At 44.0% G+C, this 121,896-nt stretch overlaps 4 protein-coding genes across 16 annotated transcripts; 2 read left to right on the plus strand and 2 right to left on the minus strand.

The window, feature by feature from the left end:
• Nucleotides 1-22,442: 22,442 nt before the first annotated feature.
• On the minus strand, nt 22,443-59,846 carry Cbx5 (chromobox 5). 4 transcript variants are annotated; one of them, XM_047548497.1, is made up of 5 exons: nt 59,570-59,846; nt 41,246-41,425; nt 35,892-36,078; nt 32,431-32,528; nt 22,443-30,768 (listed from the first exon to the last, which is right to left on the minus strand). In XM_047548497.1, exons 2-5 carry the CDS (start codon nt 41,380-41,382, stop codon nt 30,618-30,620), a joined length of 573 nt encoding a protein of 190 aa, XP_047404453.1. In that variant the 5' UTR covers nt 41,383-41,425; nt 59,570-59,846; the 3' UTR covers nt 22,443-30,617. The 4 variants fall into 4 exon arrangements, with proteins under 4 accessions (XP_047404453.1, XP_047404450.1, XP_047404451.1 ...); XM_047548494.1 differs by having other exon boundaries at nt 32,431-32,531; nt 59,570-59,774; XM_047548495.1 differs by lacking the exon at nt 59,570-59,846 and adding an exon at nt 43,320-43,412 and having other exon boundaries at nt 32,431-32,531.
• A 385-nt stretch (nt 59,847-60,231) lies between these two features.
• Nucleotides 60,232-66,590, plus strand: Hnrnpa1 (heterogeneous nuclear ribonucleoprotein A1). Of its 3 annotated transcripts, XR_007108221.1 has the most exons (12): nt 60,232-60,381; nt 60,925-61,041; nt 61,334-61,480; nt 61,585-61,795; nt 61,889-61,981; nt 62,068-62,160; nt 62,366-62,440; nt 62,645-62,803; nt 63,399-63,554; nt 63,800-63,864; nt 66,175-66,253; nt 66,452-66,590. XR_007108221.1 is itself a non-coding variant. In XM_047548491.1 (11 exons), exons 1-10 carry the CDS (start codon nt 60,367-60,369, stop codon nt 63,853-63,855), a joined length of 1,122 nt encoding a protein of 373 aa, XP_047404447.1. In that variant the 5' UTR covers nt 60,232-60,366; the 3' UTR covers nt 63,856-63,864; nt 64,093-64,753. The 3 variants fall into 3 exon arrangements, 2 of the variants coding, with proteins under 2 accessions (XP_047404447.1, XP_047404448.1); XM_047548491.1 differs by lacking the exons at nt 66,175-66,253; nt 66,452-66,590 and adding an exon at nt 64,093-64,753; XM_047548492.1 differs by lacking the exons at nt 62,645-62,803; nt 66,175-66,253; nt 66,452-66,590 and adding an exon at nt 64,093-64,753.
• A 3,560-nt stretch (nt 66,591-70,150) lies between these two features.
• Nucleotides 70,151-79,046, minus strand: Nfe2 (nuclear factor, erythroid 2). Of its 8 annotated transcripts, XM_047550051.1 has the most exons (5): nt 77,984-78,258; nt 75,172-75,409; nt 73,584-73,733; nt 72,660-72,829; nt 70,151-71,552 (listed from the first exon to the last, which is right to left on the minus strand). In XM_047550051.1, exons 4-5 carry the CDS (start codon nt 72,771-72,773, stop codon nt 70,542-70,544), a joined length of 1,125 nt encoding a protein of 374 aa, XP_047406007.1. In that variant the 5' UTR covers nt 72,774-72,829; nt 73,584-73,733; nt 75,172-75,409; nt 77,984-78,258; the 3' UTR covers nt 70,151-70,541. The 8 variants fall into 8 exon arrangements, with proteins under 8 accessions (XP_047406007.1, XP_047406009.1, XP_047406010.1 ...); XM_047550053.1 differs by lacking the exons at nt 73,584-73,733; nt 77,984-78,258 and adding an exon at nt 79,032-79,046; XM_047550054.1 differs by lacking the exon at nt 73,584-73,733 and having other exon boundaries at nt 75,172-75,349; nt 78,089-78,258.
• Nucleotides 79,047-97,820: 18,774 nt separating this feature from the next.
• Nucleotides 97,821-119,436, plus strand: Copz1 (COPI coat complex subunit zeta 1). Its single transcript, XM_047551621.1, has 9 exons — nt 97,821-97,909; nt 109,416-109,484; nt 111,056-111,137; nt 111,755-111,846; nt 113,363-113,418; nt 115,014-115,091; nt 115,712-115,763; nt 117,264-117,302; nt 118,081-119,436. Exons 1-9 carry the CDS (start codon nt 97,892-97,894, stop codon nt 118,126-118,128), a joined length of 534 nt encoding a protein of 177 aa, XP_047407577.1. The 5' UTR covers nt 97,821-97,891; the 3' UTR covers nt 118,129-119,436.
• Nucleotides 119,437-121,896: the final 2,460 nt, after the last annotated feature.

Consider the following 121,896-nt stretch of genomic DNA (forward strand, 5'->3'; position numbering starts at 1 on the left):
AAGACCATATCTACCCCTCTACTCTAAGAGACGGCTTCCAGGTGTTTAGAGATGATCTAAGGTTGAGTGGGGTCTGAGGTGAGAGATGAAAAGAGGCTAAACTGAAGATCTGGACTCCTGGGAGCCTCCTAGTTTACAGGTGGAGACTCCGGGGCCCGAGAAAGCCTACTGTGGAAACACGAGGAGGTGCTGTAGACCCTTAGCACTTGAAGTATGGTCCATGTGCCAGTAACACCCCACAAACACACCCCGAGGAACCTGCAGAAATGCAGCATCTCAGTCAGGCATGATGATGCACGCCTATGATCCCAGTGGCTCAGGAGGCTGAGGTAGGAGGATTGCTAGTTCAAGGACAGCCTTAGCAACTTAGTGAGGCCCTAAGCAACTCAGTGAGACCCTGTCTCTAAATAAAATATAAAAAGGGCTGGGGATGTGGCTCAGTGGGTGAGTGCCCCTGAGTTCCATCCCTAGTACCAAAAAAAAAAAAAAAAAAAATGCAGCATCTCAGGTCTGCCCCTGACCTGCTGGGTTGCAACTTGCTCTGCAACAGAACCCCTGGTGACATGAAGTTTGAGAGCACCACAGCAGCAGGGGCCAAGTGCATGGGTTCAACGTGGAGCCTCCCAGAGCCCCGTCAGAGGTCCCGCTCCTCTGCTCACTAACTGAGGCTTCCCTTCCCTCCTCCACAGAGCAGAGTCACAGAACCCGCTTCGCAGGGCCATCGTGAGGAGGAGGGCCAACATCAAGTGAGCAGCATTTGACGTGGCACTTGGCACGCGCTGAATGTTCCATTGGCAGTCAGAGGTGATTATGAGGACTGTGGGCAGCTTGTACAGGACACATTATGTGTGGCACTTGGTGCTTGGTTGGAGTAGCCTGGCTACCTGATGACCCGGGCAGGACCCAGGATCTTTCTGTGCCTCCTAACCTGTGGATAGTAGTCAGAATACCTCCCTGGTAGTGTCGCTGAAGGATTAAGAAATTAAGTGATCTGATGCATGTGACAATAATCACTGCCATAATTACAGTAATAATAGCTTTTACTATTGTTATTACAAGAGCCCCAATCTCCAGACACCTAGATTCTAGAGAAGGTACAGATCCTTTGTCCAGCTTGTCAGCAGAGCCAGAGGAAGAGGCCGGGGCAGAGGCAGGGGCTAACGTGGGAGAGGATAAACAGGACCACTTCTAGGAGGCAGCCCCGGTGGTGGGCGACAAAGCAGGCACTTGTTCTGGGGCCCAAGGTTCTGAATGAACCAGCCGGCACACCTACTTCACACGGACACACAGACAGATACAGGAAGAACGGTGGAGGGGGACTCCAAAAGCTCTGCCATGACGGTGCTGTGCAAGCCTGAATAAGCAGTTTGCCCTCTCTGGGTCTCAGCTTCCTATCTGAAGACAAGGTGATTGAACCATTAGACAATCTCTTGAGTTCCTTCAGGTGCTGATTTGGTGGTCTGGTACACACAACTACCCCTACACATGTCACAACAGGGATAATAACAGGGGAGAACACTCGCTACCCACCTCTCCCTCACCACAGAGGCAGGGCCAGAGGGAGACACCTGTGAATTAACTGGCCTTGCCACAGACTCCAGTTCCGGGCTCTCCTCTTTGCCCTCTGGGTCCCTTCACCCGCAGGGCCAGGTGAGCACGCACACCCCTTCCTGTGCATCACAGTCCAGGCGTCTGCTGCCCCCTGCTGGTCAGAGGAGGGATGGCGGCCTGGCCTGGTGGGAGGTGGGGTGTCTGTCCAGCATTCTCCGGTTCCTTAAGAGTCACCTCACAAAATTGCTTCCCTTCCAGGATACTAGTGGAGGTCTTAAGAACTAGTGAGCAGAAGAAAGCACATAGCTGACCTGAATCCCTCTACAGGGAAGAAATGAGATAAACTAACAGATAAATAGATAACGCTTAGGAACCAGGTGCTATCCTAGAGCTTCATTGAAACTGCCTCAGTCCTCCTCTGGGATAGATGCTAGAATCCCCATGCTGCAGACGAGGAGAGCGAGGCGGAGAAGTACCAAAGTTGCATGACCAATGGGTTCAAATGGGAGCTGTACCTGCAATCTGGGGCAAGAGGCTGAGAGTCGCCAAGTAAAGGCAGAAACACAGTTACAGAAACAGGACAGAAGTCTCTAGAACAGAGGAGGGCGATGGCGAGTGGGGGAGGAGGGGCAGGGAAGGAGAAAGGAGAGAGCAGCAGGATGGTTGGGAAGAGGGAGGGAAGGGAGGCGGGCTCCCCTTTGACCCCAGGCCCCAAAGATGCTATCAGGCCAGACCGGGCCGGAAAATCCTTCCTGATCCCTCCACATTCCAGGCTCTGCCGGGCTGGTTTTACAGCCTCGTGGTGCAGCCGGGACACTGTTTATGGCAGCCCCATTCTCCAGCCCTTGTCTCCAGGCCCCAAAGGCATCTGGCCAGGCTGAGGGAGGCTTGTGGGGGCAGGGAGTCCCCCCCAGCTTCCCAGCCCCTCCTTTGAACCCTGCTGGGCGCCGGAAGGAGGGGGCCGGGTGCACCACCGCCTAAGGCCCCTTCCAGGCTCCTGGCTGTGCGTCTGGGAGGAAGGAGACAGACCCCCCAGGCAGGGGCCACCTCCAGAGACCTCCGTCCCAGCTCTACCTGTTCCTTGCTGCGTGACCTTGGGCACAGGACTTAGCATGACTTAACCTTCCTCGGCCTCAGTGTACCCTTCTGGGAAAGGGAAAGAGTGGTTCCCACGGTAATTGTGAAGAATTTGACATATTAGATAGAAAGCGCTGCCTGGAATTGCAGCTGATATGATCAGCGGTCGTGGCGTGTGTAAAGAATGGCAGGTGCCCAACTCATTTAGGAAAGCGGCCCGAATCTGCCTCCAGAGCAGCTGCTCTGCCACGAGCTTCCTCTGGCCCACCTCTCAGCAGGGGGCCAGCACCCCACATTCCTCTGCCTGGGTTTGTGTGTGTTGCCCTCTGCTGGCCATGGGAGCAACTGTGGGCGCCCCTGCCGTCCAGCCCCAGACCCTGAGGAGGTTCCCAGGTTCTGAGAAAACCACTGTGAAACTGTGGAGAAGAACCGCAGCAGAGGCCCGGAGGGTTGCGGAAGGAGTCCAGGACAGACGCCTGCGTGCCAGGGAAAGGGCTGGACAGATGACAGCGAATGGAAGGGTGGGACTGGAAGAAGGGTGTGCAGGGCAGCGTGGGGAAGGGAGTGAGAAAGAACAGAAGAGGGGCCACCGGGTGGGGATGGGGGCGGGGAAAACTAGCTGAGTCTATTTGCAGGTGCCCTGAGGACTCTGCAGAGCTGGCTCGCTGGGAAACTGACTGAAGAACAACCTCCAGCGAGAATCTGGAAGCCTGAGCTCAGAATGTGGGCCTCCTCACGCCTTCCTGCCCACCCCCAATTCCTTACCCAAAGGGTTGGGAGTTTGAGAAAGAACCTTCCACCTTGCTGCCACCTGACTGTTATCCTTTTTTTTTTTCAGGGGAGGGGGAGTACTAGGGACTGAACTCAGGGGCACTTGACCACTGAGCCACCTCCCCTGCCCTATTTTGTATTTCATTTAGAGACAAGGTCTCACTGAGTTGCTTAGTGCTTCGCTTTTGCTGAGGCTGGCCTTGAACTCGAGATCCTCCTGCCTCAGCTTCCCAGGCTGCTGGGATCACAGGCGTGCGCCACTGCACCGGGTGTGGACCGTTATCCTGAGGCACTGAGAACCCACGCCTCTTCCCACCCTCTGCACTTCTCTCCCACGCCCAGCAGGTGCCCACTCCCACTCAGAAGGGGCACTGGACAGTTTCACAAGAGGGTAGGTCAAGCCCAAGGGACTTTGGGAGCTAGATGTTTCTTCCATGCCATCAGCAATAAGACCTTGAACAATGTCAAAGGGTGCTAGGCTGTGGCCCCCCTCTCTCTGCACCCCCAGACTCTCCCTTAAGTCTCTCTTCCCCCCTCTGCTCCCTCTCCCACCAACTGCCCCCTCCCCACACCACCACCATCCACAGCCGCCAAGAATTCCAAACAAGAGGCTGGGTTCCAGGCCCATGTTTATCTCATGACAGGCTCTGTCATGTCAGAAGCTGCCCCTGCCTCTGACCCCCTGCCCTGCCCCCAGAGCTCTGCTGAGAGGATACACTGAACAGGGATGCCCAGTGGACAGGCCCTCCAGGGACAGGGGCCGAGAGTACAGCAGCCTGGGGCCAGGGATGTGAGGGTCTCATCTCTGGCCTGGCTTGAGGAGCCCCTCCCACTCATCCCTCTGTGCAGGTGTCCCTGTGAACAGCTGCCCCTGCCACCCTGCAGCCCCTCTTGAGCCCGCATCTCCCGGAGCTGCAGGGTTCAGTCTTCCGGACCCAGCCCCCCCTTTCCTGCGCCCTCCCAGAGCAGAGTCTTGAGGAAGGGCCTGCAAAGAGGGGCCTGAGGAGAGGAATAAACAAACAGTGCGTGGGAGAGGAACTGGAAATCCAGAAATGAAACTGACTTCAAGCAGGTCATAAACAGAGCGAGACCCACTGTAAATAGAGCGAAATTTACCATAAACAGTGAAGTGGGCTATGAGCAGAGGAACCTGGAGTGGGCAAAGGCATGGTCACAGACCCTTCCCAAGTGAAGAGTGGAAGGATGGGGCTCTGGGACGCCCTGGCCCAGGGAGAAGGGACCCCGGGGAAAAGGCACCATGAAAGCCAAGAGCTTGCTGCTGTCTGAAGGTGCACCACCCAGGATCTGAGTTGATGGCATCCCCAAACAGCAGGAGGAATGGAGGTAATACTTGCAGAGTGACTTCCTGTGTCAAGGGCATGTGCAACCTGTCAGCACGTCACCATCTATTTTTATCCTCACATCATCTCCAAACCCCACAGGGCAGTGGCCCCAGGAAACAGCCTGAGGAGACAGATTCAGAAGCACCCTCCAAACCGCAGTGGAGAATAGGTCCTGAGTAGGGGGAGGAGGCGTGGAAAAGAGGGCAGAGCAGGGACCCAGCAGTGGCCCAGCAAGACAAACACACAGAACCCTGGAGTTGGCAGGGTTCCAAGTCCCAAGTCACTTCTAAGCTGGACTTGGTGGAGAAGGCTGTAATCCTCGTTCCTTGGGAGGCTGAGGCAGGAGGATGGCAAGTTCAAGGCCAGCCTCAGCAACTTAATGAGACCTGTGGCAACTTGGGGAGATCCCGTCTCTAAATTAAAAATTAAAAGGGTGGGGGATGTGGCTCAGTGGCAAAGTGACTCTGGGTTCAGTCCCCAATACCAAAAGAGAAAGAAAGAAAAAAGAGCCACCTCTGTCCTGGCCTCCTTCCGCCTTCCCTCTCCATTCTGCCTCGCCTTGCTCTTCCTCCCTTCTCTGTTCACGACCTCCTCTGTTTTTCCTTGTCTCTGGTGGCATCTACACTTGGCCAAAGCATTAGGTTCAAAGGCAAAATGTCGGGTCAATCCCAGCTTTGCTTTCACATATCACATGATCGGTCACAGTCAGCTGTGGAGTCGCCTGGCTCCATCTCTAACCCTCCTCCCCAGGTCCCACCCTGTTCCGACCCTGGTGTACACACTCCCAAGTCCAAGTTCTCTTCGTTTTCCTTTCACTTCTGTTTTGTGTGGCCCCTTGCTCTGAACTGAAATCTGGAGGGACATGCATGCCTGCTCCTGCGAGGGATTCGCAGACTCCATTCCGTTCCTGATCTCTAGCGTGGACGTGAGGCTGAGGGGAGGCGCGGAGGCCCATGAATCTTCCCTCATCTTCCTAGGACCAGAAGAAGGTACAGACACTGTCAGACCCAAAAGCCATGACCTGCTCCCTCGCTGCCCCCCCACGTAATCACTATTCATAGTGCACAGCTGGGTGATTAATGACCTGATTAATAATTACTCAGGCTAATAAAATAATTAATTAATTTGGCAAGCCATTATTTATCTATTCATCCTCAGCCTGAAACTCTGCAACTAGGAGTTTGGGACTCTCCCCTCCAGGCTCTTTCAGAAATGTGATCATTAATGTGGGCAGGGAAGGGGGGATGGGCAAGGTGGGAGAAGCGAGGGCCTGTGGCCTTCTGAGCATGCAGACTGAAAGGACTGAGAGGAATCAACAAGACAGGCTGCAGCCCAGGAAGGGAGCTGACCAGAGAGGCTGTGGACATTTTAGGGGGTTAGGAGGAACCATAAGAGGGAACTCGAGGCCAGTACATCTGAGCAGCCAGGTTTGGGAAATTCTTGGATGTGGTCTCTGCAGCATATGATTGATGATACCATTTTCAACAAATGATCTTTATCTTGCCTCTTGTCTCCCAAATTTATGATTTTGCCCCCAAGCCCCAGGCTAGACAAGTGAGGACTGGGTAACTCTGGGGTGGGGGTGGGCTAAGTTGGGGTGGGGCCAAAGAATCAATAGGGAGTCTCTAGGACTCTTCAGAGGAACAAGCCTCCCCCTATCATCTGCTCCTGGACTCTGTATGGGATTTAGATTTGGGGCCCAAGAACCAACAGGCACCTACTTCCAAGAAGGTAGGGGAGCAAACAACATGGAGAAAGAAGGGTCCATTGATCTCTTGGGAGGTGAGGGGAGAGCAAAGGAGCAAGATGACTAGCTGGTCCAGTCAGTTGTGAAACAGGCAGAGGCATCTCTGTCATATTTGAGACCTAGGGTTAGACCATCTGGGGCTGAGGTCACCCTTGGCCCTTCAATGAGAGGACCTATATGGACTTCCCAGAAGGGATCAGCAGAGATAACAACCAGATCTTATCCTAGAGAAGCAGGAGTTCCAGTAGGGGAAACAGACTTGTAAATAGATAACGCTCGCTCAGGATAAAAGTCATTTAAGAAGAGGTGTGTATGATGTCCATGGGATCAAAGAAACCCTTCCTGGGGTGTCAGAAAAAGAAAATCTCAGAGAGGGGACATTTGAAGTGGGCCTTGAGGAATGAGTAGGAATCTGACAAGTGAGGACCAAAACCCATAAGCAAAGACATGGAAGAGATTGGTGTTTGGAAAATTGAGTGGGAGGCAAGGAGGCTTCAAGAGATCCCAGGCACAAGCCTGGTCAAAATTATGGCTGGCCGAGCAGAAGTCTGGATCCATTCTTGTAGGCAACAGGGAGCTACTGGAGGTTAAACTAGGAGAGTGACCTGTACCAATTTGGTTTAAAAAGATAATTCTGGCCTGGTGCGTTAGTGCAGGCCTATAATCCCAGGGGCTCCGGAGGCTAAGCAGGAGGATCTCGAGTTCAAAGCCAGCCCAAGTAACTTAGCAAGGCCCTAAGCAACTCGGCAAGACCCTGTCTCTAAATAAAATATTTAAAAGGCTGGGGATGTGACTCAGTGGGTTTAAACTTGGTACCAAAAAATATATACACATAATTTTGGTAGACAGAGAGGTGCTGCGTTAGACACAGGGTTAATTAGAAGACTGAAACATCCGAGGCTGAGAGATTCTGAAAGACTGACAAGCTGGGACCAGGGATCTGGGAGCGGGCAGGCTGGATTTCAAGCTTCGGCTAATGGAGGTCCATGAGACCCTCAGCTTGGGCTGCTGGGATCCTCATCACCCTCCTGCAGTTCAATGTGTGTGCTGAGCTGGGTGGGAATCCTGGTACCCACACTTCTGAGTGGTGGGGAGGACTTGGGCCCCTCTTCCGGAACTGAGTGGTGGGTGGAGTCAGAGCCAGGCCTGGCCGCGGGGTCGACATCTGGGTGCTGTTCAAACTCAGCAGGTGAGCAATGGCCAGAAGAACCTGGATACGCAGAAACCCACTCATTTGGTACCCACAGGAAAGGGGCCACGCGGCCGTGTCCTCAGCGGCCAGCAGAGGGCACGCGGGAGACCGGTCGCACACGGGGACTGCACCGTGTGGGCCTGAGCGCCCTCTGCCGGGCACCAGCCTGGAAGCCCCGACTCGAGGCTCCAGCGGACTAGGACTGCAGACTCCCCGAGACTACTGGGATCCCGCCCTGGAGAATCGGGTCCTGGGTCTGGGACCGTCAGTTCTGGAGAGCACCCGTCTCATTCTTGGGTTTTCTCTCTAGCCTTTGACAGTTGACGCTCCAGTTTTTGCTTGATCGCCTCCAGGGACGCGGACCCAGCCTCTCAAGTGCCTCAACAGGCGCGCTGGGGTCTGCGCGCTCCGACGCACAGCGTCCACCCGCATGAACAGAACGCTCCCCTTCCCTTTCTTCACGCAGCCCTTCCAACGACTTGAGAAGTGAACAAGTCAGGAGCACCTCCCCATGTCACAGATGCGGACGTGGAGGCTTCAAACCGAGGTCGCATGGTCAATTTGGCCTCCATCCCCAAAGCTGTATTTGTTGTCCTTATTATGTGCTAATCAAAGTGTGGTCCCTGCTAGCCAGATCACCCGGGATCACAAGGCAGAAGAGCCAGAGGATTCCCGGCCGCGCTGGCAGGAGCAGGGCGAGTTTCCGAAGGACCCTTCCTAGGGTTGCTGAAGAACATTTCAGCACCCGTCCCGAGCGCGCCCAAGGTAAGGTTTGGGATGGTGAGTTGCCTGCCAGGAGTCCATCCGGGGGTCTTTAAGAAGGTGTGCGCCGCCCGCGTGCTGCCGAGGCTCGGCCCCATCCAGACAGTCTGCGGGGTTGGACTGGGGAGGGGCTCCTGAAAGCCTGGGGCGGGGCGGGACGCCGGGCCACCGGGTGTTGGTCCAGGTGGGCGGTCAGAGAGCACCTGGTCCGACGCCTCTTGCCCCTCGGTCGGTCCCCCAACCGCTTCCGTGGGGGAAGGGCCACTAACTCCCCCTGAGTTTCTTTCTACTGTGTCTAATCCTCAACTCTATTTCTCGCCCCCACCACCAAGATGAGTTTCCAATGTTAAGGGGGTTTCAGATTACCCGACTTTAGCCCCCCGGGAACGACGCCAGCACCTCTTAACCCACTGAAGCCAGATCTGACTCCAGTGGGGAAGTCCTTCCTGGCGTCTGACCACCTTTCCCCCTGCTGCAGCTTCAGCTAAACGTGACAAGTTCTGTTCTCACGGAAGAAAGTGGGTGCCTTAACTTTCTTTCTCTGAGCCAAATTTCCGCTCCTTTTCCAAGCTCACGTCCCATTTCCCTATCTTAACAAAGCTGCCCTTTTGCGGTTCCGATCTTTCCTTCTCCTTGCCTTTCCTGGTCGGGGCGACATTAAGCTGCTTTATGGTTGGCTGCCCACTCCCTTCTAACTTCCCGGTTACTTCACGACTTCCACAGCTGTATCAATATCCAAGCCCTATGCAGCTGGCCCGTAGACGGCCTCAGTTTCCTTGGTAGGGAGTTCAACTACCTCCGTGGCCCCCTCCTCCTCTCGGGATTCCTACTGCCCCTGCATCCAGGTCATCCGATCTCTCCTCTAGCTTCTGTACAAGACACTGCCACATCCTTTCAATCACCAACATTGGGTGCCTGTCATGTGTCCAGCCCGGGTTCTCGCCTCTGCTCCCAGCTCTTGTGCTGCGCTTTAGGCTTAAAGGACAGGCAGTCAGGAGTGCCGAACTCCAGGTCTAGAGCGTGGGGTAAGAAAGCTGAAGGTCGTGCGCGACTAGATCAGCCACCCGGTTGGGGTGGGGTGGTCCGACACCCGCGGGTCTTGGCGCTGGGGACTGCAGAGGGGAAACCGCGCCAGGCACTCCCGCCCCTCTGCGCTCAAGCAGGTTTTCCCATTCTTAGCGCAAGGAAGACCCCTTGTGGCTATCATGGGAAGAGCAGGCAAGGATAAGGGCCCGAGCTGTGAGATGACAGTCCCCAGAGCAGACACCTAGTTTTTGCCTCGGGTGGGGACTTATTCCGTAGGCATCCTTAAAGGTGCCTTGGAACTCTCCCCCCTACTCCCACACTCTCAAAACCCAACAACTGGGACTTGGAGAATAGAGTCCTCTCGCTATACCGCAAGGAAATATAAAATAAACAGCAGCAAGTGTGACTGTGGTTAGACTTCTGAAAGGACTTCTCAAAAATCGGATGGGAAGCAGGAGGAAGGATCGCAATGAAGGGGTGAAAGAAGACGGGTCTTCACACCCACTCCTTGCCTGGTCGTGGGGAGAGGGAATTCCCTAAGGCTGGGGCGAGTGTGGGATGGTTACGTCCTACTCGGAGCGCCTTCCTGCTAATGATAAAGGAAGGAAATTCTACCGACGGAGGCGCTTAGGTATTCTCGGCGCCAGAGGACTCTCTGCCTGCACCTTACTCAGGGTGGGAACTGAGAGCGTGGGAACCCAGGGCGTTGGGGACAATGTACTTCCCCAAGACTCTAAAGGCCCTGAGGCGGGACCGTCAGGACAGGGAAGATAAGATGCATCCTTCCCACCACCCACCCGCTGCCCCCCACCGTCTGAACTCCTTTAGGACGCGGAAGAGCAGTAACAAAGCTGCGCCCCTTCCCCCACCCTTTGACTCGGTTCAAGCCCAGCCCGGCCCCGCAGCGTAATTTGCATACATTTGCATGCCCAGCTGCGCACAGCTGCATTGGGCCTTGGACCATAAATTCGTGGCGGGCGGCTCCGGGCGAACAGGCCCCACGCGGGGCAGGCGCTCTTTCTGCGCCTCCGCTGCGGCTGTTCATGCCCGGGGTGCTGGCGGTTTCTCACGCCTCCCTGAGCAGCCGCGGGTGCCTTCCTGTCCCTGCCCGCCTCCTCCAGCTCGCGCCACCTTCTGGGCGTCTGTCTGCCTCACACAGCCGCAGGCCAAGCCTGAAACCACAAGATCGCGTGTCCTCCATCTCTCTTGGACCCCACCCCGTCCCTGTCTCCAGAGGGTGCTCACTTTTCCCAATGCCTCAGGCGGGGACTTCGTTCGGATTTTCCCGCCAGGACTGGTGCACGGTCGCCTGCGTGGTAGTCCTGCCTGAGAAGTTAACTTGCTATAAAAAGGGACTGATCAAGTTCAACGACTTAAAACTGAACTCCCCAGGCTTTCAGAATAAAGCCAAGTCCCTCACTGTCAGCACCCACCTCTCCTAGCCTTGTGTCCCGCATCCAAGCCAGACTCAGGCACGCAACGACCCTCAGTAATACCAAACGCTCGTGATTTCCTGCTCAGGAGCTCTCCTGCTTTACCTGGAGCTCTCCTGCTTTACCTGGACTTTAGATGCACCTTGCTGCACTTAGACTGCCTTTCTGCCCTCTTGTCTGCTTGGCAAGCATCCTTTGGAAATGATCACTCAGCCTGTAATCCCAACTAGTAGGGAGGCAGAGGAAGGAGGATAGTAAAATATGAGGCCAGCCTGGGCAATTTAGGAGGTCCTGTCTCGGAACAAATTTTTAAAAAGGGCTGAGGGGCTGTCTGGACTCTGGAGGCTGAGGCAGAAGGAGCAAGTTCAGGGCATCTGGGCAACTCACAGAGACCCTGGTTCAAAATTTACAAAAATAATAAAAAGGGCTGGGGAAGTAGCTCAATGGTAGAGTACCCCTGGTTCAATCCCCAGCACCAGGTGGAGGGAGAAAGAGGAGTAGAGGAGGCAGCACAACCGTGGAAAAGCACTTGCCTAGCATGCCGGAGCCCTGGATTCAATCCCCTGTACCAATAAATAAATAAAACTCAAATATTCTGGCCTCTGGTAGACCTCCCTAACTCCTCCCGCTGGCTTTAGTAAGGACCTCTTTTGGTATGCACTGCGGGAACATTTGGTCAGGTGCACTCCCCTCAGCAAAGGGAAGGAACCTCAGTGAAGACGGGGACCATGTCTGTTCTTTGCTGTGTCCTGCTTCTGTGCAGTCTGGAGCCTAAGCGACACTCAGAAACACTGAATGAGTGAATGAGGGAGGGAAGCCCGATTCTTTCAGGCACTTAGAGTAGGACACATATGGACACGAAGGGTCCTGCTGATCCCAGGTTGCCTTTACATGACATCTGTGAACCCATAGGAGAGTCCCTGCCCCCAGCACCTTTTGGATCCTCACATATCTCTCCAAGTGCCCCTGGGACTGTGAAGGATGAGAACCTGGGGAGTCGAAGCTGGCACCACAGAGGAGCACTGGACTCCATCAAGAGGCCTCAGTCAAACTCTCGCACTTCACGCCCTTCAAAAACGTAGGTTCCTCCCTCCGAAGCTGTCTCTTCAACTGTAAAATGGGAATATTGACTATTTAACGGGGGCTTTGTAAGGATTGAATGAAATAGTATAGGAACTGCTTACTCCATGTCGAAAAGTGCTGGATTCCTGGAGATTCCAGACAGGCGACCTGAGCTCCCATCTTGCTCTCTTACCCATGGAGAGGGCAGCGCTTCGTTAACGATCCAGGCCAAGAGGTGTGAGGAATTCCACCAGTGTGCGTTCTGTGAGGACACAGGGCCAGGGGCTCAAGCTGGCTTGCCTGCTTGCCAGGCTGGATGCGGTTTCCACACTGACTAGCAGGGGGCAGCACAAACCCCCAAATCACCTCGGGCTGCCTAACTGAGCTGGAGGCCTGGACCCTTCTGGCCTTTCTCTGAGGACAGAGTCCTGGTCTGCACATCCTTCCCCTGCCTCCACCATCCCCTCCCAAGAAGGCCTTGGTGACCCTGCCCCCCAGCCTCCAGTCTTCTGTGGCACTGTGTTCCTGGCTAATTTTCAGCACGCATAAGGACCTCCTAACTGCGCAGTCTATCTTTCATTGTGACTTCCTATGTCCTAAGTGGGCATCCAAGGACTGGGAGGGGTGCAGCCACTGCACAGAGGGCAGTCCTAGGGAAGACAGACCTGGGTTCCAGGTCTGGTTCTGCCACCAATCAACTGTGACACACTGGGAAGTGTCACAACCTTCTCCTGGGTTCAGTTTCCTCTGGGTTGTGAGGTGTACATGCTTTCACATAATGGAAATATACATTTGCTCTAAGTTTCTTTGGTTAAATATTGTTCCCTCTGACTCCACCCAGGCTTCACCTGCTCAGGCCAGAGCCTTCGGTGCCCAGTACTGAAGGAGCTGACATAGGGCCCCTGTTCCCACCTATAAAGTACCACCTGCCATCTTTTCTGGGTGAGACAACTAACAGTTTTCTTACATTAAGCTAGTGTGTGTGTGTGTGTGTGTGTTTGAGAGAGAGAGAGAGACAGAGAGAGAGAGAGAGAGAGAGAGAGAGGACAACAGGAGGGAATAGTGAGAGATTATGATATTTAATACAAGTTTTTTGGTGTCACTGTTATTAATGAGATAGGGTGGGCAACAGAATTAATAATGATAGCCATGAAGGAAGTGTGACCACGACCAAGTTAACGATGGTGACAGTGAGGTTAATGATCCAAAGATGAGCTAGAAATGGGCTCTGTCCACAGGACTCGGTTTATTTTATAGTACAGAAGAGGTGCAAGAGGCTGATGGAAGCCCCAGAGGCTGAGGGATTCTGCTTGGAGGACTCCACAAGGCACTGAGGAGGAAGGAACCACTGAAGATGCACGATCAAGGGGACAGGGGCATGGTTCCGTGAAATGCTGGGCAGAGGACCAAGAGAAGGGAAGTGAGAGGATGCAGAAAAGGGAGTCTGGGTTAGACAAGGGAGGGTCTACATTTGAGAAGTCTCTAGGTTTCTTGGGAGAAGACAGCAAAGACCAAGTGGCTAGGGTGGGAACAAAGAAATTATTGATGTCCCAAGATATAGGTTTGGGGGTCACGAGTTCATATGCAATGGTTGAAACAATGAGTATATGAGCTATTTCAGAAGAAGGAAACACCCAGGTGTGGTGCACATCTGTAATCCCAGCAGCTCAGGAGGCTGAGGCAGGAGGATTGAGAGTTCAAAGCAAACCTCAGCAACAGTGAGGTGCTACCAAGCAACTCAGTGAGACCCTGTCTCTAAATAAAATATTTAAAAAGGGGTGGGGATGTGGCTCAGTGGGTGAGTGTCCCTGGGTTCAATTCCCTGGTACCAAAAAGGAGGAGGAGGAGGAGGGGTGGGGGAGGAGGAGAAGGAGAAGAAAACAAAATAGAATGAGAAGAAAATGAAGTACTGGAACCACTGCTGTTTGAAAGTACAAGACTGAAATGAAAGAGCCAGAGAAGTACAAGAGGACCGTAAAGATGAGCCCTAACTGAACCTATGCAAGTACTTCACTAATAATGATTTCAAATAATAATGATAAAGAACATATAGTGTTCCTGATTAACATAGATGCAAAAATTCTCAATAAAATATTAGCATACTGAATTCAACACTACATTAAAAGGATCTATAACCATGATCAAGGAGGATTTTTCCCAGGGGATATACACACCCACTAACAGAATGAAATCTGTATCTCACTAAATACAGAAGAAGCACTTGACAAAATTTAACATCCTTTCATCCCACAGCTAACAGTACTCCTAACGTGAAAACGTGGAAGCCTTTCCTCTAAGATCAGGACTGAGAAAAGGGTACATACCTTCACTACCTCTGTTCCGCTGCAAGTTCTTGTCAGGCAACTAGGCAAGAGAAGGAAACAACAGGCACGTGAATAGGAAAGAAAGTAGTGAAACTGTCATTGTTTGCTGATGACATGAGTCTGTATATAGAAAACCCTAAAAATCCCAATAACAAAAAGTGTGGGAACTAATAAATACAATAAAATTGCAGCATATAAAATCAACACACAAAAAATAACTGAAGAAAACAATCCCATTTACAGTAGCACCAAAAAATAATAAAATACTTAGGAATAAATTTAATCAAAGAAGTGAAAGAGCTGTACACTGAAAACTATAAGACATTGGCAAAGAAACTGAAGACACAAATAAATGAAGAGAAGGGCTGGGGCTGGGGCTCAGAGGCAGAGCGCTGGCCCAGAGCATGTGAGGCACTGGTTCAGTCCTCAGCACCACACAAAAAATAAACAAGTAAAGGTACTGTGTCCATCTCTAACTAAAAATACTATAAATAAATAAAAAGCTATTCCATGCTCATAGATTGGAAGAATTAACATTGTTAAAATGTTCATACTACCCAAAGCCATCTACCCATTCAATGAGATCCCCTTCAAAATTCCAAAGTTATATTTTATGAAAATAGAAAAAAAACTGAAATACATATGGAATCACCAAAAACAAACCCCAAACAGCCAAGATCATTATAAGTCAAAGAATAAAGCTAGAGGCATCACACTGTACTTATAAACCATACTATACATCTATAGTAACTGAAACAGCATGGTACTGGCATAACCTAGACACATCAACAAAAGGAATAGAATAAAAAGACCAGAAATGAACCCATGAATTTGACAAAGTTGTCAAGAATGGAAAACCAATAAGGGAAAGGACAGGCTCTTTGGTAAAGGGCATTAGGAAAACTGGATATCCACATGCGGACGAATGAAATTGAACCCTTTTCTCACACTATACAAAAAATAACTCAGATGGACTAAAGATTTAAATGTAAGACCTGAAATCATAAAAACACTAGTGGGAAACAGAGAAGAAAACCTATGTGATGTTAGTCCCAGGCAGCAATTTTTAGATTTGACAGCAAATGCATGGACAACCAAAGCAAAATCAGACAAATGGGGTTACAACAAACTAAGGAGTTTCTGCACAGCAAAGAAAACAAGAGTAAAGGGATACCCTACAGAATGGAAAACAATATTGACAGACCACATGTCTGATCCATTACTATCCGAAATATGTAAGAAACCAAACGACTCAATAGCAAGAAAACAAAAAACCCAATTTTAAAATGGACAAAGGTCCTGACTAGGCATTTCTTGAAAAAAAGACATTTAAATGGCCCATAGATATTTGAAAAAAGGTTTAACCTAATCATTTGAGGAACACAAATTAAAACCACATTGAGACCAGGTACAGTGGTCCATACTCAGGAGGCTTAGGCAAGAGGATCACAAGTTTGAGGCCAGCCTCAGTAATTTATAAGACCGTATCTCAAAATGAAAGATAAAAAGGGGTGGGATAAGTGGTACAGCACCCCTGGGTTCAATCTGCAGTACCACCAAAAAAAAAAAAAAAAAAAAAAAACTAAAACCACAAAGAGATATCACCTCACACCTGTCAGAATAACTATTACGAAAAAGATGAAAGATAACGAGCGTTGACAAGTATATGGAGAAAAGGGAGCCCTTGTACACCGTTGGTAGGAACATAAATTAATACAGTCATTATAGAATACTCTGATGGTTCCTCAAAGAAATAAGAACATAATTACAATCCCACTTCTGAGTATATATCCCAAAGACTTTAAAGCAGAATTCACAGACATACTGACATATCTGCATTCCCATGTTTACTGCGACATTATAATAGCCAAGTTATGGGATCAGCCTAAGTGTCCATCAACACATGAATGAATAAGGAAAAGGCAATTAACACTACTGACTACTATTCAGTCTGGAAAAAGAAGGAAAATTTGCATTTACGACAACGTGGTTGGGCATGGGAGACATTGTGCTAAGTGAAATAAGTCACACACAGGATGATGTGTGTTCTCACTTGTATGTAGACTCTAAAACAACCGAACTCAGAGAAGCAGAGAACAGAGTGTGGTTACCGAGGCTGGAGGTGGGGGAAATGGGTAGAGAATGGCCAAAGGATATAAAAGTTCCAGTTAGAAATAAGTGATAAGTATTTAAGGTAATTAATATGTTAATTTTCTTGATTCAGTCACCCACTGTATACATATAACACCACTCTGAGCCCTGTTAAAGGGTATATAATTATAATTTGTCAACAAAATTTTAAAAATACATAGCACTGTAATGTCAGGAGCCATGGTGCATGCCTGTAATCCCAGCAACTCAGGAGGCCAGGCAGGAGGATGGCAAGCTCAAGGCTGGCCTCAACAGCTTAGCGAGGCCCTAAGCAATTTAGCGAGACCTTGTATCAAAATAAAATACAAAAGGGGCTGGGGATGTGGCTTAGTGCTAAAGCACCACTGGGCAAAATCCCAGTGCCAAAACCAAAACCAAATAACAAACAAAACACACTGTGCTATAGAACTATTTTGACTACTAAGGTAAAAAAACACAAAACAGCACCCACTATGTAAAAATAAGAATTTGTCTTGTATGGACAAAATCTGATCAAGCATGTAAACATAAAAAATGTATTAACATGATAGGATTATGGTTTTTCCAGCTTTTCCTTTTATTGGTTTTCATTGTGATTACAATAAAATATTTTGTGAGAAAGAAAGCATATTTGGGCTGAGTGCCCTCAGGAAACTCATATCCAGACAGGATGATTAATTTAACTGATATACAGCCTGTAGAATGACAAAGCCAGAGTTTGGGTTTTTTGCTTTGTTTTGTTGTTTTTGAGTGGTGCTGGGATCTAACCCTGGGCCTGGTGCAGGCTCAGCAAGCCTTCTTCCACTGAGCCGCACCCCCAGCCCCAGACTTGAATTCTCCACGCCACCCCGCTTTGGTACCAGGGATAGAACCCAGGGGCACTTAACCACTGAGCCACATCCCCAGTCCTTTTTCACATTTTATTTAGAGACAGGGTCTCACTGAGTTGTTTGGGGCCTTGTTAAATTGTGAGACTGGATTTGAATTCGTGATCCTCCTGCCTTAGCCTCCCGAATGCTGGGATTACAGATGAGCACCACTGCACACAGCCCCCGACTTGAATTCTTACCTAATGATTTTGCCCTGTGCCTGGGCTGGGCTGGTGTCCTGGCTAGTTCTGGAGAGATGCCAGTAGTGAGTTTACATTGCTTCCTGACCTCTCGCAGCTCCCACTTCATTCTGCAGCTCTTGGTGCCCTTGGTCTGCCAACATGGTCACTATTCTTCCCATAGCTTGCTGCCCCAAGGCTCACTTGCGCCTCCCACCTTTTTTCCACCTGATTCTTCAATTTTCTGCTTGTAATTTTCTGCTTTTGAGTTGTATAGCTGTACTGCTGCAGACCGAAGAACAACTTCTCCTTAACCTCCTTTAGTGATTCTTCCTCTTGGCCCAGAGAAGCCAAGAAGCCCACAGGTAACTTCTTCTGACACTCTCCCAAGTACCAATCCAAGATCTGGGTACAGTGGTGAGCACCTGTAATCCCAGAGACTGGGGAGCTGAGGCAAGAGGATCCTTGAGATCAAAGCCAGCCTCAGCAAAAGCAAGGTGCTAAGCAACTCAGTGAGACCCTGTCTCTAAATAAAATACAAAATAGGGCTGGGGATGTGGCTCAGTGGTTGAGTGCCTCTGAGTTCAATCCCTGGTACCCCCCCCCCAAAAAAAAAACAATCCAAGCAACCTTCAGAAGTCATATTCATAGACAATTTGGGAATTATTTGCTGCCTTGAATTATCTAGGCAATTGCTTCCCTTCTATTAAAGTGACACAACTTGGACTCAATGGAACTTAATATATTCAAATGAGTCCAAACATATATTCAAACTAACATACACAGACATGAGCTGTTTGCCCATCTCTTCTTTGGAGGAAGAAGCAATTATTCAGCTGAGATCTCTTGTGAGCATGGGGTGGCCTTGGCTGCAGCCACCTGTACTGCCAATGCCTCACCTCCCTCTTAGACACACACTCTTCTCTGTCCCTTCCTGGGACCACCTGAAGCAGGACTGGGGCTTGAGGAAAGGAAATTTCAGGATTCCAGGCCCGCCATCCTCCCAACACTAGGGTAGAAATTGAAGTCATCAGGATGTAGAAGACTCCTGAAATAATCCAAATATTTTTCAGATTTCCAGGAAGGTCATCCAGTTGTTTCTAATTCAGAACACATGAGGGTGGATGCTAAGTTGATTCATTGCCGAGAGCTCTTCAGAAGTGAAATTCCAGCTGGCTGTATTTGTCTGGGTGAAGACGACCCTGTGCACCTGCTCCTTCCATGAGCTTGCACACTCCTGGCACCTGTGTTTTGGCACACACATATCCCCTACACATCATCTGTTGTCCAAGTATCTCGTTTTCCCATATTTTATTCCAGTCTCCTAGTTTTTTACAGGGACATCCTGGTGTCTCTCTTTCTCTTCTACCTCCTCTCTCTATTCTTGCAACCTGGTCTCTGAACCACCTGACTCAGCTCTTTAGTTCAAACCAAAAACCCTCTTCTCTGCTTTGAGCGAAAGTATAGAAGTAAAAGGTCGAAATGAGAGATCCAAAAGCTCAGACCTAGTTTCTCGCCTTCATCTATCTGGAGCAGACGGGGACCGGGGTGGGAATGAGGAAAATGGCTTCTACTAAACCACCCATGATCCCTTAGACTGATGCATGGGGCGGTGGGAGACCCCTAAAGAAGGATGCTTTCATTCCTGTGCTACCGGGAAAAGAAGTCCAGACAAAACAAGGATTCAACTGGTTTAGCTGGACACTAAAGTTTAGTCCCATCTAGTCTACGGCAACACCCCAGATGGCCCTAGTCACCCCAAGGTGTTATGAAAGCCTCAAAATTGATTATCTTCAATTTTATCTTGTGGTGCTGGAATCTAAACCCAGGGCCTGTGCATATAGGCATGTGCTCTCTCCCCGCTGAGCTCCATCACAGTCCTGAAGCTTCTTTTTCAATGCTAAGAGTTCCTGTTTTACACATCCTTGCTCACTCTGGTGGGCTGAGGATGGAGAGAAGACCCAATCTCCAGGAACAGAAGGTGGCAACTTCCCCCTTCCCTACGACTCCAAAGGATTAGAGGAAAACAATCTTTTCTCCCTCCCTCTCAACCCTGTCACTCAATCCCCCTTATTCTCTAACGTAAAGGAAAAACAACCCCAGCAACTAAGGACGGACAATGAACAAGGAAAAAGGTCAGGGAGAAAGAAATAATGGAAGGGGAAGGCCAGAGAAAGCCGGAGGGCGTGTCCTGGCCTAGAAGCAGCGGCCCCCCAACCACACCTCGCTCTCCCCTGGGGGCATCAGGGCAGCTCTGTCATCTCCAGTTCCCAGCACGGACCTGACTGGTAAGCAAGAACCAGAGCAAGCGGGTCTGTGATAGAAATCGCAGGAGCAGTCAGGCCCAAGTCCCTAGGACCTGGGCTCCCCTGGCTCCTGCAGGAATAGCTAAAACAAAGCAGCAGAGGATTAGTGGGGGTTGGGGGGTGGGGGCTCATGCTACGCAGGCCCCTGATGCATGGTTTGGGAAACAGTAGGAAGGAATGGTCCATCCCATCGCTGTCAGCTCCAGTTCACCTGCCCCCACCCCTGCCCCTTGCTGCAGATGTAGAAGCAGAATTTCATAAACTGCAGCAGCTGCGGCCAATACCTCAACTCCCCACCAGTTTCTTTCTCCAGAAGACAGCAGCAGCAGGCAGGGGAAAGAAAAGGAAAAGGTGCAATAATAACCCCAACCCTGTTCATCTCAGCAGACCCCAAATTTAAATTTATCAGCAAGCTCAATTCTCAGTATCTCTTCCTCCCTCCCTGGCTCATAACCAAATGATCCAAAGGCTTTGCCCAGAGGAGGCATGAGGCTGTGGAGCCAGTTTCTTCTCCCAGTCTAGAAGGGGGCATCACGTTACACAAAGAAAAAGATGCACCTGCATGGGGTAGAAAGAGCTGAGAGTCCCAGATTGTTGCAAGAAATATTAATTTGATGGGGTTGAAATTAAGTGTCCAAATGGAGGTTGTTTGTGGAATTTAAAGGGATGGACAGAATATGTGGTGGAGAGACCAGGAATGAGGAGAAAAAAAAAAAAAAAAAAGATGGAGAACAAGAAAAATACACACAATATAGTAGACAAAGGGGAGAGACCATAAAAAATACAGCAGCACAAATAAAGACAGAAACTGAGCGAGGAGGGAGCCAGCACCTGGAAAGCAAGATGCTACAGCTGCAGAGCGGGTAGGGAAACAGGAGAGCAATAGGAAGGAGGGAAAGACAACCATTCGCCATAGAACCAGACCCTTCCCTTCATTTGTCTTCAGCTCGTCCATGACTCTAAGCAGGTGAGTTCACAGGGTTTTCTCACGTTCCATAGCTCCCCCACAATCTCCACCTCTGCCTGAATAGAGCCCCAGTGCCTGTGTGGCACACCAAACACATCAGTGGGCCCGGCTTTTCTTTTTCTGCTCATGTCTCCTGCTCCAACACACACACACACACACACACACACACACACAGTCACATCAAGGTTTGGGTAGCTCCTGGGTGTATTCATGGACTGTAGTGGGCTCCCCTCTGCATGGTCATGACCAGCAGCTCTTAGCTCTGGTTCACACTTCCTTCCAAAGGGCAGAGGCTGCCTGAAGGCTGCTGACTCTAATAGGACGAGTTAGAGCTGCGTGCTCTGTGATCCAATAAAACAGACCCCCACGTGGTGATCCTCGGTTTTTCCCAGGCTGTCAGTGCTGCATGGATCTCACAAGCTCTGTAGCCCTTGATGGAGTCAAAAGGAGAGGCCAAACTGCCCAGTTCTGGACCTCTCCAGCAGACCCAAGAGACAAGATTCCTGGGGGAAGAGTTCTGAGCAGAGATGAGCTCATCTGAGTGAGCACCATGCAGACACACCCTCACTGGAGAGGAAAACCAAGACAGTTGTTTAGGGTGAGAATGCTGGTGTCAAAATCCTGAAGCTGTGCTTCCCGATGGACCTGAGGCAGAAACAAACCGTCAGAATGGTGCGAGAACTAGAAAGAGATGGAAGGGGAAGGGGGCACGCAGTCCCAGGCTTCAGAGGTAGGAAATAAATAACGTCCAGAAGGGTCTGGCTCTGAAGTGGACCAAATGGCTCTCCTGTCCCATGTTTATGGGGTCATGGACCATTAAGTCAGCCAACCTACAGATGTCTTCATAAGACTTTACGAGATTAGACTGGGGAGACCCTATAACTCAAGAGCAAGAAAGGAAAACAGGACAGGAGAATTGCAGATAAGAGCTGGTAGAAACAATGACTCTGCTTTGGAGGAGTCACATCTCTGTGGGAGGACGCCTGGATTTTGGGATCCTTCCATCTTCGTCACTTCTCACTCTTCTGGGAGTTTCTGCCTATCTCCACTAGATTCAGGGCTGCATGGGACTTAGATTACCCAAAAAATGCTGGATTATCCAGCATGTGCCTCCCCTCCTAACCCAGCTTCCAACTGGCCTCCATCACATTCCTGGCCCCCAAGCATTTAGTCCTCAGAGAAGACAGATTCTTTGGTTATTTGTCAAGAAAATCAGGAAGATGAAATACAAAGTCATATGTACAAACACATATTTTGGAATCTTTAAACTTGATTGACCGTGTTTACTTGATGTGGTGTTTCTGAAATTCTAATCACCATGTGCTGGCTTTTATATAGTGCCATACGTTATTGAAGGATCATGTTTATTCTCTGAATTGCCAGGAACCAGAAGAGCACAGAAACCAGGAAGGCATACAAATAGAACCAGTTCACAGAAACCAGAAAGGGAAACGGGACATGTTCGTATTCCCGTGGGCTTGCGCCACCCTGTGGCTATTTGTAGAAAGACAGAAACCAAGAGACCCAACAAACCTTAGGAAACCAGCAACCGACCCCAACACCCCACCTCCCCAACCGCCCCTCTTCTCCAAGTGCCGCTGCTCTTTTGGAAGCAGGATGTATGGCTGACTATTGGCTGACATTCCAGGACCCAAACTTAGAAAGGGTGTTAGATCTAGATTTTCAAACCACCACTCAAGATCCATATTTGAAAAGCAACCATTTATTAGAACCAATACAAGAGTATGAAAAGAGGGAAAAGAGGGTGGAAGAGGGGGAGAGAATGAGGTCTGAATTGGATGTCAGTTGTGGAAACACATAAATGCCTACTTTTAAACATTTACATTTAAAAGGCAAACATACATATAGATCACTTATCCTTTTTAAAAAAATCAAAAGCAGACATGTTTGGCTGAAATAAAACTAAAATACAACCAAAACTCCCCCACAAACCAAAAAGTCCATAGAGAATTCAACAACTCATTTCCATTCAGAAACCTGGCTACAAAGTGTGACTTTACTACTCAGGATGGTGCAGGGCTGGAAGAAACCCAGCTTCTTGAGTCTCTTAGATCCCATCCCGTGGGAAGTGGTGGCAGGCCAGCAGGCCATGGGCAAGTCAACTCCTGGCTAGTTGGCAGGATGTCAGACTGTGCTCTCTCCATCCTCCAGTACCCCCAGTGCCGGGTGAACAGCGGAAGCAGAGTCCACAAAACACAGAGAACTGGAATGTGACTGCAAGGAGCCAGGACATTGTGCTTTTTCATGGGTTACCAATGTAGGACTAAGGAAGGGAAGAAGAGAGTCTCTAAAATGAGATGGAAAGAGGACAGTTCTTGAGCCCACACCTGGACAAATAGAAATAGCTTCCAAGGGTTTCTGAAACCAGAGGGAAAAGGTCAAGGTCAGGTTCAGAGAAAGAGATGACAAATCCTAAATACAGTGAATCGGATGAAGTCTTAAGGATCAATGCCCAATTCTAATTGAGTGTTATACATATTTATGGGGGGAAATTCCAATGTAGCTCTTTCTGGTGGGGAATGAGGAGGGGGTTACATTTACTGAACCATCTAGTTCCTACAAGGAGGTGGAGGCTTAGGAGCATGAAGGGGTTCAGTGACCTAGCAGTCCTGGGATCATTTGTGGGGAATGGAAAGCCATAAAAGTCAAAACCACTGAGACCCTCCTGAGACAGTCTGTTGGCTCCAAATCCATGGGTAAAGGAAACTTAATTCCCAACCTGCAAAGAAAAACAAGCAGTAGCATCCCTCCCTCATGATTCCCTAATCCAAAGTCTCTCTTTGTGAATGCAAGACACAGGAGAAACTAGTGCCTTCCCCTGTAACATCCTAAGTAAGTCTGAACTATAAAGACTCCAACATTCAAGAAAACACTGTCAACATCTGAACTAGCAGCTTTGATGAGGGGTGGGGGGGCAGAGAGTTTGCCAAAGTCACTAAGTAGTTCCAAACTTGGAGACAGCTCAGCGAGGACTACAGCCTGTGTCAGGCTTGAACTTCGGCTCAAGGAATCCTCCACAGAGGAACCTAAAGTATTCTATCAACTTTGATTTACAATGCCTCACAACACCCCTGTGAGGTAGGTCAGTATTATTACCCCCATTTGACAGATGGGGAACTGAGGCATTGAAAGGAATGACTTGCCCAAGGTCAGCCATTATTAAATCAGTTGAAGAGGTTGGCACACATAGTTAGCATCCACTCAACTCATATTCTGCTTCTTAGAGAGTATTTTACTTCTCAGGATACACTTGGGAGCAAAAGGAAGTTGACAGGTACACCTCACTCCACAAAGGAGATGAGTTCCATCAACCCACAAGTATTACCTAAGGATTTATTATTTATGTAGTATAATGTGAGGAACCTAGGAGAAACCAACTGCTTCTGAAAATTATGTTAGTGGATGTTTTGAAAATAAAATTACATTTTAAACACTGAAAACATGAATTCCTTTGGGGAAGAAAAAAATCACTTAGGAGATGAAGATCTAAGTCACACTGATTACTCAAAAGGTTTGTACTGAATAACCCAAATTCCTAAAACCCAGAAAGAAACAAGACTACTCTCAGGTAGGAACAAGAAAGACCTTACCCCATTGGTGGGCTTGGTAGAGTCTCGCAGGGCTGCGAGTCACAAAGCTCAGAAGCCTAGTGACACCAGCTAGCCCCCAGCTGCTGCACACCCTTCCTGGACAACCCAGAGGGCATCTCAACCATTCTGCCTCAGCTCAACCCCCAGAATTGCATAAACAGCTGGAGATTAAGAATATAAATGGTGACCTCTACGACTCGTCATATACACTCTTGTAATATCTTTACCTCTGCCAGAGGCCTAGCTCTTTAACACAAAAGGGGGGGGAAAAAAACCCAGTTCATGCATTCCCCACCCACTTTGGTTTTATTCTGAGTTCTGGTTCTGGTAGAAACCACTATTTCTTACCCAAAAACTAGGACAAGGGGTTGGGGGCAAGGGGCACCAAACCCCAGCCAGCCCTGGTTTAGAATTGAATCCTAAAGCTACCAGGAACTAGAAAACACTGACTTGAGCCTTGAGAATGTTGTGACACAGGAAACTAATTTCCAGGCAAACTCGCTGCTTTCCTTCACGCCCCTCACAGTGGCCAGTGCAGCAGGCCTCTCTATACACGACAGAAGCTCAAAAATCATCAACGCAGTACAATGCTCATCAGGGACACTCGAGTTCCAGGAACCATTCCAAGACTTAAATACAATATAAACTTTTTTCATCAATGGCTGATCACAATGGACAAATCCAAATGACAAGAAGTTCAAAACTGATCTTCAGCAATGACAGTTCAGGTTCAGTTTGAACGGTTCCCAACCCCCCAAAATGTACTCCTTAAAAAGTATAATGAGCTGGCCATTTGGACTTGGATCAGCTGTTAGGGTCACACCTGTCAATGCCAAGGGACATCACACACAAAAAATAGAGAATGACAAGATAAAAAGTTCATTGCATTCAATTTGGCCTAATTTCTTGATAATAGTTTCCTATTAGATTTTCCGATTAATACTGATGGCTCTTACCTAGACTGTGATAATTAGGTTTTGATCTATTATGACATTAATGATCACAATCAGTTGACTTTGAAATTGTCTTAATTAATGGCTCTTTCCTTGTCAGCCTTCGCCTCCAGTGCAGGGTCCGTCCCTCCCCCAACACCTTGTTTTAACTCCTTCCCTTACTGACCTCAGAGACAAATAGCACTGAAGGATTACTTTTTCCCATAAAACAAGACTTTAAACTATCTTAAAACATGTCTTTGACAGAGAAGCAATATGAGATGATGTTAGGTGAAATGAGAACCAGAAGAAAAGGAGCTATCAAAAGGGAAAAATCCACCTTAGAAAACAACCAGTCAAGCACGATGTTCAAGTGGCAATGACAGGCAGAAGTAACTCTGAAGACAAGATGAGGTAGATTAAAATTCAAGAAATCCAGCACAAGCGAAAAATGAAACAAATTATTTTTACGAAGCTATCCAAAGAACTTCACACTTGAACTTTCTAGAAGTTAGTCTAAATCCTGGGAATTCTGACTTCCAAAGCTAGTTTACTCTTGGTAACCCAGGCAGAGCTAAATATCTTTTTCTTGTGATCATGTAGGTTAGAATGGACAATTTACTTAGAATCATACTGTTTCACACTGGGTTAGAATTCATCCTACTGATTTGAGACTCCAGGTTATGTGTTTTTTTTGGGAAAGGTTACCACATTAACTGACACAAGTGAGAAATCACTCTCCTGTTGTACTTGAATAAAACTGCTCTACACAGAGGTAGATGCTCAGGTATTAACAGGTGTGCCTCCAGCATTTTTTTTTTTTTTAACAAATCCCATTAGATAGTACATTTTAAGCTTAAAGCCCCCCTCATGTCCACTCCTCCAAAAGGGATGATAAACTGAAATAGTGTCAGCAACTTCAATAACACATCATGAAGAAGTGTTACAGAACCTACACACAATTGGATCTGCAACAGAGCTAAGGCTTTCCACACACAAGCATTAATGACAGCTCTGAATACTTTGGTGAAGAGTCCAAACCAGGGACTCAAATCAGGGGTTCTCAGTACCCACTCACCTGTTTTCTCTCTTGGTAATAACAGCATTTCTAACTAGCTCAGCTTTATTTATTTTCTGGAAAACAATTTTGTTAAGACCCAGTTAGTTCATCCAAAGCCATAGGTCTTTTCCACATCTAAACTAATTAATGTCACCTTCCTACTCTACAGCCCCAAACTAAACCATATCAGTCAGCTGTCTCTGCCCCTAAACCAGAACTTTACACCCACATGTAACATTTACTAAATTATTAATGATCAGTTCATCCCACACCAGTATGAAAATTCTTTGTATACGTGGAAGGCCCTTTTTAGAACTTTGTATTCCCAGATCAAAAAATGTTTGAATGAAACCACCAATGCTGATGTACATTAATGTGGCTGGAATTCAGATGGCCCAATGCAAAACTCGGGGCACCCAATTCAGAGCATATGCTTTTTTATGTAAGGCTGGATGCACTCTCTGTTTTTGAAAACAATCTTCATTAGGGAGTGGTGTCAATGTCAAACTGTAACAGTGACTCCAGACCTTTCCTCTCTCTCTGCCTTGGTACAGGCATGCCTGATGATTCAATTATAATACAGACCTCAAGTCTGTATTGTAGTTAGTTAGCCTGTAACTAACCGTAACTTTTACTCTCAAAATTTAAACCAAAAGGATGGGGGACACGAATCCTTTTCCTTTAACCCATTTTTGAGATTCCTCAGTTCAACTCTAATGGGTTCACACATCATGACAAAGTAGTTTTAGATCCTCAAATTTGAAATCTAGTGCCAGAGACAATGATTCCTCAGCTCAAACACTGTTCCCTCACTGTTCCTTAGTGAGCTGGATTAAAGCACACGCCCAAAAACACTCAAGATGAAAGTCCTAAAACCTTTCCCAGTGCCCTGTGATTTGGCCTGAATGTAAAGTGAATAGCAGGTAGTTCCAGAACAGGAATGAAAGGAGTTAAGGGTAACTGCCCCAGCTTTGGGAACAGGATCAACCCTTCTTCAACAGAAAGTATGCAAATGCGGTTGGGGGACAGCCAAGGACCATCTATCTAGAGTTGTCAGTGCTGGGAGCACCACAGGTGCTCCTGAGAGCTGTCTGAACAAGAAAAAAACAATATGGCTCTCTCAGGTTTAAAATGGGCACTGCCATCCAGACCAACCTTCCCAACAGTGGACCTTAACATGAGAGCCATATGTGCAGTCCTGGGGATCAGAAGACCTGCTAAGCTGTCCCTAGTAGACTCTACTCGAAAAGCTCTGATAAACTCTATAGAAAGGGATATGATATCGCTTACTGCCGATTACTGGAAGAAATTCAGCATTAGAAAGATGTTTTGAAAGAGGACTAACTGCAAGAAAAATACACCTTGAGCACCTGAGACCTAGGCATTTAGGAGTGCTTTCTTTGCAAACTGGGTGCAATGGCACATCTGTAATCCCAGTTACTTGGGAGGATGAGGCCGGATTCAAGTTGGAGGCCAGCTTGGGCAACTTGGTGAAATCCGATCTCAAAATAAAATAAAAAGGTCTAGGGATATACCTCAGTGATAGAGCACCCCTGGGTTCAATCCTCAGTATGCATGTGTCTGTGTGAGTGGGTGCTTTACCCATGGCTACAAACTCCTCAGAGAGGAGAAAGTTCCATGAAACAAATTTGTCTGAGGCTGCAATTCTCCAAGGGAGAGAAAACTACTCAGCACCAACAAATGCTGGAGGTACAGGCAGGCATCTGGTTTCCTTTGTGCTGAGGGCTGAAATTAGTATTGGCACTCTGGTTCCCTACATTCCTACAGAGCCAGCTGTGAGTAGCAAGGAGAGAACTATAGTTGTTTTGACGGTACTCATTAGAAAACCATGATTCCATTAACTGAAGACATAAGAAGATGGAATGAAGAGCATTAAAGGGTGATGGATGACACTAGGGTTATTTTGGTAAAAGAAATTCAGATTTCAATGAATGTGTTAAATATCATCTATAGCCACAGCAAAACACTGTGTATCAGGTTTCAAAAACCAATTGGATCAATCTCAGTACCAAACACTGCTGTTTTCCTTGCCCATGTGCTATATTTCTGGTTTTAAAAATATGCTCACTGCAGTTCATATACCTGCTATCACTGGGAGGCATGCACTGGTTACTTAAATAGGTTAGCATTTTCTCCAGCAGCAAGTCAAGGTGACCTAGGTGATCCCCTCCTCAGGAGCTCTGGACATCTTTTGCCCTATTCTACCCTGATATCCTACATTACTTGTAGGAAAAATCTGTTTTCTGATCATTTTGTTGATACTCATCAGATGTAAGTACAAACGACTGTCAATAGTTATCCAGCACTTAATTCCTTCAGAGAGCAAAGGAATATGGAGATAAAACTCCTTCCTACCCATGTGAGGTATGGGTTATGAGCTCTCCCCCAATCACACTGCCATTCAGAAAGATTTTCCTAGCTGACTTACACCAAGAGCTTCATTGTTCCAGTCTGTCCTGTCACTGCAGCAACAGCTGTCTTCTCAACTGTGCAGTATAATTTTTGACATAATTTATACAAGCATACAGAATTCAATCAGCAGCTGAGCAGGGAAGCAATGTAACAAATGCTATGAATGGGTATATGATTTGCATATTATTTGGCTCATCTGTGGACTGGAGCAATCCACCATTCCCCTCATTACTATGAATAATCTAGCAATGGCTTAATGCTCCTGGACAGATAGCTACATGTTTTAAAAATCAAAAGCAACAACAAAACAGCCTCAGTGGCTGGCAAACTCTAAAATTAAGGCTACTTTAAGCATTTATTCTTATTTCCTCAGCTTTGAGGTTGGGACAAGGATGCTCAAACCCTGCTACTTCCTTTAGTCCTGATTCTCTAGCCCTCTCAATTGTAAGAAAAGGATAAAGAGAAGTAGGGTATTGTTTGGGGGACAAAGGCAGAAGGATATGATCAGAAAATCTCTCATAGCAAAGCAAAAGGGAACTATTTGGCTCAGTAGGGAGTAAAGGTTGTGTCAACATGCTAATGCCAGGACCTGCCACTTTCTGAGATGATAGTTTTCCATGGAAATGGGTTTTTAAAAATAAGATACAAATAAAACTTTGAGGGTGGAAAAGGAGAAGAGCATTAATAATTTGGGAACTTTTGGCAAATCCAGGAGTCAAAAAAGCAGGAAACCTATGACTATAATTATTAATGAATATTTAAAATTGATATTGGGGCCAATGGCTCCCCTCCAATAATTCTCCACTGAAAATAATGGCATGGAAGGGCAACGTAGGTTCACTGAGAAGTGAGAGTCAGGTTTGAAGCCTCTTTGGTAACAGGAATGCTTTGGGAGGCCACAAAAGTTGGCAGGGTTGGAGGGTGCCTAGCACCTTGGCACAAGCAAGCACCAGGCAATCACTCACACCTATATAAATACAGTCTAAATATGAGGGATGGAGGGAAAGAATACATACATACCATGTGTGATAAAGACAACTGTATCTTGCCCCTACCCCATCATCCTCCTGTTCCATAGCTTAGACTATCCACAGTTAATTATCTTGCCATTTTATGACAAACTTACAGAAGGAGAATCAGGGATTGCTAAGAACAAGGCCGAAAAGTCCCAGGGTTAAAAGGAGAGCCTTGACAAATTTCAACATAAAATTTCAAGTCCTCCAAAGGACGGAGTCATTTTGGGAGGATGGTTGAGGATGAAAAACAGAGGGTGGCCCAGAAGAAGACCACGCCAGGGACCCTGTATTCTCCTGGGTAGAGCTAAAGAAGGTTGGGAAAGTCCCAACAGGTAGGCAGTTGCTATTGGCTTTTTAAAAGATGGGCAATATTCTTTCCATCCCAACATGTCAAAACAAAGGCCAGCTGGTCATCAACACATTCTAAGAAACAAAGCAAGAAACCAAAATTCATCATCATTGTAATAAAATCCCCAATCTAAAAAGCAACCAACCCTGAAAAGATCAAGACTCTAAGGTGATTAAAAAGTTAAAAACTCATCTTGAGGTCACAGGGGAGTAGAAGGAAGAGATAAGGGCAAAGGAAAAAACTGTGGGAATTACACACAGTATGTAAATGCCTGGTCTTCACAGAAAGACACTTATCATGAATCAGACCATCAGTTATGTTACAAGAGAACCAATACCAACATTTCTCCTGTGGAGCACAGTGATAAGCACATTTTTTTTATGGATGTGTTTAGGATAGAAGAGGGTGGGCAGAAGGGAGAGGCAGGGAGGTGAATGTATTATGTACAAAGAGAAATGACAGAGACCACCCCCTCCTTTAGCTCTTTGCGGTTTCTTTCTCTTTGTTTTCCGCATCCTCAGGATATGCATGCCACGTCAGTCTCTCTTCATAAAATGCTATCACAATTTGTGGACATTTCACATTAGCTTCTTTTGCAAGAACCAAGTCGGCTTCATCTGTGTCTTTCCTAAAGAGAATAATAAAAGACTTAGAAGGAAAGGGAGAGAGAGAGAGAATCTGTCCAGAGTTTATGTCATCATGTGCACTGAGCTGACCTGATGTCCTCTTCAGCTTTATTTCATGGTGAAAGAAGGAATAATACATTATTCTACTTATATAAGTTTTATTTATGTGTCTAAACATGTCAGTAAATACAATTAAACCTACATTAAGCATAACTGATTATATATAAGTTGATCGATCCAGTTTCTGAATCATTTTTAAGCAAAGGGGTCCCAAACCTCCCCACTTTGTGGCCTTTTAAATACTCATTACCCTTTGGTCAGAACTGTGATTTTTAATTTTTTTGCAGTGCCAGGATCAAAACCTTATGCATGCCAGACATATGCTCTACTACTGAGCCACATCCCCAGCCCAAGAACTGTGATTTCAAACAATAAGAAAATGGAAAATTGGCTGAAAATTTGAATTACCCAAGTTACATGGTCCCATTAACATAACAAAAATATCTAGCAACACAATTCCTTAACCATGATTCCAAATTAAGAAAAAAAGTAAAAGTCTCCTGAGACGTGGACAAACATAGCTATACTTTCTTTTCTAGAAAATTGTGTGTTTAATTCATAGAGGTAAGTGTTATGGAAAAGAGGAATTGGAAAATGCATACTTACAGCAGGTACTTAAATTTTGGACTACGGTGAGAAAAACTAGTTAATACATGAATGCAGGTGGGCACACCTGTAATTCCAGTAACTCAGGACACTGAGGTAGGGTCTCACTAAAATTGCTGAGGCTAGCTTTGAACTTGTGATCCTCCTGCTTCAGTCTTCCAAGCCACTGGGATTATAGGTATGGACCACCACACCCAGCCCCCCCTTTATGTTTTGAGACAGCGTCTTGCTAAGTTGCCCAGGCTGGTCTTGAACTTGTGATCTTCCTGCCTTAGCTTCCAAATGACTGGGACTATCCGGCTAATCACCCTGCCTTTAAGAAACCAAATCAAGCTTGGCATATTGATGCACACCTGTAATCCCAGTGACTCAAGAGACTAAGACAGGAAGATCTCAAGTTCAAGGCCAGCCTCAGTAACTTAGCAAGTTTCTGTCTCAAAATAAAAAATAAAAAGAACTGGGGATGTAGCTCAGTGGCAAAGTACCCCTGGATTCAATCCCTCGTACCAAATAAATAAATAAATAAATTCAAACTGAAGGAAGTACTGCATTTTACTCCAAAAGCCACTCTCTCTACTGGACAAAGTAACCTGTGCTTTGCTCAGTATTAGTCCTAATGTTTTTTGTTGAGGTTATTTTTCTCTTTTAGACATCATTCAGTGGTCTTGACCCTCAGGAATGGTACAAAGTCTAACTCAACTCTTACCCTATTGTCACAGGGTCATGGTCAGAACTATAGAAACAGATAGGTCATATTTATGTTTTCTACTTTTTTCTGATATATGGGCTGCTATATATAATTTGGCTTCATACTGAAGGCTTGAGAATGTCATAAATACATTGTGAATCATAATTCCCATTTAATGTCAGATAGCTGGTATAGGTTTTGGACCTCTGAAATTCAAATTTCTTAGTTTGGGACTTCTCAGTCTTGCCACCCTCTCTTCCACACAAAGTCAAAGAAACCCAATCATGAAGCGAAGCCCAATCTCTCTCACCATTTCATTAGGAACATTAAATCGCCACAGGAATCTGTCGCCCCAATGATCTTTTCTGGTTCCAGTCCTCTCTCAAAGCCCCGAGCGATATCATTGCTCTGCTATAAATAGACGATGAAGAAAGGTTACTTACAGCTTGGAGAAAGAGTCAAAAAAAAAAAAAAGCCTGTTTCTCAGCACAACAAGCTCAGCCCATGTTAATACCATGTGATACCATTTCTATCACTGATTCAAAAAAATTCTTAGAATTCAAAAAATATAATACTAGGTCAGACAGTGAAAACAATAATGCCATGAGATTTTTTTCCTTTTGCAAGAAAATGCAGTTGTTCTCCCCTGTATTCAAGGAAGATTTAAGGAAGATCTTTAAAAGATTCAGAGTGACCCTTAGAAGTCTTTAATGTCCCATGAGATGTTCTAGAGTCATTATTTAGAAATTCCTCTAATCCTACTCACTCTGAATCTCCCTAATATCCCAAGTGGCTGCACCTATCCTATTGCTTATGAAATGATAAGCAAATTCATGTTTACTCTACCTAAATCTTTTCTCACCTTAAAAACTTCCAATATACCATCCATCTCAACTTTTATTTTAGGCTTTTACCCTTAACACTGAACAATAATTTTAATAGTTCTTTTCACATAGTCATCTATGTTATGAATGAACAGATGTAAGAATGATATAAGGCTGATGACATAAAACAGCAAATTTCAAAGATCACAGACACTAATACCCATGTACATGGCTGGAGACCCTGGTCTGCTTATCCCTGCCAATGTGGATGAGCAGTTAGTGAAGGCAGAACTGGACTGTGATTACTAAGTAACTAGTCTAGTTGATAATTCATGAGAGAACTATTGAAACCTGTTCTAAATGCAATCATAATCTAGAAAGGATCTGAACCAGGTGAAATAGCACTGGTGAGAACAAAAAAGTAAAATTTTATATAAAATATAATTTTTAAAAACTTTTATTATGGAAGATAATGCAAGTTTATCTAGTAGCAGCACATTAAAAAATTTAGGAAAACTATCCAAACGAATAAAATCCCTGATATCTAATTTTCATAAGATCTCTTTGATCTGATATTCACCTTACTTTCTCTACGAGATGCAGGGTCCCAGTGGTCCCCAAAGATACCAGAACCCACAACAGGGAAGGAAATTCCAAGGCATGGATCAAGGGGAGATACTGGCTTTTAAAAACATAGCCTCTTTTGGGGGTGCTTAAAGGGAAGAGGTTCCCAGATGTGCACACAGCTGCTCACAGCTGGAATGCTGGCGCACTGACTGGGTAGTAAATCATAGCTGGCGGCTGAAAACAGTTTGCCACATAGGGAGGGAAGTGGGGGAGGGGAAGGGAAGAAAAATGTTCAAGCTGCTAAAGGAGCCAAGGCGAGGATAATGCTAAAATCATCATACAGATAGTAATCTTAAATCAGCAAAATACCAACTAACCAATTTCTAATGCAGTGATTTAAAAAAAATGCAATCCTCCTCTGTACTTTTTAAACATACAATCACCTATCTTCCCAGCTGCCTACCTGACAGCCACCAGCACTGCCGAGAACGCTATCAAGGGCCTCAGGTGAACAGTAAGGGTAGGGGTTGTTTTCAAGGTCGGCAGTCTCTACCAGGCCTAGGAACAAAAAACTCTGCACTGGCCAGTGGTGCTAAGCCAGATTACTAAAATTGCTCCTTTGTTAAAAGACAGAAACCCTAGATTGAGGACATATACACTATCTGTCACAAATGCCTAGTCAAAAGTTTTATACAGTGTTGTTTTTGCTCTCTTAACTTAGCAAGAAAATGAATCAAATAACAAAAGCCAGATACAAAGGACTAATAAAAAAGAAAAAAGAGACTCAAGTCCTAGCTCCTGAGAGAAAGGAAAACATTCTCAAATCCTTTATCGGTACAGTATATCATAATAATATACAGACCTCACCAAAGCAGGGTAGTTTTTAAAATAATTTGCAAAAAAAAAACCAATTATTCTGGGAAACAAATAAGGATACAGACACAAATTGAGGGTCTCCTTTCACTTGCAGCTTCCAATTTTTCATAGCTGTTTTCCCGTATCTTGCCCTATGAAGACCAAGAATCACCTGTGAAAGATTTCTAAACCATGATTCCTGGATCCAAACCACAGACATTCTCCTTTAACTAGTCTGGGGTGCATCTTGGGCACTGGAGATTTTTTAAAGCACCCCCAGGTGATTTTAATGTGCAGTCAGGATAGATATCCAAGCAGAATAAAGACAAATAGAGGTGCTTGTGGCAGTGATGCTTAGAAGACTCAGAAGTGGACTTGTGCTTTTATTTTATTAAACTTTAAGTGCATGATATATCTTTCACCACAAAAGGTTTGTAATCTTAAAATAAATGAAGGGAGTCAAAGCTGAGCAGTGGTGTGTGTGTGTGTGTGTGTGTGTGTGTACACACACACATGCAGGTGAAAAAAGAGGCCATAAGAGTGCTTATGCTAGTTACTTGAGAGCTAACATCAGCAGGATTAAAGCAACTGAATCAAACAAAATTTTATAAATATACTTCCCAAACTAAACAATAAAGATTCAAAAGGAAGATGAAAATTAATTTTCCCTATGAAGTATGAAAATATAAAAAGATCAAGAGAGAACATAAATGTCAGTCAATTGTATATTATGTGAATTTCATCTCGATTTAAAAAGGAATATAAAGGGTTGAAAACAAGTACCAACATTGAAAAAAATAAAGGTCTTTTCCATCCTTAAAAAACTCATCAAAGGTCCTCCCTCCCTAAAATAACTACACCTGCTATTTATTGAGAAGGCAGAGTAGTTAAATGTTTAACAGATTTAATTTTGCCACTTCAATACAAAACCATTGACCACAAATAACATTTCCCACTCAGCCAGGAGGGGGCGCTATAGTTAATCATCAAACCTCCTGGAAGCTCTTTTGTTCAACAATTTGCATTCTAGGTATATCCTTAGAACAGAAATTCCTAAAATAAGGCCCCCTATTTTAGGTAAGAACATTGTGGATGTTAGGGTTTGCATATAAAGTGTCCCTCAAAGATTCATGTATTGAAGACTTGGTCCCCATGCAGCAATGTTCAGAGGTGGGGCTTTTGGGAAGATGAATACATTGATAGCTGAATGGGCTACTAGGAGCTGGAGGAAATTACAGGCAGGGGGGGTATGGTTTTGAGGAAGTAGGTCACTGGGGCATGCCCTTGGTGGCCTCCCCTTTCCTTTTATCCCTCTGCTTCTCAGCTGCCATGAATTGAGCAGCTCTGCTTTGCCATTCCCTTTCCACGATGGACAGCTCAGCCTGACTCAAAGCAATGGAGCCAACAACCAGGAACTAAATAAAAACTGAAACGGAGAGTCAAAACAAATCCTTCCTCTCCAAAGTTATTTTTTCTTTTAGGTATTTGTTACAGCAACAAAAGGTAACAGGGAACGTAAACTTACCTCTCTCTTTTTTTTGGATTTAATATCATCAGCACTGTTCGAAAAATTGGATTTCCTCTTGTTACTTTCTGACTTCTCCCTGGGTTTGTTATTCTCACCCTCCTTCATCTTCTTGTACTTTTTCATAAACTCAGAAATTAGCTCAGGGCAATCCAAGTTTTTCTCTGGTTCCCAAGTATTGTGCTCCCTGAACAAGAAAATGAAGTAAAGAGGAAATGAAGGGGTGGGGAAAATCAGGTGCTTTTTTTTTTTGGTACCAGGAACTGACCTAGGGGCGCTTAACCACTTAGCCACATCCCCAACCCTTTTTTTAAAAATTCCTTGAGATTTTGAGACAGGGTCTTGCTAATTGTCGAGGCTAGTTTTGAACTGGCAATCCTCCTACCTCAACCTCCGCAGTCACTGAGATTACAAGTGTGTGCCACCACACCTGGCATTTCATTCTTATTAATTTTTGGCAATACTGGCAAATAAACTCAGGGGTGCTCTACCACTAAGCTACATTGTTTCACTTTTATTATTATTTTTAAGTTTTAAATTAACTGATTAATTTTTGCAGTACTGGGATTAAACCCAGGGGCACCTTACCACTGAACTACATCTCCGGCCTTTTTTATTTTTTAATTTTGAGACAGAGTCTCCTTAAATTGCCCAGGCTGACTTTGAATTTGCAATTCTCCTGCCTCAGCATCCTGGGTCACTGAGATTACAAGGTGCACCACCATGCCTGGCACTGATCCTAGATTTTTACTGTGAGAAATGAAAAAACTATACCCACACAAAGACTTGTACACAATTATTTACAGCAGCATTTTAATAGCCAAAAATGGAAACAAATGTCCCTCAACTGGTAAGTAGACAAACTGGTACATTCATACAAGGGGATACTATTCAGCAATAAAAAGAAATAAAATACTAACACATGCTACAACTTGAAAGAACCTCAAAAACATTAAACTAAGTGAAAGAGATGGAAAGTAGATTAGTGGTTGCCTGAGGTTGAAGGTGGAAGTTGGTATTAACTATAAATGGGTTCAAGGGAATTCTGGGGGTTTGGAGGACGGAAATGTTTTGAAATTGGAATGTGGTAATAACCGCACAACTCTACAAATTTATGAGGAATTACTGAATTGTATAATTTAATCCAGTGAATTTTACAATATGTAAACTACACCTTAATAAAGCTGTTCAAAAATTCGAATTTGGGACAGAAGGTTATCATGCATGAGGCCCTGAGTTCAATTCCTAGTATACCATATTAAAAATCTTTTTTTGAAATTTGAATTCTGCCTTATTAAGAAAACAGTGTCATTTCACACATCTAATCAATTATTTGTACAACTCTTGAAAGAAGGAAAGTCTAATAATCATTTACTCACGTTTTCATTGTCCTAAATGTTACTCATATTTTGGAAAAAAAAATTTAAGTGTTGGAGGATTGTAAATAGTTACATAGAAAAAGGCAATCCAGTTGAGGGGAGTGGGTGCATGCCTGTAATCCCAGCAGCTCAGGAGGCTGAGGCAGGAAGATCACAAATTCAAGGCCAGCCTCAGCAACTCAGTGAGGACCTAAGCAACTTGGTGAAACCCTGTCTCAAAAATTTAAAAAATACAAAAGGCCGGGCTCTTAGCTCATTGGTAAAATGCCCCTGAATTCAATCCCTAGAGGCAAAAGAAAAAAAAAAAAAAAAAAAAAGGCAATACAGTACTATACTAAATCAAATTAAAGGCAAACTAAAACAAGACAAAGAAGTAGGATATTAATTTTTATGTGATACTGAGAATTGAACCCAGTGCCTCACACATGCAAAGCAAGCAGTCTACCACTGAGCTACAACCCTAGTCCAAGAAGTAGGATTTGGAGTGTATTAATTCAAATGCTCTAGACTCAAATCTACTGTCACACGTCATTCAAAAAAAAATTCTATATTAATAACAAAAAAGACTGAATAATGCATCCAACTAAACTTAGATCTCTATTCCTGGCATAGGCTTTAGAAGACTACAAAATACATCCCAAGCTTATAGAATTGAAGCAAGAAATATATCCATGAAAAGACTGCACCAGATATCCCCTTTACCCTTAGTGGAAAAGCTTCTGGTTACATGTTAAGTACTAGCTGCTGGGCACAGTGGTGCACACCTGGAACCCCAGTGACTCAGGAGGCTGAGGCAGGAGGATCACGAGTCTGAGGTCAGCCTGGGCAATTTAGCAAGACCCTGTTTCAAAAAAAAAATTTTTTTTTTTAAAAGGGCTGGAGATGTAGCTCTATGGTGAAGAGCCCCTAGATTCAAGTCCCAGTCCCAGTTATCTCCCCCCAGAAGTAAACTAGTACTTTATATTAAGATACACCTGAACCCAGAAATATACCAAAGAAGCAGTTTCTATAATCCCTCAGTTGACTTGGGGGAAAAATTTTTTAATTTATGTACCACCCATTTTAGAAATTTGGGTGGGTGTTCTGGAGATCGAATCCATTATGTTTTTGTCTCACAGTACTGAGGGTTGAACCTGGGAACTCATGCATGCTAGGTGAGCACTCTATAACTGAGCTACACCCCAGTCCTGCCTTTTTAAAATAAGTTATCTTTAGCTGAAAATGGCTTGAACACATGCCTTACTCTCCTGACTCAAACAGAAAGCAAAATAATGGAAAAATCTGAGCTCTTTACTTTAGACCTAAACTTAACTTTCTACAGAAAAGTTTATAAGAATGTGACAAAATTTCTAAATCATTTTAGCTAATGCTGGAAACCTTTCCTTTGTATCCCTTCTCTCAACAACAACAAAAAATTATTCACACAACTCTTCTCCCGAAACCACAGACCATACAGTTTACTCTCCCAGGGGAAATTAAGGCACCAAAATAAAGAATCATGCCAACACTAACACAAGAAATAGACTTGGGAGTGGGGAAGAGTCTACTGAGAGCAAAAAACCCAGACCTATGATAGGCTTATCCTTTTTCCTACCATTTTGGTACTGCTGTTTCTATTTTAATAATTTTCACCCAAAGACAGCATAGTATAATTTTAAAAGGGCCTGGAACCAAAGAAATCTTTTTTAAAAAAATTTTTTAGATGTTGATAGACCTTTATTTTATTCATTTATTTATATGTGGTGCTGAGGATCAAACCCAGTACCTCATACATGGTAGGCCAAGTGCTCTACCACTGAGCCACAACCCCAGGCTCAAAGAAATCTTGATACTGGATCCTTGTTCCACTGTCTACAAGTTGTGATCTTTAGGAAAGATCACTAATTTCCTCATTTGGAAACTGAAAATATTTCTAAAGGCTTTGCGTATGTATGTTACTACGGATGGAACCCAGGGGTGCTCTACCACTGAGCTATATCCCCAGTCTTTTTTATTTTTTGAGACAGGGTTATCAGTAAGTTGCTAAAGCTAGCCTCAAAATTGTATCTTCCTGCCTCAGTCTCCCAAGTTCTGGAATTATAGACATGTACCACCATGCCCAGTAGTTCTAAAGACTTTTATGAGAATTAAATAGAACAGAGGAAGTAGAATCTGACCACTGCTTAGCACATATAGTAGTTCCCCCCACTTATCTATGGTTTCATTATCTGCAATTTCATTTACCTGTGGTTGAGTGCAGTCTAAAAGTATTAATTGGAAAATTCCATGAAATAAACAATTAATACATTTTGAATGGCATTCTGTTTTCAGCAGCATGATAAAATCTTGTACCATCCCACCGTTCTGTCTAGAATGTCAATCATCCTTTGACCAAAGTATCTACAAAGTATCTTCCCAATAGTCATTTAGTAGTTGTCTCTGCTATCAGATGATATGGCACTGCAGTGCTTATGTTCAAAAGCCCTCATGTAGTAGACTATCACTATATCATAGTGTCTACATCATTCAGCTCAATTCATCGCAATACATAGGCACTGTATCATCTCATACCATCATAAGAAGGGTGAGTACAATAAATACTTGAGGGAAATCCATTCACATTTTTTTTTTTTTTTTTTGGTGGTGCTGGGGATTGAACCCAGGGTCTTGTACATGCGAGGCAGGCACTCTACCAACCGACCTATATCCCCAGCCCTTCACATAATGTTTATTGTAGTATGCTGCTACAACTGTTCTATTTTATCATTAGGTGTTAATCTCTTACTGTGCCTGACTTATAAATTAAATTTTATCATAGATATATAAGAAAAAAACAGTGCATACATATAGGATTCAATATTATCCATGGTTTCAGCATCCACTGGGGGTAACCACTAGTACTCAGGCAGGTACTTTTGTTGTCAAATGTTGGGGTAAAGGGCAAAATTTGTTCCAGTCTTTTATGAAATCCTAGGTATTTATGACAAAGTAAGGACCAACATTTAATTCATCTACCCCAAACTTCGTCTTTCTCCTATTTACCTATGGTGAGGTACCAGTAGCTCAAAGAGATAGTTTTAAGTAACTTTCAAACACCCAAGTACTTCTAGTAGTGATTCAATGGGCCTAAAGAACACCCTCAAAATCTTTAGTTACTATTTTAATTCCTATCTCAGGGTGTTCTCAGTCTCTTAAACTCAAAGGTTCTCATCTCTTCTAGTTGAAGTTGTATTACTACCACTTTTTAAAAATATGGAGAGCATCATCAGATAGTTGTCCTACCCACATATAGCACTATGGGTACTAGAAATGCTAGGTATCCTGCAATGCTTGAATTATCTCTTATTTTGAGACAGGGTCTTACTAAGTTGCCCAGGATGGCCTTGAACTTGTGATCCTCCTGTCTCAGTTTCTTAAGTTGCTGGGACCAGAGGCATGTGCCACCACACCTGGGCTATGTTTGAAATATCTACAAATAAAATGTTGACCTCAAATTACAATGTGTAATTCATCTTGGTACTCTTTTAAGATCCAATTACATTTAGGGGATTGACTTCTTTGCTAAAATGTAAATATTTTATATTAGTTGTATCTCAAATACTACCACAACTAACAGTTTATACTTACACTAAGCTTATTTTTCAGGCTCCATGCATCTACTCAACAACTCTGAAGTGCTCTTTCTTATCCCAGTTTTACTGATGAGAAAAAGAGATCATCCAGCTTGCATCTTAAGTAGGGGAGCAAGAATGTGGACCCAGATACTTTGCTCCTAACCAATCCATTATCCAGCCCCTCAAAAGCTGTATCAAAACATCAGCTTCATGAGAAGGGAGACTACTTAGTTGCTTCTGTGCCTTCTGATTGTTAGGAAAGGTGAAAAAGGGTGGGGGGGGGAAAGACAATGACGGTGGTGGCTCATGGGGGTGGCTCAAGGGTGAATAAACCAATGGCATCTACCTCTACAGAGTCCTAAAGCCTGAAAAAACCACTTACTCAGAAAAGCCTTTCCACTTCAGGAGATACTCCACTTGCCCCTTAACCACACGCCTGTCTAACACCTTCTCCACAACATATTCCTCCTCATCCTCTGAAGAAGAACTGTCAGCTGTCCTCTTGGTTTTCTTTCCCATGTCGCACACTATTCCACCTGAAGGACTAAGGCCACGGGGGTTCCTGCAAAGGGGAAAGATGAAATGATTACAACCTTTGTGAGGATTAAAAACTTTGTCTTTTTTTCAGATGTTGATAACCTTTATTTTATTCCTTTATGTGTGGGGCTGAGAATCAAAACCATTGCCTCACACATTCTAGGCAAGTGCTCTACCACTGAGCCACAACCCCCATCCAAAACTTTGTCTCTTGTCAATGCAGTTGGAAGAGAAAGAACACAAAGCTGCCACATATCCTTCTCCGGGATTTACAATCATTCCATATAGACAGTCTTAGGAATTTAATTTAAACAAAAAGAATTTAATTTAAAAAAATGGATCATTCCTCACTCCCCCAGCTACACTTTTCTCTTTGGTGAAAGAGATGAAAATTATTAGATGGCAGTTATCTAACTTCTGGTTATTTTTCTGTTTTCAAGCCTGGAATTCAGAGGAAATGTGGAAAAACTTCAGTTAAGTGAACCAAGACAGAATGAAAACATTTCTCTCCAAGGTGAATAGAGTCTTTATAAAATGAAAAAAGAAGCCACCAATAGTAACTTTTCTCTAATCCGAGCATCTTGACCAGTCCCTTAGCAGCACAAAAAAGGCCTTGCTTAGGCATCTTTCACCACATTTTCAGTGACTCGGTACATTTCCTTGAAACAAATTGAGCTTGTCCCTCCAGAGCATCCATCAGCTTACAAGAGCGAGGCTGACATCTCAAACACACTAAGCCTCCTTTTTCAACCTGCTCATTTGAGGATGGGAGGGAAGTAGGAAGAAGAAAAAACTTTTTAGTCCTAAAATGCAAAATTAGTCACTGGATTGTTCAATAATTCCCATGGCTCAACTAACCCAAATAGTTAAGGAGGTCCCTCTCCTCTTAACCAAAGTTGACATTAGGCCAAAGGAAGAGGAGGAAAAAAAAGTCTGGCCCCAGACTCAGCATCAACATGAAGCCTCCTCAAAGCACAGAGGAACCATTCATAGGCCCAAGGAAAGCTGAAGCAAGGCAAAACTAATGGAAATTGAGTTAAGCTCAGAAATATGCACAACAGGGGGTGCTCCACAGAGAATCTAAATTTTTAAAATTCAACACTGTTGTTACCATAATCATATTTAAGAATTCTTCCTTAACCATGTTAAATGGTGCCTACAGTCTGGATTATAAAGTAGCAGGGATTGTTTTCTTAGCTGAACTTCGTTTTTATTTGCTGTTATCTTTAAAGATGTTTTTTCAGCACTCCTAAAACATTACCATGTTAACCAGAAAACCACTCCCAGGAATAAGGGACACTAATGTCAGAATTATGTTCATGTCAAGTAAACACAAAAAGTTACATCAAATTAGATTTTCAGAAATTATTGCAATATATTATTGGAAACCACATTTCTAGAACTTTCTGCAATAGGTATGCACATCTAAAAAACTGCCTGTACCATTCACTGCCCTATAATAAAACTAAGTTTTCATTAAAATGCTTTATTTGGAAAAGAGTATGGGAGAATGTAAGTAGGAGTTTTTAAAATAATCTTCCCATGAATTTAGAAGAGACTCCTAAGCTGCAAGAAAACATATCTGATTTGGTTTATTTAAATAAAAACAGCCTCCGACCTCACCAAAGACAGGAAATGTCATATTCCTGGGAGAGTCCCCACCCCCACCCCCACTCACCTTGGAATTTCCGGGAGCTGAGCAGTTTAGGTCAGAGCGCTGGGGTAAAAACCAGCCCCATGTTAGATGCATGCAGTTAGGCATTGTGGCTATGGCCTCCCCTGCCTCAGCAGGAAAAACAAGGATTTACATATGTGTTCTTCAGTTTGAGGGAGGGAAAAGGAAAATTTCCCTTTATCCCTTCATGCTGAAGAGAAGCCCCCAAAGTAGAAAATGAATGGGGGTTCCCTCCTTTACCTACCGGATCGCCCCAGTTCTTTCTTTCCCTCTGGGCTAACAGGAGGGGCCTCCCCTCCCAGGTCTGGGGCTTGGCGGGCTGGCAGCTCCCCCGCCCCCACCCAGCTGCCTGGGCGCCACTGCGCAGCTGTCCCAGTCCGTTGCCATGGCAACTGGCAGCCGTACTAGGCTGAGGGGGAGAGGCAAATGGAAAAGTTAAAAGGCTTAACTTTCCTTTTCAGTGATGACTGGGTGGAGAAGTTGGACAGTACCTCCCTTGGCCTCAAGACAAGGCATTCAGAAACCAAGGGAACTGGTTCTTGGGTTTTAAGTTCAAAACTTATGCTTATTATTACTCTAAAAGCACTGTGAATTAATCAATAGCAATTTAAGATCATCTAATAAGATTATAGCTCACTGGAAGGAGGAAGGGAAAAGCCAGGTCCTTCTACAATAAGATCTGTACAAACCATCCCTACCCAAGCCTGCCAGAAGCACTTTAGACAAGGCCTTTTTCACCATCTATGTGGTATGGTTAAGGGGCTGGGGTCGTGGCTCAATGGCAAAGTGTTTGCCTGGCCTGTGTGAGGCCCTAGGTTTGATCCCCACACCGAGGGGAAAAAAATTCCCCGTGAATAGTACAGTTATTAAAATTACTTGGAGGGTGATCAGAGGAAAGGGGGAGGGGAGGTATTTTTTTATAGATACCATGTGAGGTTCCTTCTTGGGAGGAACACTATAGACAGAACTAGAATCCAAATATTTTCATTGAAACACTGACCAAAAAAAACTTACAACTGAAATTATAGCTAGGGAAAAATCCTTAGTACAGTAGTAGTTACAAAAAGGAAGGATAGCAGGTCAGCCACAACCATTATTTTTGAACTATTTCTACTCATTTGATTTTTTGTTTTTCTTTTAGTACTGAGGATTGAACCCAGGGGTACTTTACCACTGAGCTACATCCCAAATCCTTTTGTTGTATGACAGGGTCTCCCTAAATTGCTGAGGCTGGCCTTGGAGTTACAATCCTCCAACCTCTACACTGGATTACAGGTTCAAGCCACCGCCGCCAGTTTCTTCCCGTTATTTTTTGTTTTGGGTTTTTTTTGTACCAGGGATTGAACTCAGGGGCACTTAACCACTAAGCCACATCACCAGTCCCTTTTTTTTTTTTTTTTTTTTTTTTTTTTTTTTTTTAATTTTGAGACTGGGACTTGCTACCTCATTTAGTTGCTGAGGTTGGCTCTGAACTGGCAATTCAGTCCTCCTCCCTCAGCCTCCAGAGCTGTTGGAATTATAGGTCTGCATCACCATGCCCTGCTCATTCTTGTAATATTGTTATGAAATAGATCTTTTAGTAATTACTAATCATTTGATACAGTAATACATAATTCCCTTTATCAACAATCCCTAGTACTTGAGAAAAGGAGAAATGGGATGAAGAAAAGAAACTAAATTCCATAAATTTGCTTTTACCTGGCTCTAACAAGCATTTTAGAGCTCCAAAATCCTACTCTGCTTTACATATGGGAACTTTACCTTATTTTACTGGTTATGGTGCTAAGGTCTAGTGCATGCTAAGCACACTCTACCACTGAGCTATACCCCAGTGCTATATGGGAACTTTGTTTTGTTTTTTTATGATGGGGATTAAACCCAGGGGCACACTACCACTAAACAACATCTCCCTTTTAGTGTTTTTGTTTTGTTTTGTTTTTTTCCTTTATATTTTTAAAAATTTTGAGATAGGATCTGCTAAATTTCCCAGGCGGACCTTGAATTTGCCATTCTCCTGCCTCAGTCTCCAAAATAGCTGAGATTAAAGATGTGCACCACCATTCCCAGTTACAATATGGGAACTTTACAGCCAGAGATTGCTGCCATGGGAGAGTAAGGAAAAAGAAAAATCAAAAGCAAAAAATCTGTTGGGCCTGGTGGCACAAGTCTGTAATTCTAGCAGCAGGATGCTGAGGCAGGAGGATTGCCAGTTTGAGGCAGCTTCAGGAAATTTATGAGACTCTGCTCAAATAAGAAAATACAGAGAGACCTGGGATGATGTAGCTCAGTGTGTGAGACGCCTGGGTTCAATCCTGTACACTGGAAAAATAAAAATAATAAAAAGCAAAGAATCTGACTGAAATAAAAACAGACAATGGTGACTATTTTGGTTGTCAGAAAAAAACAGCTACTACAGGTCAGAATAGCAAAATCAAAATTTGTAATTATAGGGTATTTCTTCAAATGTAAAAGGACCCATCAGGTAACCTCTGAGTAAAAACTGCCTTTTTCAACTCTTCTTACCTTTGCTTAACCTTTCATAATTAAGGGATTTAAAAACAATTCAAATAGTATCCTGATTCTTCCTTAACTTGCCATGTGTGATCACGAGTAAATAAATTTTAGATCTAACCCTAGCATCATTAAAACAGACCAAATAAATCCCCACTGCCTACCTCCTAGGGGAAAGAGTGAGTTTATGTTGAAATCAAAGAGCTATTATGTCCTCCAAAGAGAACCTTTTGTAAAAATATGTTAGGGTCCAATACAACAGCAGAAGGAAATATGTGACCTTCCAAATTCCTAAGCCCATAAACCATACCGCATGCAGTAACTCCTGCAGTTCAACATGTTAGCAGATAGCACAAAAAGGAGGAACCGTACCTTTGTAAAGGCAATGGAAAAACTAATAAAACTTCAGAGAACAGAGTAGGTATGTTCTCTCAAGGGTCAAGCAAGTACTCATTCCTGCGTCTTAAAACTCAGAAAAGCATAGGAGATGGCAGAATGAAAAAACTAACCGTAATTCTGTGAAGGAATAAAAGACAGGAAAAACACTAACATTTTGGTGAAACTGTTCAGAAAAAGAAAAAAATTCAGGCTGGGGATGTAGCTCCACTGCAGAATGCATACTTAGCATCATGAGACCTGTGTCTGATCATGACACAAAAAAAGTGAATTCAACCAATAACGGGACTAAATATTCTAGTGTCCACTCTTCCCCCTAAAACATCAGGAAATTAAGGTTCAGTTCTACTCCCACCTTCTCATTCTTAAGAACTCCCTTAAAGGGCACAAGGGCTGACATCCCTTTCTCTTTGGGAAATGGGTTTTCTAACAGCTGACAAATAGAATTGGGCCTGATGCCAGGAGTCAGAGTCCAACCATAATATTCTTTAAAGAATGGCATGCAATTGTCTTGTAAATCTCCTGGACAGTCACAGATCAGAAGCTGGCAAGGATGACGACATAGTTCTGATGGAATGTGTCTTATCTTAACCTTGAAGTTACAGATCTGCTCAGGAGCAGCAGTAAGAAATGAGAAATGCACTCAGACATTGGAGGGGACATAATTCTCTTTTAGACAGTGCGACCCAGTGTATTAGGGTCAAATGAAACACAAAGCCAGACAGACAATTTAAGGGCTAGAGCCTGGACCAGATAAAGCATCAAGACTGGTGGTTCATGCTGAGACTGGGAGGAGGGAGCTTTCTGGTATGAGAAATGAGAATCGGCTGGCAGGATGATGGAGTGATTAAGGTAGAATTCTGATACCACGACAGAGAAAGAGGATGATCCTCTGCAACCTTATCCTTGTGGAAATCTTCATGGGAAGGGGTGAACAGCTTCTCAAGTTTCTAGAGTCTTTCAAGCAAGACAGTTCCCAGCCCTTTCTTGAACATAGATAAAATTCTCTGGTAAATGGATTAACCACTAAGATAGACTGCAGCAAGTAGAGCCCATAAGTACACTGAAAAGAGCAGCCTCAGCAATCTTTCCTATCAACAACACAAGGCAAATTCACCTTACAGGCCTCTGAATGCTATAGGAGAACACCTAAACTAGGGATCTGGAAAGAAGATCTTGGAAAATCATCAAAGAACTTTGTGGTCAGACACAGTCAGAGCCCACATTCCAAGCCACTGACAGGGAACTCTTAAAAGTTGAATATTCCACCAAAAGAAAAAAACGGGGGTGGAAGGGGAGAGAAGAAGTAGAAAAGAGAGAAAAAAATAATTTCATATATTATGTGGGTAAAAGAAAAACATTTAGAAACTGTTAGTCCCTAGCAGTTATATGCTAGTATTACAGGGAAGCTGGGGCTATCCAGAACAACAGATATAAAGGCTAGCTGTTGGCATAAGCAACCTGAGAATCATAAAACTCCCTACCAGAAGTCCCTGGTCCCTCTGTAACTACTTTTCTTTCCTTTTTTCAGTACAGGGGATTGAACCCAGGAACACTTAACCACTGAGACACATCGCAGCCCTTTTTTGTATTTTATTTAGAGACAGGATTGAACTTTTGTATTTTATTTAGAGACAAGGTTGAACTTTTGTATTTTATTTAGAGACTGGCTTTGAACTTTTGCTCCACCTGCTTCCACCTCCCAAGTCACTAGGATTATAGGTGGGCAACCCACTATAACTTCTTTTCAGTGCCAGTTGCCTGGTGGCTTTTCTTAGGTCTGGTGTAGCACATTTTATTTACATCACCACTATGAGAAAAAATACAAATAAAAGAAATCTGGATCTTTCTCCAAGTTTTCTTTTTATTGGTCACAAAGAATGAAAACCAATGAATAAGCTGCTTTCACTGAACTCCTCTCTGTAGTATTTAGAGGTAGTAATCAGACCAACTGTCAAGTTGCATAATAAGTAAGATCTCTTCATTTTAGAGTTCAAAATAAATTTTAAGTGGGCAAAATCCTCCAGAAAGCCATGATTAAAGAACAAGGAAGGCAGAGGGCATATGCAAAGTTCCATATCACCTGGATTAATTACTGATGAGTGGCTTCAATTGACCCGGCTTGATTCCCATTTCTCCCCTAAAGGCCCTTGGGGAAAGAGTAAGTTTAGGGAAAGATTAAATTGTCAGACACAGCACTGTCTTCCAGCTGTCCTCCATGTAGTCTTATTCAGCAAATAAAACAGATGAAAACAAACCAAATTTACAGAACCATATTAATCTGCTCTGTTATTTGCTCTTTATAGATATTAAAAGTACCAATGGTCTTAGGTATGTAACCCATACAGCATAAAACTAAAATACCCTCTATAAAGATGTTTTCTTGCACTGGATTTATGATTTCCAAAGTATTAGCCATGTGGCACTTCAACGAAAAACACAGCATAGAGATGCACATTACAGCTGTCCTGGCTGTCTAGGATTTTGTTAAATGGGCTGATAACTATCACTCCACCGCCACCAAAAGTCTATGAGCACCCAATTCAAAAGGAGTTAAAAGCTTTTTAAATGTCTATTTAAGAGACTGGATTAGGAAAGAGTTGAGGAGGAAGATTAACTGTGGTCATTAACACCCCTATCATTAACAAGCCACATATAGACAACACAAAGTTTATTAATAGAGAGGAGTATCTAGAGAAGAAATGCTCTCCCTTTAGCTAGCAAAGCACCAGTTCATGATCCTTGAAAAATCAAGGGGGGTGTACAGTGGGCAGGGGGAGTGGCTGCAGCTCAGAGGTAGAACACATGTTTAGATGTGGTCTGCAAGATTCTGGGTTCCATCCCCAGCACCAAAAAAATAATCAGGGACTAAGGCACTGCTTCAACCAGCTACTGTGAGGCAATGTATGCCATTTGTTGATTACCCAGGCCTCTGGCTACAGTGAGCAAGGGAGTAAAGACCTTTTGTTCTTTTAGATTAAAATATATACATTGTAAGCGGATATAAAGGCTGCCTTACAAATTCCATTTGGCTGTAGGGACCACCATTATTTTATAAATGAATGTGTACTATAAAATGCAAATCTCAAAACTGCTTTGTTATGTCTGATAAATTGGTATACTTAGCAATAATAAACAAATTCTTATTATCTCATAATTATTTTTATCAGTTTTTCTTTTCCTTTTATTAAAATCTACTCAATTTCTTCTCCCAAGTATCGGTCTTAAAATTTAGTTAGGGCACACCTAAATCCAATCACTGGGCAAAAGGTTAGATATCCAACTGTTCTAAGATTTATGAGAAAGTAGAACTTGGCACCACTATGGGAAAATGTCTTCCAGATGATGCTTTCCAACAACTCTCTCTGGAATGTACTAACTCATCTCAAGGCACCCCATTCTCAGATAGGTGTCAATCTCACACCCACTCCTCTCAATTAAAATGTGATGAAGCATGAATTTAAAGACCTTGCTCCCTTTCACAAAGAACCTGGCAATTTCATCATAAAAAGGCCTTTTTTTTTTTTTTAGTTGTTAATGGACCTTTAATTTATCCATTCCTTTATATGTGGTGCTGAGAATGCAACTCAGTGACATTCAAGGCAAGTGCTCTACCACTGAGCCACAATCTCAGTCCCCAGGATAAATAAACCTTAAGAAAAATGGGTAATAGCAATGTTCAGTAGATCACCATGAATTGTAGATTTACACATACCACTTTGGCAGATGCTCACAAAATATGGAAGGGTTAAAAGACAACTAAAATGCTTACCCCAAAATAAAATCACAGTTATAAAGCATTTTTCAAAAATCATTCATGGCTGGGGAGATAGCTCAGGCTGGGGAGATAGCTCAGTTGGTAGAGTGCTTGCCTTGTAAGCACAAGGCCCTGGGTTCGATCCCCAGCACCAAAAAAAAAAAAAAAAAAAAAAAAAAAAAAAATCATTCATAAAATTAAAACTCACTCCTTACCATGGTATTAGCTTGCAGTTTTTGGACATCAGCAGTGTAAGGATTACAAAGACCCCTTTCTGGTCCTTTCAACAAATCATCTATTTTAAGGAAGAACCTACATTAAGACAATTTTGTTCCTCTCAAAAGTCATCTTAGTGAAGACATTCAAGAGACATAAAAACTAACTTGCATAACCATAAACTAAAATCTCTCTAATTTCACTGTTGAGAAGATATTAGAATTTAGACCAATATACTAAATTCTAATTGCTACATGCTGACAAGAAAGAAATTTTTATATAATTGGAATTTAAAAATCTCAGACTATAAAACTTCTGGGAGTAAAAGAGCATTCCTTCAACATATGGCATGATTTTGTGCTTTGCCATCACCTTGGTGTATTTGCAACATGAATTATATTGAAGTTCATAGCCTACAATTTAGATAAATAAAATCAAGCCAGTATTGAATTTTCCCCATCCCATACAAGGGTATCCTTGGCAGCTCCTGGGCCATCTATTATGATCGTGACCAGTTTCACTCTGTGGCAATTTAAAAGCTGTAAAAAAATACATAATGGGTGATGACAGGAGAAACAAACCCACACCAGAAGTTATTGAACCTTGCAGGTCTTTGCAAGTGTCTCTATTGACATTTAAGTGTGAGTTACTATGCCACAATATCATAAAAGTGTGCTCTACACTTCAGATATATTGATAGTTAAATGCAAAGAAAGGCCACCATCAGATAAATGGCTAAAGGGATGGCCAATCTCAGACCACCCAGCTCTTTGACTGTTTTTGATGTGTTACTTAAGCCAAGTAAGATTTTTCTTTTTGTCCAGTTTCCAACTACTTCCCCAATTCAAATCCTATGCCAAAGGGATGATTAATATAGTCATTCTGTTCTTGCTCTGAAATTGTTTGGTTGGTTATAGAATATTTATCAAGGGTCTAAAACTGCAGTCTACTCCAGCCTTCAACTTAAGGGGATTTTAAGTTTCTCCCTTAGTTAAGTCAGCACTGATTAGCACCTTAAAAGGTTGTTACAATTACAAAAAAGCTACTTAACGGGCAACTTAACAGTGTTATTCATAACTTGGAATAAGTAGATGTGGAAGATCTCTAAAAAATATCGAATTGGAAAATTCACTTAACATTAAGGGTGTTAGTTATTTGCCCTACTCGTTTCATAGGTCTACTGTGGGAAAAATAACAAGATATTTTAGGTTTGGAGTTTTCTTTGTGGAATGTTTTTAACCACAAATTTTCCTTAACAGATATAGAGCTAGTGAGGTTCCATACTCAAGTGGGCTTTGATAGTTTGTCTTTCCGGGAAGCAATTAATTTCACTAAGACATGGAATATAGTGCCAGTTTTTTAAACTACTGAGCGATATCCCCAGCCCTTTCCATTTATTTGACACAGGGTGTTGCTAAATTGCCCATGCTGGCTTTGAACTTGTGATCTTCCAATCTCAGCCACCCCGGCTGCTGGGATTACAGGCATCTACCACTGCTTAGTACCTTTTTTAATATCTGTAGGATCAGGAATAGGGGTATAGCTCAATGATAAAGATCTTGCCTGGGTTCAATCTCCAGTACAAGAGAGAAAAAAAAGCTACATGTCTGTGGGATCAATAGTGATATCCCTCCTCTTATTCCAAATATTGGTAATTTGTGTCTTTTTTGACAGGATCTTGCTAAATTTCCTTAACTAGTGATCCTCTTGCTTCAGTCTTCTGAGTAGTTGGGATTATAGGTGATGTACTAATATGCGTGGCTGGTCATCTGTCCACCTTTCCTGATTTATCTCAAAGAACTAACTTTCTGATCTTCTCAAATAACTTAAGTTTTCATTATTTTTTCTTTTTTTAATATTTCACTAATTACTGCTTTTACCTTTACTATTTTTCTTCTGCCTACTTTGGATGAATTTTGGTTGGTTGGTTTGAGATAGGGTCAGTGTTGTCCAGGCTGGTCTTGAACTCCTGGACTCAAGAGATCTTCCTGGCCTGAGGCAGTGGCACAGGTATGTAATCACAGCCCCTGGGAGACTGTGGCTAAAGGATTGAAAGCTCACAGCCAGCCTCAGCAACTCAGTAAGACCATTTCTAAACAAAATACAAAAAAGGGCTAGGGATGTGGTTTAGTGGCTAAGCAGCCCTCAGGTCAGTCCCTGGTACCAAAAGGAGAAAAAAAAAAAAAAAAAAAAAGCACGAGTGAGAGGAAGAGATCCTCCTGCCTCAGCCTCCCAAGTGGCTGGGACTACAGGTTGTGAGATACTTGGGATTTAAGGTGGAAACTAAGTCACTGACTTTAGATCTGTGACTTTAGTAGTTAGGTACTTAATGCCTTACGTTTCCCCCTATGCACTGCTTTAACTGTATTTCATGTTTGGTATGTCGTGCTCTCATTTGCATTCAGTTCAAAATATTTTCTAATTTTTTTGTTGAGAGTGTGTGTGTCAGGGGATCAAACCCAAGGACTTGTACATGGTAAGCTCACATTCTACCACTCAGCTACACCCCCAGTCATGATTTCCTCTTTAATTCATGGAATTACTTAAAAGCATGCTATATAGTTCCAAATATTTGGGAACTTTCCAGATGTCTTTGTTACTGATTTTAAACTTAATCACACTATGGCTTTAAAAAAAAAAAAAAAAAAAAGCATAAAACCTTGACATGGCTAAGGATGTATGTAGCTCAGTGATAACAGTTCTTGCCTAGCATGTATGTGGGTTTGAACCCAGCAATGCAAAAACAGAAAGAAAACACAGTATGCACAACTGAAACCTTTTGAATGTGAATCCTTTTGTCTTATGATCCAGAGAATGGTCTGTGTAGGTAAATGTTCTGTGTATATTTGAAAAGTACTCTGCTGTTGTGTGAACTATTCTACAAATGCCAATTACATGAAGTCTTCTATTTCCCTGATTTTTTAAAAAATATTTTTAGTTGTAGATGAACACAATACCTTTGTTTATTTAGTTTTTTTATGTGGTGCTGGGGATCAAACCCAGTGCCTCACATGTGCTAGGCACACACTCTACCACTAAGCCACAACCCCAGTTCCCCTATTGATCTTTCTACTTGTCATCAATTAGCAAGGTATTGAAATTTCCAAATATAATTACAAATTTCTATTATTTCATTTTTTCTTTCTTGTATTGTGAAGTTTTGATTATTAGCTGTATAATCACAGGATTGTTGTGTCCTCTTGATGAACTGATTCCTTAATTACTTAACCTGCTGTTATTTGCCCTACCTATCTCCTAGGTCTTTTATTTAAAAAAGAAAAAAAGAAACAAAAGAAAACATTTGGAAAATATATAGGACATATAAGGTAAAATGTTTAATAGTGGAAGTTAAAAATAACTAATTTTCTGAATTATCTGTTTTATCTACACTTGTCTCCAGCTACTCATATAAATGAAGTTTGCCTATGTTTTATCAGATCTTTAGACATAATTTATTGTTGTAAAATACTGAACAAATTAGCAGTATATTACCCTCCTCAACTCCCTGTGAGGTGAGTCTTACTGATTTAGGGACGAGAAACAAGGCACATGGAGTTCAAAGATTTGCCTCAGAAACTAAACTTCAAGATTTCCCAGCCTGTTAGTTGACCCCTTTAGCACAGGGCGTTTTATTCCGACATAATTATGCCCGCTGGCTCAGATATGAACTTGCTTTATTCTAAGAAACACAGATTACGATCAGAGAAATACTTGAATTCAATTTGGTTTCTCCACTCCATGGAAGAAATAAATAAAGTGTGTTATAAAACTTGATCTTAAAACAGTCCTTTCAAGTATACCATCGCTCTTGATCTCATGCTTGCTAGTATCCTTCCTAGCAATGAAGCACAACAGACGGGCACACAGTAAGTCTGAAGACTAAAATTTTATGTGAAATGTTTCTGTTCATGACCTAGTTGCAGATAGAAAAATCTGTCAGTGTTTAATTTGGATGGACTACTATTACTGGGAAATTCAAACTATACAGCCCTTAGTCTCACTAGGAAAAGAGTGAAAATGGCCTACTTAGTCCCTTACACCCTCTACAGAAAATCTTTTCCTTAAAAAGGTTTTAAGCACAAGTACAGGTTTGTTATCCTGTGTTAATGCCCTGGGGAGTTGACAACCAGCCAGAAGGTCAGTCTCTGTCTCTCAAGTCCTAGGAAAGACTATCAAAGGACTACACGGCCCAGATGTTAGAGCAAGTTAGTTGTTTTTTTCCAGTGTGAAGTAACACTTTTTATTTTTGAGTGACCTTTTTTTAGAATAAGTTGTTGATTGGCATTTGTAATTGTTGGCATAAAAAAGAAACTCCAAGATGACTTAGAAGCCACTTTGTAAGTTTTAGTCTCAAAAGTTATTAACTATCACTTATCCAACTCCAGACCAGAGGGCAAAGAGCTCCCCCATTATGCCACTAGTTAATGGCAGAAACAAGACAAGAACCAAGGTTTCTGAGCCTTTTATTTTTCACTTGCTGCTCTCTCCTTTTTTAAAATTAACTTTCCTTTTTTGAGGCAGATCAAATTTAGCTGTGCAGGGGTTAAGGAACCAAGGTATAGGGGTCCAAATGGTGGTCCCCCAAAAGAAATTCAATTCCTAACCCCACAAATCTCTGATTATCTTATATAGCAATAGAGGTGATTAAAAGATCTGAGAGAATATGTGAGAGCTAAAAATAAAAACAGAAAAAAGGTGGGGGGATCTCAGGAAAACAGAAGGGAGACAAGAAGAGTAGAGGATGTGGGCCAGGGGAGGGGGTAGAAGGAAAGGGAAGAATGGGAGAACAATATATTACATTGCATACATGTATGAATATGTAACAAAGAATCTAACAATATGTGTAATTATAAGGCACCAATAAATATGTGGGAAAAAAAGATCTGAGAGAAATTAGTCCTGATCATCTGGCCTTAAATGCAATGATATATATCCTTATAAGAGAGAGGCAGAGGCCATTTTGAAACAAACACAAAGAACAAGACAATACGAAAACAGAACAGAGGGAGATGAATCCATAAGTCAAAGACTGGTAACTACCACCAGAAACTAGAGGAGGCAAGGAACAGACTCTCCCTTGGAGCTGCCACAAGGGGCTCAAAACCTTGACTGCAGACTTCTGGTCTCAAGAACTATGAGAATCAATTCCTGGGTTTTTTATGTTGTTGTTGTTGTTGTTTGGGATTTTTTTGTTTTGTCTTTTTGGGATACTGAAATTGATCCCAGGGGCCCATTACCACTGAGCTATGTCCCTAGACCTTTTTCTTTTTAGAGCTACATCTGCCCCAACCCTTTCTACATTTTATGGAGACCGGGTCTCACTAAGTTGCCAACATTGGCCTCAAACTTGTGATCCTCCTGACTCAGCCTGCAGAGTAGCTGGGATTACAGGCAGGTGCTATAGTGCCCAGCTAAATTCCTGTTGTGTTAAGCTACTAAGTCTGTGGTAGGATGTTGTAGGAGCCACAGGAAGCAAATAAACAGTGGAAGTAAAATTTTTTAAATCATAAACTGGGAGACTGTGCATGCAGCTTAATGGGAGAGTGCTTGCCAACACATGTGAGGCACTGGGTTTGACATCCAGCACTGGGGGAAAAAAAAACAAACAAAAAAACATAAACACAAGGGATCTGAAGTGTAACTCAAGAAGTAAGAGCATGTACTCAAAGCCCTGGTTCATTCCCCAACACAAAACCCCATCATAAATTGGACATACATAAAACCGTATACTGATTCAAAAAGAATTGTGCATTCACTTAACCCAAAGAATAACTAAAACCTTTAATCCCTCATTTCAAAGGGTAAATTGAGGCAACCACAGGATCTAAGTTGCCAAAAATAAATTGGCAGACCTGAGAAGACAAACTCAGAGAGGTCTAATATTTACATAGCTGCTAACAAGAACAGTGTAGATTTTTCCACAAACACACTAGCTGGTTGAGGTCCTGGACAGACTAAACATAGACAGCAGTTGTCACTGTGGGTGTTCTGCCAGCACAAGTGTAAAGTTGTCATCAGAAATGAATATGTGGCTTCAAATGGCTTACAGAAATTCAACAAATGTGCATCTTGAACTCTGCATAAGCCAACTCTTCTCAGGACGACCTGGACTTCTTCCTATTAGTACAATGATCAGTTAAAATCACCCTCTATGAGCAAGAAAGGAAAATCAAAGTTTATGTTAGTGACAAAAGATGACTGCCCGAGTCCAAGTTCATGAATAACAATGTGTAAATACCCGTACTGAATCAAATGGTAACCACACTAATATTCTGCTTTTAAAAATCAATATCCATAGCACAGCTTTAGGCCCAATTTCAGGTAAACTAAATGAAACAAAAATAGACCAAGTAAAAGAACAAAATAAAAGTTAAACATGCTTTACCACATGGACTTATGAAATGAGTGATTCCAATAAAATATGGAAATTATGCTGTGGTTATTAAAATGCCTAAAAATTTTAAAAAAGGAGCTGGGGGCATGGCAAAGTACTGGCTTAGCATGCAAGAGGTTCTGGTGGGTTTAAATCCCCAGCACCAAAAATAAATACTCACTAGTCTTCCTCAAAAGCCTTTGCATCCTGAGTAAACATTCTCTTTTCTATTAAATGCTATGAAAATCTCCAAAATTTTCTTAGACATTTAAAGAAGAAGAAAAAAAAAAAAAGTCACTTCAGATGTATATGCTCTTTCCTTCTCTCCCAATTACCATCCTGCTTACCTAAGTCTCTGATACAGCTGGACATGGGTAGTGGCACAAACCTGTAACCCTAGCAACTCCAGAGGCTAGGACAGGAGGATGGCAAATTCTGTACTACCTATATAGAAGTCTTCTATTTAGGAGTTTTCAGACAGACCAGTGAACAGGTGTTATTTTCTCTTAATAAGTAATCCTATTAGGTTAAGTTGCAATAGTAGGCCTCTAAACTCTTAAGTGCAAGTGCTTTAACTTTTGTTAACAGAGGCCCAAAACTTTGTATTATTACAGAGTGGTTTTAAGTTAACAACCAAACCAGGTTTGCAAAGGGTAAGTCTAGTTAGGATTTTCCATGTGATAGTCTCAGAATGTCAATGAAGAATTATCCACTAAAATATTCCCACCATTCAGAAATGTTCATCAAACCTACTATCACATTAAAACAAACTTCATAATAAAATAAGCAATTTTTACTTCACAACTAAGAAATGCTCAATTCACATGCTAAAATCTTTCAAAGTAAAATAAATACGTGGGTAAAAATGCCAAATAAGGGATCACCTATGAATTTATTTATAAATTCAGGTAGCTTATTCTGTAGATGGGAGGAATTCACTCATAGAGTAATCTAAGGTGCTATGATCTGGTTGTCCATTCTTTAGATCAGGGTCTCCCCACCTCCCCCCACCCCACCCCCCAAAAAAACAAAACTGTGGATCAGTTGTGAAATCAGTTCAGTGGAAACTGACCTGATTTTAAGAAAATTAATATATATTGTAAATAAGAAAGTGTCAGTGTTCTTTGCACCTTTGGTGAAAGTTGTTTCAATGTGTATACAGAATCAGTGTAAAATCTATTTCTCACTGAGTCAAGGTCAAAAGAGAATTTGAGACTCTGATCCAAAGTCAAAATACTTAAATCAGGTGAAATGTGGTGCTCCATTACCAAAGGTCACTCTCTCAACTCCTCATCCATCATCTCCAGCATTTCCTAATTTCCAATTGGTAAGATATTCTGAAGAAAATAAACTCCAGCATTGGTCGTTTTAGATCAAGATTTATTTATTTTTTTTAATTGTTGTTTGCTATTCCTTTCAAACCTAAATAAATCAAGGATACATATCCTTAACCCATTATCACTTTAGTTCTTTAAAGTTCAGCCACTGCATTATTAGCATAACCTATAAATAGGTTTATAACTAGTAGTGTAGGTTTATCCTTTTGCAAGTACCAGTTAACATGGAAATCACTCCTCTATTCATCATAAGCTTCACTGAAATGTTTTTTTGTACAAAACAGTAAAAGTCTCTCATCCTAAATTTACTTCATATATATTTGATTTTATTAGGATTTAAATATTTCCCCCTTCACTCTACATTAACCAGAGAACAATAAAATATTAAGATTGATATAGCTGGGTGATAGCTCAGGCCTGAAATCACAGAATGATTGCAAGTTTGAGGAAGGTCTCAACAATTTAGCGGAGACCCTCAGCAACTGGGCAAGACTTTGTTCCAAATTAAAAAAATATGGACTGGGGACAAAGCTTAGTAGTAAAGTGCCCCTGGATTCAATCCCCAGTACAAAAAAAAAAAAAAAAAAAAAAAAAAAAAAAAAAATCCTGATACAGCCAATATGTAATAAGAAATGTTTTTTTCCAAAAAACCCCAGAAAAACAAAAAACCCTAGAATAAGCACAGTGGGTATTATCAACAGAAGATAGACAGCAGTAAAATCCACTTTGAAGGAAATCTAACCAAAAGGCAATGAATGGTGATCCAGGTGATGGATGGTTCTTCCGTCCCCAACACCCTCGTTAAGCAACTTTTTTACCCAAAACCAGACATCCTCAAAGAACAGCAGAAAAGAGGGGCTTGGGAAATCTTTAATGGTGAGAAGGATACATTTATGTGAGGATAGTTCCTCAGTGAAAGAGACCAAGAGAAAAGCAGCGAGGACATATATAAATAAAAAGAAAGGAGGTAATGAGAAATGTGATGACTGGAAACACAAAAACAACTGATTTGATTTTTTATTTAATTTTAATGACAAATTATCTCTGAAAAGATTTAAACATTAGAAATCCAATCTGCCTCGATCCCACTGTGTTACATTCAGATATGTAGTCTTTCAAAACTTTCTCTGTGAATCTACAAACCTATTTGTCCGTGGAAATGTGATTATGATGTAGATTTTTTCTTGGATGCCTTCCATAAAGGTACATGCATACTTCTCCTATTTGTTCTAACATTTTAAGTCTTCTAAAGAAACAAGTAAGTCAAGTCTATAGACTCCTCGTTCCCCAAAATCTAAAGTGGCAGAAGTGTGATGTACCGATGTGGGGTAAACATTTTCCCTAAAAGGTGTATGGAATAGAAGCCTAAAGGTTTCATCAGATTAGTCATTATGGATAAAATGTCCATTCCCCACGCACGATCACAGGTATTTAACTCCAAGTCTAAGAACTCCCTCTTTTGGAGTGCACGTCCGCCTACTGGCTCCGCACTTGGTCCATCCATTCAACTGCCCGACTCCCGCGCTCCCCATTGGAGTCAAACCGCTGCCTCTTTGGAGAAGGCCAACCTACCGCGCGCTTCGTGCTCATTGGCTCAGTAAGACGCTGCTCAGGAGGGGAAAACCCGCCTCCCACATTCCGATGGCCCAAGCGCCGATCAGTCGGCAGCTCAAAGCAGACCCAATTGGCCTATACACTTGCCAGTCAAATTCTTCGGCTGCACACCTCCAAAGAACCTGCAGGGACAAAATATCCCGCCCCCTGTTCTTCTATTGGTTGGCCCGTTGCATCGTGCCCTTTCACTATCCCCCCACCCCGCGGTCCATTCATTTTCACACAATAACGGGCCCAAAAGGAGCCGATTCAAGACCTCGTATGCGTAGACAAGACTCTCTTCCACTTACCCGGGATCGAGAGTGATCACTCACACTAACGTCTGCCCTGTTCCTCTGTGGTGGGGCCGAACCACAAGCCACCGCTGCCGCCGCCTTCTGCGCAACGCCAACCGCCCGCCAAAACGGATCCTTCCCTGCGCCTGCGCAACCAATCCTGGAACCGGACCCTTTCTCCGCCCATAACGCCTGCGCAAAACAGGGCACAACTCCCGCCACTACGCAGGCGCCATAGGTTCACCGCCCTCTCCCGCCCGCCATTTCACGTGTTCCTAGCAGCGGGCGGAACTTCACAATACGCCTGCGCATACTCGCCATTTTACTACACATGCGCTCTGTAAGTAGTGACTGCAAAAAAAGTTTTTATAAGCTACTTATCTAATTTACAGCATTAATCATGTTTTGCCAAGCGAGAGGTGAATGTAATATATGGGTGTGGAGGACGAAAAGGGCATTTATCTACCCAGGGTTTATTCAAATATGAATGATTGGCGATCTAGCCAATCAGACTGGTTAAGAGTATCGCAGCTGAGGAACCAATGGACTCCAGGGGGCGGGGTTTGCGTAGAACGCCCAAACGGATGACGTTACATAGCAGTACGGCACCACAGACCAATAGTAGGAGTAAGTGGTTTCAGATACCCAATCAGAGATTTGGGAGGGCGGAGTCTGCCAATGCCGAAAGCGAGGAGGCGGGATAAAAAGGCGAGGCTGAAGGTAGGCTGGTGGATACGTTGGTTAGCTTACTCCTTTCTGCCCGTGGACGCCGCCGAGAAAGCATCGTTGAAGTCTCTGTTCCTGCTGCCGTCATGTCTAAATCAGAGGTGAGTCAGACACTCTTTAAAACTTGACTTGTCTTTCTCGCACTTCCTGAGTTCGGTGGGATGCTGCGTGGTTTCGCGGCTTGCACCAGCGCTTTCAACAGTTCCTTCGGTCGCTAGCAGGGCCTACTCCTCCCAAAGTTGAGGTCGCCATTTTGTTGTCCTCGTCGTCGCCATGAGGCCGCTGTCCGCTAATCGTTAATTATCACGCTGGGATCATTACTGGTGGCAAAACTCATAGACACATACGGTCTGTTTTTGCTTTGTCTCATGGGCGAGTTTCATTGAGGTATTAGTGCATTCTTGACGATGCACCCCTTTGCCCAGTCCTTTTGTTGCGCGTGCGTCTGGAGTAGGAGCGCATGCGCTTGGTGCTGCCCAGCCCTGAACACACCACCAACTCCCCCCGTGATAGGGAGAAGCACGTGGCTTGTTGGGGCTTGACCGAACAATAAGTTATATGCACGTTGGTGTCTGGTTTTGTTTGTCCTAAAGGGAAGCCTCCGTGATATAGTCCCACTTAAACGCGTTTTCTCCCCTCTCTAGTCCCCTAAAGAGCCCGAACAGCTGCGGAAGCTATTCATCGGAGGGCTGAGCTTTGAAACAACTGATGAGAGTCTGAGAAGCCATTTTGAGCAATGGGGAACCCTCACGGACTGTGTGGTAAGGCTTGGAAGGGACAAAGGGCAGTAGAATTAGTTCATTTCCTTGGTTACCCTGATATTACTCCTGTTTGAATGCTTTGTGAAGGTGATTAATAAAATAGAAATATCGTGACAAAGGGACTGACTTTGTTCTTCAGTCTACAAAGATAGTCATTAAATCTACAGTAGTGGGAAACTGGACAGCTTTGTATGCAGGATTGATATATAAAGTTTCTTCTTGGCCTTAAAATAGAAATGACATTGCTTTGTGGAGTTGGGTTATGTGTTAAATGAATTACCAATGTTCACAGGTAATGAGAGACCCAAACACCAAGCGCTCCAGGGGCTTTGGGTTTGTCACTTATGCCACTGTGGAGGAAGTGGATGCAGCCATGAATGCAAGACCTCACAAGGTGGATGGAAGAGTTGTGGAACCAAAGAGAGCTGTCTCAAGAGAAGTGAGTGATTTCCCCAGTGCCCCCACACTCATTTAGAGGTGTGCTGCTGATAACATCAGATTTGGGAATGTTCTAAAAAACTTAAGTAATTTTTCTCCTGTTAGGATTCTCAAAGACCAGGGGCCCACTTAACTGTGAAAAAGATCTTTGTTGGTGGCATTAAAGAAGACACTGAAGAACATCATCTACGAGATTATTTTGAACAGTATGGGAAAATTGAAGTTATTGAAATCATGACTGACAGAGGCAGCGGAAAGAAGAGGGGCTTTGCTTTTGTAACTTTTGACGACCATGACTCTGTGGATAAGATTGTCAGTAAGTAGCACGTTGCAGATGTTTACTAAGGCTCCTAAGATCCATGTGAATTCTCAGTCTTGGGACCAAACTTTTATCTTTAAACTTTTTTAGTTCAGAAATACCATACTGTGAATGGCCACAACTGTGAAGTGAGGAAAGCCCTGTCAAAGCAAGAGATGGCTAGTGCTTCATCTAGTCAAAGAGGTATGTTTTCTACTTTAGAGATAACTTTTTGAGTTACTGTAAATCAGTATGTGGTTGAACATTTAAAACTTTTTCCTTATCTTAAGGTCGAAGTGGTTCTGGAAACTTTGGTGGTGGTCGCGGAGGTGGTTTTGGTGGAAATGACAATTTTGGTCGTGGAGGAAACTTCAGTGGTCGTGGTATGTATTGCTATCTAAGGCTTATTGAAAATTGATAGTGACCATGTAATTCTATTGCTATAGATGACATCCTTTTTGCATCCCACAGTAGTTCCTACAGGCCTACACTTGAAAGTTAGTTGTGCTTCTGCCTTATCACTAACCAGAAGTTGGTTTTAGTGTGCAATTAACATACTGTACATCTGGTATAAAACCTTTATTACAGGTGGCTTTGGTGGCAGCCGTGGTGGTGGTGGATATGGTGGCAGCGGGGATGGCTACAATGGATTTGGTAATGATGGTAAGTTTTTAAAAGAATATGTAAGTAAAGATTTTTGGCAACCTATACCTTTAGAATAGGCTGGTAGAGACTAAAACTAGTGCATGATAAATTCAACTTGGCCAATAATTCGCATGCTGTAAGGAGGCTTTTTAGCTGTTAAATTTGCACTGGTGTTTGCTGTTAAATACTTTTGTCTTATTGAGAAGAATTGTATTCTTGTAGGTGGTTATGGAGGAGGCGGCCCTGGTTACTCTGGAGGAAGCAGAGGCTATGGAAGTGGTGGACAGGGTTATGGAAACCAGGGCAGTGGCTATGGCGGGAGTGGCAGCTATGACAGCTATAACAACGGAGGAGGCGGAGGCGGCTTTGGCGGTGGTAGTGGTAGGTATCCAGTGATCCAAGTACTTGGTGTGATAGCTAGATTAGACTTTTAGTGTTTGTGCCTGTATTGGAATTTGGAGCTCTTGAAGCATTGTGTGGTACACTGCATGGTACATTTAAAACAAGCTTGCTGTGCTACCTCCTCCTGGCTTTAAGCTGGGGCCGCCTCACTCCCTTATAAGTAGATGGGTATGTGGATAGTGGTGTCTTAAATTTGAGTTAGATAAGCAGTACCATGGCAGGATATTTAGTTTAAAACTCCTTTGGAACCTTAGGCACTTAGTTGATTTATCCAAGAAGCTCGTGTTTGCACTGGCCTTGGATGTGGAAGAGAAAGACCTTAAGGTTAGAGAGTGCTTGTAAATGCCACTAGGAAAACATTGTGTCGTGGTGAGTTGAATTGATGTACTTACAATGGCTGGATTGTTCAACTGAATGCCTTGCCCAGAGAATAAAATGCAAGGATTTGGAGCCACCAGTTGGGGAGAAAGGCAGGCAGCTAATATAACCTCTTTTTATTTGGAACACTAATCGGAATTGGGTACTATCAATCATCTTCCCCAAGTAACAGACAAGTCCCTCTTTCCATTCCTAGGAAGCAATTTTGGAGGTGGTGGAAGCTACAATGATTTTGGCAATTACAACAATCAGTCATCAAATTTTGGACCCATGAAGGGTGGAAACTTTGGAGGCAGAAGCTCTGGACCTTATGGTGGTGGAGGCCAATACTTTGCCAAACCACGAAACCAAGGTAGTATCATGTATTTGTAACATTGGTTGATTTCATAGGACTACCAGTTTATAGCTAAAACTAGTAAGGAGTTAACTTTTCAAGGTGGTAGGTGTATAGACAACAAAAAGCTGGTAGTTTTTTAAATTGTAAGCAATTTGCAATCAGATTGGAAAAAACTCATGACCTCTTCATAAATCTTCGTTGCTTTAGGTGAGGGTCATTTAATAGCCTTTGAACATCTCATTACCTCAATTTTCTTGCAGGTGGCTATGGCGGTTCCAGCAGCAGCAGTAGCTATGGCAGTGGCAGAAGGTTTTAATATTGCCAGGTAAGTAGTAAGCACCTTTTTATGCGTTGACTTAATTTTATAATTGCTGATGAACCCAGTAACCCTAATGTAGCTGAGCAGTGCAACATAGTTAACATTATAATTGCAGTAAATTGTGGATGTTAATATTCAGATTAGCAAAATTTGTGGGAAACAACTTGCTATTGGATTATAGCCTTGAGTCTTAATATGTTTAGATTAACAACTTTATTCCATATTGTTCAACAGGAAACAAAGCTTAGCAGGAGAGGAGAGCCAGAGAAGTGACAGGGAAGCTACAGGTTACAACAGATTTGTGAACTCAGCCAAGCACAGTGGTGGCAGGGCCTAGCTGCTACAAAGAAGACATGGTTTAGACAATACTCATGTGTATGGGCAAAAAAAACTCGAGGACTGTATTTGTGACTAATTGTATAACAGGTTATTTTAGTTTCTGTTCTGTGGAAAGTGTAAAGCATTCCAACAAAGGGTTTTAATGTAGATTTTTTTTTTTTTATTTTATTTTTTTTTTTGCACCCATGCTGTTGATTGCTAAATGTAATAGTCTGATCATGACGCTGAATAAATGTGTCTTTTTTTAAATGTGCTGTGTAAAGTTAGTCTACTCTGAAGCCATCTTGGTAAAACTTCCCCAACAGTGTGAAGTTAGAATTCATTCAGGATGATGCCAGGCTCAGAAACCTTGGTTGTAGTTCTTGTGACCTGAAGTTCACCATTGAAAGGGTCACCCAAGCACAGTTATGGAATTATTTGGTTATAAAAATGATTGTTGGCACATTCTATGCAATACCTAAATTGAATAATGGTACCAGATAAATAATAGATGGGAATGAAGCTTGTGTATCATCCATTATCATGTGTAATCAATAAACGATTTAATTCTCTTGAATGGAATGAAAACTGTATGGATTTGGGACTGGCAGAGATTTGTACTTTTCCTACCCACTACCCCTGAGAAATGTTGAATGCTTCTATCACAATGCAAGTTCAAAGCTCTGCCAGAGAATAGAAACCAGTTGCTGGCTAGTGCCACCCCTTAAGTCCACAGATTAGAAGTGTTTGGGAGACCTTTTATAAAATGACAAGTACCAGTAAGAATTTTAACTTACATGAAAATAGGCTTACATTAAAGAAAAACTGCAGTTTTGCTGGGTCATGGTTGGGTGGGCCTAAAAAGGTTTATATTGTAGATCATTCAGTTACCTGGAGAATAAAACTACAACTGTGAGGATCCATATTTTCTATGTAATTTAATGTTAACTGCAGTTTTCCTTTAAATAAAACACAAAAGATGACACAATCATCCTAAAGTGTTAATTGTATAGAAATTCCAAATAGACCCAATAATTGTTATTTGTGCATAGATCCTTTTGAGCCTTCCCTTTGGTGCCCTCTCAATTTCAGTGCCATTGTACCTAGTAGCATAGATATTTGTTCATTCAATAGGACTGTATTCCATCCCATGGGTGTGTTACTTGGAAGTTCTGGGGAGGAGGGTGGTGGGGGGTGGGAGGGAGGGTGGGGGTGGGGAAGCATGGATGATAGTTCCATGATACTGGCTGAGTTTGCAATAGCAGGTGGAACCTTAACTATTGAGGGAGTTTGCAGATACCTCAGGATTCGTGACAATGCCTTTAAAGATCCAGGAGATGTTCAGCTACTAGGAACTGCTAGCAAGTATAGCGCGAATGACTCCGAGCTCAGACACTCTGCAGCTGAGAGTAGACACTTGTGGTATGTGGAGTACAGATAAGCCAGGGGCAGGCCACGGCACGCTCCATGAAAGCTAGGAGGGAGTGAAGTTTCAGTGATCATCGCAAGGAAGGAGGCAGACGAGAGTAAGGCACACCTGACTCTTAGGACTAGCAGTAAGAACCAGGAGGAAAGGTTTTATTGCTATGCTGGTAGGTAAGAACAGATTTTACTTACATCCATTAGTTACTTAAAATCCAGTTTTCTGTTGTATTCTCCTTAATAAATTGAGCCAAACTAGTCCAGTTAAGCTGCACTTGGTTTTTCTGGAGATGAATTGTCTTAAATTAACACCCTACTCTTTGTTGGCTCCCAATTGAAGGAAGTGAGCACATTAAATTATTTCCATCGTGAAAGTATATTTTTGCCCTTTAATTTCATTTACTACCTTCCTTTGACCCATTATCTTAAAACAGTGGCTCAAAGTAATGATTAGAATCCTTTCCCCAAAATGGTGGGAGGTTGGGTGGGCTGTTAATGGGAGGTGGGAGGTATAACTTGAAGATGGGATTTGGTCTCAGAAAAGAGTTAGTTCTAAAAGGCTGTTTACTTTTCTAGGGAGGAATCTGCTACTACAGGCTTAACAGCTCAGTTTTTTAAAAAAACAGAGTCTTCTGTCCAAGTTCATTGCTAAAAGGTAAGTTTTGACAATCGAGCACTTTTTCAGATTAAGAATGAGAAGTTGCCTCTGAGACCAAAACAAAAAGGTTTCGTGATGTTCAGTTGTTTGTAATTACAATTAGAGCAACTGGGTGTTATCAGTAATGAGTGGATGAAATTGTAGTCTTTTCCACTCTGCTTACATAAATACTGATAAATCTTTTTCTTTCTGCAGGAGCATCCTTGTGAGGACCACCTTTATCTGAGTCACTGTACTTCATTTTCACTGCCATGCAGTTGGGTTTTAACTGTTCTGCAGTTCTGTAATCATTCAATTTTGTGAGTGAGCTTTCTAATAAACTGTTTATATTTAGCTTTGTTTCTTGTTTTCCTTGTCTTCCCCCCACCCCCATGTTTATAGTAAATGACCTGATGCTGCAGTCTTTGAGACCATTTCAAATTGGAAGATAGGAAATGGGTTTTTTGTTTTGTGCTAGGGATTGAACCCAGGGCCTGAAGCTAACTGGAGGCTTGTACTGTACCCTTAAACCTATGTTTGTGATATATTCAGGTTTACTCCCACTGAGTCATGTTTTAATAAAAACAGAAAAGCATAGTAGGAATAATATAATATGACCCAATAGAAGAATGTTTATTATCACTCTATCAGAGCATGTATGTCCTCTTTCTAGCTCCCTGGCAAGGAAAGATCAAGTTAATATAAACTTTAACTTGTGGCACTGAGTTCAGTGAATCTCTCTTGGGAGCTGTGTGTCTATTGTGGAGGAATGTGATAGAACTCATCTTTGATTAGCAAGTAATTTGTTTACTAGATATATCAGATTTAATTAAAACTCTCAAGCCAGGAGTAAAAAGATGAGTTATGGAAAGGAAGTATTTCTCAAAGGTACTAAGCCAGCCAGGCATGGCCCATACATGTGATCCCAGCTACCTGGGAGACTGAAGCAAGATCATAATTTTGAGGCTATCCTATGCAGCAAAACCCATCTCCAAAGTGAAAGATGATGAGCAAAACTCAGGGGAAGCTTGGCATGGTGTCTCATGCTTAGTTCTAGCAATTCCAGAGGCTAAGGCAAGAGTATCACAAGTTGGGAGACCAACTTGAGTAACTTAGATTCTTTCTTTTTTTTTTTTTTATTTCAAAAGACAACTTTATCTAGACAGGAGCCTCTCAAACAACACAGAGGGGGCTGGGGAGATAGCTTAGTTGGTAGAGTGCTTGCCTTGTAAGCACAAGGCCCTGGGTTCGATCCCCAGCACCAAAAAAAAAAAAAAAAAAAAACAGAAGTTAGGCAGTAGTTATTAAAATACACTTTTGCCAAATGATTTAATGCTAGAACACAACAGAACAGGGAAATGGGGGTTAAGCCAACTATCCATGACCTAGATCAATTTTAAAAAGGCCTTAGGTGGGGTGGCTCAGTGGTAGGTCACCCATAGGTTTAATTCACAGTACCAGGAAAGAAAAGGGCAGCCTAGAAGCAAATGTATGAGTATATTCAAGGAAAGTTCATATATCCAGTCTAAGTTGTCATTTGTGGTACCGAACCCAATACTTAATAGACCCCAGCCCTTGTATTTTATTTTATTTTATTTAGAGACAGAGTCTCACTGAGTTACTTAGCTCCTCGCTTTTGCTGAGGCTGACTTTGAACTGACTTTGAATCTGCCTAGCCTCCCCAGCTACTGGGATTATTGGTGTGCACCACTGCTAACAGCCCTAGATTCTTAAGAACAAGGTAAAGTACAGGGAAAATTCTGCCTCTGCTCATACTGTTATTCGGAAATATCCCATGGTATGGATCTAAGTTGTCTTCTGAAGAGTGATGTCAGGGATCTGTTCATGACTTGAATTTGCTAAAAGATTTCTTTTGGATAATCATTTGGAGGGAAGGGACAATTCTAGGACCCTATAGTTTGCTAATATAATTCCTATTGAAAAATCAGTTTTGTCATATTCTACTTTGCTACATGCTTTACTTGCACAAGATTATGAAAAGTAAATTTTTTTTTTTTTGGTACTGGGGATTAAACCCAGGAGACTTAGCCACAGTGCCATATTCCCAGTCCTTTTTATATTTTATTTATAGAGACAGGGTCTCGCTAAATTGCCCAAGCTGGCTTTGAACTTGTGATCTGCCTCAACCTCCAGAGCTGCTGGATTACAGATGTGCACCACCATACCTGGCAAATTCCATATATATATATATGTATATATGTGTGTATGTGTGTGTGTGTGTGTGTGTGTGTGTTTTGTTTTGTTTTTGCTGTCAATGGACCTTTATATGTGGTGCTGAGAATCAAACCCAGTGCCTCACACGTGCTAGGCAAGGCAAGCACTATACTACTGCACTATAACCCCAGCCCAAATTCCATATTTTTCACATGAAGAAATAAGACTAATAATGTTTGAGTTCCTGTAACCACTTGATCTTATAACCCAGATAACTTCCAACTTTTGCTTTAGATAAGCACATACCAACACATGTTTTGTGTTCCCATTAGAATGTGATCATGAAAGCAGGGCTTTATTTCTCCTTTTCACTCTCTTCAATACCTAAAGCTTAGTGAGTAAATATATGTTGACTATCTAAATATGCCTGTGAATTACCTTCAGTGAACTTGGATAGGAAGAGAAAAGTCCTCAATATCTGATGTCCTTCATGAATACAATCAAACTTCTGAACAGTGAGTCTAAGACCCTGCTGCACTTTATGACTTGAAATGTGGGAATATTTTCAGTATTTTGAGAAAATATAATGTTGGCAAATTGGAATATCTTCAAACCTGTTAGAAATAGGAAGCTTGAGGTTTCTTTTATTCCTTAAAACCAGGCTAGAGACCACATGTTTCAGAATCTGTAAGCATGAAGATTCTACATTTCCCATGTCCCACATAACTTGTCTTTTAGGTCTCAAACTCTGTGCTATCAGAACCTGAAAGTGTGTTTTCCCTGTTGGGATGGAGTTTGTAAAATTGTATAGTAGGCTAGAGGTAAAACACTGCAAAGAGGTAAGCAGTGTGATTCAGTGACTGAGAAGATTGAGAAATACCCAACTCCAAACAAAGAGATTGTATGGTGTCAGGGAGGTTTGATTGAACTTTGATGTGACTAGAGAATTTAAAACAGTCTATTATATCCTGACTTTTTTGGAAGGTTAATAAACATGTTCAAGGTCTTGAAGAGGGTCCCAGAACAAGAATGGGTAGTGTTTATCTAACATAGCCAAAGTTTTTGTAGGAATGCACATTTTACTTTACTGTGGAGTAGGTTTTACCAGGGCTTGGATATGAAATGCTCTGAAACTTTGGTATCTAATCAAACTCATTCCAATCAATAACAGCTCACTCAGTTTTCCGAGAGTGCTGGCACATCATGACCAAAGTTGAGAAGCAGGAGACAGGGAAAAAAAGGCTGTCTTTTTTGTGCTACACAGATTGAGAGAGGAGAGAGCTATCTAAACAGGTCATGAAGGCACATACCTGTTATCCCAGCAATTTGGAGGATTTCAAGTTCAGGGCAATTGAGTGAGACACTCTCTCAAAAATAATAAAGGACTTGGAGTATGTGTAGTTCAGTGGTAAAGCATCCCTGGGTTCAATCCCCAATATCCAAAAAAAAAAAATCTAAACCTCAGGGACCTTGCATGGAGGGTCCATTCATGCCAGCTTTGGCAGCTCTACTGGCCACCAGGGAGTGTGGGATTCCTCAGATCATCCATTGCCCCTGACTCTGTAAAGGGGGATGAAAATGGGTAGATCTCCAAACTGCTCAAGCTCAAATTTTGTGTGTACCTGAAATGAGTTTGGCAGCATTCCCTCCCCACCCCCAGCAATCAGTGCCCTAGGAACGCTCAACTTCATTGCCCAGGTCCCTCAAGAAAGAAAACACAATGGAAAGCTATTTCTGCAGAACTTTTTATAGACCAAAGTCTATATTAGAGGTGGAGGTTGGAGGCCAGTAAGCTAAACCCCTCCCCTGACCTAAAGACAAGCCTCATTTTCATTCCCATTCCCTGTTTTTGTTTGTTTGTTTGCAGTGCAGAGGATTAAACCCAGGACTTTGCACATGCTAAGCATCCTATGCAAGCAAACAAACCCTCTACCACTGAGCTGCAGACACTGAGCTGAGTCCCCAGTCAAGGCAAGCCTCTTTAAACACAACTTGAAGCTTCCAAATGCCAGGGTTCCCCCTTTCTTCTTTAGTTCTAGAAAACTCAGTGTCTTTTGGATCTTGAGGTTCCCTTTATCAGAAGGGAAAGAGGGAAATCCCCATTATCAGTCCCCATCTCCTCTGAGCCAGCTCACTCCGTGGCCTCCATCTTGGTCCCCCGGGGCACCAAAAAGATGGCCCCATCTGCAGCCTGTTGCAGAGCGTACTCATCAGGGGAGTAGCTGTTGCCAGATTCATCCCTAAGGTGCTGGAAAATGTCACAATACAGCTCTGCCAGCTGTTGGCGCATGACCTCCAGGGTACGGTCTGCCTCTCCCCGGGCCCTGAGAAGCCTTTCCCTCTCATTGCCCAGCCGCTCCAGCTCTCGTTCCAACTGCACAATGGTTTCCAGCTTTCTCTTACGACAGTTCTGGGCAGCCACCTTGTTCTTGCCCCGACGACGGATGTCCCGAACTAGTGCCAGCTGGCTCTCAGTCAGTGGGTACCGTGCCAACAGCTCATTAAAGTCATCTACCGGCAAGTTGACAATCTTGTCCGTAGGGAAGGGAATCTTCATGGCCAGGGCCCGTCGCTCATCCCGACTTCCTGCCTCCCCCCGTGCAGTAGGTTTAGGGCGCACAGGGCCTGAGGAGGGCTCTATGGCCATAGGGGTATCAGCAGGTGGTAAAGCATAGTTGGGGTGGGCCAAAGAGTTGGACATAAGTGAGTAAGGGTACTCCACTGGATACATCTCTACATACTCATTCCGCCGCCGACCAGCCTCTGTCCCCTCCAGCTCAAGAGATTCAGCATCACTGTAGTTGAGGGATAATCCCGAGTCTGATTCTGGGTCCTCTTGGGGCTTGGGTGGCCCTGTTGGCAGCCCAATGTCCAGAAGAGTTAAGGGGTCTGGGAGGGGCTCACTGAGCAAGCCTGAGAGGGTCAGTGGCTTAGAGACTGGAATGGCCATGTTGCCGTAGGAGTATGGGGGGTCTTCTGGAACATGAGTCGCGGATGTTGGGAGCTCATAAGGTGGTGGAGGAAGTGGAAAACCGGCATCTGGGTGGATTGAGCAGGGACAGTAGGTTGGGGGTGGTGGAGGTCCAGGGAATGGGGCTGGGGCTTGGGGTTCAAAGGATGGTTCACCTGGAGCATTTAGACCCTGCAAGGAAAGAGAAAAGAGTTTGGAGACAGGCTACCAAAAAGAAGCCAGTCCTATCTCAGAATCAAATGGGGTCCTTCCAAAAGACCCAATGAGCAGTAACAAGAGGACAGAAATGTACCCCAAATTGGAAGCTTCTTGCAAAGTAGTGATGCAACCATTCCAAGAAGAAAGCACCATAAGCAAGAATAGAGGTCACTGGGGTCAGACTTCAGAGAAGGCCACCTAACATTGAAACAATTATAGAACCTCCTCCTCAAGAGAAGCTCTTACTGGATTAAAATGGTTCCTGCTCCATTATTTCCTTCAGGAAGGCAAGTTACTGTTAGCTAAGATGACCCCTCAGAACCCCATTCTGCTGTGGTAACCTAGGGTCAAAGGGTCAAGTTCAGTCCCTAGACATGCTCTGGGTGCCAGCAGAGGGAGCTGTTGTGTGGAAGGAGGGCCTAGGGCAGATCCTGAAGGTGCCAGGCCTGGTGGCTAGGGAAGGAAAAGGGCAGGCACAGAGCCAGACTGGGGGCTAAGAAGCACCTTGGGAGCCTGCACAAGCGCTACCCTCTAACTCTTCAGTCCCTCTGTCTCTGCCCAGGTGCAGCAAGGAGAGAACATGCTGGAAACAAGGCCCCCAACCCACGTAGGGGAGCCACCCTGCTCCAACTCAGCTGGGGACAAAGGCATCATTGTTAGGCCAACAGACACCCCTTTGTCCAACTTGTAGGAGGAGAGGACCCCGGCATAGTCTGACTCCCCTTCCTGAGGCCCCTGAACGACTGCTCTGCTACCTGGGGGAAAGGGGCCCTGTTGCTAAGGGCAGGGGGAGGAAATAAGGGAAGATGAGCAGGATTGGAGGAGAGGGAGGTTAGAGAAGGTGAGAAAGGGAGGGCAGAAAAGGAGAGAGGGTACAGAGAGGTGAGCAGTCGGTTTCTGAGGGGCCTCCACCCTAATCAGACACTTCCCTCCCCACCACCCCGACCTGTCATCCATGCTCCCTTCTCCCCACTGTCCCTAGATGTTTCCATCCACATCTCCCATTCTCCAGAATTAGCAACATCGCCAGCCTGAGGCCTGCTCCCTCCACCCCTGCCCCAGTTCTCCCCTCCTGCTCACCTGCAGCTCAGCAATGGACATGATCTCTTGCCAAGTCAGTTCCATCTCGCCCAGCTCCACAGTGGGCAGCTGTGTCACCCTGTTCCTGCTCTGCTGGGGAGGACACGGGGGCATCCTACTGGGCCAGGGTCTGGTCCAGGTTCCCCCAAAGCCCAAAGGGCCCCAGCAACCTGTGTGGAAGAAAGAGAGGCATTAGAGCAGCTTCTGCTAGGGCCAGCAAGTTTGTCCTTTCTCTGTGGCGGTGTTCCCTCCAGCTTTACCTGAGGGGAGGGAGACCTTGCCTCCTCAGGTGGTTGATGATGCTAGACTCATCAACCACCTCCTTAGGCTGGAAAGTCCTTTTGTGTATTGTGGTCTTCCTCTCAGCTACCATGGCCATGGTCAGTTCCCTTAGGAGCACAGTAAACTTTTACCTTATTTTCAAACAAGGTGCTTTCTCCTTGCCCTACTTCTTACTCTCCAAAATTCTATTCCTGGTCAGAGACAGGGTCAGATCTTCTGAATCTTTTAAACTTGGTCTGGTTTTCCATTTGGGTAAGAAATATCAGGAGTCACCCCAGCTTTCCTCCTGTGTCTTCAGTTTTAGGATCTCAGCCTTTTCTTCCCAAGATGACAGTGAGTGGGGATCCCCAAGGAGTGTGTTTGGGAAGTGCAGACAGCCCCTCCCCTTCTCTGAGATAGGGCCCAGGCCTGGTGGCTGATAGCAGCCCTGCCCTCTCCTCCTATCCTGACCCTGGGCTCCCCTGCCTGGGCCAGATAAGAGGTTTATCAGCCACAGGCAGCAGAGGCAAAAAAGGAATGGGCTCTGGAGACACTGGACCTCTTCCCTGTGTTCCCACAGGGTCATCTTGGCCATACCCCAACTCACATAGACAGGGGTCTTTCCTCTTCCATGTAAATATGACAAGCATAGCAAAGACTTACTAAGTACTTGTCAGAACTGTTCTAAGCCAAGCATGTTGGTGCACTCCCTTAATCCCAGCAAATTGGGAGACTTCAGCCTTCAGCAGGAGGATCACAAATTCAAGGCCAGCCCCATCATCTTAGTGAGACCCTTGGTGACTGAGCAAGACCCTGTCTCAAAAAAAAAAAAAAAAAAAGAAAAAGAAAAGAAGAAAAAGAAAGAAAGAAAAAGAACTATTTCAATGCTTTACAAGCATTATTAATTTATAAGATTGATTTTCACAGCTAGGTGCAGAGGTGCACACCTGAAATCCCTGTGACTAGGGAAGCTGAGGCAGGAGGATTGCAACAACTTAGCAAGACTCTGTCTCAAAATAAAACATTAAAAGAACTGGGGATGTAGCTCCATGTTAAAGAGTTCATGGGCTCAATCCCCCGTACGAAAAAAAAAAAAAAAAAGATTTCCACAGATCCTATAAGGTCTTTGACCCAAGCTGAAAAGTGGCAGGATGTGATCTGCTCACCTATAATGCCTCCCAGTTACCATTCCTGGGTCTCCATTCTCTGGCCTCTATTGGCAGTCTATCTCAGCCAGTTCTTTCTGTGGTGTCTCAGTCTCTTTTCTCTTCTGGCAATATCTCTTTATTTTTTTATATTTTGTTACCAGGGATTGAACCCAGGGGCACTTTACCACTAAGCTACATTTCCAGGCCTCCCAACATTTTTTTTTTTTTTTTTTTTGAGACACTAAATTGCTGAGAGTGACCTGAAACTTGCAATCCTCCTACCTCAGCCTCCTGAATTGCTGGTATTACAGGTAGGCACCACCATGCCCCACTGGGCAATATCTCTTTAGACCTTTGAGTACCACACTCCCTTCCACCCCCTATTCTTTCCTCATTTATAAAACTAGGGAGTTGGACAAGTTGAACTTGGAGGTAGGTCTCTTTCCGCTTGACAACTTAAAATTCTCAGTAAACTCTCATCCCTGTTTGTCTTCTCTCTGCCAGTCCCTTTCCTTGTCCTACCTTCCTAATCCCTGACACCTATTCTCCCTTCATCTTTTCACCCTGTCTTCAGCAAGAGATTCCGTGTAGCTTTGGCAGTGGTTTCCTGATCTCTTAGGGCCAGACACTGCGTGCCCACGCTGGAACCCCACCACCACCATATAAGTAAAGAAAAGCAGGCTAGCCATGAAGGACACTTATAGAAGGACAGAGGACAGGACTGGATAACCTCATATGTATAACACTGGACCAATCACCACAAGGATAGACCATCACAAATATTTAATATGAAATTTACTCTTGGACTTACCACAAAATTAGGGGCAAGTACAAATCATTCTTTTGAAAGAGGATCTCCCTGAACCTCGCCTCCCCACCTTGTTACAGTGCCATCCCCAGAGCTAGGAGTTGATGTAGGCACAGGCCCTTGACCAGTGGGCAGAGTGGGTGGGGTGTTTATGTCTGTCCAGGATGCCATTTCAACACCGGAAACCCACCCTCCCCCACCCAGGTTTGGCGGAAATTGCCCAAAGGCAAAGTGAATGGAGAAGGGGACTTGGAGGGTAGGGACAATGATTCTTGCCTCACAGTTCTTCACCCACCTCACTCCTCCTTTGTCTCTCCTTCTGTCTTCCTGGATGAGTCTAAGGTGCAGTACAAAGATTCTGCCCTAGGAGGCAGGAGACCGGGTTCTTTGGCCTTCAAGATGCAGGACGTTGGACAAATTATCTCACATTCAGTCTCTTCCATCAGATGGAGACAAGACTGAAGACCTCATAGCTGAGAGGAAATAGACTGCATCTAGCTCTGGGAGTCACAGACTTTGTGTACCACATTCACCTGGGATACATGTAAAAAAAGATTCTGGAAAGCTCTTGAAAACCTTCAGGGTTGAATTCATAGTGCAGGAAATAGGAACCAGCCTTTTAACAAGTGCCTGATGATCATCATGCAACAGGCCAATTTTACCATGAGAAACACTAAAAGAGTCCATCTGTATGGATTTACAGGTAAGAACACAAAGCCAGAAAGGAGACCAGCAAATGTTGTCTATACTTCTTCTAGCTTCAAAACTTTGATCCAGGGGCTAGTGATATAGCTCAGTTGGTAAAGTGTTTGCCTAGCATGCCCAAGACCCTGGGTTCAATTCCCAGCACCACCAAAACAAAACAAAACTTGATCCAGGCATTTCCTCTCTGAGCCTAGATATATCAGTCCTTTCTTCTATTTTATTTTATTTTATTTTATTTTGAGACAGGGTCTTGCTAAGTTTCCAAGGCTGGCCTCAAACCTGTCATCCTCTCTCCTCAGGCTCCTGAGCAACTGGGATTACAAGCATGTACCACCACACCTGGCCGTATCAACCCTTTCCAATGAAGACATGGAGCTTGGTCTCCACCCTCTTCCTCTAATAGGAAAATGAGAAAATTGGAAGAAGAACAGGGGGAGGCAGGAGACTGAGAGGAGTTGGAGACCTCTGGACCAGCATGAGCCAGCTGTCTGGTGAAGCAACAGGGTTGCTTCTCCAGGCTACAGGGGAATTGGGAGCCTGATGTTCCCAAAAACTCAAGAATGAGTGATGATCTTTATAACAACAATAGGCTTTTGGGGTCCTGGGAGCCTGCCTTTCAGAGGATCAGCAAGTTGGCAGCTAGTGGATAGATCTCTGAGGAGGGTGTAGTCAGAACTGAATCAAAGAGAATGGCCATAAGGAATGCAGACACAGCTTGGTGTGGTGGCACAAGCCTGTAATCCCAGCAGCTTGGGAGGCTGAGGCAGGAGGATCGTGAGTTCAAAGACAGCATTAGCAATTTAGCAAGGCCCTAAGTAACTCAGCGAGACCCTGTCTCAAAATAAAATCTTAAAAAGGACTGGGATGTGGCTCAGTGGTTAAGCACCCCTGGGTTCAATCCTGGTACCAAAAAAAAAAAAAAAAAAGGAAATACTGGTAAAGTGGAGTGGACTTCCCTGTATCCCTTTTCTTTTGTAACAAGCAGCTCTAATCTTGAAGTCACACACCATTTTACTCCACTCCTCTTATTACTCAACATTATGGATCAGGTAGAAATGGAGCCATCATCAGAGACTAAAATCCATCCTCCTAACTCTCCAGATGGTCTCCCAGTCAGAAGATTTTTTTTTTTTTTTTTGCAGTGTTGAGAATTGAATCCAGTTCTTATACATGCTAAGTAAGGCTCTAACACTGAGCTATACCCCAACCCCTAGGAAGATCATATCACAGTCCCAAAATACTCACAGAATGATAAGGGACTTTTGCTCAGGGTTACAGAATCATTTGGAGAAGGATGCTGGGTAGAGGAAGACATTTGGCCCCCACTGCTGTCCCAGGGCTCTTTGACAAGGGGGTATGATAGAGAGAGGGTCCCTGTTCTAAGGCTTATTAGCCTACCCCCACTTCTCCAGGTGTCGATACAGGAGAAGGATGGGGAAGGATCAGTAAAACTTGGAGTGTGGGTTGGCAGGTGACCAACTTAGTTAAAAATATTAGGAAGAACTTCCAAAGAGCGAGAGGCACACAGAGACAAGATAGAGAAACTAATGGTGTGAAGGAAAAGGGAAGAGAGATTTGGGCAGAGTGAGCTCAGTCCTCTGGGGACATACATGACTCAAACATGTATATGGGAACAAGGGAGAGAGGGGGACAGGTTTCTGCTATCTTGTCGTTCTATCCCTAGACCCCAAATTCCACTCCTTTGAGACCAATGACTAGAGACTCCAAGCCTCAGCAGATCAGAGCCCACTCCCATTCCCTTCCACCACATCCCCACTCCCAAGTAGCCAAGTTCCAGATGGAAGGAACCACACTATGATTGGGATGCCTTCCTCTCTGTTCCAGTGCCAGCTGATTTCGACTGTCACTGGGCCCAGAGGAGAGAAGGGGCGATGGGAGGCAAGAACCCAGCACCCTTCACTCGACTAAACACATCTTGCTGAAGCAACACTTCTCAGATGTCCAGATATCCAGTGTTTCCAAACCCGCCATTCACCCAGTCTTCCCAGCAGGCTGGACTGTGCAGCAGAATGAAACGTGTGGAGGAAAGGGTGTTACCATAACACAAACACCAAAAGGGTCTTCTGGTATCCCCAGGGCCGCCCACCAATTGAAAGGTTCCTTCTCGCTACTCGCCAGTCCCTCAGGAGTGCCTCTGAGGACCACTATGTGGTCGGCACCCACAGGCTCCCATCAGAAGGATCCCAGAACACCCAAGAAGCCATCTAGATCTTCTCCCAGAGGAGTTCCCAAAGATGTCAAATTCCTAAACCAGGGGCAGTCTGGGAAGGTCTCCTAGAAACACTCAGAAAGTTTTCTCCCTCCACCTCCTCCACCTCCCCAGCGTGCCCCTGGGGTTCTACTTAGAATCACTCCCCTCCCCCACCCCACCCTGCAGGCACCTGTGGCAGAATCCAAGCAGGGTGAGGCAAGAGATGAGGCTCCGGGTGTTGTCTCTGGGGAGGCTAGGTCAGAACTGACACCTCCTGGGCGAGGATCCCTGTTACCTCTGAGAACCGGCCAGGGCTGCGCCCCGCCCCCGGGCCATTGCCTGGCGTTGAGTGTGGAGGTTCCAACCCGCTGAGCGCAGGGAGTCCCGAAGCTGGCTGGAGCACCGGACTTGTCTCTGAAGCCCTCGGCCTGAGTTCTCAGTCCTTCCTCCAACCCTCCCCTTTCCCCGTGGCCCTCCTCTCCTCCTGCCCCTTCTGGCCAAGAGAGGAAACTTGAGCCCGGTGTGGTTTCTGCCCACACCCTGCCCCCGCCTTACTCCCAGCCCGCGGGGGCATGCAGGGCTTCAAGCCTCTCCCAGCCCTCCTTTTCAGCCCAGGAGTCCAGCCAGGTCTGCGTTTCTCCCATGCATACGATGAATTTCAACTTGATGGTCCACTCGAGAGTGACCTCTAAACTGTATGCAGGTTGGAATCTCCTTCCTCTGCCCCCGTGGCTCTCTTAGGGACAGGGAAACTGAGTCATAGCAAGGTGAAGGGCAGCTAAAGGTAAGGACCAGCAGTCTAGCTTCCCAGTTGTATGGGCAGGTGGGCATATAGAGCATAGCCTTCCGGCGTAGCCTTCGTTTAAGGAACACCTAGGCCCTGAGAACAGGGTTAGGGACCTATTTGGGGGAGGAGGGGCTGCTGCTGGCTGCTTTGATGTGTCCTTTCACCTGTAGACTTCTCCCTTTCCCCCTCAGCCTCAGATGTCCCGGGACAAAGGCTTCTTTCTTGGCCAGGTTTTTTGTTTTGTTTTGTTTTGCTTTGTTTTGTCAGTGTGTGAGGGGACTTGGGTGGAGGGCTGCCCAGCAAGGAGATTATTCACCTCCCATAAAGGAGCCCCCTGCCTGCCTCTGCTTCCTTTCTTCCAGGCAAGATATCCAAGCCACCTGGCAGCCACATACCTTGGACAGACCAGGGTGCATGTGCAGGTTATCAGATTCGTCCCCAAGCAGCCTACCTGTACCCGTAGAAGTCTCCCTCATTCCTGCTTTTGTCTTCAAGAGTTTGATCCAAGCTCCAGGCCAAACAGATCTCTCATTAGGAGGAGAAATCCTTCTTCCTCCCAATTTTGAGTAGTTTTCAGCTGTAAGGAAAATCCTTCATGTCTAGCTTCAGTACTTAGAGCTGCAGCTTACACTTGTGATTGAACCCAGGGGAACTTAACCAAGAGCCACATCTCCAGCCTTGTCCAATTTGAAACAGAGTTTTGCTAAGTTGCTTAGGGCCTGGCTAAATGGCTGAATTGCTGAGGCTGACTTTGAACTTGGAATTCTCCCTCAGCCTCCAGAGGTGCTGGGATTACAGGCATGCACCACCACAGTCAGCCACTTTTTCTCTGTTTTTCTTCTCATGATGTTCAAGTTAAATTGGAAACATTTGAAGACTGGGGAAGCAGACAGGTGCCACTCCAAGGTAGGGCTGGCGTTCAGCCAACACATTCTGATAAGATTGTGTTCTCTGTGAAAATAATGGAAAATATTCTGTCCCAGTTGATAAACAACAGCTGCTGTGAGCCCTCCAAAGTTTCCTTCGGCATTACACCACTACCTTAGCCACCCCAGTAGTCTCCTAAGACCCCCACAACCCAGCAATATAACCAAGCAAGGAGAAAAGAAATATTGATACCTCAAGGAGCCTCATGAGCAAGCTTGCCTTGCTGGGATTAATCAATGCCCATGCCAAACCCATAGCTAAGTGCTTTGAATTCCATCTCTATCCCAGCAGATCATGACTGTGCATGCATGATTTGTGTAGGACAGAAGGCAATCCAAATGACTTCATTATATATTACATGTGGGCTCAGAATCCCTTGACTGGGGCTTGAATCTGGGTCACATACATGGGCATTCAGGTACAACTCCCTCCCTTACATATTTACTTGAACCCCTCATAGGGGATGAGGAATGGTGATATCATGCTTGTGGCTGATTATACGATGATATCAGGTTACAGATAGTCCACAAACATTTATTGAATGAGAACTACCAGTTTAGGACAAGGCATTGCAGATACAACTATAGATAACACAGCCTTATCATTCATTCATTCATTCATTTAACAAATACCTGTTGAGTGCCTACTATGTTTTACATTCCAGACACACAAAGATAAATAAGACATGGTCTATATCCTCACCGTGTAGTTGAGGAATCACATTTATAAAGGTCTATCTAAAATGTTGTGAAGTGGAAGAGGAAAAAAATTCTACCTGGTGATATTCAGAGAAGGCTTCACAGATGAGATTGATAGTTGAGGGAGGTTGTGGTAAAAAAGAAGTGTGTGAGGGCCTGAGGTTGATATCCCTAGCACTGCAAAGAAAAAACAGAAAGAAAAGAAAAAACAGAAAGAAAAGAAAAGGAAAATACACCTGAAAATTGTAACTGGGGCTGAATTGTAAAGTTAAGCTATGGAGAGTCTATTCTATTCTATAAGCAATAGGAATTCTTTGTTTTCTTTTTCGTACTGGGGATTGAACCCAGGGGCACTTAACCATTGAGCCACATCCCCAGCCCTCTTTAATTTTAAAAAATTTATTTATTTATTTATTTTTTTGAGACAGGGTCTTGCTAAGTTGCTGAGTCTGGCTTTGAACTTGCAACCCTCCTGCCTCAACCTTCCAAGAAATTTTTAATTTATTTTATTTTATTTTATTTATTTATTTATTTTTTATTTTTACTGGGGTTGGATCCAGGGTTAATACTTTAATACTGAGCTACATCCCCAGCTCTTTATTTTTTTAATTTTGAGACAGGGTCTTGCTAAGTTGCTGATGGTTTCACTAAATTGCTAAGGGTCTTGCTAGGTTGCTGAGACTGGTCTTGAACTTGTGCTCCTCCTGCCTTAGCCTCTGGGATCACTAGGATTACAGACATGCAACACACCCAGCAGGAAAAGGGATTCATAGAAGTGTTTAGAGTCCTTTACTACTTACTTGTAGGGACAGAGGTAGTAGGTGAGCTAAGTGCAGACAGCCTTCACTTAGGCAGCTGGCTAGGGAAGGTGTCTCTCCCACCTCCCAAAATCCCCTCCTACAGGAGGAAGCCTTTTCCACGCTTCCAGGCTATGTCCTACATCCCCAGCACCCTTTCCAGACCTCAGGGGGAAGAATCAGTCCTTTAGCCCCCTCCTCTCAGATTCCTAAAGTTCAGAGGCAAGACCCTTTTACCTTAAGTCTCCTTTGCTCAATTTACAACTTTCAAGGAAATAGGTGAATGCTGGCTTGACGGTTTGGTTTGTGCCTGGGGCTCAGCAAGGCAGTGATGCCTAAGACATTCCTATACCCAAAATTCTTCCACTTCAACAAAGGTAGCAGAGACAGAATACAGAAAAAAATGTGGCCACATAGCTTTACTATCCTCTCATTCTTCACCTATGCTGCTCACCAACCCCTAAAAGGTTAAATTGTTACCACCTCTGGTCAACCCACCCCCACCCCCACCCTCACCCCTACAATGTGTGTGCACACCACCATCAGCATCAGGTCAAGCCACAAGCAATGTTGCCAAACACTCCACTGGCTTATGCAACCAGCTTCCCGAGAAGAGAAGGGCGCGGTGGGTAGAGGTGGAACCAGGGGAGGGCCATGGGTCCCAGAGGGAGCTGGCTGCCCTGCCTGCTTGCCTACTGGTCTGACCACAGTGGCCCCAGAGGGCGGGGATAACACTGGCCCTTTATCAGTGCCCCACAGGGTTGCACCCGCCACCCCCTGGCTTCCTCTCTCAACAGACGGAAAGGGGAGGCAGCCACAGGGGGCAAGGGGAGGGCTGGGCGTTATCCTAGGCAACAGAGTCGGGCGGTTACCCCGGATGGGGGAGGTGGTGAAGGACTGGGACCAGGGAATAGTGAGGCCTCGCTTACTAAAGGGGGAATGGTATAAACTGAGGCCCAGATGGTGAAGCCAGATCTCGTGAGCCATCCACTCAGTTTTCCTTGTGTTCTAGTTTGGGTAAGGATAGATTTTTTTTTTTTTTTTTTTTAAGTTTTTTGAGGAGCCAGGCGCAGTGGTGCATGCCTGAAATCCCACCAGCTCAGGAGGCTGAGGCAGAAGGATTGAAAGTTCAAGGCCAGCCTTAGCAACTTAGCGAGGCAATTTAGTAAGACCCTGTCTCAAAATAAAAAATAAAAAGGGCTAGGGATGTGACTCAGTGGTTAAGCGCCCCTGGGTTCAATACCAAAAATTTTTTTAAAAAGTCTTTAAGGAGGTTCCTTCCTTTGATAAGAACTCCTTTTTTTGTGTGTGTGGTGCTGGGGATTAAACCCAGGGCCTTATGCATTGCCAGGCAAGCACTCTACCAGCTGAGCTACATCCCCAGCCCTGATAAGAACTCTTGTAAGGATTGACTCAGGAAGTGAGGGAGACTGAGCTCCACTCTCAAGCCAAAAGGGAATTGTATAGGACCAAGGCTCCTAGATCCTAGCATCTATACCCAGCAAGATATATGAGTCTAGCCAGGCATAGTGATGCATGCCTGTAATCCCAGCAACTCAGGTGGCTAAGGCAGGAGGATCCAAGTTCAAAGCCAGCTTCAGCAACTTAGTGAGGCCCTAAGCAACTCAGCAAGACCCTGTCTCTAATAAAATATTAAAAAGGGCTGGGGATGTGGTTTGGTGGTTAAGCCCCACTGGGTTCAATCCCTGGTACCAAAAAAAAAAAAAAAAAAAAAAAGATGAATCTAGAATATCCTGAAAGAAATAAACCCTGGGGCTTAATTATAAATCTAGAAAGACCTGGGGATATAGGTCAGTGGTAGAGCATTTACTGAGCAGACGCAAGACCCTGGATTCCATCCCCAGCGCTCTAGACAAAACAATCTAGAAAGAGAAATAGGGTCCATGGTGTATAGTAGAATGAGGACTAGATCTTAAATCAATCCGTCTCTTTCTCTCTCTCTCTCTCTCTCTCTCTCTCGCCCCCCCAACCCCTCCCTCTCTCTCTTTCTCCTTTTGGGATCCTGACTCTTAAGACCCAGGCTTGGGTCCTGGCATTTATTGGCTGTGCGGCCTTGGGCAACCCATTCTTTCTTTCTTCCTTTTTTTTTAATTTTTGGTGTGTGTGTGTGTGGTACTGGACATCAAGTCCATGGCCATACATGTGTTAGGCAAACACTTTCTCTGAGCTACATTTTTATTTTTTATTTTAATACAGGGTCTGCTTAGTTGTTGAGGGCCTTGCTAAATTGCTGAGGCTGACCTTAAATTTGCAATCCTCTTGCCTCAGCCTCCAGAATGGCTGGGATTATAGGTCTACCACCTCTGGCCCAACTCCACCAATTTTTTTTTTTTTCTTTCTTTCTTTTTTAGTTGTAGATGGACACAGGATCTTTATTTTATTTATTTTTTTTTTAATGTGGTGCTGAAGATCGAACCCAGTGCCTCACACATGTGAGGAAAGTGCTCTACACTGAGCTACAATCCCAACCCAGAACTCCATTGTTTTGCATTTTAGTTCCTCAACTGCAAAATGAAGATAATGACCATAATACCTACTTAGTGGTATTGATAACTGGAATCAATCTTTTTTTTTTTTTTTTTTTTTTGGGTGCTGGGGATCGAACCCAGGGCCTTGTGCTTACAAGGCAAGCACTCTACCGACTGAGCTATCTCCCAGCCCCCTGGAATTAATCTTAAAGTGAGTATGGGGTTCAGGCCTCTCTCAAGTAATAGAGTGCTTGCCTAGCATGTCAAAGGACCTAGGGTTCAATCCCCAGCAACCCTAAAATGAAATAAAAATACAATGAGTCCTGTTACCATTAGGAGATGAACGCTTAGGTACCTGGAGGCAAGAGTCTTCTGGGGTTTGAGGAACTGAGAACACCTTATCTGGAGGCCAGACTCTGGTGGAGAGATGCTTTGGTAGGACTGAATCCACTGGGCAGGTTGATTCTAGGACTAGGTGTTGGTGGCTAGACTTCCAGAAATTAGCCCTTAGGCCAGGGCTCTTCCATCCCAGCATTGTCAGGCTGGGCTGGTGCTAGCCACCCAGTGGGCACATTGCCAATCCTGTGGGCTTCAGTCACCTTCCAGGAACCTCAGAACCCCTACCCCACCCCACTGTTGAAATGCCCTGCAGTGGGCGGAGCTGTCTAGGAAGTCCCGCCCTCAGAGGATGGAAGGTCAGTTGCCAGGCTATTTACTTACCCCTTTTCACAGGATCTTACTTGTTCCAGCATCCTGTGTGCGCCTGCTGCTTCTCTCTGCACAGAATACCCTCCTTGGCTCTTTCTACAATCTGAGTAGAAGAGAGATCTGGATTCGAGTTTCAGCTCAACACTTAGCAGTGTGGACTTGGGCAAATTATTGAACTTTCTTGAATGTAGATTTTACCTTGGTAAATGGAGAGAACAGCGCTTCTGTCACAGGATGTGTGGGATCAGATGAGGCAATGTACGTGCAGTGTTCACTATTGAAAGTACATTAATGTTAGTTCCCTTCTTATCTACTCTCCAAGGCCCAGTTCAAGTCAAGCTCTAGTTCCACAACACTTTTTCTGACTACTTTAGCACATATGCCTATTTCTCTTCTCTAATCTCTTTTATAGTTAACCTCATTTATTTAAATAGTTTCTAATCGAGGGTCTTTGTTTTTTTTTGCAGTACTGGAAATTGAACCCAGGGGTGCTCTAACACTGAGCTACATCTCCAGTCTTTTTTGTTTTTAATTTTAAGATAGGGTCTTGCTAAGTTACACAGACTGTTCCTCAATTTGTAATCTTCCTACCTCAGCCTCCTGTGGAGCTGGGATTATAAGCATGTGCCACCATGCCTGTCTAAATGTTTTCCTTTCTTTTTTCTTTTCTATTTATTTATTTATTTGAGACAGGGTCTCACTAAATTGCCCAGACTGATCACAAACTTGTAATCCTCTTGCCTCATCTTCCCAAGTAGCTGAGATTATAGGTGTGCACCTCTGTGTCCAGCCCAGCTAAATATTTTTTAATTGAACCATATGGTTTTGTGTTTTACTATATTATCCTGTAACAATGATGGTATAAACTGTATTGTATACTTGTCCCAGGCATCATAGAATAATGGGTGAAAGCATGCATTTCAGAGTCCAAAATGCCTGCACCCGAACTGTGGCTCTGACATTTATATTTTTTACGGAGGATTGAACCCAGGGGCACTTTACCACTGAGTTACATCTCCAGCCTTTTTTTTTTTTTGGTGCTGGGAATTGAACCCAGGGCCTTGTTCATGCGAGGCAAGCACTCTACCAACTGAGCTATATCCCCAGCCCCCTCCAGCCTTTTATTTATTTATTTATTTATTTGGTTCCAGGGATTGAACCCAGGGGTGCTTAACCACTGAGCCACATCACCAGACCCCTTCTTTTTTCCCCTTTTTTTAAGAAAAAAATTTTTTAGTCGATGATGGGCCAGGCCTTTAATTTATTTACATGCGGTGCTAAGAATTGAACCCAGTACCTCACACATGCTAGGCAAGCGCTCCACCACTGAGCCACAACCCCAGCCCTCCCCAGGCCTTTTATTTTTTATTTTGAGACAGGATCTCCCTAAGTTGCTGAGGCTGGCCTCCAACTTGTGATCCTCTTACCTTAGCACCCCCCCCCCATGTTACTGGGCTTACAGGTGTGTGTCACTGTGCCTGGATGACATTTACTTTGAGATCTCAGACAAATTCTTTAATTTCTGTTTGTTTTTGTTTTGTTGGTATGCTAGGGATTGAACCTAAGGCCTCAGCATGCCAGCCAGGCAAGTGCTCTACCACTGGGCCATATCCCCAGCACAATTTCTTTAATTTCTCTGAGCTTAATTTTATCCATCTGTAATTTGGGGATCATACCAATACTTATTTTAAATGTAAATGAAAAAATTAAATAAGTTTAAAAATGGTCAGATACATTAAATTCAGTAACTCAATACCTGGGATAGAAAGCACTGTCAAAAGGTACATATATGGTACAAATAGTCACTATTATTAAATTATTAAATAAATATTAGATATCAAATTATCATTATTCAGTTAAATTCTTATTAACTAATAAACTTTTTATGGGCAGGATTATAGTCTATTTTTTTAAAATATATATTAAGTGTCTAGTTCTGAGTATTACGTGTAGTTATTCATTCAACAAATATTTATAGAGTGTGTACTCAATTGCTATATTCAGAAGATACCAAGTAATTAAGGTGAGATCCTTGCCATTGGGCAATCACAGTCTAACGGAGCAGCCGCATGAATAAGCAAACAACTGGATATGACCAGTGACGTGTAAATGGCTAAATTAAGTTCTCTGAACCCAGGGACTCAGGAGGCTGAGATGGGAGGATCAAAAGTTAGAGAGGAGTCTCACATATAGCACATTGAGACACAGCTTGGGCAACTTAGTGGGACCCCCATCTGGGAAAAAAAAAAAAGAAAGAAAGTTCTTTGAGAACAAAGGATCAAAGGATAGGCAGCAACTAATGGATACAAAGATCCTAAAAAGGACTCCGGGAGGAGGTAAGTCTTTCAACCACTCTAAAAAAGTAATTGTCTTTTGTAGTTGTAGAGGGACAGAATGCTTTTATTTTATTTGTTTATTTTTATGTGGTGCTAAGGATTCAACCTAGTGTCTCACTCATACTAGGCAAGGGCTCTACCACTGAACTATAGCCCAGCCCCTTTCAACCACTCTTGAAGCAAAAAAGAGCCCAGATTTTCTTGGGAGAAAAATGGGAATCAACATTCCAGCTAGAAAAATCAATATATGTAAACAAACAGTTGTGGGAGACAAAGGTTTGATTTATAGTAGCATATAAGAGCCCGTTGTAAAATGAATTTTGGGTGGAGAGAAAATTTCCAGAGTTTTCCTGAGACAGCAGGTAGGTCATGGTGGCCAAGGCTCAAGGACCCCTCCCTTGCAAGAGTCTAGTTATCTGTCAAAGTTTTCAGCCCCCTCCCTTCAAGTATCTTGGAGCAGGTTGTGCTGACCCATCCCAGTTTTCCTGGGAGAACTCTGAGGGCTTTACTGAGTGACTTCCCATCTTGTGAATGACTACTTTGGCCAAAACTAACAAGGAGGGGTTCTCTTAACTGTGGTGGACCCAGGCTTCTTTGGTTCCTCAAAATTTCATGTACAGCACATTGAGACACAGGATAAGAGGTCATCTAATTTGGCATGGTGACTTGGGCCCCTTCCCAAATTCTCTCATATTTAAACTTCTTCCCCAAAAGACTGTCTCCAAACCAGGACCTTACACTCTCCCTGTTGGCAGTCCCTTTTTCTGTTCTTTGTGGTTGCAGTTAAAACCATCCCATAACCTGGTTGCTGCTGCCCCTGGCTATGTTTTGCCAAAGAATGAGACACCCACAAAGAGGAAGGTGTAGGGCTTCTAGCTTCATCTCCCCACAACAATCACCTTTCTTTTTCCAGAATGAGGATCTAGAAGAGACAGAGGCCTGTACTGAGGATTGGTAGAGAGCCAATCCTCTCTATCAGTCACCCAGTCAGAACAGGAAGAGCATACATCATTGCTCCTTTCTCTTCCGTGGGAGAAAAGGTGGAAAGAAGAAATAAGGGAAAAACAAGGATTGGAAAAGAAAAGGAAAACTGGGCAATTAATTCAATCTAGAGAAACCCATCTGAATGAGCCTGTGTCTCACAGTGCTTACCGTTGTTTTTTTCCTTTGGTGGTACTGGAGATTGAACCCAGGGCTGCTCTACCACTGCACTACATCCCCAGTGCCCAGTGCTTATTACTTTTTTTTTTTTTTTTAATTTTTAAAGACTGCTTTTTCTCTTTCTTTTTTTCTTTTTTCTTTCTTTCTTTTTTTTTTTAGTTATAGATAGATACATATTTTTATTTTATTTATTTTTATGTGGTGCTGAGGATCGAACCCAGTGCCTCACACCTGCTAGGCACTGAGCCACAAACCCCAGCCCATTTATGACTTTTTGAGACAGGATCTTACTAAATTGTCCAGGCTGACCTTGAATTTATAATCTTCCTGCCTTGGCCTCCTGAGTTGCTGGGATTACAGGTACACACCCGACACTCAGTTGGGGGGCCCAGGGCCTTGAGCACACTATGTGGGTGCTCTACCACTGAGCCCACAGCCCTTCTGTTTACATCTTATTTCTTTCCCATACCATATTACCCTTTTTCTACCCTAACACCCCTCCTCCCACCTCAGTGCCCCTCCTCCCACAATGAATTTTTTTTTTTTTTTTTTTGGTACCAGGAATTGAACCCAGGGGCACTCAGCCACTGAGCCACATCCCCAGCTCTTTTTATTTTTTATATTGAGACAGGGTTTTGCTAAGTTTCTGAGGGCTTTACTAAATTGCTGAGGTTGGTTTTGAACTTGGGATCCTCCTGCCTCAGCCTCCTGAGCCACTGAGATTACAGGCGCCCAGCTCCCATGATGGCTTCTAAACTATTGGTACTCTTTATTTTTATGTATATATGTATGTATATATTTATTTTTGCCAGGCTGGGGATCCATCCAGTTCCTTGAGCGTGCTAGGCAAGCTCTCTACCACTGATCTACACTCCTGGCCCATATTTTCTTTTCTTTTATTCCTTTTCTTTTTCTTTTACTGTGTGTGAGTGTGTGTATGTGAGAGGGAGAGAGAGAGAGGAGAGAGAGAGATAGATAGGAGAGAGAGATAGATACTGGAGATTGAACCCAGAAGTCCTTTGCTACTGAACTATATTCTCACCACTTTTTAAAAATTTTTTAAAATTTTGACAGTGTCTTGTGAAGTTGCTGAGGCTGCTCTCGAACTTTAGAGCTTCCTCCCTCTGCCTCCCCAGACAGTGGGATTACAAGCATGTGCCACCACACCTGGCCCTATTTTGTTTTCTTAAATCAGTCATTCATTTCCCTCTTCATATCCAGAACCATAAACTTGCAGGCACTTTTTTGCTCCTCTCCCCCTCCATCAAACTTCCCCAGGAAACATTTCTATTTAAACCCAATAATTCAGCTTCTCCTTGTCTATACCTGGGCAGCTAAACACTGATGGAGAAAAATCTCAGAATCTTGCTAACTAGTATCACTTTACACGTCCAAATTTACACGTCCAAAACTCAACATTGCAAACTAATGTTTTACTTCTCTAGCGAATTCTCTTTTCTACTGGATGCAATGACTGTTTCACACCTTTTCTCTTCTAAAATCTCTAACACCATCTCCACTTTCCTCTCAGCAGATGACCTTGCCTCACATTTCATTGATAAAATAGATACAATTAGCTGATACAAAATCCACTAGTTTATTTGTATCTATTCTCATATGCATGGCCTTCTACTTCATTAAGATGAAAGAAGGGGCTGGGGTTGTGGCTCAGAGGTAGAGCGCTTGCCCAGCATGTGTGAGTCACTGGGTTCAATCCTCTGCACCACATTAAAAATAAATAAATAAAACAAAAGTAAGAAAAAAAAAAAAAAAAGAAAGAAAGAAGTATACCAATTCCTAAGGCCATCCCTCTCAGATCGCTGAAGGGAGGAGCAAATTAGATTCCCCTGAGAGCACACTGCTAGTTCTGCTCCACAGCAATGTTGTTTTTTATACAGCTGACAACGTGTGATGGAGTTCTGAGGAAGGGTGACAAAGTCATTCAGAGGTTGGGCTGGATCTCAAGCAGCAGTCTAAAGAATTCATCCAGGGAACTGGCAGTGTAGCTCAGTGGTAGAACATTTGGTTAGCATGAATGAGGCCCTCCTGGGTTCAGTCTCCAACACTGAAATAAAGAAAAAAAGTTTGTTCAGGTAGTACTTCCAACTCATCCCTTCAGATGCAGGTAGCAGCAATATAACCCCACGAACATTCCTTTGTGGACTCAAGTTTCATCATAGCCCTATGTTAGGGAGCCACCTCTGATGCCTCAGAGACAAGCCAGCTGTTGTTACGTTGGAAAGGTGCTACCCTTCTTCTACTCTCTCCCCAAGATCTGCTTCACTGCCAGGAATACCCTTCTGAGACCCCAAGGCTCAGGGTGTTCTAACCAGCTGCACTGTGGTATGGATGTGCCCACAATTCCAGGCGGACAGCTGGAACTGCGTGTGCGTGCTTTGCTGTCTGCGATGACCACTGCTCATGCTGTTTCCCATTCGGCATTTCTGGAGTAGATCAGCCTATGATGGCTGTAGCGAGAGGTGGAGCAAGCCTGGGCTGGAGCTGAGGTGTGTGGAGCCTACCTGAGGTGAACTATGTGGCCCCTGGCAATTTTTTTTTTTCTTATTTCAAGACAATTTGAATTACTTTTTTGAGTCTCCAGTTCACTTTAGAATGGAAAAACAAAACTTAAAAAACTCCTCTTACTCTTTCTCTGAACACATGAAATAAGGCTCCATTCAACCCTGGGTTGATGTTAATGACAATAAATAGAAACTGCTGATTTAGCTGGGCTTGGTGCATGCCTGCAATCCCAGTGGCTGGGGAGGCTGAGGCAGTAGGATTGTAAATTTGAAGTCAGCCTCAGTGACTTAGTGAGACCCTGCTCAAAATTTAAAATAAAGGGGGATGGGCAGCTAGGGGTATAGTTCAGTGGTAAAGTCCAACTGGGTTCAATCCCAGGAACCACAAACACACAAACAAACAAAAAGAAACAGAAACATTGCTGATTTGTTTTCTGTAAGAAGATCCAGATCTTGGCTTGAACCCAGAGGTTCAATTTTGGTCAATTAATTCAACTCAAAAAACCCACTTACACTAGATGTGGTGGCACACCCCTGTAACCCTAGTGACTCAGGAGGCTGAGGCAGGAGGATTGCAAATTTGAGGCCAGCCTCAGTAATTTAGTGAGGCCTCAAGCAACTTTAATAAGACCTGTCCCAAAATTAAAAAAGAAATACAAAGGACTGAAGACTTAGTTCAGTGGTAAAGCGCCCCCTGGGTTCAATCCCCAATACAAAAAAAAAAAAAAAAGAAAGAAAAAGAAAAAAAAAAGGGAACTCACTTATGCTAACCAAATTTAAGAGAGCATAACATATAAGCCATATGGTTGATTTACATGTTTCTACAGAAAACTCACAGTGGCCTAGACAATTCTATAAGCTGATAAAATAGTTGACTACTTTGGAAGGCAAATATGATAATTAGAAGGTTTTTTTAGTGAACAAGGTGAAATTAATTGGGTAATTTTCATGACTACAAGAAATGCATCCAGCTGGGTGTGGTGGCACAAGCATGTAATCCTAGCATCTCAGGAAACTGAGGCAGGAGGATTGTGAGTTCAAAGCCAGCCTCAGCAACTTAGTGAGGTCCTAAGCAACTCAGTGAGACCCTGTCTCTAAATAAAATATAAAAAGGGTTAGAGATGTGGCTCAGTGGTTAAGTACCCTTGGGTTCAGTCTCCACTATCAAAAATTTTAAAATTTACAAAAAAAGAACTGGGGTCTGGAGTTGTGGCTCAGTGGTAGAATGCTTGCCTGTCATGTGTGAGACCCTGAGTTTAATACTCAGCACCGCATATAAATAAATAAAATAAAAGATTTATTGACAACTAAAAAAAAATTAAAAAAAAAAAGAACTACATTCATGTCCTTTACAAAGATATAAGACGTTCATTCATGTTGGTCTAAACAGGAAATCTTCCCTACATGTCACTGGAGAAATACAATTTTTTTTCCAGGGGAGAGGATTCTTTGTAGATGACCTCCCAACTTCCCCCTTCTTATGAAAACAAGGTACAATTCAATTGATTGGGTTTCAGCTCTAGACAAGTTAATATAATTGATTCTTTTAATATCCCCTTCAGCCATGTTATTATAATTGATTGGGTTAGAGTTTGATTGTGTTCGTGCTCCAGCCATTTCACTTTAAGTGATTAGGTTGCTAGTGCTATAGATTTGTTGATAGAATTATGTTCTCCTGAAACTACATCAGATCATCTGCTACTTCTACAGATGACTAATCTAATCCATTACACTTTGCCTTCTCCTACTTTTACCTGAGGAACACAATATTTTGGGGATAGCTTTCTGTTATTATTTTGTGTTCACTGAAAGCTGAAGAATGGCAATGGTTCCTAGTTGATCTTTCTGCCTTCCATCTCTCTTCCAATCCTTTCAGCACACACAACTATCAAATTAATCATCCCAAAATTAGTTCCCTACAACCTACAAAGTAGGATAAAATATTTGCAATTGATGTATCTGATAAGGGTCTAGTGTCCAGAATACACACACACACACACACACACACACACACACACACAATCTTACAATTCAGGCCTGGGGATATAGCTCAGTTGGTAGAATGCTTGCTTAGCATGTATGAAGCCCTAGATTCAATCCCCAGCATCACCAAAAGCAAACAAACAAAAATCTTATAATTCAACGGTCAAAAGGCAACCCAACATAAACATGGGCCAAGGACTTGAATAGACAATTTTCCCAAGAAGATATGCAAATGAAAACAAGCACATACAAAAAAATGCTAAAATCATTAGTCATTTGAGAAATGCAAATCAAAACCACAATGAGACACCACTTCATATCCACTAGAATGGTTGTAAAAAAAAAATACAAAAACAAAACCAAAAAACTCAGAAAGTAAAAAGTGTTAGTAAGGGTGTGAAGAAATCTGAACCCTCATATATCGCTGTGAAGAATGTAAAATGGTAGCCAGGCACGGTGGTACATGCCTGAAATGCCAGTGACTGGGGAGGCTGAAGCAGGAGGATTGAAAGTTCAAGACCAGCCTCAGCAATTTAGTGAGGCCCTAAGCAACTTAGCAAGACCCTGCCTCAAAAGAAAAAGTAAAAAGGGCTGGGATTTGGCTCAATGATAGAGTGTCCTTGAGTTCAAACCCCAGTACCAAAAAAAAAAAAAAAAGAAAGAAAGAAAGAAAGAGAGAGAGAGAGAGAATGTGAAATGATGCAACCATTGTAGAAAATAGTAAGCAGTTTGAAGAAAATTAAATAGATTTATCATTGCTAGATATATATTCAAAAGAATTAAAAACAGGCACTCGGGCTGGGGAGATAGCTCAGTTGGTAGAGTGCTTGCCTTGCAAGCACAAAGCCCTGGGTTTGATCCCCAGCACCCCCAAAAAAACAAAAAACAAAACAAAACAAACAAACAAAACAAAACAAAACACAGGCACTCAAAAAAAAAAATTATTTTGAAGTACCAGGGATTGAAACCAGGGCCCTCTACCACTGAGCTGTATCTCTAACCCTTTTTTATTTTCTAATTCTTATTTTTATTGGTATGGGGGATTGAACCCAGGGGTGTTTAACCACTGAGCCATATTCCCAGCCCTTCTTTATATTTTATTTAGAGACAGGGTCTCACCGAGTTGCTTAGTGCTTCACTAAGTTGATGAGGCTGACTTTGAACTCACGACCCTCCTGCATCAGCTTCCTGAGACACTGGGATTATAGGCATGCACCACTGTGCCTGGCCCTTTTTTATTTTTGAGATAGAGTCTCACTAAGTTATCTAGGCTGCCCTTGAACTTGTGAACCTCCTGATTTTACTTCTCAAGGAGTTTTCCTTCCTTCCTTCTGTCCTTCCTTCTTTCCTTCCTTCCTTCTCTGTACTAGGGTTTGAACCTAGGGCCCTTCTACCATTGAGCTACATCCCCAGCTCCTTCTGTTCTTTGGCTGAAATACTCCTCCCCCAAACATCCATGTGCTTCATTTTCCTTACTTCTTTGAGGTCTTTCATCAAAAGTCTGCTTCTCAAAAACAAACAAACAAATAAATGTTTTCAAGTTCTTATTGTAAGGTCTTCCTTGACGATGACCACTGTGTTGAACTTCCTATCTCTCACTCCTGCCACACGACGAATGATACCATTCCAAACTGTGGCCTCTTTTTCAGCTTTAATTTTCTCCATATCATTTATGAAAATATAACCTCTTATACAGTTTATTTTTTATTTTATTTTATTTTTTGGTTTATTGTCTGCTCCTGCCCTGAAACTAGAATGCAAGTTACAGGAGAGAAAGGACTTGTCAGTTTTGTTCACTGCTTTATCTCCAGTGGCTAGACTGAGTGCCTGGTTCATGGTTGGCCATCAGTAAACATTTTTGAATGAATGAACAGAATAGAAATATTTACAAACATAGCTTCATATGATTATAGTCTTGCCTTTTTACTTTATTTATTTTGGGAGATCAAACCCAGGGTCTTGAGCATGTTAGGCAAGTGATCCACCCCTGAGCAACACTCCTAGCCCCAAGTCATTCTTATATATATATATATATATATACATATATATATATTTAATTTTTTTTAGTTGTCAATGAACCTCTATTATTTATTTATATGCAGAGCTGAGAATTGAACCCAGTGCCTCACACATGTGAGAAAAGTGCTCTACTACTGAGCTATAACCCCTGCCCTATATTTTTTAAATGAAAAAAAAAAAAAAAACCAGAATCATACCTCATAAATTACTCTGCCACTTACTTTTGTTGTTTAATATGCTATTGATCTTTCTCCAGTTTAATGCATACAGAACTAACATTCCCATTAGCTCATATTATTCCCCTATGGATAGATAATAAAAATTATTTTTGCCATTATGTTTTTTGTTTTGTTTTCAGTGCTGGGGGTTGAACCTAGGGGAACTACATCACTGCATTACATCCCCAACTCTTTTCATTTTTTTTTAAGTTTTAAAATTTATTTATTTGTTAGTTAGTTAGTTAGTTAGTTAGTTAGTTAGTCATATTTGTTTTGGGTACCGGGGATTGAACTCAGGGGCACTCAACCACTGAGCCACATCCCCAGACCTTTTTTGTGTTTTATTTAGAGACAGGGTCTCACTGAGTTGTTCAGGGCCTCGCTAAGTTGCCGAGGCTGGCTTTGAACTTGCTCTTCTCCTACCTCAGTCCCCCAAGCCACCAGGATTACAAGTGTGAACCACTGTGCCAGGCTTTGTTTTCAAGACGAGTCTCAGGGTCTCGCTGCTGGGGAGTGATATTGGCTAAATTATATTGTCATATTGATTGTGTGCATGTATAAATATGTAACAACTAATCCTATCAATATGTACAACTATAATGAACAAATTAAAACATGTGGAAAAAAAGACAGTCTTGCTAAATTGCCCAGCCTGGCCTTGAACTTTCCATCCTCTTGTGTCAGTTTCCCCAATTGCTGGAATTACAGGTGTGTGCCACCATGCCCTGTACAATACACATTCTTTTTCTTTTTCTTCTTTTTTTTATACCAGGGATTGAACCAGGGGTGTTTAACCACTGAGCCACATCCCAACTGCTTTTTAATTTTATTTAGAGAAAGTGTCTCACTGAGTTGCTTAGGGCCTCTCTAAATTGCTAAGGCTGGCTTTGAACTCACAATTCTCCTGCCTCAGCCTCCCGAACCTTTGGAATTACAAGCATGCACCACCAAATTTGGCCACATTCTTATATATGTATCATTATGTATTGGGTTGTGTTTTTCTTTCTCTAGGAGAGGATATACCCATGTTTAATTTATAGGATACTGCCAGAATAGTTTTCAAAAGAGTGTAACAGTTCCAACTCCCACACCAACTGGCCCCTCTATGGAAGCTTTCAAAGTGTTTCATAATCTGGCCATGAAGTACCTTTCCAGTTTCCATTCTCCATTCCTCCATTCTCTTCCCTATTTCTCTTTCTCTTTCTCTCTCTCTCTCTCTCTCTCTCTCTCTCTCTCTCTCTCTCTCTCTCTCAATCTTTCTCTTTGCTGGTATTGGGGATTGAACCCAGGGGCACTTTACCACTGAACCACATCCACAGCCCTTTTTGGTTTTTATTTTGAGACAGGGTCTAAGTTGGTTAAGGCCTTGATAAATCACTGAGGCTGGTCTTGAATTTAAGATCCTCCTGCCTCAGCCAGCCTCCTGAGCTGCTGGGATTACAGACTTGCACCATCACACCTGGCTACCATATTTTTTTTTAATTGGTGCATGTTATGGTTTCAATATTAGGTGTTCCCCCAAAACTCATAAGTAAGACAATTCAAGAAAGTTTAGAGGCAAAGTGATTGGATTATGAGAGCCTTAACTTAATCAGAATGGATTAAGTGGGTGGTAACTGTGGGCAGGATGGGTGTGGCTGAAGGAGGTAGGTCATTGTCATTGGGGGTGTACACTTGGGGGTATATATTTTGTCCATGGTGAGGGGAATTTCTTTTTCTTTCCTGGTGACACATCCCCAGTTGTTTTCCTCTGCCACACCTTTCCTCTATGATGTTCTGCCTCACCTCAGGCTCCAGAGAATGAAGTTCAACATCTATGAACTCAGACCTCTGAAACTGTGAGGCCCCAGATAAACTTTCCCTCTTTTAATTGATATTGTCAGGTCTTTTGGTTACAGCAGCAGAAAAAGCTAACTAAAACAGAACATTTATGCTGGGCAGGGTCGTGCATGCCTGCATCTCAGTGCCTGGGATGTCTGAGGCAGGAGGATTGCAGGTTCAAGGACAGCCTCAGCAATTTAGAGAGGCCCTAAGCAACTTAGCAAGATCCTGTCTCAAAATAGAAAAATAAAAAGGGATGGGATGTGGCTCAGTGGTAAAGTGCCCCTGGGTTCAATCCCGGGTACAGGAAAAAGAGGGTAGGGGGAGGAAGAGGGAGAGAGAGTTGGAAAGTAGGTCTTGCTATGTTGCCAAGGATGTCCTGTAACTCCTGGGCTCAAGCCATCTTCCTCCCTCAGTTTCCTGAGTAGCTGGGACTAGAGGAACACACTGCCGCTATCACGCCCCCCACCCCCCCCGCCTCTTTTTAGGGGAGGGTACTGGGATTGAACCCAGGGGCACTCTACGACTGACCTACAAGCTACATCCCCAGTCTTTTCTATTTTTTCTTTTTTAATTTTTATAATTTTGAGACAGGGTCTCACTTAACGGCCCAGACTGCCCTTGAACTTGAGAACCTCCTCCTTCCAGCTCCTAAAACACTGGATTATAGCCGCGTGCCACTGTGCCTGGCTCTCTCACACTGATTATATCAGTGAACTGAAGCATGGGGAAAGTCAAACTTCATTAAAAGCCTTCCTTATTGTGAAATCCCAGTATTCAGTAAACTTCTCTTTTCTCATTTTGCAACGGCTTGTCCCTACTGGAAAACCGCAGACCCTACTCCCTATACCCTCAGTGTACACCTACTCTGATCCCTTCACCCCTTGGCCCCTCCTACTGTCTCTTCTGGTCTCCAAAGCTCTAACATCCTGTTTCACATTGAGCCAAAGAAAATCCGCTTTCAGAAATTCACTGGCTTCTTGCCCATTTTTGGAATAGCAATGCCTGGGACTCCACCTTGGGGAGGTTGTTACTGTGGCAATCAACTCCTGGAGGTCTTGATTTATACAGGTAACGTGGTTGAACATCTCTTGGTTCTAACTACAAGATCGTGCAGACTTTCAGTGAGTGAGGATGCTGAAGGAACCTGAGCAGGCCACAGCACCGTAAATATCAAGTAGGACCTATGGGGGGCGCTGGGAATAGGGATTAGGGTAGGAAAGACCAGTCTTTAAGGCTAAGGGAACATTGCGCCCTCTAAAGGGAGTGCGGATTAAAGCCGCTAATCAGGAGGACCCTATCACGTGCTCTCCGCTCTACCAATTGAAAATTAACAATCGCTTCCTCTATTTCCCATGGAAACAACCCCGCCCCGCTGACCTTCCCGCCCCATTCAGTTGTGAGGTTTTGGTGTTTTATTGAATGTTCAAACTGACAATCAAAGTCCTGCGCCTTCTGTCTGGATACCTTGCTTCCGCTTTGCAAGCTACCACAGTTATTGGTTAATGCAGCAATGGCTGGATTTTTCTTATCCAATGAGCTCTATCCTGGGAGGGGTCTCATGAGGACTCAGGGCCAATCAGCGGCGGCGTTGCTTTTGCGACTCCACGTCGGCACCAGCTGCGGGGCAAGATGGAGGCGCTGATTTTGGTAGGATCCGGAGGGGCAGTAGAGCTGCTGCGGTGCCCAGAGGGACCGGGAGTCAGGGTTTAGCTGAGGGGGAGCGGGGAGAAAGGGGAGTTCCGGGTAACCTTCGGGGACAGAAGGTTCTGCTGGCCGGTGTAATAAGTGTGTGGCCTGGTGCAGGACTTTAAGCCTCGGTTTAGAGTGGAAGCCCTGCTGGGGAGAGAACATAGAGTCCCTAAAAAGTTAAAGGGAGCACCTGGTGTCCTTTGGATCCATAGGATTATAAGTGTACTGGATTGGGATTCTTCAGGGTCCTCCTCATTTTGAGCATTTTGGATGGTATCCTCACTTGAATTTCCCCAAACCTTCATCCTTGCCTCAAACTGTAAAATTAGAACACAGATGTGTTGTCATCACAGGCCCCTCCTGGTGGTTTTGAGTTTGTGTGTCCATTGATAACTACCTGGCACTTTCCTTAAAAAAAAAAAAAAAAATTGTTTTCGGTTTCCTGTTAATCCCTATTACACAGGGATGTCATATGATCAAGACTCAGCATTCCATCGGAGTTCTGGAGTATCTGATAGAGTTAGCATAGATCATGGAATATTTTCTCAGACTCTCTATTCTCTTCTTTTCCGTTCTTATATACACTTTAGGATTCCTGCCCTTGTGGGAAGGGAACTTAGGGTCTCTCCCATGGTAGGGAATCGCTCTACCACTGCTCTGCATCGCCAGCCATAGGAATTCTTAATGTAGGATCTAGGATGCTAATTTCTCCCTCTGGTTACATGAGAATTGTGGTGGCTAAAGAGGTTTATTAGCCCTCTAGTTCATTTAGTCCTTTTGCTTGTTCAAATACTTATTACCCCTTCTTTAGAACTGGACTAGAGCATTCCCCTTAAAAGTGCCTATCTGGCTGTTCAGAGGGTTTTGTGTGTGTGTGTGTGTGTGTGTGTGTGTGTGTAGGTAGGTATAGGAATTCCACCCCCCTTTAATTTGAACTTTAGGCATTTTCCCAAAGAAACTTTCTTGTCTTATTTTCCTTAAGATTTCATACATGTACATATCCAGATCCTTATCAGTAAAAGGAGATAATAGGTTTTAATTCTTCCATTTCAAACTGTCAGAGAAAATTTCTTCTTTCATATGGGTTGGTTAAATTTAGGTAGAAAGCTTAAAATTTGAGTAGTTTTAAGTATTGTCTGTATCAGGCAATTAAGAGTTTTGTTTTTGTTTTTGTTTTTTTTTTGTACTGGGGATCTAACCCAGGGGCACTTTACCACTGAACTACACCGCCAGCCCTTTTTATTTTTAATTTTGAGACAGGGACTCCAACTTGCTGAGAGTCTTGCTGAGTGACTGAGGCTGGCTTTGAACTTGCAATCCTCCTATCTCAGCCTTCTGAGTTGCTGGGATTACAGGCATGTACCACCATGCCCAATAGTTAGTTAATGAGTGCTCTTAACCAGGTAACAGACTAGCATACGTTCTAGGGAATTGGTTTCTTTGGAAGATTTTGGATTGTTTCATACATATATTTAAAAGGGAATCAGTCTCCTTAAAAGCCAAGGAATGAGGAGGATGATATCTGGGGAGTCTTTTTTTTTTTTGGTACTGGTGATTGAACCCAGGGGTACTTAACCACTGAACCACATCCCAAGCCCATTTTTTATATTTTGTTTTGAGTCAGGGTCTTCCTGAGTTGCTTAAGGGCTCACTGATTTGTTGAGGCTGGTCTTGAACTCGAAATTCTCTCACCTCAGCCTCCTGAGTCACTGCACCACAGCGCCTCACCTGGGGAGCCCTTTTAACACTTAGTTGTGTGCAGTGGTGGTTCAGCTGGACCTTTGGAGAAACCTGATCAAAATGTATTCTTTAGAGTTTGATCAAAATGTGAAAATCTGTCACATTTTCTCTTCCCTTAGTTCTGTGTCTTCTCCCTTATTCCTCCAGTTTAATCTGTGTCTAAGATGCTGCATTTGAAGATCCTTGCTAACTTGTTCAGCTACCCTGAACTTCGTTTAAAAACCATACCGATTCTTTGTCTTCAGGAACCTATATAATGGAGTTAGGGGAAACCAAGGTATGGGGAAAAAGACTTATTAAAAGAAGTACATTGTAAAAACTTGAATTAGATTTTGATTTCCTTATCCTCCCAAAGTCTCTGATGTTACTGTGGTTTTTCTCATTGGGGCTTTTTTACTTTTCAATATGCATAATTGTCCTTTCAGTCATCTATTATGTAAAGCTTTTTGGGGTGACCAAGAAAAAGTACCAACATGTATCAGTTCTAATTTTTTGTGCTGATCTCCAGAGTTCTTGGGATATTAAAGAGTTATTTTTCTTCCTCTATCATATCTCTAGCCAACATTTTTTCCTCTTTATAATTTTAATTTAATTTGGACCCCAGTTAAGTATTTGTATTCCTTCCCACTATTCCAATCTTTCCCAACTGGAATTCTGAGAGAGGAGTAAGCCCTACTGCCGTAAGGTATTCATTGTGTATAACCAATCAGCTTCTCTGTATCCACCATGGCATTATTTGTACCATTCTTGGAAGAAGTGAGAAAATGATTTACTTAAATATTATTATGTATTCGATGATTCAGATGAAGAGTCTTAGTTGAGAATCAAGTATATTTCCTAAATCTCTACTTTTCACTACCCTAACATACTGGCCCACAAAATTCAGCTACACCTTTTTTAGATCACCTTTTCTCACTGCTCCTTTTTCTCTCATTTCCTTATCTTTTTCCTCAGTAGTATTTCCTGATTCTTGTCTTCATCTTCATTAGTACTTCAAAAGTACAAGGGATCCCAGGATCTCACCTTAGATCTCTACTGAGTGAAAGTTTACTGTACCAGGATACCATTGAAGTCACTCCTCAGAGAGGGCAGACTCCTAAAGGTCTTTAGGCTTCCTCCTCTCACATTTCTATTTGCTGATTCATCTGGACCTCTGGAGAAATCTGATCCAAATGCGTTCTTCTCACTTATACATGGCACATAGCTATAGGATGTTGAGAAGGGAAGGGTAAGAAGGACAGGGTCAGGAAATTGCTAGGTGCTGTGACTTGAGAGGCTGAGGCAGGAGGACTGTGAGTTGAAAGCCAGCCTCAGCAATTTAGGGAGGGCCTAAGCAATTCAGCAAGACCTTGTCTCAAAGTGAAAATAAAAAGGGCTGGGGAATGTGGTGGCTCAGTGGTTAAGTGCTTTGGGTTCAATCCCCAGTACCAACAAAACAAAGCAAAAACAAAAACAAAACCCCAATGAAATCTTAAAGATAATCACCTACCCCTTCCTTCCTTCTTTACCTTTGTCTCCCCTCAAAGCTGAGTTACTAGGGCTGGGGATATAGCTCAGTTGGTAGAATGCTTGCCTCCCATGTACAAGGCCCTGGGTTCAATCCCCAGCACAACTGCAAAAAAAAGCTGAATTCCTCCACTAGTTTAGATCCTTGAATCTTTGTACTCGGGTTTCATTTTTCCTAATCCTCTCAGGATTTCCCTATGTGCTTTTCCGGTGCCTTATAGACTAGGCTCTAATTCTGTCCTTTCTCACTGTAATAACTTTATTTTCAAACAATGACCAGGACCCGATTTCCAAGCCTCACTAAAAAAATTAGGCCATCCTAAGTGCACAAGGATGTGCATATATACGAAAGAAGAAACGGTGCAGAATACATCAATGACGCTTAACGGTTGATACTGCTCCATGGCCTTTGCTTCCTGAATCATCTTAATGGGGCTTTTGTTAAATTCCTTTGGCACTAACAGTAGAGGTACTTGGCCTGAATGCCCCCTCCCCCTGCTTTGGGCAAAGGTATCAATTACATTAAGCCCCCAAAGCACTCCCATCTCGTTCCTGGCAGTCCCCTGTGCCCCTCTTCCAGCTGCGTCCTTGCTGGTGCCTGGCCCTCCAATTCGTTAGGAGAAGCAATCTCCTCATTCCTGTGCTGTGGAGATATATTTCTCAGCTAGGGCTCGAGCAGTGCCAGCACTGCCCCCGGTGAGGGCCCTGGCAGCCATAAAAATTTTTATTGTGATTATGTTGGTGTCGGGGTGTCCATCTGGGTTATTGCACACCTAGTTTAATTGATTGAAGTTTAATTTATTGACACTTCAAATTAAATGATCAGAATAAACTGTGCTGTTACTCTGGCCGGCTTGTTTTAATGGTTGATTGCTGGAAGCAGACCTTGGCTTGAACTAAAACCCCCAAAGAGCAATTGAGGCTGCTTCTAACTCTCCCCATGTCTTGCCCTCCAAGAAGACCTCGTTATAGATTTCCGACATATTTATATATATTTTTTCCCTCTCCTTCACAGTAGTGGGAAAGAGTTGGTCCCTGGCAAAGTATAAATTATATCAAAGGTCTAGGGGAGCTGTCACATGGTCAGAAGAAGAGGAGGAGGCCTCCATGAGAAGAAAACCAGCCCCTTGAGAAACCAGGTCCTCCCTGGGTGGCAGAAGATGAGTGCAATTACTCCAATATTTGAGGGAGTCTACTGGTAGGTTTAGGATCTTTTTTTGGCACCAGGGATTGAACACGGGTGCTTAACCACTCAGCCATATCCCTAGCCCCTTTTTTTATTATTATTATTATTTTTTTTTTTTTTAAATTTTAAGTCAGGGTCTTGCTAAGTTGCTTAGGACCTCACTGAGTTGCTGAGGCCTGGATTTAGACTTGTGATCCTCCTATCTCAGCCTCCCAAGCCACTGGGATTACAGGCATGTGCACCGCGCCTGGCTAGGGTCTTTTTTCATCTAGAGTCTTGCTACTGTTTCTTACTTACTGCATTGACGTGACTTGGTCAGACTCAGGATATTGACAAGACAACTGGAGAAAAGGGAACTAGAGGAGGCAAATAAAAGATGGAATGGGAATAAAAAAGAGTCGGTGCCAACCCACCCACTTAGGCTGGAGTGATTAGGAGGAGGGAAGGCGGGTGCCGTGGGTAGCTGATGAAGATGGATTGGGAGGCTGGGTCCACGTACATTCTGAGATGCCCGTGCTGGCAAGGGCTTTCTCACAATTGCCTCTCCTGTTTCCAGGCAGAATGACTTTTCTCTCACATCAGATTATTAGAAAGATCTCTCCTGTCCTTATATTTCCTAGCCTTTTTGACCTCTGCTGGTGTTTGACCTCCTCATCTCTTCAGGAAGTCCTTCCTGTTGTGTAACCTAAGTCATCTATGCTGCAGAGGAAGATTGTCTTCTCATTCATTTGACTTTTTTTTTTTTTTTTCCCCCCATTCTCTGTTTAGACGTCCATATCCATAGCCAATTGGTCTGGATAGTTCTGACAGTGAATTTTCTCCAGCTCCTTTTCTATTGTATAGTTTTTAGTGAGAGACTAAAACCAGAGAGGAGAGTAATTCTGCCTCAGGCGTTGATTTGGGAGTGTAAATAGACTGAAAAATAAACACAGAGGCTGTCAATTCAGTCTTTCAGAGACTAACATTTGTTTTTAGGAGCAGATGGTGGGGGCAGTGGGTTACATCATGATACAAACGATGACCAAGAATGCATCAGAAATGAGTCTAGCCCCATTCGCTCGGTTCCTCTGCCGAGTGATATTTAAGGGAGGGCTTCTGAATTCCAAACTGGGGCAGCAGGAGGGTCTAATACCGCTCTCAGGCCTCACATGTGGAATAGAGTCTAATTTGAGCTTTTTCAATTCATCTCTCTTCCCAGCAGTGCTGCATCATTGTCCCGCATTTCTGTGAATCTTTCACTTCCAGGATGGTTGAAGAGTTAGGGACTGTGTGACCGGCCACGAGGAGAATTTCTACAGCAGATAGACAGCCTTTCTGAGTTTTAAGAAAGGACCTAAGACTTTGCATTTCTGAAGAGTTAGAGGCTTGGTCATCTTCACCCTGCCCGTGTCACAGTCAGCAGATTCAGCCATTGAAAGCCGGAGGGTCGTAGTGCTGGCGTTTACTCCCCCTGCTGGCTGTGTTAGGTTTCTCAGCTTTATTAATTTCTAAAGGCCACACACCTGTTTTTTGAAACCATTAACTTGTGTGAGGTTATAGGACTAATTTATAAAAGTATCCGTCATTTCCCCAATATTTTCCATATTATTATATTATCTTCAGAGACAAACTTATTTAATTCTAAACCCAAGTCTGTGAACTCCTTGAAATCCTAAGTTCGTGAATGTGAACTTTGCTGGGAGCAAGGTCCATAGATTTCACCAGCTTATAAAGGGGGAAGGGAGTCGGCGGTTACTCAAAAAAGGTGTTCACTTTAACTGATTTAGGTCAAGCCTCTCACTTCTCCCATGAGGAAGCTGGGTCTCAGGGAAAAAGGGAGAACTTGAGTATGGCTGATCAAGAAAGTAATACAAGGGCCATCGGAATTTAGAGACACTTTCTCCTGTAATGGCAGAACTCCTGGTGATTTAGCTAGCCATGTTTTGTGTCTGTGTTGGCTAGGAAGATTCTTTCTAGATGTCTTCCTGCCATCAGTTCTTCCTAAGACGTGTTCGGTTTCTTCTTTATAACCAATATTTGGTCTTGTGTCAGCTGGGTAATAATATTCTGTGGTACCTGTGGTTACTATTCTAGAGCTCTGGGTTTTTTTTGTTTATTTGTTTGTCTTTGTTTTTGTTTTTCCTTCATGCTGGGGATGGAACCCAGGGCCTCTCTTGCTTTCAACCACTTAGCTACACCCCCAGCCCCTGAGCTTTTCTTCTTGAATCTAACGGCTTGTCCTTGTCAAAACCCTTAGCTAATTCTTTTCATCTGAAGTCCAAAGGTTTGTGACTTGCAAATTGGAGCCCTCAGCCCCAAAGGAGCTTTTAATTGTAAAAACTTTGGCACAGAATCAGGGAGCAAAATACCTGTGTAGCCATGTGCAGCTGGGAGTGGTGTCTAGGAATTTCTCCTTTGAGTTTTTACCGTCTTGGTTTTACTGTATAAATAGGAGTGAGAGAATAGCATCTTATATCTCTGATTGATTGAGGCCTGTTGCCAGGCCAGGGTACACCCTTTCAGCATGGCCCTAAGAATTTCTCTTGAAGTAAGGAATGAGAACTTTCCGGGAATCTTAATCAGGTTCTTAACCTGTTGCTCTTTTGCTTTGTGGATAACATATTCTAACTCCATGAAGGCTTCTTGATTTTGCCCCCCTAAATGAATCATATAATAATTAGTCATAGCTTCCAAATATCCTATCTGCCCTAACACCATTCCTCCAGTCTTTTGGTGGCATATCAAGATATGTTATACCCCAAAGTATTCTGTTAATATATAAAACTATATAAACAACAACAAAAAAAACTATATAAACAGAGTAACTCAGTGTTTTTTTAAAATCCACCTCTACTAGTTTACTTAAAAGACACACAAATATAGTTTTATCTTATTTTTTTTTAGTTGTAGATGGACGCAGTACCTTCATTTTATTTATTTTTCTGTGGTTCTGAGGATCGAACCCAGTGTCTCACACGTGCTAGGCAAGTGCCCTACCACTGAGCTACAACCCTACCAGAGCTATATTTTAATAACTTTTGCTGATGACTGTAGTCCTGAGCAAGCTGCAGGTCTTTCAGAGGCCCACAGGGGGCAGCACTAGGAATGACCTCCCCTCCCCCACCTCCCCGCCTCCAGTCCTCCGTGTGCAGAGGGAGAGGGTTCTGGAGGACAGTGGTTATCACCAGGTATCAGAAGCCCTTGATAGGGGTTGAAGACACATTCACAGCAGCCTCATTTGCTAATTTTCTGGTGTATCACCTGTCCTGAGCACAGCATTGTAGATTTCTTGATCATAAACACATGCATGAAAATCTATCCAAGCCACCCATCCTACAAACCAATCTGCCTGTACACCATTTCCAGGCACCATTAGCATTGAGGTGAAGTTCTGTTATACACTCAGGCTGTGGCTCTCTGAAAGTCAGTGCATCACAGAACTTTGTCTCGAAAGCTTTCTAGCAGCTACCCATTTTCGGAGTGGGAGGGAAGAATAGACCTTTTCAGTCCTTTGAATAGGGGCCTAAGCTTGTAGGATCTTACTTAACAAGCAGCATTTAATATGCTACAAGGTCAAGCCTAGTCCATTGTCTAGGAAGCCCATTTCTCAGTAGCTGGGAGTTATTTATAAACTTGCCCTTTGCAAAAACTTAAAATGAAATTACATTAGCAGTAATGGCTTCTGGGGCCTTTAAACTGGTTGGTTTTATGGCATGAGGGGAACTCCTGGCCTCCCCACTCCTGAGAGGTAAAGGCCCCAGGCTGAGGTGGAACCAGCTGCAGTCAGGAGGTGGCAGGAGAAGTAAAGAGGCTGCTGCTGGCTTCAGCTGTAGTAGGATGGAAATTTCAAGCAGCATTGAAGTTCTTGTCTAAATTTCTCGCTGTTTTCAGTGTGATTTTTCCTTTGGAAGTTTGAACTAGCCAGGCTTTTCTGTAATGCCTTCTTTCTCCTTCCCAGAGCTCTAATACATTGAATCAGGTCTTTGTCCTTGCCTTCCTCAATCTTTATCCTGCCCAGGAAGACCCAATGTTTCTCTTTTGGGATTTCTTTTAAGCACGTATTCTAGGAAGCCAATGAAAAGAGCAAGGAACCCAGAGAATGTGTTTCTCTCTTTGCCAGCACACTGTTTAGATACTAATGCCTTGTTGGCCACAAGAACATTGATAATGCCTTGTGGCCATTGGGGCTTTTCTTTTCTTTGGGTTCCCATGTGTTCTAAGTATACCAGATTCTATGCCTGCGAGAACCATCCACCTGTGCCTGATTAAGGTCCAGGTTAAACTAGTGGGCTTTTCTCTAAAGTTGCTGTGAATGGACAGAGGGACAACGCCAAGGATCTTCAGGGGAAAGGTTCAGAAAAAAAAAAAATGATTCCTTCTAAATTTTCTTCTATTGGACTTCTTTTTTTCCATTAAGAAAACTCATTTCATTGAGTGTGGTGGTACATGCCTGTAAACCCAGCTGTTCAGGGGCTGAGGCAGGAGTATAGCAAGTTTGAGGCCAGCCTGGGCATCTTAGTAAGACCCTGTCTCAAAATATGCAGTGCTGGGGATCGAACCCAGGGCCTTGTGCTTGCAAGGTGAGCACTCTACCAACTGAGCTATCTCCCCAGCCCAAATCCCCAGTTCTGAGGGAAACAAAACAAAACAAATGGTTGCAGTAGCACACATCTGTAATCCCGGTGACTTGGGAGGCTGAGGCAGGAGGATCACAAGTTTGAGACCAACCCATCAACTTTGTGAGGCCTAAAGATTTAGCAAGATTCTGTTTCAAAACAAAAAAATCAAAAGGGGGTCTTGGAGTTGTGGATCAATGGTAGAGCGCTTGCCTGGTATGTGTTAAGGCCCTGGGTTTGATACTCAGCACCACATATAAATAAATAAAATAAAAGATCCATTGACAACTAAAAAAAAATTTTTTTTTTTTAATCAAAAGGGCTGGGGATATGGCTCAGCAGTTAAGTGCCCCTGGGTTCAATCCCTGGTACCAAAAGAAAGAAAGAAAGAAAGAAACTCATTCACAATTCACTAACAGGGAAACCCTTTGGTGTCTCCCTCTTGGTGAATTGAGGAGCTAAGCTGCTATGGAACAGAGGCTGCTTTATGGGATGACCTTTGTATGAGGAGCTAGGTAGGAGTTAGGAAACCTGCTTCTATTTGTTACCTTTTAGACTAGACTAGAGGACTTCCCTCTGCTAGTTAGCAGTTTCCTGGTTGGAGGCAGGAGTTCCTTCTACCTTGTTTATTCCAGAGTGCACTGTATATGGGGGGACCACCGTAAGGATTGCTTATGAAAGGAGAGGTAAGGTCAGTAGTAATATCATCCCAAATGGTCACACTAGAAAATCCACTTTATAGGTGAAAATTTAATTGTAAGAATTTGCTTAGGGCCGGGGTTGTAGCTTAGCGGTGCAGTGCTTGCCTCACATGTGTGAGGTACTGGGTTCAATTCTCAGCACCTCATGTAAATAAATAAATTAAATAAAAGATCCATTGACAACTAAAAAAAAAAATAAAAATAAATAAAAAAAAGAATTCCCTTAGATACTTATTGAATCAAGAAATGTTTATTTTCAGAATTCCTTTGTTTTCTCTATGATTGAACAAATACTGAGAGTTTAATACATGTCAGGCATTGTTCTGGACCCTCATATTAATCAGTGAACAAAACAAAACAAAAATTGTTGTCCTCAAGAATTCAAATTGAGAAAGTTGACATTTCTTATCACCTTGTTGTCAAAAGTCTGGGTTCCCTTTACTCTCATTCCTAATCCCCCCTCCCTACTCCTGAGCTGGATTTGTTCCTGGTGGTGCAGTGGGGACACAGGACCCTACACTTCCTGGAGCCTCATGAACCAGTTTACCTGTGTAGAGGCTGTAACCCTTCAGTTTCTGGATCCTTGGCTATAATTTTTTCCTCCATACTCTTGGGTCTTTGTTAAACATGTGCCTGGAGAATGTGTTTGAGGACTAGGGGTTTGCTAAGTAAGGCCAGGAAAGAAGCAGTGCTTCCCTGTCTTCCCCCTTCCCCCCTCCTAATAAGCTGATTAGAAGAGAGCAGAGCCCCAGGCCACTGCAGCTTTTTGTTTTTTTTTTGTGTCCTATCACTGAGCTGCAACAGCTGCCACCAAGCCCACCACTGAGCCTTTGCAAAGTCCTCTATTTGCAGTTGATGAACGGAATTAAATGTAACCTTTCGTCTGATGATGTGATTCCCTTATGAGAGCCAGTATTCTTTTTTCTCTTTTGGTCCTGGGTATGGAACCCAGGACCTCAAGCAGGCAGAGCACATTTTCTACCACCTAACTAATAATCCTCAGCCCTTCAGTTTGAATCTTGAGATTGAAAGAAAACTCCCCTCTTGCTTACTACCTCCAGTCTCCATGGTATTTCTCAAATTTTCTTACCAGCCCCAAGAGTCAGATTGTTTTTTCCCCTAGCAAGTTAAGTGGTAGGTAGTGATTAGGATATAGTGGAGAAATTGGGCTTGGTAGGAGGGTTTTCGGGCTGTGTCTGTCTCTTTGGGTGGCATTCAGAACTGGTGTGTGTGTGTCGGTCTGTTTGTGTGCACGTAAACACTTATTTTCCTCTGTTCAGTGTGTGGGTGGTTTAGGGAGGCTTGCTTTATGCCTCTGCATTGCTACTGCATTGGGACTGCAGAAACTTCCAAGTATACTAGGGCATTCAACCCTGTTTTCAAATGGCCTCATGCAATGCCTATTAATTAATCTGGTCACATTCCATACCCACCTGTGTAGGAGACCAGGGAGGGCTGGTAATTTGGAAAATAACTGTACCACAATATTTGGAAATAACAGCATGACCTACCTTGACTAAGCCCTCTGTGAGTCAGACACTTGCTCTGCTGCTGCCTTGGAGTCCTTTGTTGAAACGCTCCCTCCCCCAGTTCACTTACTACTTGATCGTCCTCAGTGGGAAATGTCAGAATCTTACTGTGTCAGGGAAGGTAACCAAAGGGATTAGGGGAAAGTATCTGGGGTGCCAGTAGTGGTGGGAGCCTTGCGGACTGAAGGTGTGTTCCTGTCTCCTCAGGAACCCTCCCTGTATACTGTCAAAGCCATCCTGATTCTGGACAACGATGGAGATCGACTTTTTGCCAAGGTGAGAGTCCCTTTCAAATTAATTTGGGAGCAGGACAAAGAATCTTAAGACTGGCTCTGTTAACTCATATTCTCTGCTAGTGATAGTATGATTTTGAGAATCTTCAAAGTCCCCAGACTTTGACCTCCATTGTCACCTGCATCAGCGTCCGGAGAAGCTTTGGAACATTGGTTCCTGAACAAAGTGGTATCTAGATGTTAGAAGCACTCTGCCCATGTTCCTCATTCCCAGCTCTTTCCCTCCTACCCTGTCACCTGCTTGGATTTTCCCGGGAATTCTTTTGTGGTTCCAGGGTTCCAGCTCTAGGTTTACAGGCCTCACCAAGCTTCTTACCTCTTGACTTCTCAGTATGGTGTTTTTAACTTTGGATCTTTTGAAAGAGAGGAGAAAGGACACCCCTCTCTTCCCTCCATATTCTCCCCCTCCTGTGGAAATTTCTTCTGTCCCTGGTGTATTAACTCCGGGCAAGCATAGCATAAATCAATCAGCAGGTAGAGATTAGTTTAGAATTCACCAGCTGTTCCTCCCTGTAATTGGATGTAACTATGCAGGACACCTTTTGAAACAGTTATCCAGTTACTAAATGCCAGACCTGTCATAGGTCTTCAGCTGACTGCGACGGATTAGCCCCTAAAGAGCAGAACAATTTAGCAGCCTGCATCTCCGCCCCCTTGCCAGGGAGAGCCTGGGAATAGGCTCAGCAATGTGCTAGACTGCCCCTGCTTCTCTTACTTTGCAGAAAGGAAAGCTGAGACTTGAGAGACCACAGGACAGGGCTGCCTTGCTATGGAAGAGGTTTTTACAGTCTTTCCTCATTCCTCAGCTTCATACAGCGAGGGAGTGTCTGAGGAAGAGTCTTGCCCTTCTAGTCTTTGTTTCCTCTGGCATCGCTCCCTGACAGGGCAGCTCCCCAGAGGCACTTGGTGGGAATGGTTTTAGGAGAGCTCTCCTAGAATGCAGATAAAAGCAGGGCCTCATTGCCAGGTGTGGTGGCACACTTCTTTAATTTTAGTGACTCAGGAGGCCAAGGCAGGAGGATCACAAATTCGAGACCCATCTCAGCAACTTAGTGAGGCTTTAAGCAACTTAATGAGACCCTGTCTCAAAATGAAAACATAAGTAAAAGGGCTGGGGATGTGGCTCAGTGGTTAAGTACCCCTGTGTTCAGTCCCTGGTACAAAAAAAGCAGAGTTTTTTCTTTTTTTTTTTTTTGCCGTGCTGGGGATCGAACCCAGGGCCTTGTGCTTGCAAGGCAAGCACTCTACCAATTGAGCTGTATCCCCAACCCCAAGCAGGGTCTTATTATAGGGTTGGTAGGACTTTGCCCTCTGTCTCAGCAATGTGAAGTGGGATTGCTCATAGCAGGGTCCTTTAATTCTCTCTTTAAATTGGATTACTCTCTGCTTCTTCCCTGCCTCTATAGCCCTCCCCTCCTTCTCCTTGTCAGTATTTCTCCCTCACCCCATGCCTTGAAAGAGAGAAATCCAAGATCCCAGGGCAAAGCGTCGTCACTAATCATTCTGGGCTCCCAGCTCTAATGACCCAACCCTGTCTCCTTTCCCTCTGACCAGTACTATGACGACACCTACCCCAGTGTCAAGGAGCAAAAGGCCTTTGAGAAGAATATTTTCAACAAGACCCATCGGACTGACAGTAGGTCATTTTCCTTTCCCTACTCCCTGTATTGGGGGTGAACCATGGTGGGAAGGGGGTGGCTGCAGGACTGTAGAAAAAGGATAAAATGAATGCCTCCTTTTTCTTTTTTTCCTCCTCCCCTCATATAATAAACTCTTCAGAAATGTAATGGGGAGGTGAGTGTACCTCACGCGGGAATACCGTGCTGGAAGGTTGGCTGTTAGCTACCTGTCTAGTCCCTGGATTTATGAGCCTCACTTGACAAATTTAACTGCAGCTCTGCTTATTGTACCGCATCCATTAGGGCAGGTAAATGGAAGTCTGTAAAGGTGACCGCTCTGCATTTTCACCTCCGAAGGATCGACTAGTATCCTGTCTCATATACAAGAAGGGAAATAAGTGTAGTGGTTAGGAGTGGGGGAGGGAGGCTAGAGGAGAAGATACATTTAGACTCCCCCAGTTTAAACTTCCCTTCTGCTACCACCCAAAAAGAATAGATCAGCTTAAGTCTTTGAGGTCATTAGAGCCTGCCTTACCTTGACCCCAAACCACTGAATACCAGGAGTTCACAGTAACTCCTTCTGTTCTGCTTCCTCATCTTAGGCTACTCACTGTTTCCACCTTTCTCCCCACAGGTGAAATTGCCCTCTTGGAAGGCCTGACAGTGGTATATAAAAGTAGTATCGATCTCTATTTCTATGTGATTGGCAGCTCCTATGAAAATGAGGTGAGAATCCCCAACCCTTCTTACTATCTTTGGTCCCACTTCCTAAACCATAGGCAGGACAAAGCCACTTGTTTTGGGCTTAAGAGAGCCACATTCCTCTGGCTTCTGACAGGGCTAACCAAGTGGTCTCCACCATGGCCCCACAAATGAATCTGCCTAGAAAGGAAGTTTTCCCAGGTCCATTTTCTTATTTCCATATAGAAGACACAATATAGGTTTTAATATCCTTCCCTGCAGTGGTTTTTAAGGTGGATTTCTGAGGTGTGGTCAAGGTGGGGGGACGGGATGCTGAGTCCTGCTGTGAATGGTGTATACCTGACTGAGTTTGAGCTAATGAGCAGATATTCTGGGTCTTGCTGAAGCCATACAGTATGAATGGGTCACTTGATGAAGTCATACAGTGTGAATGGGACTATGGGTGAAGTCCTAGCCTGCATGCTATATGCAGGAAAAACCATTTATGTCAAGCAGTAGCAACTTCCATAAGAGTAGATAGGTAAAAATAAGCCCCTAGGGGGCTGGGGCTGTAGCTCCGTGGCAAAGTGCTTGCCTAGCACTGAGTTCCATCCCTAGTACCACATAAAAATTAACAATAAACAAATAAAATAAAGCTTGCTGTCCATCTACAACTACCAAAAAAAAAAAAAAAAAAAGCACCCAGATAATTTTCAGCAAAAGTCAAAGTTCGAGAGATGCACCTCCTCCTGAGCTCTTATTGCTGGGAGTGCTTTGCTGAACACATTGTTATTTAAACCTTGCAGCACTTCTGTGAGTTGTAGGTGTCAGTGTCTTTATTTTGCCAATGGAGAAACCAAACCATGAGGAACCATAAAATTATTTTTTGTGACCATTGTCAAACTACAAAAGTGGCAGTTTCATGTGGTTCAGTGAAATAATTCTATCAGGGTCATATGCATAGGAAATGGCTCCGCCGGGGTTCAGACCCAGTTCTGTCTGACTCAAAAGCCCCGTGCTTGGACTGAGGGTACACTTGGTGGAGTGTGTGCTTAACATGCTCAGGATTGGATTTTCAGCCCCAGCAGGGGGGCAAAAAAAGGCTGTACTCTTTCTACTAGCCATGCTGTCTTTCTCTGACCTCAGCAATGATTTTCCTCTGTACCTAAGACATCAGATAACACGTACACAGTTAGTATAGATACCTCGAGGGCTGAGGTGTGGCTCATGCCTGCCTAGCATGTGTGAGGCACTGGGTTCGATCCTCAGCACCACATTAAAAATATAAATAAATAAAAGTTTAAAAAAAAAAAAAGATATGTGGAGGACTACAACAGGAAGTTTTATTTAAACTGCTGGCTAAATGTGGGATGGTGTGGCAGAATGCACTTCTGTGAGAAACCATACATCCTCTTCCTGTTTTGTACTCACTTCCACCTTATGTTTCTGGTCCTTTGAGAAAGTCTGTGTATTTTGATGGTTAACGAATTGGAGGGTTTTTCTTTTGGGTAGCAGTTTATAGGGCCTTGATCCTTTTCCTTCTTCCTCTCTCTCTCAACAGTTGATGCTTATGGCTGTTCTGAATTGCCTCTTCGACTCCTTGAGCCAGATGCTAAGGTGAGCAGCCATTCTTAATGTTGGCTTGGGAGAGAAAGTAACTATTCTTCAGGCCCAAGGATTTGTGGGGGATTAGCAGAGGCTCCAGGGAGTCGATTTAGTTCAAGAAGTGGGCTTATTATTTCAGAGTAATTCACACTGAGGGGGGAAGACTGGATGGAGAGCGCGTCCTTCCCATGGAGTAATTCTGAGAACAGGGCTTCTCCTACTGGTCCCCGTGGCTCTGTCGGAGTTCCAGCCCCTCCTGAGGCTTCATTCTCTGAGGCACAAGGCTTTGTTCTTCGCATGAGAAGTAGGCAAAGAGCAAGCATAAGGAAGTGCACCATGTGAAACTTCTATGCTTTGGGAATGGAGGCAGCACTCCCAAGTTTCCACTTCTATCCCTTAATTTTTCCCCTCTATAGAACAGGAAGAATGTGCTGTTTACCCTGTCCTCCCTTTCCACCCCCGCCCCCAGCCCTCTGTTCTCCATGTTGATGGGCAAGAGAAGAGACATAAGATACTTTTCCTGAAAACACCCAGGGCTCTGAACTTAGTTCCCAAGTGAACCCAGTACAGACAGCCATCCGGAACAGAACAGCAGGCGCTCTCAGCCCCACAAAATCAGCAGGGCAAATGGCTCAGGTTTCCTCAGGAAGGGGATGATTTATTTTTCAGCCAGGTGAATGAATAGACTTCATTTCGGGTAATCTAGTGAAAGAGTCAAACTGACGGATGTGACAGGCCACATGCCCCAACCACCGGATCTGTGGCTGGTGGATACGGACCCTGACTGTTCTTAGCCCCCTTGTTGGAATTCTTTTCTGAGCCTGAGCAGAACTGGTAAGGGAGGGGGAAGACGAGGAGCAGAGCCAGCCGTAGGTGGTTTCTCAGAGCTCGAGTGCAGATAGGGTTTATATTCAACCCCTTCCCACCTCCCACCACCTCCAGATTTTTAGCTCTGTTTGTTTTTTTTTTTCTACCCACTGATGTCTATGTTTATAAGCAATGTCATGAGCAACATCATGGTAGGAAAACATCACGCAGGAAAAAATTATGTATCTAAGTCAGTTTCAGTGGCTTGTACTGATAATCCCAACAACTCGGGATTCAGGTTCGAGCCAGCCTTGGCAATTTAGTGAGATCCAGGCACAGCGAGGTGGTGCACGCCTGTAATCCCAGCAGCTTGGGAGGCTGAGGCAGGAGGATTGTGAGTTCAAAGCCAGCCAGAGCAACTTAGTGAGGCCCTACGCAACTCAGTGAGACCCTATCTCTAAATAAAATAGAAAAAAGGACTGGGGATGTAACTTAGTGTTAAAGTGCCTCTGGGTTCAATCCCCAGTACCAAAAAGAGAAAAGAAAAGAAAGAAATAATAGCTCTGGATAATCAGCCTATGTGTTCACAGTCTTTTCTGATATTCCTGATCCTTACATAGCACTCAAGAATAGGAAGAAGTTTACAGTAGAGTCAACTGGCTAAAAAGTTCTTCACCTTATTCACCTCTTTATGTGCTTGTTGGAGACATTTACTGGTTTAGTTCAGACAGTGTCTACCCAGACAGTGTCTTAGGATTCCATCACACAAGGACTGGTTTTTCTCTTCTTTGGGGATTCAGGAAAAATGTAGAAAAGCGAGCTCTGCTGGAGAACATGGAGGGGCTCTTCTTGGCTGTGGATGAAATCGTAGATGGAGGGTGAGTTCTCTAACCTGCCTGGATCTGGGATGGTGGGGTGGCTGCTCCTCTTTGAAGTCAAATGGGCTAAGTGGTCAGAATTCTATCCCTATAGTAGTTGGTCCATCAGGACACAGCGAACATGCCAGGCATCATGGCGCACGCCTATAATCCCAGCTACTCGGGAGACTGAGGCAGGAGGGATCATGAGTTCAAAGCCAGCCTCAGCAATTCAGCAAGGCCTTGAGCAACTCAGTGAGACCTTGTCTCTAAATAAAATATAAAAAAGGACCTGGGGATGTAGCTTAGTGGCTAAGCGCCCCTGGGTTCAATCCCTGGTACCCAAAAAAAAAAAAAAAAAGAAAAAGAAAAAGCAGCCTTGTCAACCCAGTGAGACCTTGTTTCAAAACAAAAATAAAAAGAGCTGGGGGACCTGGTGTGCTGGCACATGACTATAGTCTAGTGACTCAGGAGACTGAGGCAGGAGGATTGAACGAGCAAGGCCAGTGCTGGAAACTTAGTGAGACCCTGTCTCAAAATTAAAAAGCACCCCTGGGTGTTCAATCCCTAGAAACACACACACACACACACACACACACACAGCCCAAAGTGAACAATGGTCTCTTTTTTTGTCTTTATAGGGTGATCTTAGAGAGTGATCCCCAGCAAGTTGTACACCGGGTGGCATTAAGGGTAAGTAAGCAACAGTGTTTTCCTGTGCCCACTCCCCCGTCAAATCTATCCATAAGCATCCTCCAGAGCCAGACCAACTGAATGTGTCTAAGGGTCTGGGCTGATAGAATACATACAACTTTTTTTCCTTCCTTCCTATCTCAGTATCCCAAGGAAGGGATGCAAAGGAATTTATTTCTTCCCTAACTTGATACTTAGCATCTCTTATTGTCTTTGCACAAAGTAGACACAATGTATGCATATTGAATGAATGATGAAATAAAAGAAACTTTAATATTCATGGTTCTGAAAGTTGAGGTTGACTTATTTCCTCTTTGAGACTAGATCCACTTATCTGAGACAGAGGAGTGTCTTTCTTGTCTTTTAAAGTCTTCTGTAACTGGGTGTGGTGTTGCACACCTGTCATCCCAGTGGCTTGGCTATGGATGAAATGGTAAATGGAGGGTGAGGCAGGAGGATCACAAGTTTGAGGCCAGTCTCAGCAATTTATCCAGGCCCGGGGCTGGGGAGATAGCTCAGTTCATAGAGTGCTTGCCTTGTAAGCACTAAGGCCCTGAGTTCGATCCCCAGCACCCAAAAAAAAAAAAAGAAAAAAATTTATCCAGGCCCTAAGCAACTTAGCAAGACCCCTGTCTCAAAATAAAAAGTAAAAAGGGCTAGGGCTATGGCTCAGTGGCTAAGCACACCTGGGTTCAATCCCATTACAAAAAAAAAAACAAAAAACTTATTCACCAGAACCTAAGTACTCTTTGGTGCTAGTGATATCAGAAAGGGGCCTCTGAGTTAGCTACAGAAGGATGCAAGTCTGCTGCAGAGATCGTGGTGCGTACACAGAGAACCCACCTGCAAATTGTGGGGGTGCTAAGATGTCTGAGCAAAGCAAATCTTTCCATACATAGAATGTCCCAGCTCTGACCTCCATAGAGTGAAGGCTGACAGTGCCGGGTAATGGGAAATCTTCTCTCTTAACTGCCGTGGGCTCCATTTGCATAGTTTAATCTTCTCCTCTAACATATGTCTCTATGTGGCAAGAGAGAGGGTCCCCCACCACCAGCTCCCCCCTTCCCCTTCTCAGGCTGCTGTTGCAGCAGTTTATTTCTTCAAATTAACATGCCGTCGTTACCCATCAGGCCTTGCGGGATCCATTAAACTACCCCTGGCTCCCCCTCATCCTTTCCCCAGCGATATTGATATTCAGGGAAGGTCTTCTCTGACTAGGAATCAGGTCCCCACCCCCAAGTTGAGGGAGTTGAGGATCAGATAACCTGCTGATTACTTGAAATGGAATAAATCTTTTTAAGAAGTCTTGCTTAAAATGGAGGATGGATAAAATGACCCTTTTGTGTTTATGGTCCCTCTGGCCAAGTAAAACTGTGGCTGTACTAGTCCCTAGAAGGGATTGAGAAGTTGAGGGTACCTGCCCTTTGCTTCAGTTTAAAGGACCACCTCTTCCTTTTCTACTACCAGCCTCCAACCTAAATGCTTGTCTCTGTGCCACAGGGTGAAGATGTCCCCTTAACGGAGCAGACCGTGTCTCAGGTATGACTTTCTCTCTTCCTCTCCAGATGGATGGAGTCACTAAAGGGGAAAAGTAGTCCATCCCAACTTGCCAAGTCTGAATGAGACTGGAGATCCAGATATCTTCCTTGGCTCCCTCTTATTCCAGAGAGTCACACAGCCCTGTGCTCCCCACCCTCACTCCCAAACTCCTCTCCCAGTTGCATGTGAGCAGTGACTGTCAGCCCTCCTCAGTACCCTTCAAACCCTCCCTGCCTGATGCCTCGCTCAGTGATTTATTCCCCAGCAGAGGCTTGCCTTAAGCAGATGGTCTGTGTGCGTGTGTGTGCACACTCTCTTTCTCTTATTATTCAAATGAGGGCTGGAAATGCATATTCTAGGATACACAAGTTTTGCAGATCCATCCTGCTACCTTGACTGCAGATAGATTGTCTGTCTACCTGATTCAGGGGCCAAGGGAGGGGTTGTTTTTTACCCACTTGAAATCCTCACTAAGGAGTTCGTCTGGATGTATAACCTCCTCTTTTTAACATATGTCCAGTAACCCCAGTTTTTTTCTTTCCTCCCAGGTATACCTCTTCTCTCTTCATCCCCCCAGTGGATTTGAATTTTGGGGGAATTTCCCAAACTGACAATCCTCTAGGGCCTTAGAGACTTCTTCCTATTCCTCTATCCTTGGGGATTTTCTATTCCTCATTCTTCTAAGGACGGGGAAGGCAAGTGAGGGGAAGGAGAGCCCTGCCCCCTTCCCACCCTGCCCCTCAGCAAGTCTCCCTCAGTGCTGCCCTTGTCTCTGCAGGTGCTGCAGTCAGCTAAAGAACAGATCAAGTGGTCACTCCTCCGGTGAAGACCCCGTGCCTGGCTCTTCGCCCCCCTCAAAAATCCGCATGTCTGCTGTGATTTCTCATCCAGGCCCCAACCGGTGCTCTCAGGGTCATCTCGGGATCAGAAGGGATCCCTAAATCTCCATCCTGTCTGGGGTTGCCCCCTCCCCCATACACTTCTTTCTCCTCACTCCTGCTAGGAGTAAAGCTCCCACCAGATTCGGATGCAGGGCAGGGGAAACACCCTCTTTCCTTCCTAGACTGGATTTTGTTCCATGCTCTCCTACCCCCATATTTTCTCCTCAACTCCTTTGCCCATTGCTGTAGCTCCACTCCAGATCAAAGCAGGAGAAAGAATGTGCTGAGTGTTTTCCTCCCTTTGCCTTTACTAGGCCTTATCCCAACAGCCCCTATGTCCAGTAAGGGTGGAGGTGGGAGGAGAATTCCTTCTGCAGTATGAGTGAGGGTGGGGATGGGTAGAGAGGTGTCCAGTCTCAGCCTCAGCCCACTTACTGGCCTCAGCCTTTCCCCCCATTTCATCTTACTGTCCTGTCCTTTGCCTTGAAGAAGTGACTAGAGGCAGCTTATATGGAGCGGGCAGAGTGGCAAAAACAGTGATTTAAATATTACGGAGTAGGGCTTATAAAATTCATTCTCCACCCTGATCCTGGCATACGGGATCTGCTGTGGTCTGTGAGTGGTCATTCTGGGGAGGTCCATCTCTTGATCTGCTACCTTAATTCTCCATCTTTACTACCCATGGGCCTTTTACCTGATTTGTCCTCTCTGTCCCAGAGCAAAGCCAGTCCCTGGAACAAAACTCCGTTTTAGTCTTGGGAAGGAGAGTTTCTGCTCAGAACTGGGGAAGGAGGGGGACTTACTACTTGGGCCTTGAGGGGCCTGTCCCCTCAGCTCCCAACATGCCCTCTGCTCTTCTACCTTGGGTCTGTAATCTGCTGCTTAACCCTGTTCTTCCTTGGCCTCGGCCTTACATAAAAGCAGTACCATAGGTCTGGGCTCTTCCCCTCCTTAGGTGGCCAGGAGAGGTGACTTTCCTTTGGGGTTTGGATTTCATCAGGATAAGAAGATGAACTATCCACTCTTGGTTCTAATTCCCCTATCCCCTAAAACTTCTTCCCCACAAAAAGATAACCTTCCTGAGACTTAAACATTCTGTCCCAACCACTAACTGCCAGTTCTCCAACAATGAGTGGGGCAGATAACTGGGCATATTTGAGGGGTGTCTTGGTGTAAGAGATGTACATTCAGGAGATGGCCACCTTCCTGTACTGCTCTGTGTGAAGAGGAATAAACATTTTTTTCCAAACTGCCTTTGTGTGATGTTTCTGTTCCTCTTCCTCTCTTTTTGGCAGCTACTCCTATTCCTCCAGCCCCCTCCCACTCCCCATCTTATAATATTTCTTCCCTCCTACCTCAGAGACTCCCCAGCAACTCAACCCCCCCCATCCCTAATTTACGGGGCTGTTTGCCTCCTTGGCATCGCTCCGTCCCCTCGCCTGGAAATTGGCGCCAGGGGTGGGGTGGGGATGGTATTTTCTCAGTGGGAGTCTCAGGGAACTGAGTTCTCCCCCCACCACCCCCAAAGCCAGCTGCCTGCTCCCGCCTCAGCCATTAGTAACCCAGAGACGCGCACCTGCGTGGGGGCTCTCCTCCAGCCCCTGCTCCCTTCCTGCACCTCCCACTCCTGCTCTGAAACGGCGCTGAGCGGGTTATTTATCGGAGCCAGCGCTGCTCCAGAAGGTCAGGACGGCGGTGTAAATAACCTCTTCTCGCCATTTCCCCGTCCCTCCAGAGCCTGCTCCCCTCCCCCTCCTCCACCTTTATTCGCACAAATGAATGTGGCTGGGCTGGCGCAGAGCCTGGCCCTGCATCTTAATGGGGCGGTGAGCTCACAAGATGGATTTAGCTGGGGGTTTTATGGTTGCCGCGGCGACAGGAGAATGCTTTGGTTTTCTTTCCCCTTCCTCTGCAGGATTTTAAGGAGGGGGCAGAGTGGGGAGTCCTCCTCTCCACTGCACTTTGAAGGGTCTCCTTCTCAGTCACCTCTACTGCTTACGAACTGGGCCTGCAATTCCAGGATTAAGCAAGAGAATGGAAAGGATGAGAGGAAGGTGCAAGAATGAAGAGAGCCTCTGCAGCATCAGGACATGAAACCTAGAGTTGCACAGTCTTGCCTCCTCCTCTCTGGCAGCGTGGCAGTTAGGCTCAGCAAATGGGGGGCACCTGGGTGCAGGACTCCTCTCAGCAGATAGAAAGAAAGAAGGATGTTCTATTATGTCACTCCTGCCTGTGGTCCTGCATTGAAAGCTGGAGTGCAGCGGGTAGGAGGAGGGCTGGAATCACATCTATCTTTGCCTGAGCTGCAGAAAAAGTAGTGCCCAGACTTAGCATCCTAACCTGCCTTATCACCCAGCGTGGCCTTTGGGTAGGGGCAGTGTTAGTGCTGGAGTTGGGGGCTGGTGACTAGTGATGGTGTGGGTTGAGTTCTGTACAGTCTCCAACTTGGAATTCTCTAAGCTCGTTTCTCCAGTCTTCCATTTCCCACTAGGAATGAAACTTTAGGTGCCCAGGATTACCCAGGATTCTCAGCCATTTTCTTTCAGGAATCCATCCTAACACTGATTGAAGCAGAGATGGGAACATTGCATGATCTCCCTTGCTTTTTTTTTTTTGGTCTGGTTGTGGGCCTCTGAATTTCTGCTTGTGAGCCTTTCCCTGTTTCCCAGGGGACTCTAAGAGGCCCCTCCTCCCCTCTCCCCCTTCTTCCCCTTTGGCTGGGAAAGTGACTACAGCCTGAACAGTGCCAGACACCTGCTTGCCAGATGTGGCAATTCCCCATCCCCCCCAATGTCTATCCTTTCCCCACCCCACTGAGCTCAGGCAGAGGGAGCCCCCCCACAGAGTGATTTACTGCAGCTTCTCTTCCTCAAGTGCCCCCCTTAGGCTCTTCTCCCTCCCCCTGGTACCCATGTCCCCTCATTTCCCACCATTTCCTGCAGCCACCTTCTTGGTGCAGCCTCCTCCCACTCCCACTGCAGGGTGCTGGGCTGTGTAACCCCAGGCTCCTGGCTCCTGGGCTGGAGAATGAATGGGTGGGGCAGGGGTGATTGGCCTCTGTCGCACCCATGGGAGAGTACATCAGCAACACTGCTGAGGACAGTGGCAGCCAGAGCTGATGTCATTCTCACGAGGGGAGGAAAGGAGGTGGCAGAGGAGGAGGTTAGTGGGGAGGGAACCAACACTTCAAGACTGTCTGCACGGGAGAAAAAGGCCTCTTAGAACTTCCTGGGCCGGTGAGCATCCAGGACAGTGGTGCATGGTGGACAGTGTGTTTTTGTTTGTCTGGCAGGGTCTCTGGACCCTGTCTCTGGATCTGTGTCATGTGAGACAGTAGATCCTCCTCAGCTCCTTCCCTTCATTCTTCCCCAAACACACACTTAGAGTCCTTGTCTTTCTCCCTTTCGTGTTTGCCCTTTCATCTTTCTCTGTGAGTCTCTGGCCTTCCTGTTCACCTCTCCTCCCTTAGTTGTGCTTCTCTCCCTATCACCTCCTCTACTTCCATAACATAGCAAAACCTGATATGATTCTCAGACCTCCCGTCACAGCAGGGACTCCTTCAGACCCTCTTTTTTTCTTCCCATCTCTCCTTGCAACCTGACTCCCAAAGGTCCCCCCACCCCGGCCAGAACGGGGTTCATGGTAGGACTGAGGTAGGGGAGATGGCTGGACTAAAGAGTGGCAGAGGCAGGACAGATGGAGACTCTAAGGAA

Source organism: Sciurus carolinensis, chromosome 4 (assembly GCF_902686445.1).
Source record: "Sciurus carolinensis chromosome 4, mSciCar1.2, whole genome shotgun sequence".
NCBI classification, from domain to species: Eukaryota; Metazoa; Chordata; class Mammalia; order Rodentia; family Sciuridae; genus Sciurus; species Sciurus carolinensis.

Bases quoted from the DNA above. Each gene is read 5' to 3' on its own strand.
- Hnrnpa1 (XM_047548491.1), top strand. The intron at 61,481-61,584 runs GTGAGTGATTTC...TTCTCCTGTTAG, and splicing joins AGAGAGCTGTCTCAAGAGAA to GATTCTCAAAGACCAGGGGC. The intron at 62,161-62,365 runs GTATGTATTGCT...CCTTTATTACAG, and splicing joins AGGAAACTTCAGTGGTCGTG to GTGGCTTTGGTGGCAGCCGT.
- Cbx5 (XM_047548494.1), bottom strand. From the start codon at position 41,382: ATGGGAAAGAAAACCAAGAGGACAGCTGACAGTTCTTCTTCAGAGGAT. The intron at 36,079-41,245 runs GTAAGTGGTTTT...TTTCTTGTTCAG, and splicing joins AAGTGGAAAGGCTTTTCTGA to GGAGCACAATACTTGGGAAC. The intron at 32,532-35,891 runs GTAAGTTTACGT...GTCTATTTATAG, and splicing joins AATCCAAAAAAAAGAGAGAG to CAGAGCAATGATATCGCTCG.
- Nfe2 (XM_047550053.1), bottom strand. From the start codon at position 72,773: ATGCCCCCGTGTCCTCCCCAGCAGAGCAGGAACAGGGTGACACAGCTG. The intron at 71,553-72,659 runs GTGAGCAGGAGG...CTTTCCTTGCAG, and splicing joins TGTCCATTGCTGAGCTGCAG to GGTCTAAATGCTCCAGGTGA.
- Copz1 (XM_047551621.1), top strand. The intron at 111,138-111,754 runs GTAGGTCATTTT...TTCTCCCCACAG, and splicing joins CAAGACCCATCGGACTGACA to GTGAAATTGCCCTCTTGGAA. The intron at 115,092-115,711 runs GTGAGTTCTCTA...TTGTCTTTATAG, and splicing joins GATGAAATCGTAGATGGAGG to GGTGATCTTAGAGAGTGATC.